Source organism: Erithacus rubecula, assembly GCF_903797595.1.
Source record: "Erithacus rubecula genome assembly, chromosome: 8".
Classification (NCBI taxonomy): Eukaryota; Metazoa; Chordata; class Aves; order Passeriformes; family Muscicapidae; genus Erithacus; species Erithacus rubecula.
Genome location: NC_136659.1, coordinates 24,794,013 through 24,938,191, shown reverse-complemented (window position 1 = coordinate 24,938,191; position 144,179 = coordinate 24,794,013). Strand labels below are relative to the sequence as shown.

The 144,179-nt window shown below is 37.2% G+C and overlaps 1 long non-coding RNA gene across 1 annotated transcript; it reads left to right on the top strand.

Annotated features, from left to right (window-relative positions):
- Positions 1–97,253: 97,253 nt before the first annotated feature.
- On the top strand, positions 97,254–99,862 carry LOC306804598. The gene is made up of 3 exons (XR_013774943.1): positions 97,254–97,328; positions 98,330–98,378; positions 99,718–99,862. It is a non-coding gene; the product is annotated as an uncharacterized lncRNA (long non-coding RNA).
- The last annotated feature ends 44,317 nt before the right edge of the window (positions 99,863–144,179 follow it).

Below are 144,179 nucleotides of genomic sequence, written 5' to 3'. Positions count from 1 at the left end.
AAATTCATGGTATCATTAAGTGGAGAGTACACTCTTGCTCTGAGCTCTTCTGCAGCTGTATTGCAGGTATGATGATGCCAGAAGATGGCTATTTGACAGGTCTGTAACAAGAACACTGGAGACATTTATCAGTTCTCTAAGTTGTATACAAAATTTCAATGAGAAGTGGTAAAGAAATTGATTTTGTTCATACTCCTAAACTGGACAAGGACCTGTGCAAATGAAATACATTTTGTTTGTCTCAAAGACCTTATCACTTAAAATGGCAACGCAGACAAAGGGAGTACTACTCATGTTTTAATGCAGAAGATGAAATTGCAGACAGATCAAATGTATTACCTTGGGTCAAGCAGAGTGATTTCTGGGGGCCCAGGACTTGACCTGCAAGCCAGTGTCTTTGGCCACCACCCTATTGCAAATATACCTGGCCTGTTCACCTGTCATCCAGACTCATAAACTTAGTTTCTGATGTGTATTCTCTGTGTGAAGAGACTGAAATGAAATAAAATGGGTCAGCCTTGTGTCTTCTGAAACAGTGTGAAAATTCTGTGGTTTCATTCATCTTTTGCATTAAAAAGAGCCATGAACTCTGCAAAGCTCAGAAAGTTCAATCCTTCATGGATGAAACTAAGATGAAAGGACAGGTGAAGGATTCCTTAGTGGGTTTGATATTACTCAGGTAAATTAGTGTTTGACAGCATTAAGGATAGTAGCTGAACTGGGATGGAGGGACTGAAGAACAGGGCCTTCAACTAAATCTGTCTGCTCTGATTTAGAATCACAGTGTACTTTTCTACTCAAATAAAGATCTTTAACCTAATGAGCAACTCTGGTTTACAGAAGTAGAATATATGAACACAGAAGAAAGGACTTAGAAACTGATATATGCATTGAGGTGTGCAGTGCTGACTACTTCTGTGGTATTAGATGAGAATTAAAGAGACTTAAAGAAGCCGTGCAATGGAAAAAGAAAATTAAAAGATTAATTACTTCATGGGAAGCAATTTCTTGGAGCATTTTTCCTGGTTCATCATGTTCAGAATTATGAGGCAGGTAATTACCAGTTCTTTTCCATTTCTCACACTGTGTAGAGACCAGATCAATACAACTCTTTTTACAGTCACCCTGGTACTTATCTGTTCTACATTGGAGAAAATGATCTCTCTCCTTTGATTCAAGAAGAAATGATGGTTTCAAGAAGAGCAGATACTTGACTTGTACTTTGTCAGTGTCTCTCCTTTGGGCTGCCTGCCTGACAAGATGAAAGAAAACTTTATGTTCAGGGCTTTTCTAGAGGAAAGGAAAAAAAAAAACCCAGCCTGTGATGCATGATTAGCTACTATATATAAAGACTTTGTCCTGAAAAACATTCTGGAGGGGTCCTTCAGATAACAAATAACAAGGGACAATGCTTATTGTTTAGTTAAAACACCACCAGCTGATCCATCTACTTCCCCCTCCTTGTTACCCTGACACTAATGGCTACTTTAGAGCACACAAGCTGCACTTTCTTGGGAGAGTGCTTGAAAGAGTCAGACAGTTGCATGCAAGAGCAGATTATTTTTTTATCACCCTGGTTCCTGCCTATCTCACTACATTTTCCAATGTAGGTGCATGGTACATACATAGACATGGACTCCTGCTAAATGCACTTACCCAAGACATGCTGCTGTCTTGCTCCTCAAACACTGAAAAAAAGCAACTGGAATTAATATTAGGAATGTGGACCAGTATCAGGTCACACCAATTTATTTATGTCCTGGTTTCAGTTGAGTTAATTTTGTTCCTAGCAGCTGGTACAGTGGCGTGTGTTGGATTTTGTATGAGAAAAATGTTGATAACACACTGATGTTTTAGCTGTTGCTAAGCAGTGCTTACACTAAGTCAAGGATTTTTCAGTTTCCTATGCTCTGCCAAGGTGCAGGTGAACAAGAAGCTGGGAGGGTTATTCCATGCCACATGAACATTTTTCTCAGTTTATAAGATGGGAGGATTGGCTGTGAGTATCAATCCCTGCTCAGGGACATGCTGGGCATCAGTCAGCAGGGGGTGAGCAATTGTATAATGTATCACTTGTCTTTCTTGAGTTTTAGTCCTCTCTTTTTCTTTCTTTTTAATTTTCCCCTCTCTTTATATTTCTCCCTTTTCATTATTATATTGCTAATATATTTTATTGCAATTATTGAACAGTTTTTATCTTGATCTAGGAGTGTGACTTTTTTTCCCCTCAATTCTCCTCCCCACTCCACCCACAGGAGCACATAGTGAGAGACTGACTCCATGGTACTTAGTTGTTGCCCGGGTTTGAACCTGCACTCAACTCAAATACAGCTTCAATTGGAGCAGGAGGCATCCAGGTCACCTTGAAAGAGGACATTTTTTATGAGGAGAAATAGAAGTTCAGATTGCCAGAGGAAGATGCCAAGACCTCAGCTCTGGATCCTTTTGGAGAAGTAGATGAACCTTCTTTCAGGGGTAATTTAGAAGTAGTTTTTCTTGCTTCAAGAACAGATATGGAGAATTGCCTTTTGGAGATATCTTCCAAATCAATTTGTCTAGTCTGCTGCTTATTCTTTTGTCCAGACTTGAAGATGAAACCCTCTCAGGCTGGAGGTGCCTAGGGAAAGCTGCAGTTCAGACCAGATATGCAGCATCTGATTCAACCTGTCTTAAGGGATTCATGCTTTAATGACTGAGCTTTAAGGAGTTCTAGTAGGCATTTTATCAATATTGCCTGGCTCCAGAGACAGGACAGGGTCATGGGATGCAAAAGACCTGTGCTCCTGACAGAACAGTGTGGTGAAGAACAAATCATTATGAAATGGAGAACCTGGGGGAAAATACATAAATTAAAGCATTAAATTTTTATTTTAAACTTTAAACATGTAGAATGGAATTAAAAGCCATTTTAGAGAATAATTTTAGGTGTGTTTAATAGTGAACCACACATACTGGATCATCATGAGCACTAGTTAATTACCAAGACCATATACTGACACAGAATGATTCATTTTCTACTTCTGGGTATATCCTGCAAATTCTCAGTCATGTTTATTTATCTCAAGTTTAATGTGTCACCCCGCAGATAAATAAACAGTCAACACACAAGCAGGGACTATGAGATCCCTCAAAAACGAAGAGAAATATACAGATATTGTTAAACAATAAGCAGGTGATAATGACCTTTAATTATGTAGTTAGACTACAGTAAAGATGCTGATTTCATCCTTAATCTTCCTTTCTTAAGTGGATGCTTTGTAGCATTAGGCTGTATTTACTACCTCCCTCACACTGATTTTCTTGTAATACAACTTCAAACACAATAACAAACACAATAACAACTTCAAAAACAATACCAAAATTATAATGGAAAGGGATCAGAAACTTCTGTTTCAGTGCTAATTTTATAAAACAATAGTTCAAAATTTTAGTAAATTTAGAAGACAGCATTAAAAAAAGCTGTGTATCATGGTTCTTAGAAATTCTTGTGTCCTTTCAATTGCTGGATCATGTTTGTCATAGCACAAAATTAAACTTGAAGGGAACCACAGAGTTAATTTTCCTGAAATAGTACCTCAAAGAAACGACTGCATTGATTCAGACACATTGTATCTGCACATTTCCATATTAAATAAAGGTCTTTCTTCCCCCATGATGTTAGCATAGCCTTTTTAATAAATTCCCAATTAATTTTATCAAACATCTTTGAATAAATAAAAGATGAACAGAGAGATGAGGCAGAACTCTGCCCTCTAATGTAGAAAGCAAGCAGAAACAAAGGTGGTTTTTTTTCATTTTTTGGTTAATTAACTTTGTCTTCTGGGAATAAGAACAAGTCTTCAATTTAAAAGATGCAACAAAGAACAAAAATGTGTATAAATAAAGAATCTCAAATAATGAAAGTGAAAGCTAAAAAGAAGCACACTTTAAAAAAGATAGCTATCATATGTTACCTAATTTTATTAAAATTTGGTCAAAACTGATACCTGTTCTAGAAAACCTAGAAACTACCACTTCTAAAGAATAAGTACAAAGGCTAAGGCAAAATATTTTTATAGATGATCCATTCCATTTCAGCTTACTGCAGGGTGACATTCATCTCTTTTTGAAGATTTCATTACTGATCATTGTCTTCATACTGGACTACAGGTTTGAGTCATCAGACACATTCCTGACTCCCCATTTGTTACAAGCATTGTCCACAGAAAAAAGGAAGAAGCTTACTTGAGACATGAAGAATAGTTTGGTGATTTATTTCAGTTAATGTGAAGTAAAAAAAAATAAAATAAAAAAAATCAATTGTTCTACTCCTGCTGTACACTTGAAAATCTTTAACTTGACTTTATGTGAAATATTAATACAGAAATTATATAAGTAAGAACTTTGAAGAATGCATATATGTAAATGTTTTTTCCAACTTGATTTTATTTTCTTGACTATATTCTGTACAAAAACCTGGTCAGGGTGAGGCCATATAAAGCTTATCTGATAGTACTGGCTGAGGCTCATTACAAATGTGGCTTGTTGCACACAGAAAACACTGCTCAGAGCAGGAATCAGATCAACACATCTCCCTGCAACTGTTTATTTAGATGTTCCCTCAAGGCTAGCTCAGTGTCCAATTACTCCCACTAATGAAATAAGGGAAGAGGGATAAATGGTAAATGACTGGAAGTTATCTCTTTATAAAGTAAAAGAATGGAAGAGAAATAATACCAGAATACCATAATCCTCAAAGTGGTGTACCAGGCAAACCAAGGTTTGCTGGACCGGAGCAGATACAAAACTGTCGTCAAGTCAAGCTTATACAATCAGAGTTTATCTAGCAGTTCTCTAATACATTCCCAGGGCTGCTCCTCTTTTCTGTGCTCTCTGGGAACTGGGGCTTCCATCTGATGTGGGACATTATGCTACTGACAGAAAACACCTCTATTGCTCTCTCTCTTTGTCACTCCATCTGGATCCTTTTCACACTGAGAAGACTCTCTTACATTTTTATTACATAGTATGTGATTATTTCTTAGTTCTACAGGCTTGCAGATATAATAAAAGGTGACAATAACTGGGCATTAAAATAGACCCTACTGCAAACCTATCCATGGATCTCATAGCCCCATGACTTTTTTCAACCCCCCATTTAAAGCTTTGAATTAAATTTACATTTCAGTTTTTACAGAAGATGGGGATGATGAGGTGCTACAGAGAGCATCTTAATAAAGTTGACATAGTATTAATTGTCATTCTTTTCCAGCTAAATATTCACTAATGATAATGACTCATTTTGCCTCATTATTTTTTCTAGTTGAGGGCTTTATATTGTCAAGGGTTTTGATCTTCCTTATTTGCCTATATTTCTAATCCACCAAGGTCTTTCTCTTCACTCCTCCTCCCTTATTCAAAGCCAGAAAACTTTTCACTACCCTTGTTCTCTTAGGAACAAGCTATTTGTGGTTTAGCCCAGCATTTTTGTGTTCAATCATCTTTCTTTTCTTTGTTGTCAACCCTTTAAAGATGTTCGTCTTGCTTTTCTGTAATTTATAGCTTCTCAAAAAGTCTAATCAATTTATACTTCCCCACAGGTTCAGATCCAGCTTACAGTGCTGGCTGTTTGAAATTCACAGTAATAGGTGTTGCATTTTTGATAACACATTTACTGGTGTGTTAGCCAGGATGATTTATAAAGCATGCGTGGGAGGGTTTGATTTTTTTTGCCATCCTTAACACAGATGAATTAGGTGAAATATTTCTCAATCAAAAGCTGCCACACAAAGCTTGACTTTCAACCACAGCATAAGCTCATTCAAATGGGAACTCTGAGCTTGAGGCATGCCACAAAATGCAGCACTAGAGCAGACAGATCCTCCCAAGGCAGCCTATAGCCATGCAGTGGGAAAAGACTTTTCAGACTACTGGAAACTGCTAAAACATTAAGCTGTCCACAATGAGAGCAAGAAATCTATGCTACTCTCAGTAGACATTGATTTGCTTAGGTTAGTTCCTACATGGAGGGTTTGTGGGTAAACCATTTTCTCATTTAGCTCTAGCTGGAGTTAAAACTCCTCCAAGCAGTATCAATCAGTCAGCCCCTGATTTTTGAGCACGAAAGCATGATTTGTGCCTCAAATCCAGCAGCCCTTCTAAGACAAAATCAGAAAGGCTTATTCACTGAAACAGTTTGATAGGCATATTCACTTTCTCCTTCTAATGAAGGATTCCCAGGACACGAGCTGTTAAGGTCAGTGCTTCAGTACCCACAAACTTACTGATGCTTCAAGCTGGCCCAGAGCTGCTGTTTCACTGCTCCAGTGCTTCCACCTGCTCCTTCACACTGAACTCCAACATTTCATTTTCCTGCCCTTACAAGAGCATTTGGCCTTTGAGTTGGTGGTAATTATCAACACTCTAAGGTAACAGTAAGAGAATCCAGCCTTCTTTCCCTTCACTCCTAGTATCTGTTCAAGCACCCAAGGAGATGCAGACAGGGAGAGGTGAGAAGAGAGGAGCAAGAGCAGCAGTGAAAATGAATTTCCAGCAGAGGTCACGAGAACTCCCACATCTTCTGTGATCTTTCATTACAGAGAATGTGTGATTATAAGGTCTTTTCTTGCAGAATCAGTGCTAGCTAACACTGCTTCTGAAACCAGAAATCAGATAGGCCTGAAATAGAAATCTTTATCCCTACCAATAAGCACTTCTACAGAAACACCACTGACTTTATAACCTGCATATTTTCATAGTCAGAGCCATATTATATTGCCAGGGCTCTGCCTCCAGAAAAAAATCCCCTCTAGGATGTAGACTGGCACCAAAGCCCTAAATCAGATGAAAAAAAAAAAAACACTTTTGGCCTGCAGTCAGCAATATACACTCATAGCACAAGTTTTGCCATCCAATGACCTTTGCTAAACTTGGCCAGCCCATTTGTAAATGATTATTACTGAGTTACTCCCTTCTACTCCTGCCCTTAAGGCAGAAAACCCAAACACAGGTGTTTCTATTTCAACTATGGTCTGAGCCAAAATGTGTCTAGGTATTTTCCATCTTCTACAGCTGGAAACTCTGATATTCTACTCCAGGTAACTGTCTGTCTGCAGTCAACTCACATAAAATATCTGATTGCTTTGTACTTCAATATTTGGGAAACTATCCATGACAATCCTTTCCACAATATTACCAAAACTAACACTTACTCAATAATTTCTTTTTAAAAAGAATAAATTTCTTTTTATTATGCAAAACTGTAATAATTGATCATCTGTTAATTTGAAGATGCATGTGATTATTGATTTTATTTTGCAAAAATGTGTGCCATTCTCTCTTCTTAGTTGGAAATGGCTAAATTTTTTCACCTCATCTCACAGAACACCTCATTGAAAAGATTGCAACAGCCCACTTTTAGCAAGACTGGAGTTATCCATCCTTGAATGTGGGGAACTGGTTACAATCTGAAATTCCTTGGCCTTGAGGATCTATATTTTGTTACCATTTATTAGAATGAGCATAACCATTTTTACTGTAGCACCTGGAGCTACTCAAGTGCAGGAAGTCTAATATATCCCTGAAGGACAAGATACTGCACGTGCACACAATCAGAAAATCTTAGCACTGTCTGGGATTTTTGGATAGAAATAGAAGAATCCTACTGGGAACCCTAAGGGAAATTAAGGCAGTACAGTCTCAGGCAGAAAAGATGCTTCTCTTTTGTAGAGGTAATTGATATTTCATTTGGAAAAAAAAAAAAATCAGAAACTTCTGTGAAGAGAAAATCCCCTCATAATTATCAGTTATCTGTGAAAGACAATAAATTTCTGGACATAAAAAGAGTTCTCCCTACAGTCCCCCTTTTAAGGGGGCTGCCATAAACTCCTTCTTGGAGCAGGACTCTCAATGTATCTGAAGCTTACTTTAAAACTAATGGTAATGAAAGGCCTGGGATTCCCAGGTTTACAGAATAACTTGTTCAATAAGCTGATATTATGTGGTTGCTTATAAAATCTGTTGCCCAGGAATTAGGACATAAAAAATTTTACATTTTCTACCTCTGTTGTGTTTACATGATGGAATACTCTCCATCACTGAGGTCAGGCTTCTCAGCTGGCTAGAGAAAGCAGGTAGCAGGAAAGTCCCTAGGTGTAGGAACCATGCCCCAACTTTGTGTCAGCTTTGGCAATAAAAATCATTCTTTGTCACATATACTTGCAAATAAGAATGTATGGTACTGAAATGTAAATATTTATTAGTAAACCTAGTACTCCTAATTGCCTTGCTGCAAAGGCCTGTAATAATTAATTTTCCAAAGGCCAGACAAAATGTTTTTCAAGAGTTCATTCAATCATCCAAGAACCACCCTCATAAAAATCACCTCTCCTTTCAGCTATACTTCCTAAAGCCTTCCTTGGATGTAAGAAGAAAATAAGAATGCAACTGGAAAAGAAATGCAGTATCTCTTAATGCAACAAAGTTCCACAGTTATTCCTCAACAAATTTGAGAGCTTTCAGCTGCTTTCAAGCATCTTCCTGCCTGGTTGATTACATTATTTTCACTTCCCTCTCAAAAATATCAACACTACTGATAACCAGTAATCATTGGTCACTGTTCCTACCTAAGGGTTTACTTAGGTATGTTAGAATTAATGTCTCTCTGGTAATTAGTTTAAAATCATTTTAATTCATATTCATATAAAATTCATTAAAAATCGTCTACATAATGGGAATAATTCTTGTCTCTCTTTTCCCCCCAGAGTTCTTAATTATGCGTCATATTTTCTGGTGAATGGCCACTAGAGAGGAGATAAAGCATCCATTACAGATCTTGGAACTAAGAATAATTATTCAATGAAACCAAGTGAGTAAGAGATAGGGAAATGGTTTAATGGTCTGCTTGTTAAGGTGTGACAAAAGTTGATAGCCTCAGAGGAATGGCCCAAAGTCAATCCTCAGAATTATGGAAAAATACTGTTGCAAGTGAAATCTCTGATCAGTTGCAGATGCAAGAGGATATCAGTCTCCTGGGCTATGGGGGCTTGTGTAAGTGCTCACTGAGTACTTGAAAATATGCATTTCCAAATCAAAGAGGAAGATGTCTTTCATTATGCATATATACGTTTCTTGATATTGGCTCTAGAGCAAGAACACCCCTTACTTTCCTCTCTCCTTATGAGATATTAATATGACATGGTGTGAATTTTGAGAAATCATCTGTAAGCTTCAAGTGAGATAGAGTGTTAAGTAAATTCTTATGGAATAGATGTCCAGGCAAATCTTAACTTGCCACTCTTACAAAGTGTCATCGTTTCATAATCCTGATCCCCAGAAACAAGGGGTACCCTCAATGCTTGGAAAGCCCCTAGCAAGGTACAGGTGCTCTCCCAAAGAAACAAGAGGCCTCTGGGTGCAATGAAGACATAATACAGCTTTTTTGCTTTTTTTCTGATTCAATATTTACTACATTTTGAAATGAGAGAGGATGGAGAATTTTTCAGTTAACCAAAAAAGAGTGAAATCACAAAATGTCTTGTAGGACCACCCTATGTATCTTGCCAGCAACATGACTTTACTTTAAATGATGGCTAAAATATATTGTTTGCCGTGCCCCTTGATTTGTTAAACCATAATCATGAAATTGAATTACAGGACAGGAACGATAATAATAGATGAAACTATTATGTGTCATAGAGAGGCAATTATGCTGTGGCTAATGATCTTTACTAATGGGATGAGATATACTGCCACATGTGCCTTGAAGACCATCATCAGATAAAACAGAGTAATCCATCAAGCAAACCTTTAAGGCAGTGTTTAATTTGAGAGGTGAAAGAAATAAAATTGGACTTTGGAGGACATGGAGAATTCCATCCATGTAAGGAGATAGAATATTGATCTAATGAACTACATGAAGTCTAGACTGAATCATTTACCTGGAGCCTGGAGCAAGTGGATGCACACACATGCATTACCAAAAGGTTGGTGGAGTATAAATTAACTTTTCTGACTCAAAGGCAATATGGTATTCCTTATAAACTGGAATATGATTCCATCCTGGCTAAAGATTTTACACCTCACATTAATAGCATGATTTCTACTGAATGCTGTATGGTTTAATCAAAGAACCTGGGAAATGGTGCCAGGCATTTGTCCCTGCCAGGGACTTAACAATATGGAAAAAAAGGAAAAAAGTCAGATATTTTTTGTCATTGCTGCGTTTCTCTTCAGTAAGTAATTTCCCTATTATTAATCACATCCATTCTTCATCCTCCACCATGGTCCTTGAGAAGTAATTCTTTGGGCAGCTCTGTCCAAGGTCAGCAGAGGTTACTCTTGGGCCACTCACACCAGTCTGGTTGCAGCTGATAGCAAATAGCTGACTGGATTATTTTCATGATGAATATCCCTGTGCACCAAGACAAGAAGGTATTTAATTTGGTATCCAAAAGAGAAATGCCTATGCCTAATTGTGTGTGGGATATATGTAGATATTTATTCCTAAAGTCTCTGAATGGCATCTGAAACAATTGCTTTTCATTTGCAGCAGCTTGAGAGAAGAAAATGTCAATAGACAGAAGTGACATTTATAAATACTGACTAAATGAACAATGTAAAAACAGAGCAAAAAGTAAAAACAAATCCCCATGCCTTCCCTCTCCTTCTCAAAAGGACTCCTGCACTTTCTTCAACCTTTAAAAGGAAGACAGCAAAACCAAATGGGAATAATCTACTCTTGAAATTTTAACTAACTGTATTATTGAATTTTCTACATGACAGATGTTGACCTATATTTAGGACCTGTGTACAAATCTGAGTAAAAAGGACTAATAATAAATGTGTCTTGTGTTGAGTGTGCTTTGTTTCCCATCCCCTGTTATACCATGGGTTCCATGTATTTTGAATATTGATGAAAACTGTATTGATTGAGGAGGTTTAAGAAGCAGGCTTTCATTCTTAGAATAATGTTAAGTCTCATATAGACTCTCTGCAAATTTCAGAAGATTTGCATGAGACTGAGCCAATTATCTAAGATTTGGCCAGCAGAATGTCAGGAAAAGCCAATCTGAGTTAATACAGACAGTTTTGAGTCAGAGACTGCAGAGTCTCAGAGAGGTAGGAACATAATTCTGCTTCTGACTAAACATAGTGTGATGTGCCAGGAAATTCAAGACAAATTACTGAATCAGTCAAGAAACTGCAGATATTTTAACAGTCCTGTTTTCTTTGTGCATTTTGGCCTTGTTTTCTGTGCATTGTAGCAAACATGGTATTAATCTAAAGAGAATCCTTAATTTGTTATGGATTTCCACTTTAAGTCTGCTATCTAGCATAAGTGTTATCTTAAACTGATTATGTCTTACACTTGGATTTAATGTAGTAAAAAACACATGAGATAATTCTACCAATTACTTATTGCAACTTTTAGTTGTATGTGTGAGAAAAAGAGCAACATGGGCAGGTGGCTATTTTAAATGTTTGTAAAATTCAGTTCATTCTGGTAGGGGAATCTGTGAAATTTCATTCTAAGCAGACTTTAAATGGTCTTGTCTTCTCTGTCAATCTGGTGGTGTAATATGAATAAATGTTTAGCCATTTAAATGAAAATAGAAAACTCTTGACTGGAAAGCAATGCATGGTTGGTAACATGGAGAAAAATATGAGGTCTAAACCAAAGGCAGGTGCTTCAGACAGTAAGCAATCTGGATATAAAATTAGCTCTGCTAGAGCCAATATTCATAGGTATTTCAGAGAAACTGAACCTTCTACATAAAATAGAAAAAAAATGCAGGGAATCTTCCCCACAGAGGAAGTTAGAAAAATGAAAATGTCAGATCTGCAATTCCCATGAGACACCTTGGCAGCATATCTAAAACTCACTTCTCATAATAAAAAAAAGACCAAACCAAACCAAACCAAACCAAACCAAAGCAAAAAAAAAAAAAAAAAAAATCCCAACAAAACCTGGAGGAACACTTTCTGTTTATAAAAAAACCCAAAAAGCAAAAAGACTTAATAAAAAATTTTTGACCAGCCTGATTTTCATTGCTAACTACATAAGCAGCACTCAACTGCTTGTTTTTTTAGGACCAAAAGAGCATTAATTAAGTTATTGGGAAATACCCATAAAAGAACATACTGATAACACATTTTAACAGGAAGCCCCCAGGGAATTTGGATGCCTTGTTTCATTCATGTCCAACCAATGGAGGCAGCAGAGACATTTTAAGGTTTTATTTAAGCTATTAGACTCTGCTATGTGTGCATTTCTATGTAAAGACAGTGCCAACAGCAACGTGCTGACTAAGTTTAGTGTGATTTTCATTACTTTCTCCTTTTTTTTTTGGATACTGAAAGAATCATAAAGGCAGACTTAAAGAGGATAATTTCAGACTGAGGTGGCCAGATCTGTGTTATTGTCAGATCCCCTAACAAGTGAATGTTTTATCTTGCTGACATTACTAGACTTGGAAATCTTCATCAGGAGTATATTTTTCACTGTCTACCATGGATCAAAACTCTTCTGTTCATGGAGAGGATGTGTGAAAAACTGATTGCTTCAAAATTGTGGGTCAAAAAAGAAAACTGCATTGTAAATAAATTGAAGAGTTTAATGAAAAATTAATTATGGTTGAGTGTATTCACAGCAGTTGAAACTCTGCAGAAGACAAAGAGCTGCTCCAGCAGCTGCTTGGGCAACCCTCTCCAAAATCAGCCATACCCAGACAGTGTAATCTGGCCTGGAGTGCCCATGGAATAGGGTAGAGATATAAAGAAACTCTTTTCTCCAAGTATTCAGTAGTGCTGCACTGCTTTGGGGCATCCAACACTTTCAGCCTTGCCCTGAGGAATTTCTTTTTTGAGTCACATGATTTTAGAATAAAAATTGGCATGATTTAAAAATATTTCACTGTGAAAATCAAAAAATACCTTTTCCATAATTTTGCCATCTTCCTGTATTTTCCCAAAGATATTGAACATATAAATTCAAGAGTCTCAAAATTCATAAAACTCCCTTTTTACTACTTTCCTTCTTTGTTTTATTCTATCCTTTTCCTTAGGTCAGAATTGTTATGATAAGATTCTCTGGGCAGCCTGATGTACCATTTAGAAACCTTGTCAGGAGTTTTGCTATGGCAAGCTGGATAATACACGACAAGATCAAGCCATGTAAAACATTTCTGCAAGTTGTTAGACTGCAAATCAATGCATGAGGGACAGGAGTCCTTCTAAAGAAATTTTGCCCCATGGGGAAGATCTGTGAAAGGCTCCTGATATGAATGAAGCATTCTGTTTGTTCCTCTGTGAAGGGGACATCTAATTAGTGTGCTGCCACAAGGAGTATCAGAGGTTACACTCTCTCCTCAGGGAGATCCTCTATGATTAAATACAAGCTCTCATTTAGGTTGCTTCAGTCAAGGGGTCAGGAAGGCAAAAGGAAAAATTCATTCACCCACAGCATTTGCATGTTAATTGTCAAGCCTCTTAGCTGTTCAGATGTGAGGTAATCACCTGACCTACTGATATGTGGGCAAGAAATGTGAAGTCTGAGCTGAATGTTTTCTTTTTTTTAAAGGAAATGTAAGACCACTGTGGTATTATCAACCATGGGAGAGCTGCTGCAGAATGACAGTGGAAAGGAATATGGCTTCTCAGAAAAGCCATGAGCCAACAAGCCATCAAAACTGCAAAATTGGCTTCTGCTTATTTTTCCACTTGCTGACAATGTCTTTGGGCATCTAGGAGATAAAATATCATTAAAAAACCTACAAGAAATAGATTTCCTCAACATGTAATCAAATCCTCTCTTCACTGCAAATATTTCTTAAGCCTGACTTGGAGCTTTTCAGCTCTGTAGCTGATTTACAGAGTGTGTACACCCACACTAAGTTTAGTCACTCCACTCTATATGAGAAGCTAAAACTCATTCACTGACTGAAACTTTGCCGCACAGCAGAAAACGACAGGAAATTCATCAAGCATCTCTCATAAGGACACAAATTGCTTAAAGGTGACTTTCCAGTTCATTTTGGAAACACTAAGAATGTTGCTCTTTCTTTTCACTGCATAAAAAAGTACTTAAACACATTGATCTGAGTGCAAGAGGCAAACACATTTCTCTTCCCACCTGCTTTTACTTTAAAATATTAGGCATGCAAGAAAATACAATCTTTCAGACTTGGAATATTATTTGGCCTGTGTCACTTCAAGTAAGTGTTTGATAGAATTAAATCTTTCAGCATAACTCTGCTACAGAAAGGTTTTATACCATTAGAGATACAGTTTATACAAACCAACAAAACATCTAGCATCCAGCTGAGTGCCTGAAGGAGCTTGGACAGTTTTACATTAAGTACAGGTTTTTCCAGAGTAGGGCATGGTTATTACCTCTGTTAACCTTCTGCATTGTCAGGTTGTTCTAAAATGCCCCTTTCCATACTACAGTGTGATAACTGCCAGAGTTGATAGATTAAGATGAGATTGTCAGTGGTTTTCTGACTGCAGTGGTTTTGGGGACATGGGTGGTTTTTACTGGGATTTCTGGACCAAGGGAGTGGGGGAAATGAAGGGGCAAACTGAGATACAAAGTCCTAGGTGCCATAATTATTCATCTGAAATTTGACTTCGGGACACTCATGGAAGATACATTGCACACACCACTGCACATACCAGGCCATAAAACATTTCCAGTGTTTGAGTTTGAGACTGAAAGAAGAACATCACAAGTGAAGAATAAGTGAGATCACAAGTTTTGGTAGGTTCTGCAGCCTCTTGTGCAGTAATGGATTAGCAGAGTGAAACTGCCATAGATTCTACAAAACAAGTGTAATTTCACACTGCAGAACAAAGGACAGAAAAGGCCTGGGGTTTCTTACTAATATTAGTTTTCTGTAAATTTCCCCCTTAGAGTTTTGAAAGAATGGGAACATGAAGAACTGATGCTTCTGACTCAACTTCAATGTGTAGAAAAGTTCCAAGACTTTCATATTCTCAGTGGTATGTCTTGTTTGTTTTTCCCATTTTATTTTTTTCTCCTTTTTAAAAAAACCTCACAGCATTTGGTTAGATATTTAGTTTTACAGTATATCTATTTGCAAATAGAAGGGTAGGAAGATAAAAGAACAGAATAAGAACATCTGATTTTTCTCACTAGCCCTACAGAAGAGTTTGATTAAGACACTTCTCTAAGGGACAAAGTAGGATCAATTCTCAATTCTTCTTTTCTGCAAAATATTATCTGTGTCTCCATGGGATGTTTATTTTACATAGGGACTTCAAGGCACACCAGCATATATTAACTAATTAATATGTAAAGAGCTGATGTTTAAAGGGGGAATGGAAACTTGCACTCACACAGCTTGGTGGCAGATTCTGTCCATGTAGGAATCTCATCACATGAACAACCAAAATAAAAATAAATAAATGTAACACAAAACAATGCAAAAAGGAACCAAGGACAGGTGATCTGGGAGGAGTACAGAGACAGTGTCCAAGCAGCCAGGGATCAGATCCTGAAGGAATCCCAGAGGTTCAACCACTGCTGCTCATGAATTCAAGCCTTGGGCAACACCAGCTCTCTTGGACACGGGGGGAGCTTCTGGCAGCTTCTCACAAAATCCACCCCTGCTGCCAAAACCTGGCCACACAAACCCAGTACAAATTCACTGGCTTTGTTTTATAATGTTTTACGATCATTGCTACACACTGAATAATAGCAGCAAAGACAAACACTGTTTTCCCACATTTCTCTTTTCTCAGTTAGGCTGCTAACTGAGATTGTTCAGCTGTATTGGTAACTTGTTCAGCTTTCAGCAATGTCCAACACATTCATGGAATATGTCTCTGCAGTTTCCACTGTAAAGAAAGGTCTGCTATGGTGAAGGTGCCCATGTGCCATTTGAACAACCTCACTGCAGGATCATCATCCTTACTAAAATTGTCAAGTCTAACATGAAAAAAAATATAATGGCATTTAGGACAAAAAAGAAAAAAATACAAGAAAATCCAAAACAATGCTGAATAACTAAAGGTCTGACAGAAAAAAAAATCAACAATTTTTAGACATGCACAGATTTATGAAGTGAAAATTAAATTAGACAGCCAAGTGCAAAGCTTATGTTGAGAGAACAGAGAACTTAAGACTGAAACAGCATATACAGACACAGTTGAAACTGAGTTGAGTGTCCCTCTAGGCTTCAGTGCAAATTGAATAGACATTGATGGATTTGTTTTCCTTTCAGATTAAATTGAACTTTTGATTTGGAAGTAGTTTACCTGCTCCTGTACTTGAAAGCTACATTTTTCCTTAACTAATTTTCTCTTGTTAAGGCACTTTAGTTTTATAGTGGTTTATAGTGGTTTACAAATTGACACTGTAATCATCTGGAAGGAGTGGGGAAAGAAAATCATATAAATGATACTTTTCTGTATTGCTTTACCCCCACAGTGGACTGTTCTGTTTGAAAAAATCCCATTTTGTGCTGTTATGCTTTTAAACACACATGAACTGATTTCTAAAGTCAGATATCACAGATTGCACAAAGCACAAACCTTTCTGACCATTTTAAGGTGCTGCTGCAGTACATAATAATAACATAACATAAAAATAACATAAATAATTGCTCTAGTCTCAAAAGGTGTTGGTGTTCACTATCAGCCTAGACCTTCAGGCTGTGTAAACTATAAAGTACAGCCTTTATACTTTTCACTCTTCTAGCCCTTGCAGAGGTCTCAGACCTGTTCTTACATCTGCTCTGCCTTTTCTGGGCCTTGGGAATCTCTCTATCCAGCTCTGGATCACTTCACTCAGTATTATTCAGGGAAACATGTGGTTCTACCCTGAATCTTACATCAGACTCAAGATCATGTCCTGTCTTGTGTCTCATGTGCTGTCATGCCCTGTGGTTGGGCTCAATGCCTAACAGGTCCCACCTATTCTGTGACAGCACCATGTGGTTAAATTGGCAGGCAGGAGTGAATTTTTCCAACAGTGGCTTTAGCATTGCTTACCTAGAGGGCAGAGGGGTCTCCAAATGCTCCCAGTGCAACCTCTGTGTGGACAGCAGTCTATATAGGTGAATGTCCTTCTGTCTATCCTCATACTGCTTAGTTTGGGCTGGTCAGCAGAAAACCATGCTGCATCCCAGGAAACACATGCTTTGAAAAGAGAAAATGTTGTACTTGTTTTGTCATTATTATCTTGAGAAAAGTGGCATCAAGGGATTCCAGCAAGGACCAAGATGCTGTTTAGACACATAGTGAGCTATATGCATTTCTAGAAAAACCAAACCAAACCCACACAAACCAAACAAAAAACTCTCTTCCAATCTAAATTCTTAAGTAGAGAAATAATTATTATGTCCTACTGGCATGCAGAGAAACTAAGGCACAGGACTCTTGTTTGGCCTAGCTGTAATCATACATTGGATCTGTGAGAGAGCTGAAGGTCAAATTTTCCAAGCCCAGTTTAGTTATGCCACAGATACTAAGCATCAGTATTATCAAATGAAATATCAAGAGCCTACTTGTTCAGGCTATTCTGTCATTAAATTCTAGAGGAGTATTCACGTGCAGGAAACTGAGGTTTAAACCCCACTCCAATAAAATAACAATGAAAGCTCTGCTGAGTAGATTTGTGACTGACTGTGTTGAGAATACGGTCTTAACTTACAGGTGATTGGACCAAATAAAGACTGGTTGGACCAACTTTCAGGAGCACAATGAATTGTAATTGTATCTTAACCTTTCAGAAAGGGCAGCAGATTGCCTTTGTTTTGCACAGAGATTTTCTTTGCTACGTGGCATTAAGAACATCTGTTCCAGGGAAGTATCAGTCAGTGGGTTTTCTGCTTCATGCACAGATTAACCTCTTATCAAAAATCCATGAATTATGTTCAATGTAAAGTAAAAAAAATTCTTTGTTTGCCACAACATCCTGCCCCAATCCCTCCCATGTCTTTCTTTCCAGGTGTTTTCTTTAGGATATAGGGAAGTGAAGGTGGAGAGAGAATCCTGAGGTAACCCACTATGGACTTCTGAAATAGCAAAAATAAGCTTAAGAAAGAAATTGAGATTGGAGCTATGGGTGTATGAGAACTGGTTGTCTGCTAAGGAGTATCACAAACAGATGCAGAAACTTTTCATTCCCTTCGTTGTTACTGAGCACCTTGAAAGGTTACAGATTGTGTCCACAAAATTCAGGATTCTGCTAGAAATCTTCCTTTGCTTATTTCTTTTTTGTATACAGAAAAATAAAGAAGACAGGAGCATAAACTGTTTCTTCAAATATGGATTACAAAGTAAATTATTTCCTGCTGCATCAGATGCCCAGGAGCCAGACGTTCAGTCAAGGTGAAATAGGTGCCTGCACTGTCTGCACTTGAGCTCTGATGCTTAAGACAAACCAAGCATCTTTCACTGTGCATGACATTCTCTCGCAGAAAAGAATGTCTCCTTCTATAGATGAAGAGGCAACTAGAGCTTGAGAGATACATGAAACAGAATCCTTAAGGATGATTTGATTATCATGGTTTTTTCAGACCGAGAGTTGCTGCAGAAGCATCTATCTTCAGTGGCAGGATATAGGCAGATATTTGTTCCCAAATCCAGCCTTGCTACTCATGCCACCAAATCATTTTCAGCTGGTAGCAATTTTTTGGATTTAACTAAAGGTCATAGGGTGACTATAAGAGTCTAAGTTAGACTTGACGAATAATTCAACATCTACACTGGAATGTAGAAATTATTACAGTCAAAGCCACAGCAAGCAGGGATGAGGAGCCTTAGCAGTATTTTGCTGCATTTGCAGGACAAAATTTATAGCTACATTTGATATCTTTTTTAGAAGGAATTTAGTTTTACATCCAAAGCATTAGACTGAAAAGTATGTCTCAACTTCTGGTCTTCCATGACATAAAAGAAGTCTTTTTTTCCTCTGTTCAAAAGAAACATGAGGTGTGGAACAGTGATGGGCTTTAAGTGTCTTTCTGATTTAAACTTTAAATTATATTTTACCCCTTGAATAGTCCAGCCAAACAACAATATTTGTGGGAAAACGTCTTGTAGAGTACTAGAGTTGGGTGGTTTATCTCATTCTCAGATCTATCAACCCCAGCCTGGGCTCTTCATCTTTGAGGTACAAACAAATATTCAGAAATATAGCTGTTCCCTGCCTAAAAAGAGTAGGTGGGAAAACTCAGATCAACATTTTCTGCAAGAAAATTTAGTACATCTTCATCTGAACTGGATAGGAACTAAATGGTGGAGAATGTGCACATTTATCCTCAGCTTTCAGTATCTGTTTTAGTTCAGTTTTAATTTTGTTTGAGATATGATTTAAGGTTTCAATAGCAGCAGCAGTCTTGTCTCTTCCCAGACAGCTAACTCACCTCTAGTTGTTTCCCTTTCTAATATGAAAGAAATTAATTTACTGGAAGAATCACTGAGTGCCAGACTGTGTTTCCCATGACAACCCCCTGAGTTTATGCAGTGCTCTTAACTTCTGCCATAAGTTTTTGCACAATGTCCTTCCCTCCTTGTGGCTTCTCCTTCCAAGAGCTCTGGGGAGGGATGCACGGTAAGCATTAACCATCAACAATGACTCAGATTCTTCCCTGAGGAGGGTGTAAGGCTGTAAAAATTATTAGAGTTGTATCAGGAATTAATGTGGCCATTTTTGTGAGCAAGGGATTTGGAAAGTATTGACTTCACATGTGCTCTTGTGATCCAAACTCAGGAGTGTGCAGAGTGAAGCAAACTTTTTAAATTTCGGTTTGAGAGGCTGTCACATATGATCATATTGTATAATATGATGCATCATATTCCATAATATAAAAAAGGAAGATAAACCTTTTTATTTAAATCCTGTGACAATGCTCAGTGAATTCCAATTACCCAGGAAGCATTCAGCAACATCACATTTCAACATGTCATCTCTCCTAAGTGGAACCAATTGCATTAAAACAGTCATGAAACTTCAGGCCCCCACACTTCAGTAAAAATGTAATCATAAAAATTTAAAATGTAGATATTAATTTTTCCCCTTCTGCAACAATGTCAGGCAAATACACCTCATTGGGATTCACCACAGGCACAATTATCAATGCTCTGTCTGCAGAATTGTTAATGGAAAAATTACATACACAGACTCTTGATAAACTGTGCATCTGATTTCACTGTTTGTGAAGCACAGAGATATTAATTATTACTGCTGTCACTCTTCGGGTAAGAAATGGTGAAAGTTTTCTTTAGGCATTTCTCGGTCTTTCTTAAGTAGTTTGATTTAAGAGGCAAACACCAAAACATCAGTGGCATGGCTGCACCAAATGGCATCTGACTGGAAAACCTACAGAAAATTCTAGTGCCACATTGTTTGTTTTTAGCTGGGATTGAAGGTGCTCCAGAAACTCTCAGTTTACACCTCTCTGGATTCTGTTTTTCTCTAATATTTTGGTAGTTAACATTAGTTGTATATAAACAGGAACAAGAGATAGCAAAAGCAACCCAAACCAAACCGAGATTTTTCTTAACATTTTGTTTTTCCTCTGCAGAGTAGCTGTAAAATGTGAAGTCAGGTTTCAGATAACGAGGATCTGTGAAGCAGTTAGCAGCAAACCCCAGCACTTCCATTAGAGGAGGTATTGTTGATATATCCAACCATATTCAAATCCAACTATTTCAGGCTCTAAGAGGTTTGGATGAAGTTTTTTTTTTTTCCCATTCTTCTTGGAGTAAGTTCTATTTTATTTTCAGAGGTTGTTAGCTAAGGCTTGTCAGGCTTTTAAGTTTTCTTTCTTAGATTCAGAATGTCTTTGGCTGCATTTCTTTAGGCCTGTATGAATTAAAACTGTTAGGGCCAGTGTGGTTCTCCTCCTCTGGTCTGGCTGACTCCAATTTCTGGCTGGGCAGTGTAGGAGGTCACCTGCTATTAAACAGTGGAAGCTACTCCACTTTTATAACTGGCCTTTCCAGCTGTAGATAGGTACTCAAGGCCCCTCTGGTGAGCACCCAGTCTGCACTCTTTTCTGAACATGGCATTCAAACAGTTTGGTCATTATCAGCTCTCACTCCAGGCCAGTGTATGTCAAACCATTGCCAAAGCCATCCTCTGAAAATCTGTTACAATTTTACACATCCTCTACCTATTGTACATCCCCCAACTTTATCTATTTCTAGGAGGAGAGGAAAGCCCTGATATACTGATGGCATATGCTTTTATATTGCAGTTACTAGTTTAAATTTATAAGTCAGCATCTTAATTTCCACCACACTTTAACTTTTATGCAGGCAACTTTAGGGTCATGTGTGAATGGTCTGAATGCATTTGTATGATAACCTCTCCCAGATAATATGGTGGGGTACATTACTTCAAGGGTTTTCTCCTTTTCTTCTTCAAATAAAATAAGGTCAGTTCTAAATAAATAAATATGCTATTTGTTATTTTTTCAATAATTTCATTGATTTACTTCTCACTTGAACAGCAAACGAAGATATTATTAGCCTGATGCACTCATAAATATATTCTCACTGGGAATCACTTGAAAAGGTTTGCAGAAGTTTTATGAAAATAATTTTAGAAGGAAACTGAAAGAAGTGAGCACTGGATATAATTTTAAAAAATAAAGAAAATCTTCTGAACCACTTTTGTCATGCTTGTAGGAAGAATGCTGAAAGTTTTTTGACGGATGATTGTATTTTGTCAGGATGGTTTTGTGGATTATGGTTCACCTCAGGTGGCAGTGGTAAGTGAAACCTTTACTTAGTGAAACCTGAGTGAGAACTTTTAAGAGTGACATTTCACTATAGGCCAATTGTATTGAAAGAGTTGGAGGAGTAGACTGGTACTTGTAATATAGTAAGTGGCTTCCTCATTTGTGTGTGTGTGTGAAATGCTCTTCTCTCTTACAGATCTTCCTGAAAAGACTCCAAAAGCTGACATAGAAGAATCAGTCATAAAGAAAAAAAAAAAAGATGCTCTGTTCAAGGAAGATTTTTCTTCCTTTAACTTCTATTTTCTGTGAGCAATAGAATGAAAAAAAAAAATTATCATCAAAAGTTTTCTTTAATGGCAGTGGTTTGGAATAAGTGTGTGATAAGAATATCTGCAACATAAAGAAAGCTGAGAGTGGGCAACCTTGAATGTTATAAAGGAAAGTATAAGAAATCTTACACTTGACACAGATGGAATAGTTCTCAGCCATCCTAATCAGAGGTGCCTTGGAATTGATTTAACCCTGGAGCATGAGGTAAGCTTTTTGATTGATTTTGTTTGTTTGGTGGGATTTCCACCTCCCCCTCCCCCCACTTCTCTCCAGTAGCTCTGTATATTTTTGTGATTAAATGACCTTTTTTTCCTCAGAGCTATACTTGCTACCAATGTAACTTGTAGTGATGAGTGTCACTGTTTATTGATTCAGTGAGTAAGGGTGCAGAGCCTTCCTTCCAACACAACAAATTGTCTTATTCTAAATATTTTTCTCTTCTGCAATTGCTCCTCTTGAAAGCAAAAGACTGATGCTTTTGTTTTACACTTAAGTTTTCAGTGCTTCATTTATGAGTGCATATACTTTTTTTGGTAGCCTGTCTTATTAATCTCTTTAGGATAAGCAAGCCTAGTGTTTTTTATTCTTTGTAGGTGAGTTTTCATGGTAATTCTAACTGTCACTCTGGGGACCTTTTTTAACTCCATAGTGCTTCTTTTCATCTGGAATGTTTTACATAATAGTACTCTTGATTTATACCATTGCATTTTATTTTTCATATTATATTCAATCCACTAAAGCACAGGTAGATCTTCACTAAGGTGCCACTGCTGGACCATTCACAATGCCACAGACTGGCTTGTAGCAACAGCAATGATTAATGGAAAAGAGCTCTAAAACCCCAACAACAAAATCATTGAAAAAAGATCTTATTTATTAATTAAATGTATGATAAAACACATTATTATGAGGATATAGTGTTAAACCTACAAAATTATAAGGGGCTGTTTTTCAACTACAGTAGTGCTCTGTGCAGATCAAGGTACCATTGTTTTGCTGACATAGGTTTTTCTGTATATGCACTTATTTCCTGACACAATGCTGGCTACTGTTTAAACAGCTGAAACAAATACAGTAGTTGTGATTCTCAGCAGCTCTATTATTTTCATTATTTTTACAGGCAGAGAAAAGGATTTATATGCAAAGACCCATGTCATGCAATCACTTAGGCAGTTAATTAAAAACAGATAAATAATCAGATTGATTACAATATGATTGTTTTCATGCTTAAGAATAACTAAGCTTGAATGGATGTGGTTAGGGGGTTGAGACATTTCTGCACAGTCAAAAAGGTATTAGTTGTGGGGGGGGAAATATGTGAATTACATTATTAATTGCTTAAGTTACTGTCTTGGCAGAGTATGGATGCACAATTATGCCTTCAGTGGCCACTGAAAAGACATAAGATGGATGAAAAAACAATGAGAGAAGTACAAGGAGCAGTGATGTGAAGCTATTGCATTTTACTGCATTGCATATTTGTAGAGGTGGTCATTAAGGAAAGTCAAATATGAGTTGGAAGAGTCTTTGGGAAATCTGGAGAGATCTTAAATCAGATCCCACCTTGAAAACTGAGCTAAAACATTAGCTAATAAAATCTTCACATATGCCCTAAGCAACAGATTGATGAAAGGTTTTTTGCTGCAAAATTAGATGATGTTCCTAAAACACTCCTTATGCTACCTTGGAAATGTGTTTTCTGTGGATAGGAAATCTGCTTGCAGTTTATTTGCTGCTTGGAAGAAGTGACAAAGCAGAACAGATGTTTTTACTTTTTGCTGCTTGTGTGAAATTATTCCAGAGAAATTTGGAAAGCAGTAATGGAATTTAAAGAGACTTCAAATGTTCCAAAAGTTTATCTTTACTGATGCACAATGCTTAGAAAGAAAGAGGGTGAATTAAATAAAGCAAAGAACAATTCCCAGGTTCCAGAGCAGAAAGAGGGGAATCATTTGAGTGTCCAGTAGGTATTGGTAACTAGAAGAAAAGAGGCAAAATCTGTGTCAAAGACAACAACACCTCTAGAGAAGAGGTGGATGTGTTGCTGACATGCAGAAGTGAGAAGGCCAAAAACAAATTCTGTGTTTATTGTGAGGTTAGTGAGAAGTTAGAAAATGCATGTGCCCCCACAAAGTAAAATTTTCCACTAATTGGGCTGTGACATCTTTTGACACCCTTGTCAGTGTGAGATGGTGCATGGGGTTTATTTCAGTCCCCTTAGGCCAGCTGCTTGTCTCTGCATGTCTATTGTTTGGCTCACAGTTCTTTACTGAGCAGCACATTGGCTACAATATTGGCTAGGAAAGCTGAAAAATCTAATGCCATACATTACCAGCAATGATAAGTTTTCTGCAAAGAGAAGACATCAGAGAATTGTGTTCAATTATATGCCATGTCATCTTGTTCTGTCATTCTGTGGCAAATACAATTATGCATTTTTGATATTAGAGATGTTTATGTCATTGTTAATATCAATGCATATTGCAAAGTGATAATGAAATTTGGAATATTCAACTAGTTATGGGACAATGCAAAAGAGTATCTTATTTACATTCCTAACATAATTTTTTACACTGAATGACCAATTACACTTTTAATAGAAACCATCTATTTTGCATATTTTAATATTTAATTACTGATAAAAGGGTGGCTAAGATGACATTGATCCATTCATGCCTACTGAATGTTTAATTCTTGGATACCTTCAAACACTCACTGTTACACAAATTCTGTTAGGTTTTGGTTGGAACTCTGGAGGAGTGGCACACAGTGAACTCATGCCCTAGAAATACCTGCCAGCAAATTGAAGTGCCAATGTCACTTGATATTATCAGTGTCATGGAACCATCCATGAAATGAGTTCTTTTAAACTCCTGGTTGGATCTGGTTTGAACTGGTAAGGTCCATTTTGAACTAATCTGAGTTCAGTTTGAACTGGTTGAGGCTGGTTCAAACCAGATCCATCTAGCTCCTGCCAGTTCAAAGAAGACTGGTCCAGTTCAAGGCAGTTGCAAGTGCTTCTGCAGGGTTTGAACTGGTTAAAACCCATTGGAACCAGTTGAAAGTGGTTTCAGTCAGTCAAAACCACCATTTTAAACCTGTCAAAACCAGTCAAGTCCAATTTTAACTGTTTAGGTCCAGTTTGGAACCAGTCTGAGCAGGTCAGAACTGGCTGGATTTGCTTTGAAGCTGTAGGAACCAGTTGGATCCAGTTTGAACTGGTTGAACTGGTCTGAACCCATTTGTTATCATCCAGTTTGAATCAGCTGGAAGCATTTTGAAGCATTAAAATGGTTTGAACTAGCTGAAACATGCCTGCAGAGCTGGGTACTTCTATGGCCTCCGTGGCTCCTGGGTGCCCTCTGTGAGCACAAGGTGCCTCCAGGCCAGTTCAGCCAGAGCAGCTGCTCAGCCTGAGCCCTCTGCTCCATGCTGGGGGCAGAGCAGTGTCAGCCAGGGATGGGATGGAGGTGGATTCTTCTGGCACCAGCACCAGAAACATGAGGCAGCTCCCTGGAATCTCCCTGCTCCTGCTTGGAGCAGACAGTGCACACCTCTCTCTGTGAGACTCACAGCTTCTCTCTGCCAGGAGCCATCAGAAGAAATCTGGCTACTAGTCAGCAAGAATGGGATTGGTGAGAAGAGCCCTCTTGAGGATCTGAAGCCACGAGTGCAGCTGATCTGAAATCCCAGGGGTGGCAGCCAGCACCCCATGATTTGTGAGCATCTCAGACACACATGTACAGAGCTGCCGTGCTCAGCCACACATGGAACAAACCCCACAAGTTAATTATTAATCAAATCAGAAAAAAATGTGTTCTCTTTCCTATGTCAATGTCAGTACACAAACTCTTGAGCTAACAGACACTAAAAAATGAAAGCTGATTGCTGTTGTAGCAGCTGTTTCATTGGCCACTTGGAACAGCAATATATTAGTCAGCCGTACATTAACAGATGACATAAGGACAGTTCAGAGTTGAGGCTTTCTATACTGTGAGCTCCACTCAGAACATTCAGAACATTAATAGAAATGCCTGTTGAAAATCCAAGAAAGAAGCTGGGGACAGGGAACTGTAAAAGAATTGCTACCATGAAAGGTGAGGAGCTGGAGACCATTGTCTGAATTCCATTGGAGAATGCAGGTAAGAATAATTAAAAATGTCTTCAGAGAGAAACCAAACAAATTGGAAGAAACCTTCATGTCTCTGCCCCAAAGCAACCAACCAGTACCTAGTGGAGAGAACAAATTCATAGACCCAGTTCAACAGGCTTTGTGCTGTACAGTGTTGTGTCACTACAGTATATTTTGAGGGTCACTTCTACAGAAATACTAAGATTAATAAATATTCATTTAAAAACTCAGCCTGCAGTGAAGACAGTTGGAAGTAACATTAGAATTTCCCTTCCCTCACTCCTTTTCTTTTGTATCTTAGTAAAGAAAAACACAAAACCTTAACATAAATATCCAAACCACAACCCATCCCTTAAGTCTCTAAAGAATTTTAAAACACTGCTAGAACATCAGAGAGTTGGACTGACCAGAAAATTTGCATTGATTTCTAGCAAATGTTGCTGACTTGAGTGGCTTAGATGGGGAGGTAGTTTGGTTTTGTTGAGTTTTGCCCAATACCACTTAATGAGAAGAGATGTTAAAATATCCAGACATTGAGGGATTTTTCTGTGCAAATGTGTTCTGTGATTCTGTGTTTAATATGTGTGTGTGCTGAGTATTTATGATATTTTTAAAATTTCAACCAGAGAGAATGTACAGGAAATGAGGAAACAATACATCCAATCCTGTAACATTTTTGTGCCTCATTCATTCATTTCTTTCTGTTTCTGACAGAAAGGAGTAAATACATTGCCTTTGTAATTGATCTATTCTACAACAAAACCACTGAGCAACCTCTGACTCCAGAGCCCTACAGGTTTCCTTGAAGGCCCAGGTGAGTTCAGCCCTCTGCTGTGCTGAGTGACTCCCAGAGCTCCACCAGCAAGACCTGGGAGGAGCAGGCAGAAGATGGCTTTGATGCTGCAGCAGAGCCAAGGGAAAGGGCACTGGGAGGGATTTGCCTGCTGGGCTGCAGCCAGAAACAGAGCCCAGCATGGACATCTCGAGTGTGTTCAGAAGCTCTTCCTCCCTGCTCCACCTGCTGCTGCTCACAACTGCTGAGAGGCATCAAATGCTTCTTCTGCCAACTTCAGTTGTTGGTCAGGGAATCCTGCCGGTGCCTCTGCCCCAGATCAGTCCCATACTGTACTCTGGCTTTTAAAATTCACTGCATGCCCTCTGCTTTTTTTTTTATTGCAACTAAAATTCCTACTGGTTTATGATGCCAGGCTCTAATAAAGACAGGCTTTGCGTTGTGTACTTATAATGCTGAATTAGTCATACTGGCAGCTTTGAGGGCACATTTATTTATAGAATCTCTTGTTTAATTTATGATTCTATCTTGTCTTTCACAACTCACATTTTTCTCAGTAATGCTTCCAATTCCACAGGTTTACCCATCCAAGGAATTTCCCTGACAACAAAAATATGAACCCTTGTTCACTCATAAGGATGCACACTGATATTGATTCACCCTTACTTTTAGAGCACTGGTTTCTGTGTAAGATATGCAGCAGGTGGTTCTCAAATTCTTCTCTTCCCTTCTCTGGTACAGATGAACACTGCCAGTATTGATTCTGTGCAGAATTTATCTTACTGCACTTCTTGTCCTCTCAATCATTATTGCACAGGTATTCTTTCCTCCAGCTTATGTTTTACTAGCTGCAGTGATTGTTCATAGACTGACTAACAAGGCAAAAAATGGAACTTGATTCCACTGCTGAGCAAGAATCCAGACCTGCCTTCTAAACTTTCCTTTGAGCTGCTACAGGATGATACTACAGCTGTCCTGCTAATATGGTGCATTGTACTCTTCACATGAAAAACTGTACTGGAAACTGCCTGGAATAGCTAAAAGCAGATTATACAACACTTTAAAAATTCCTCTGGTGTGGAGAAAGCTGCTGCTCACCAGAGGGGATTTTAACAGGTTCTGTTACTGGCATTTGAGTTGTGAAGGGTGACTATTCCTGTGGATGTGCTTCTACACACAGAGCTAGCATTTCATTCCCTAGGAACAGAAACATCAGTGTTGCTTTGTTTCAGGAGTATCATAAGAAATTTCTCAATGGCATTCCACATTATTTTTTGTTCCATGCCTCTTTTCTCAGAGATAAATGTTTTCCTGCAGTTTCTGTGGAAGGCTCTGGTGCTCTTCCCTTCCAGTCAGTACTCGTCATGTTGTCAGCTCTTTCATAGTGTACTGTAAGGTTTCAAGTACTGAAGTTAAATGTGCATACTTACTTTGTTATCCTACTCTAGATAGACTCCAAACATGATTTTAAATTTCTTTGCCTAGTGGAAAGATCCCCATAATTGTAGGAACAAAAAAGAAATAGTATTTAACTTTAGAGAAAAAGAAACCTTAGTTCCATTAATTGCTCCCACTATGACAAAATCCCAGCATAAAAAGAAGGGGATCAAGCTCAGTATTTTCTGATGCTTTACTTTTGATATACCTCTGTACTGTAAAATAAAACATTGATATTATTAGAAATGCATTTTAGTATTCCCCATGTGTCAATCTTAGCCACCATCCATATCTAATCCATATATCTGGGGAATAGTCCCTCCTGGAAGTTTCTGATAGCTGAATGCATACCTAAGTGTTTTGATTGGAGTAGTGAAGGACAGATACACATTCCTCTGTCAGTGGACAACCAGAGGGAGCATTTTGCTTGTGCAAATAATTAAGAAATGTTACAGCAAAGAGAACACAATAGCTTCCCAGGACACAGCAGCCCTCTGCTCATGCAGTCATTTCAGACTGGCTGCTTTGCAGAGAGGGTGGCTGGCTCTGCCACTGGGAACACTCATTAACAAGCTGCATGGTTTGTGTTTGAGCAGTGCCTCGTGTGCTGGCAGCACTTCATGTGGAGTGCACTTGTACACCTAGGCAGAAGAAACCTCTGGGAACTTTTGGACCCAGTTTTGCTCTATTCAAAATCAGTTGCAGATTTGTCATTGACTTAAATAGGCATTGGATCAGTCCTATAGTGCTGCATAAGTGGCAGACAGAGGAGAAATTGAGACTAAATGGCTAAAACTGTATTGTGTTTGTTTATTTTTCTTTGCTAATGAATAGGTGCTGATGAGTTTAACTCAGTTTCATTACAGAAAGGGGAACTCTTAAAATAATGTTACATTATTATATTTTTTACATATGCTAAAACTGTAGCCTTATTATTCTGAAAAGTGGTAAATCTGTTTGTAAAGCTCATTGTAGTTTCAAACTGCAATTTAATATCATGGTTTATGTACCAGCCCTTAGGATCTTGACTTTCCAAGTGGAACTGAGGTAGAATTTAGACATTCAAAGATAAAATTGGTGTACTGAAAAGTCTTGCTTAGATAATAACTTTTCTTCCATGGAAAACTGCAAAAGACTGAGTACACATCCCAAGACCTATCTCACAGAAACACTTGGATGGCCATCCATGCATTCAAATGTGTCTCTGTGCTACCCATGCTACTCATGCACATGCATTTGGTGTGCAAGTATTCTCAGACCATGCTTTCTTATATTGAGCTGAACTCCACTGGAAAAAAAAAAAAAAAAAAAAAAAAAAAAAAAAAAAAAAAAAAAAAAAAAAAAAAAAAAAAAAGATGCTCAGTTATTTCTTTTATTAACTGTTGAGGGTGAAAAAAAAATGGTTTGATCTTGCTTAAAGAGTTTCTCCATGGAAAAATGAATATGCTGAGCCAAGAAAGGTTCTTCCCAAAGCCTTTAATTGTTGTTACTGAATATCTCCTTGATAATCAAATTGATAATTATTCAGATCAGTTGGTACTAAGCTTAATTAAGTAAAATCTCCCCAGCTGTGATAGTTTTGCTATGACCAAAGGATGACTGTTTACAGAAGAGTGTAAACTGTGCCCCTCTTACTGGGCAGTCCTAATTCTTCACTGTCTGAAGACATTGTCACAATATTGGCTAAGTATCAATGCATAAAATTGTTGTTAGTTACTTTAGGGCCAGATTCCCTGAAATGAGGCACTGAGAAGACACTGGTGAATGGCCATGTGTCTTGATCCTAACACAACTCAACTACTGCTTCTCAGTTGTCCTTATTGCACTTGTGGTAATTTGCTTTTGGCTCACCCTAGATAATTTAAAAACACAATCAACAGGTGTACTACAGGGACAAAGAAAGCTCAGCCTTCCTCTTTTGTCTGACTTTGATTTGACATGAAGATCACATTAACTGGAGTGTCCACTCTGTCTTAATGGCAGAGAGGAAGCTCTGTTTTTCCTTATTTTCTCTATATGTCATAAAAACATGGAGGAAAGCCTATTTTGCATTTCTCTGGAAGAAATGCCAATTACTGCTGCTCTTCTAGGCTTTGTACTCTAAGATAGTACACACTGCACTGGCATTCCCACAAGGGAAAAAGAAGCATTTCATTTACAGTAGAAAGTAAAATGCAGAGGGTAAGCATGTGTATCCAGCTGCCCTAAAGCTTAACAGGATTATTTGTAACAATGATAGCTGTGGAGCAACCTCTCAACCAAAAAGCAAAAAAATAAAAAAAAAGCAGAGTGATGAAATTTGGCTTTTTGCCATTTCAGGGAGACAATAATTTCTATTCCTGCAAATGTGACTTTTGCAACAAAAAGAGTCTATAATCAGGAAGATAAGGGAGCCCTGCTGGCTAGGACAGAAACCAAAAAACATTATCCAGATGCAGAAATTACTGGAAATAAGCTCTGGAAAGCATCTTATCCTGATGTCCCTGGACATACGCACTGAATTTCACCCACTGAATTTGAGGAATGTGAAGAGGAATATGCTGGATCAGGAAAAGTAGCCATGATAGTGGTGTACAGTGCAAGAGGACTGCTGGGATGTGCTGGCCATGAAGGCACATGACAGAGGTTATTCCTGTTCAGATACCTTTGGATTCCTCTGGATCCAGACTCTGAGGAGTGAGGAACAGCTGTTTAAGCTGCCAACAGGAAACATTGCAGATCCTTCAGCTACGATGGCTTTATGTGGCAGATTAAAGGCAGAGTAATCCAGACAGTCTATTACAGATGAAGGGCAGGAAAAATTCTCCCAACCTGGTGTTTTCAGGAGGAGGGCTCTGGCTGCTATCCCTGTTGTGCTGGCCCTGCTCTCAGGAGCTGCTCTTCCCTTTGTGCTGCAGTCCTGGCCTGTTTGCTTCCTGCAGAATGTCCCAGCTCCTGGTGCTCATTTACCTGAGCCCTGTCTCTGCATCACCTGCTCTGGGAGGCTCATCCTGCTCTGCCTGCAAGGTGGGGCTCAGGCTGGACTCTCTGTATTCCTTGGCTGGTGCCTTAAGGCTGGCAGAAGGTATGGAAATGGATTGCTCGCTCTGCACAAACACTGCTGCTTTATCTCCAGTTAATGGAGCATAAAAAGACAAAAAGCACTACCCAGTCAGAAAATATTGGAATACTCTACTTCTGGACATAGACCCTTGCAGACATAATCTTTTCCCTTGAACTAAAAGGTACTGGTCACTATCAAAAGTGGTGCACTAGACTAGTGAGATTACATTTTTCACTGTAGTGGCATTTCCTAGGAGTGACATAACCTTTATTTAACAGAAAGAACTTGGATGCTGGAGTAGCAGCATTTTAATAGGGCAGAAAAATTAGGCTTATAAAAATCTAATTTTTTGCTAATAAGAAAATTAATTTGATTTTTTTTTTTGTGTGTGTGTTAAGCATCTGGAACACTTGTAATACCAGTGTAGAGATTTGGTCTGGAAAATTAGAATATGGATAACAAGATGACAGAGGTAGTTGCTGATGTGAGAGGAAAGGTAAATAGCAGGAAAAGCGTGGGTAGATAAGAAAAGGCTTAGAATATTTAAAGACTAATAGATGAAAAAGACAGTTCAGTGTAGATAAATGATGAATAATGAGTCACGGCAAAGTATTGCCAGCATTCCTAGGTGCTTCACACACTTGGAGAAATAAAAAGTAAGGGAACAGATCATGCTGTAAATTAGCATAACTGCACTGAAGCCTGTGGAGATTCACTGATTTAAACCTCTGAAGGACTGGACCCTTCAAGGGTGAGTGTTGATGATGAATGGTGAGAAACAAAGGAATAAATCATAATTCCCTTAGAAACTCTGAATGGGGCAGTTACCTTACTTGCTTCTTTTTTAATATCCAATTTCCTCCATTTGTTAAGGCAATAGAAACCATAATAGACATTCTGTACATTACTTAAAAAATTTACAGAGTACAGAGGCCATCTAAAGCACTTCAGTCTAATAAAGAAGAAGTCTTTTCAAGTTTATAAAGAGCTCTTACACTCTAAACTGTGAAAGATTTACAGGACAGAGTTACTAGTTACTGAGAGCTGTGGTTTGGAGTCACTTGACATCTCTGAATACATCTGCCACATTTTTTTTCACTTAATGCTTAATCAATATTTGGATTCTTTAATTTTAGCTATAATTACTTTGGGGATTTACAGATAAAAATATATGCACACCTTTTGTCTACTCTTAAATGTGCTAGAAAGTAAATTCTTGCACCTGGAAATAATAAAATGTTTACAAAGCAGGAATGAATAACATTAAAACTCTGCTGGTAAAGACCATGAATTTTGAAAGTTTCAGTAAATACTGAAGTTTCAACTTGTCTCTTACAGGTATGATAGTCAAGCACTGCAGCACAGTATTACTCTCTGCTTGTTAATGATAACGTGATAACTTCATTAACCTCCTTGTCATCATTTGATTTAAATTTAGATTATTTGCAGCTAAGCAGACTTCTACAAAGAAATTTTTGAAGCTCACAGCATCAACTTAAATGAAGAAGCTAAAAATTTATAATGGCCTTATTCTGAACAGATCTCAGAGAAACTTATTCCAGCCCTTAGTTTCCTAATCTTCTTCCTGCTTTTGTGTCCATCTCTTATATCCTGGATGTGACAGTTCTTCATTGCTGCTTATGTTCATTTCATTCTCCTTTTACCCTGGTTGCCTCTTCAATGTGTCATCAGTATGTTCTCCTGTTTTCTCTTCTGGTCTTGAGGGCAGTTGCAAAAAACAATCTCAGGTCTCCTGTCAGATTTTGCAGTAAGGTCATCTGCTAACACGGTTTCAATTGCAATTTTTCTATCAATGTCTGCTATTGTTAATATATTGGTGGGGGAAATTGTTCCTGTAATGTTTCACCCCAAAACTGAAAAGCCTTGCTGTGTGCAACATCTTGACTGTGTCCTAATGGACTCCAAAGAGAGTGTTCTGTTCTTGAATATAGAGTAGCTTCCTACCATTGATGTGTATATGAATGCAGGAGAGCATGTGTGAGAAGCTGCAGAAACTGTCTCAGTTTCTCTTGTGAAGGGTATTTCCACAGGGGCTGTCTGGGTGCCTATAATGCAAGTTTTAACCTTCATCTATTGTCTATCAGCCCAAATCTCAACATGATATAAAAAACTTTCACCTCAAAGTGAATGTTGTTTACTTAAGGATGTAGCATGGGTTGAAAACATTGAGAAAGGCAAAGCCAGAAAAAACAAATTTTTCTCATTCCCAAAATTTTAAGTATTCAAGAAAAAACTATTTTCTACAAGTCAAACATTAATCCCTGACGTGTTCATTACCAAACTAAGTAAATATCAATCAAGAAGTGACATTGTGATGGAGAAAATAGATACTCAAGAAGAAAACTTCTGTAATACATTTTGCACTGCCCTTATAAATTGGAATTGACTTCACTGCAGGGAGTGTATTTGACTGAGATAGGACATTCTAACTCAGTTGGTCTCATATAAATGCATTGCTATGGATTCTGGATTGAAGTCACCTAATTAACTGCAACAATTTCAGCACAGCTCACACAGGTGAGATAACATCCAGTCTTTTGTCTTCTTTATTCTTCATTTGAGGTAGATTTGACCTCCTACTTTAGCCAGACATGCTGGCATTTCTTTTTCCTTTCTAAAATAGTTTTGCATAGTCCTTGGCAGTGACAAGGAGAGATTAATGGCTGTTGCTCATCCTTCTGTCATTACATGAGGGATTGTCATGTGTGCAGATTGATTTCACACGTTGGTCTGTCCTGTAAAAAAAATATTTGTCAATAAAACAGAGAGAAGGAAAATCCTTTGGCACTGATATTATGAGCTGATTTATCTTCACCACCATGAAGCTGGCTGGAAAGGATATAAGGCAAAGCAATCTGTTCTCATGATAAACCTGAATTGCATTTAGGATAAATACTACCCTACTTATCTGCTGAAGGCACTGCACATTATAGTGAGACATGGAAGCTGAAGAAGATAAACTTATTATTATGATCCCATTTATTTTCATATTAATTTCCAATTCCTCTCTTATTTGAAAAAAATCAACATCTAAAGTTGAATAGGAAGGCTTTTCTCACACTTTCTGTTCTGATGGCTTGTTATATCTTCATCTCAACATTGTACCACTGAAGTAATTTTCTTTTCTTCTTGCTAAATAGGTGTGTGTCTGCTGTAAGCAATATTGTGTCTTCTGGGGATATGTCAGGGTATAAAATACCATGAGATTGGTTTATCAGCAGCAAGGTTGTGTAAAATTATAAATCTTAAACATTCTTTATCTTACAATCCTGACTTCACAGTTCTTTAGGAATTCTTATTTCCAACTTTTAAAACACCTATCAAGCTGAAGATCCAAGCCACTTTCTATTAAAAACCAAAAACAAACCAAAACCACAAAGCAAGACACAAAGAAAATGTCGGAACCCCCAAAAATTTTCAGTGGAAGCAACACACATCCTTGACTGTTATGAAAACTTTTCTTTGTTTTTTTCTGTTGTTAGAAAGATTGCAATGATGATTCTTTAAGTCTTCATCCTGCAGTACATGTAATTTGGGTAGGAAAAGAAGAAATCAGATCTTTTTCATTAGAACAAGACACAAGTAATTCTTCAAGAATTAGAACCAGTGATCTGAGCAGATGGAGTGACTAGATGTGAGTTATTAACTTCAGCCTTCAGAAAACTCCCCAAAGTAACCAAGTTGCCTTTATACTCAGTGGAGGACTAGAAGAGATTCACATCATCCTATGCATCTAAGACAACTTGAAGGAATTGTTCTTTGCTGAAGTAAATTTATTGAAAGTCCACAAAATTGCTGGAAAATGTAGTAGTACTAAAAAAGAAAAGAAAAGGCAAAAGTTGTCTGTACTTGAGCAAAGATGAAGAGTTGTGTTTGTATTGCATAAGGGTGATGAGGTATTTTGAAGTCTATTTGAAACTGAGGGGGATGTTAGACAACATCTAATTGAGCAAGTCTAGACAAATTACACATAAGAGCCCTCAAAGAACTAGTGGGAGAAAGCTTTACTCCTACCTTGTGCTTCTCTGAGTACTATTTAATGAATTGTTGTCTTCTCCAGCAATTACCAGGAAGGTAAGTTATTGGTAGCAGTGACAGCACTCTTCAAGAGCTATGCACTCTTAAAATTTCACAAGAAATATTTAACATTTAAAAGGAGCTTTTCCTTTACATCTGTTTGCATAAATATCTATGATCTTTTCCTCACACTGCTATTGAGTAAAATTATAGACTTGTGGATAAACAGATTCAGGAGATTAACTCAGTCTAAATCTGGGCCTCAGTTCCTCATTTGTAAGAAGTAGGCATTAAGTTACAATTTTATTTTTGTGATTTTAGAATTTCAAAGCAAAGGTTCCTGTGTTATGAAAGGGCCCGGGACAATGGCTATTTCACTTCTAAAATGGACTATCAGAGCACTACTAAATGAGAAGAATGAAATATGCTTTGGAATTGAGAAAAATTCTAAAATATTATTTTCCTTTCTAAAGGAGAAATTAAGTTACTCATATCTATTTACAATTTCATCTTTCCCATAACCATCTCCTTCAGTTTCTTTAAATTCCTTTAAGCTAGGAAGACTTCTTTGTTAGTGTTACTATAGCAATGAAACACATGAAACTGTCACTTCACCAAATCCAGAACATTAGCAGTGAAATGGGATCAGAATAGAATGGAAGCTTTCTAAAAGACATTGTTCAGAGCCCAGCTTTGCAATTCTTACTGCAAAGAAGTGTACAGTGCAGACCCTGAAAGATGCTTTGTTCTCATATCAGTTGGGAAAGACTTTGACAAGCAATGGCTGTCACTGAAGTGTAGGCATCCGTCAGGGTAGTGGATTGGCCCAGGCAGTATTGAAACTAAGCCTATTAAAAAATGCCCATTAAAAAAATGAAAAAGGGAATGTACTCAGCTGTAAAGACATTTAATTATAGCTCTTGCAGAAGGACTTTGAATTATTATAATTAGTAACATACAACTATTTTGCAGAACCTTTTGCTGGTCTGCCAGGTCCTATGGTGCTTCATATTTCCAATTTAAAAGTCAAACAAACAACATTTATTCAGTTAAGGACACTTAAATGATTAACCCCACAGCTGTACAACAGCCTTTGGATCACAGGATGTAACTTCTTTGAAATAACCAGGAATTCTAGGCTAGGTACCTGAATGCTGCTTCTAGATCCATATAGCAAACATCTACAAAGCACAGCACAAAAGCATCTCCATGCTAATGTTAATCTTGACAGAAGAATCAAAAGTTTCCTTAGATGAATGTCACACAGTAGCTCATATTCAACTGTTTTATGTACAGACACTAAAGAAACCAAAGGTAGCAAACTGTGATTTTTCTGATCCATCAGTTCCTGTGAAAGCTGAAGCAGCCTAAAGTCTGCTTGAAACCTTTGGCTCCTGTGCTGGATTTGCTGAGGTGCTGCCACTGCAGAGTGCTTGTCCCTGCATCAAGAAGTCTGTGCTGATTGCAGCTCGAGGTTCCAGAGCTGTGTCCCACTGCTTGTGGAATATTGCATCCAGCTCTGGAGCTCTCAGTATGGAAAAGACATAGAGTGGTTGGAGCAAGTCCAGAGAGGACCACAAAAATGAACTGAGGAATGGAACACTTCTGAAGGGAAAGGCTGAGAGAGTTGGGGCTGTTCAGTCAGGAGGAAAGGAGGCTCCAGGGAGAGCTTATTGTGGCCCTTCAGTGCTTAAAGGGGGCTTGTAAAAATGGGAACAGACTCATTAGGAGGGCCTGTTGCCAAGGACAAAGGGTAGTGGTTTTAAAGGTGAGTCAGACTAGATAAAAGGAAGAAATTCATTGTGACTAACAGGGTGAAACACTGGAACAAGTTTCCCAGAGAAGTGGTGAATTCCACATTCCTGGAAACATTCAAGGTCAGGTTAGATGGATCTCTGAGCAACCTGACCTAGCTGAAGATGTCCCTGCTCATTGCAGGTGGGTTGGACTGAATGGCCTTTACAGGTCCCTTTCCACCCAGTAACTCTATGATTCTATGAATAGCAGAGCTGGTTTTGACCAATATTCACTCTGATTAATTTTAATAAATCCCATTTCTCCTTCACCCTAGCCTTTCTAACAATCTGCTTTCCTCTACCACAAACATTCATCTTCCTTTCTTTTGTCAAGCACCCTTTTCAGTTTGCACTTAATTCAGTACCTGCCAAATAACAGATAATAGATTCAGGGGGATTTATATTAAAATAGTGCCTTACATCTAGATGATTACCAAGACCTACAAACTTTGAATTATAAATTATGAATCAGTTCCTAGTGCTGAGTTTGCTTGAGATCAGCCTGCTGATTTACCTCACTTAAGGTTCATTCTCTGTTTTATGGAAAAATTCTCCCCTCCATTATAATTCTGGTAGCTATTGCCAGTATATGGCAACATATATATATATAGGAACAATTTAATAGCTTTTAATTTCAAATGAGGTTTCTCGCTTATGTATCTCATGGTAAAATACTGTTTGTTGCATTATAGGTATATTGAGCCAGGGATATGATCTGAACAACTTCTAAGAGCCTTTTTATTCTGTATCTTTATATAACTGTGAAACTGTACTGACTGTTTTGTAGTTCTGTGTTAATAACACTAGGCATATGCAAATTTGGCAAAAGTTTTAAATTGGAGGGAAAAACCAACAGAAAAATGGTGAATCTTCACGAGTACAAGTGATCAGAATTTGGTTTTCATTTCAGCTGAGTGATGAGGGGAACAGCAGTGCTGTGTCCCCAGAGCAGGGACATTGAGTGCTGAGTTACAGTGAGGCCACTGCTGTTAAAACTGCCCCATGATGTTCTCAACCCCCAGCACAACCCCTGTTCAATCTCATTTTATGGCTGCCATCCATAAATGACACAGCTGCCTATCCTGAGCCTGTAGATTGTTGGGTTTCCCAGGGGTTGCTCCACTGAACCATTGATCAGTTCTCTGTCATGAAAACTGGAGAGATGATGGGAATCACTGCCAAAAATATCCAAGAGGCTTGAAGGCCACTCCCAATATTTCTGAGAAAAAATAATCACCAAATCACTGAAATTAGATATTCTTCATTAAGAAAAGCTAAAAACATGGATGTAAAAAACAGTGAAGTGATTTGTCAGAATCCAACAGCATGATTCTTATGACATAAAAATATATAAGCCAGAAGTGTGAAAGTCCTTGTCTGGATTTTAACATCTTCAAAGACTGAGAACATTTGGAAGTACTCATGCCAGAGATAGGCAGAATTTTTAAAGAATTTATATGCAAATTTTCTTAATTTCAGGAAGGTTTTAGAAAATCAGTATTTAAGGAAATTTTAATTTTAATGATGAAGTCTTACAGAGTCAAGTGTTATTGACATGTGTTTAGAGTTTTGGATATAACCCTTAGAAAAATAACTTTGATAATGACAGCTTGCAAAATGCTGATCACTGATCAATAATAACAAAATTTCAAATTCTGCAGCTTGTGATAGTTGCACTAAATTTACGTTGTAATTATAAAGACACTCCTTTTAACCTGATAATAGAATTTCATCACAACTATAATAGCTTCATAATTTTCCAGTAATACATGCAAAATGCACAAGCAAATCAATTAAAAATTTTAATGGTTACTTGGAAGGTGAATTCTCTCCCAGGTTTTTTGATGGCTAAATAGAAAATTTATCTCTTATTTAGGAAGACTTCAGGATTGTCTCTTCTGCATATAGATAACATGACAAACATGGAGCAGACCTTCTCAGGTATGAAGATGAGATGTAATCACTTTTTGATTATTGTACCCATAGAGAGCAGAATGGTGCAGTTCATATCTTCATAAGATCAGCATCACTTATCCAGCAGGAGAATAATAAAAAGTCCTGAGGCATATTGCTTATGTTTTTGTTTTAATTCTTACTGAAAACCTGTGTCTTTCCCTTCAAGGCTGTGCTTAGTGCTGATATTTCAGCTGAGCCAGGTACAGGAGCTCATGAGCAATGGAGAAACACCTCTCAGTTTCATATTCAGTTTAGCATTGCTACTGGCAGAGAGAATTTGGGCTTTGAAAGTGTTTAAAATAGAGAAAAATATCTGAATGGTCTTTTAGAGCTGCTGATTATTCTGAAGTGATCACCAAATCCATTCTGTTGTTATGGCTTAAGAAACACTTGAGCTCCTTTAAAGTGCAAAAAATTCATTTCTAGTAATTCCTGCATAATTTAAATGATGGATTGGGATGCAAAGCACTTCAGCTTGTCATTCTTTTCCTACTCATACTAAGGTGCTTTATTGCAGAGGAGAAAAAAATACTAAATATATTTGACTTGGCATTTTTATAGACTCTTTAATAAATGCGTGAAAGGGTATTCATAAAGGTTGCTAATTGTGCACACGTTGCACTAACTAGTGGTTGTAAAAATGTTGTTTATATTTCATATTAAGTCATTGTAAAACTGGGATCATTAGTGAGAAAGCAATGTGCTTAATTTATAAAACTTCTCTGTCAGTTCTATGGAGGAGACTTCAGAATGAGTCAAGCTGAGTTGTGGCCTTTAAAAAAAGAGGTAAATTCATGTCCTAGTTTACTTTGTGGTAACTTAGGGCAATTTGCACAGAGATATGGATCATGGATCATAGATATTGTATCCCATGGAGGAATGGCCACCCATCATCCCTCTACAATAGTGGATTATTTTGTTGCTTTCTTGTGAGGTAGTGGCCAGAGAGGATCTGCAGAATTCTGAATTGCAAAAAAATGCATTTATTTATGATTTATGATTCATTCTGTTTTTTTTTCCTGTAGTTCTCAGTTGAATAGAAAGGTAGAAACAGCGTTTTCTGAACAACAGCTAAAGAGCTGAGTGCTATGTTCCTCTTACATTTAAACAAAAGTATGTGTTAATCTCATTTGGATATAAGAAACAAGAAATGAGCCTGTACAATCTATTATACTTGAAAGGATGGATTTGCTGGTGCATACTGGTTGTTCAACAGCATTTCAATAATGCCATTAAAACCATATTTAAAGCTATTCAATGTCATTGGAATGGCACAAAGTGGGTAGAGCACATTAGACAGTTTGTCATTAATCCAGCAAAAAGACATTACTGATGCTTTTCTTTTTTTTGCTATAGAGCTCTTTCAGTGATGTGATTTTCATATGAAATGCTAGCAGCAAGACCATATCTTGTATGATGTTTTACAGCTTAATTCCTGAGTGTTTGTCCCCTACAAAATATTTATGTGAACAATGGAGTCAAGTAACAATTAAAGAAAAAAAAAAAAGAAATAATTCTATTCATTGTGACTGGAAGGAAAAATAAACAAATTTTATGAGTTCTGATCTCTAACTTTAACAGAGGTTATGTTGTTCAAAACAGACTTTTTATAAGCTTGTCTTCTCCAAAACTGCATTGGTTGTTCTAATGAATTTTTTTTTCCCCCAAGTAAATGCTGTTTCACACAAAGCTGGTTTCTGTGCACAATCAAGGGTTGACAAAATTCTCTCACAGAAGAAAGTTATCACATTACTGAATTTTTTATTTTTCCATAGCAAGACTGGGGTATTTTTTGGTTTTCCTCTCTTCCCAAACTGAAAAATAACATTACAAATAGGCACAGATTGAAAACTCCAGTAATTTTGAAGTCTCCAAGGGAGTACTGAATATTATTTTCTTAGGTTGAAATCTCAAAAGCTGAATCTGAGCTGTTTATCTGCTATAGCTTCTAGGTTGATGAAAGCATTATGGGAGGACATACTGTTTTCCACCACAGTAATAACAAACTTGAGACTCAAAGCTGAATGGGACAACACACCTGCAGGCTACAGAAAGCAAGAACATGGTGAGACGTTCAAAGAATGGCTTTATACATTTTATTATTTTGAACCAGTTTGTCACTGGAACGATGGTAATAGAAGTGGCACTATATTCCCTTCTGGCAAGACAGAAAGTTCTTGCAAAAATTGATTTTAAAAATACCCCTCACAATTTTCTATTACTTTTGAGAAGCTGGGTCTTCTTTAAGAACTGAACAAGTTAGACAGAATAAAGAATAACTTTTTAATCATAATCTTATCACAAAAATTACCCTTTTCCCTCCTAAAAGAAAAAAAAAAAAAAGTCCTATAATACCAGTTCAGAAGAAATTCTGATATGGTAACTGCAACTCAAATGGATAATGAGACAGACATCAGAACTCTACCTACAGAAGAGTTTTACCCCTGCATCTCTGTTGTGGAAACACTGAAGGCTGATCAAGAGGAACTGACAACCAGAACAATATTCCATTGCAGAAAGAAAAGAAAATATTTTGCCACTTCCAAACATAGTGATCATAAATCAAGAACGAGGAAAAAATAAAAGAGATTAGAGGAAAGTCTGTGAATTTCTGATTCTAAATGGAACACGGATTAATATCTGCTCATGGAAAGTGAAAAAATCCTTTTTGGCAGTAAAAAAAAAATTGGCAACATTTTTTTCCACTTGATTTAAAAACACCCAAAATCTGCAGGTTCCTCCCTAATCATTCATTTTAAAATAAATAAAGCATATAGCCCCGTGGATGAAATTGGGTCAAGGAAAATGTGCTTGACTAGTCATCTTACTCTACATGAAGTCCTCATTAACAAAAGTCAGCCCAAGTGAGAACCAAGTTCATTTATGACTTCTTTACTTAATGCAAAAATATGCCATGCTTAGTGTGTGCTGCATTTGCTGTTTTGGCAGTGAGGTAGCACATGCACAGGAATTGGCTAGGGAGGTTGGTAGGTGTTTGTGTGTCAGGTTTGCTGAGGTTTCTTGCTAAAAAAACACAAACAAAACCCAAACAGCAGAACAATGACAACAAGGAACCTTTTGTCACTGTTTCCACAGCCTGCATTCCTGAGATTCATGCAACCCAAACAGAAAACATCTACCCACCTTTTGAGACAGAAAAAATGTGAAAAACTAATGTGTCTCCACTCACAATGCTAATTCCTTTTTCTCTGTGCAGCTTCCTCTTCACTGTTATCTGTGACTGTTCCCTGTATTAACATGGTTATATTGCGACCACCTGCAACAAAAGACACGTTTACGACAAATAAATTCCAATATTTAACTACTCAGCTGCCTTAACCTAGGTAGATCCCTCCAGAAAATTAGCCAAGTTTAGCTCTACATAGTTCTGCAACATAGGGACAGTGAAGGGGAAACTGTGATGAGTGGCTGAGGTCTCTTGGTCTGTCCAGACTGGAGAGGAGAACAGAGTCTTCAACATCCTCACAAAGGCAAGCAGAGGGGCAGGTATTGATCTTTTTGCTCCTGTGATCCCTTTGCTCCTGTGACAGGACTTGAGAAAATGGCAGGAAAGGTCAGGGGAGGTTCAGGTAGGATACCAGATGAAGGTTTTTTCCTCCAGAGGGTGGTTGGGCACTGGGACAGGTTCCTCAGGGAATTGATCCCAGCACCAGCCTGACAGAGTTCAATAAGCATTTGAACAATGCTCTCAGGCACACAGTGTGACTTTGGGTCCTGCATAGGTCTGAGAGCTGGAGTTGATGACACTGATGGGTCCCATCCAGCTCAGCATACTCTGTGCATAACTGCACTGAAGAACTAGAAAGGGCATGCATGACCAGACATGCTAGGAGTGGATGCTGAGGGTGACTAAGTAAATCAGACTAAATATTACCCTTCCCTGGAAATCAGGTTGGCTTATTTCCCCTTTCAAGAAATCAGACAACAAAATTACCTAAGGTAAACCAAAGATAAGCCAAATCAAAGAAGTAGACAATGCCCTTACTATGCTAAAATTATGAGAAGAATTATTGCTAATCACAAGAATTTCTACTAATATGATTCCCTCTTATTATATAGCTGGACATTGTACAAAAGAAACAAAGAACAAAACCAAGGCTTCCATCAATATATTCCACCTGCAAGTAGTATATATGTCTAGTCATTGTTCCTGGTAGGATTTTCCCAATGGGATTGAATGCTGGAGAAATCATACTCCTTACCCACTAGCCATGGAAACTTTCCTTGTTCAGCTGGCAGAATGGGATTTGGTTCACTGTGTGCATGAGAAGCCTCACAGCTCTGACCCAGCACAGATATCTTTAAAAAGCAGCATCTGAAATACTCCATAGATCTCATTACCATTAATTAGTTCTATTATGATGCTGTCTAAAAGTTCCAGCTGAGCATGGAGCCATTATTGTTCTGTGCATTGTGTGAGCACAAAAACCACAGTCCGTGCTTTAAGAAGCTTAGTGTCTAGACAGAGCAGGCAGACAAAAGGAGAGAGGAAGAAATGGTGCTAACAGTTTAAGTAACTTAACCAAAGTGTCATTTATATTTGGAGGGCTGGGTCTGGTATTAGAGCCTCGACCTCCTGCCTTAATATGATGCTCTATTTGCATGCATTCCTTCTTGTAAATTATCCTTGATGCATTACTTAATAATCTTCCATGCTGGTGTTCTCTGTATACATGCTTCATTCATTGCTCAGCCATTTCTCTAAAGAAGGAAGAGCTAGTTTCCTCACACATTAAAATACACAAGTCATCTCAGCTAGCATCATTGGGACTTTTCTTTTTCTTCTCTGGATATATCATGTACATCAGCATGCCTCTCTGTCAACCAATGTTCTAAGATTATTTTAAAAGCCTGACCCACAAAGCAGCTGTTCCTCCTGCTAAAAAGCAATTTAGAAGCCTGAATGCCACAGATAATATGTGTGAATTGGCCACCTGAAAGTCTGACCCAGAGGTGCCCCATAGCATTAAATTCATGCCTATGCAAATGGCCTACAGAAAGCTGTGCATCTATAAAACAGGCTAATAAATAGTTTTCTACATAACATGGGCATTTTAAGACTTAGTACATCAATGTTCATAAAGTATTAGGACTTTGAGGAGCAGATGGTAATGACAAATTTATATTTTATTGCAACTTTTGTTTTGCTGGAAAATTCCCAGTCAGCTGTGACTGTAAGCATGAAATAATTATTTCTCTTTTTTTATCAATATTTTTTCCTATTTCTGCCAACAGTTTAAAATCAATTAGCTTGCCCTGGTAGCTGATTTTGAGCAAAATGCATTTGTATCCATTATGCTAACACAGAAAAAAAGTTTCACTGTCAGTAAAATGGAAAACCCCCTGAGTTTTATATCTTTGCATTTGTAATAAGCAACTTTTTCTCCTGCAAAGTTTTTTATTAGGTAGACTTCTGAATGTACTTTGAAGAGGGTGTGGAGAGGAGCAGGCTGATATCATTCTTCCAATAATGAATTTATACTGGTTGGACTAGCCCTAGGCAACTTGGAATAATTTTTGTTAGTGGCTTGGAAATGGCAGAACCAAGACAAAATGAAGTTTAACTGAAATATTTTTGAGATATTGTGGAATAAAATGGCACAATGTTTATGGGTCAGGACTGCAAAGTTGTACTTGCAATGCACTTCAATCCAGACAGTCTGCTTGTAATTTTACTTCCTGAGGAGAAGTACTAAATTCTCACAGATTTAAATAAATGTTGTAGGTAACTACATGCCTAATTCTTTGCACAATTGACTCAAAATGCACCCCTTAGGAGTTGAATTGATACGTACCTGTCAAAGACTGCTTTGGTGTTGCTTTTTCATGCAAATAGAATCTTAGGCAATAAATCAGATCCTCGGTGTGCAATTTTCTTAAGTACATGTCTGGTGTCATTAAACAAACAAAGAAGTAATATACCAGGTTAGAGGAAAGAAGAAAATAGCAGTGCATTGTTTTAAGAACAGCACAGAATCTAAAGCAGCAGTTAATGATCTTCTTTCTTTTAATGATTGCTCTTAATGATATTGTTGACCTACTTGTATTCTTTTCCCCTTGCCTCCCTGTGGCTTGTCCTTCTACTCTTTCATTTCAGCATTCTAAGTCACTTGTCTTATATTTCTTGGATAGATGTCTTTACACAATGGCTGAGGGGTAGTTCAGTGAACAAGAACATGGCCAGTTTTATGATCCATTCTGACAAGGATCAGATCCTCTCATACTCCCTACATTTCCCCTCCTACAGTTTACTTGTCTTGTGTAATTACAATCTCTGGAGCAGAAATGGACTCCTACAACTGCTGAAGTACAAGTGCTGGACCTGGCTTTCCCTGGAGCCAGCAGGTGCTAGTGCAACACCAAAGCATCAGGAGGCAGGGAAGAATCCTTACATAACAAGACCTAAAGTTGAAGCTGTAAATCAAAGTGTATGAGATTTAATTTTTTTTTTTTCACGTGTGGAATCACTGTGAAATTGGTGGCAAAAACACCAGAGGAAGAAGTTAAAAGAAACTTAGCTAGGGCCTTTGAGGAAAACAGCATAAATTTAGCTGCAAAAAAAAAGGATTGAGAGCAGTGTTTGCTCATTTCAGCATATTTCAGTGGGCGAGATCTCAAGTGAATTTGAGTTGTCAAAACCTGTCATTAGCTATACTAGTCAGGGCTGTGCCCACCTATTAACCTTTTTTTGGACCTTTTTTAATGCTGTTTATATGGCAGTGCTTAATGAAATGGTTAAATATTTAGATCAAAGGTTTTGTCAAGTATTCTGCATCAAAAGCAATATTTCTACAGCCTCAGGAATCTTGGGTCAGGTATTTGGTGGGTACATCAAAGGTCAGGCTGCCAAATCTCTTATCTATTGACACACAGAATATGCTGAATATCTGAGAGGTAAACAATGAACCACATAATACAAGACCATGTGGAAGATAAATTTTCAGTTTTAAATTGCAGAATCTTCTGGATCAGAACAAAATCAGAACACTGTGTGATGCAAATGAAGAGAATGCAGTACAGTGAATTAAACCCTGCCATTTTCAAGTGTGCAGACTATTGTAAAAATCAGCCTCATTCCTGAAGAGAATTCCATTCATGAAGAGTGATCAGTTGAATCTTCTTGCACAGAACAATCTGAAAACTGCCTTTTGAATTGTTTTTGTGGCCTTTGTCTGAGTTTGTACCAAATTTGCCCAAAGGTGTCTTTTATTGTTTAACCAAAAGGTAGAACAAGGACTTCAAATTTACATACAATTTGATGCAGAGATGTAGCAAACAAATATAACTTTTAGATAAAAGTGTTAATGTTAATAATAACTAATAATTTTCCAGTGGAAATTTTTTTTTTTGCACCTATAAGTTGCTATAATTTCAAGTGACAGAATACAAGATCAAAAAAACCCACCTTTTTAGAAAGAAAGAGGTGAATTTTAGGTTTGTCTTGTAGCTGTAGAATAAGACAAAGTGTAACACTGGCCCCAATAGCATTCATCTTCTCAAGGATGTTTGGCTGAACTCTGGAAATCTCCATTGTTTCAGAGCAGTAGATTTGTCTCCCCAGTAGATTTGTCAGTCTTATAGTAACAGTAAGCTACTTGAAGGGAAGGACTCCAAATTTTATTAAGAATGGAAGAGACCCTTACATGCTGCAAAAAACCAAACTCTATTGAGTTCAGTGTGTACCCAGTGATTTACCATGTAAATAAATTATTACAAGGTTTGCTTTTAGAATATGAGAATTCTCAGGACAATAAGAAAATGAAATATTTTTAATCAGGAATTCCTACAGCATATGCCTTGCTAACATGCATAGAGTAATGGTTTAACAGCATAAATCAGAATAAAGCACCTCCAGGAAAGCACCTGGTAATAGGTAAAGGATGTAATACTGGAAAGGTACTAATCTGTGAATATTCCATTATGAAAAATGTGGGTTTACACTTTTATTTTCTTGTCTCCTGTCCTGTTTTAAAGTTTGTATACTGAAGAGCTATAGTCATGGTTGAGATAAAAGTATTTGACATTACTGGGTTCATTACCTTCCTCTCTGAACTTCTCATTCTGTCTTTAGCATACAGCTCATTTATTACCTGGGCTTGAATACTATTAGAGAGACACCAAGGTTATGTTAGTTCTGCCATCTGTAATATGGTAGGTTCTACATTATTACACATAACAAGATGACCAGGGATTTGGAAAAAAAATAAATATTCCCCTCCCCTCTCTGCTCTCATCACACATGGTGCCATTAAATACAGAACCTTTCAGGAGAGATCATTGCTTGTTTGATGCAGTGGATGGAAATTCTCATTTCAATCAGGTAGTGAACCTTCAAAGGAAAGGATCGTCAGGAGGAATGGGAGAGACCTTGATATATCAAAACAAGCCTTTAAATAATAAACACACTTCAAACCCAGGGCTTATCCTGCATATAAAGCACAAGGACTATGAGCAAGTCAATGTGAAAGATATTTACAAGGCTATTTTCTATGCAACACAAAACTGGCTACTTTTACGCTCATATATAACGTATATTTTCATCATGAATCACAAATAAATAGTTTCTCTACTCATGAATCCAAAAGAGGATTTCTGATTTTAGTCCCATATTTTGGCACAGCAAATTGACACCTTTTTGAAGCTGCCAGCATAATAATGGGTGGAAAGAATCTAGACACTATGAATCTTCCTCAGTGCACTTAATGGGTTTTGTCTGTCCTCTCTGCATCTCCAGCCCAGCTAGTTCAGAATGAAGAAATGTGAAGCATTCTAATATCAGCTTTTTCTCCCTCTGGGTGTAAGTTTGCTTTTAAACAAGTTAAAGAGAGACTTTCTGCTGACTTCAGAGTACTTTTGTATTGTGTCCAGTTCAACTGGGTTATCTTCTTGGGCAGTCTTTGGAGAATACAGGTACAGATTGCCTCATGCACCATTTTAGGCAGCAACTTGTTGACTGGTCAAAAAAAATAGATCCTGTTTCTTATATTTTATTTTAAATTCCCAGAGCTTCCTTCAAAGAAGGAACATTTGACACAGATATTTGTACAAAAGAAAAAATGTCAAATGTGCCCAACCTGATGTCCAAGACCTTTTAAAAGACATTTTACATGTAAGAAAACATTGCTGTGTGTGTCATTCAGGGTGAGTGTCTAGAGAAATTTGACGGTGAAACTATTATGATAATTCACAGCAAAATAGACCCTTGGTTAATGTTAAGTGGGTTCCAAATGCAGAATAGGTACAGCTTTGGAGGAGATTTAAAGGTTGATAACTAGTGCACATGCCCCAAGCAAAGATTCTGAACAGACCTATAGAACTTCTCCCATGAAAGAAAGAAAATATATATTGGATGTCAAGCATTAATGCAAGTGTGTAAGTGCAGGGCATCAATAGTTTCATAGATTATTCATGCATGAAAAGAATAAAGAAACATCAAGGATAGGCTTTGAAAGTAAATATGGGAAGATTTTTACTATATGAAATGGAAAGAGTGATCATAGGCATGAGGTACCATGACAGAGGTGATTGACTGAAGCAGTGAATGTTTTGGTAGCCCCATTTGCACTGGCCTGAAAGGGAGAAGAAAATGGGATTCTCAAAGCCCAAATAAAAAAGGTTCCTCTCTATCACTCCATTTTCTCTTGGCTGTGGGTCAGTTTTTATTATCCATGAGAAGTTATGGCTATTGGATACACTCCAGGTTGGGGCTTCTGTAATTTCAGCAGAGCAGTAAAAATAGAATGAAGGAAAGAAAAATTGATTACAGCTTGAAGGCTTGATATATAAAGCTGATAGAATATTCAGGGATGTTCACACTGCCTAACTTTTAGAATAAAAAGTGTAAGTTCAAACTAGGAAATGAGGCTCTTGGAGGGTCAGCAGACCTCTCTAGGTTTTTCCAAATGATGATACACAGGAACTGGGTGACATTCCTTTTTGTTTTGCCCTCACAAGAGATCTTGAGTAGCCAAGAAGTCCACTGGTCTAATAGTAGCAATTTAAGGCAGGTAAACTCTTTTCCTTGTCTCTCTCCAAGCCTCTATTTCATGCAGCAACCATAAGTAAGTGGTTTTCATTCAGATCAGATGTTACTTATTACATCTTCTCCCTGAGTGTAGAAAGAGATGAATTTGTAGCATGCATTTCATCTTATCAAATTAGTAGATTATCTGCAGAAACAAGTTTTATTGGGAGATTCAGACATATTGATTAGCTAGACTGAAGAGAAAAACACACAGATTAATGTATGAACAACATACACTGAAGAGTGAAAATGAGATAGATGTTTTCCTCCTGGCTATTTTTGGAGAATTATCTGTTTCTCCAGGCAGGATTGTGTCCCTCTCACTGACATGAAGTGTTATACTGGCATTATTAGTCTAGCTCTGCACCAAGAAACAAGAGAAGTTGGACCTATATTATCTTGAACTTTATTAATTAAAATTTGTTGAAAAACAACCTCCTTGCTTTCTTGCTACCTTAATCCCAAATCACAATTACAAGGAAAATCATGACACTACCATCTTTCTCACTCTTTATCTCTCACTAAGCATTAAATTAGTTACACAGAGATAAATTTTCCTGTAGAAAAGTCTGAATAAGGCAGTAGGATCTTTTTTTTGTGGTCTGCAAACCAAACATTTGAATTCCTAGCATGCACAAAGCAAAAGAAGTCTTCAGCAGATTCTACCTCCCTTTAAAATGCTCAGATTTATCTCAAGTATGAAATGGGTCGATCAGAAAGCAGCTGTTTGAGTGAAAGGGAATATTTGATGGAGCCAAACTCCAGTACTCAGACCTTTTTCCTGAAAAGACCTGTAAGTTACATAAAAGTAGTGCTGGGTTGTTTTTGACATGTCAGTAGGAAAAGATGCTGCTTGCTGTAATGGGCATGAGTTTCTAAATGAAAGCATGTCTGAGCTGAACTAGCTTTCACCCCTAGAAGTCAGATAAGAACTGCAGAAAAAATGGGATTTTCCTATAACATCACATTGTGGGACACATTACCAGATTTTTTTGAGAGGAAAAGACACAGAGAGACTCAGTTGAGCATTTTACTGCATATGAGCCTTAAAAAAAAAGTGGATTTTGAGTGCTAAAAGGACAGCTGAGTGCATTGGGCTTGCAAGCCTCAGAAAAGCCTTTTTTATTAAGAAAAATAATCCCTTTTTATTGTATTGCAGAATTCCATCATCCCACAGTTTCCTATCTTGTCCTCTTTATAAGCATTCCCATGGAATTACAAGACTGAAAATAATGAAGTGCTTTATTGAGGTTAGGATGATAATTTCAGTGGGACAGATAGCAGTGTGAGGGTTCTGAATCTCAGGGTGAGACAGGCAGTTCCACATCCAGAGCAGGAGGGATGCTGGCTTCTGGGGCAGCCTTCAGATAGTTAATAGCACAGATGGAAAGCATCTCCTGCCTGCCTGCAGTGGATTAGGACAGAATCCAGAAGTCCAGGTATGAATCAAAGCAATCCAATGGGTTTGCTGAATAATTCCAAGGTGTTCCTTTCCTCCTCTGTCAACAATGTCTGCAGTAGGAAGACTTGAAATTCTCTATGGGTCACAAATGGCATGGCTTATCTCTTGGTGGGGGCTCAAGTTATGTCACTTAAGCCCAGCAAAAAATTATATTTTCTCTCATTATTATTACTTGAAAATCAGAAGCCAAACACTCCGCATTAATGCAGCAGCAGCAACAACAATAACAAGCCCCAAACACCCAATCAAACCCAAAACAAAATAAAAATGGGAAGAATATTAGTTAGTTCAGGGAATAGGAAAAATGACACCATTATTCTGAAGGTGTAAAAAACATATAAAAGAATAATGAATGCAAACCCCCAGTGTTTCAGAACTAAAATATGCTCTCTGTTCTGGGCAATGAGACAGTGTTCTGTAAAATGGTTTGTGAAAGCTCATATTAAGAATATGTGCAATATTCACACTATAGTTTTAAATATGAAATTAATAACCTTCTTTAGTGGAAGGCTTCAATTTGAAAATCACACTGTTAAAGAAAAAATGCAAATGTAAATAATTGTTAAGGTGATAATTATCATGTGACTGGTTATACAAGTTGAGCATTGAATAGGAAAAAATAGAATTATAATTAAAATTATTTAAAATCTTATTTTAGTACTTAAGTTATTAGTTTCTTCTTGCACATTTCAGGAGAAATCACAAAGAGACACTTAATTTACTTTCTTGGGCTATCAGTTTACTAAACTCCTTTTGCACTGTACCACATGAGCATAGAACCACAAAAGCTGTCCTATCAAATAAATTCTACATCTAGCAAACAGAAAATGAAACCAAGCAATTCCATTAGATCACTTCATTGATTAAACTTAAATCAAACCTGCATCAGAGATTCAGGATCAGGACTTGGTACACAGCAGACAGAGCTTACTCAACCCTGTCAACTGAGCTGGTAACAATTGCTAAAGGTAATCTCTGCATTTGTAAGGAGACAAATACTTCTCATTCAGTTGCCTGCTAGTGCATGTATAGGGCCAGGAATAACCTTTATTTAAATTTCAGTATCAAAAGGAACATTTTCCTGAGTGATTTTAGTCTGTTGAGTGGACTAAAAATTGTGTTGAAACAAAATCTACTTCTGCTTCATTGATAAGAACAGTTCTGGTATTTTTTTTTCCGAACTTTCTCTGTAAAAAATTTAATGAAGCAGACAGTGTAGCTGATGATTTCCTACCAGTGCACATCCATTACAAAGCTTTGTTTCGAGGCTGTGCTTTCCTGTTCTCTGCTCTGCTGCTCATTGTATTGCTGGAGTTCTGCAAATGTCTACTTGAGTAGATCAAAGCATAATCTTGGCTTTCGTTGCTTCTCTGTGGTTTCTGGTGCTTATGCTAATCCTACTTAAACTAAGTAGTCAGAGATTTGGGAGATTTGAAATACAAAATAGATTCTAACCTTGAGATGGATTAGGGTTGTCAGATGACACAGAACTGTCATGTAGGACTAACATTATGAAAACAAGAGCTGAAAATACTGTTTTAGTGTAGCTGACAACAGGGATTTATCCTAAAAGAGACATGGATGTGTTTGATTAAAGCAGCTCCTTAGTGAATATGTAGCCTGAGTGCCTTGCAAGGTTATTGATTATGTATCTTAAGTCAAAGATATGGCTTCTTCCCCAGGAGATTTGTGTATTCATCCAGTAAACACAGTAGTCTTTAGAACATGGATACAGTCTTACACAAAAGCACTTTATTTTGTATGATAAGGAGTGGATTAACTTGCATTATAATTACATATCAATGACTTTTTCTTCAGGAAGTCTGCTTTTCTTGTGGGTTATTTTAAAATAACAACTAAAAACTTATCTACCAGGATCCAATGGGGCAGACTAAGGCTCTCAGAGGGGAGAGGACACTCAGTTTGCTCTTGACTTGTTCAGAGTGCAGGGCCATGGTGTCATCATAGGCCATTTTTCTTTTAATTATGAAAATGTTTTTCAGGTTATTCAGGGTATTTTGAACACTTTTAATTTTTTTATTTTTATTTTTAGGATAACATCCCATTTTGACTTGGAAATGTTTACCATGACTGACCTTCATTCTGCTCTGAAGAACAGGGCTTTGTATGGTTATCATCAACCAGCAGAAATCAGTATCCACCATTTACTTAAGCCTTTCTGGAACCTTGGGCAGTTGCACATGAGCCCAGCAACCCTCCCAAACACGGGCAAGAGAGCAGTCAGCTCCCACAGGTCTGCAACAGGCATGAACTACACCTGCACCTTCCCTCCTGGGATCACACCTAACCCAAGTCTAGGTTTGGACTCCTGGTCTCAGAGAGAGAAACCTGGGGAAAGGGGAGGCAAGAAAGGTTTGGCCCTAAATTAGGTGTCTCAGTACATGTTTGTTATCAGGCTAGCATTTACTTTGTTTTCTTTTTACTTTTAAACATGAAACCACCAAGCTATGCTGGAGCACTCCTCTCATCCTCCTCTTTTTATTTATTTATTTATTTTTTTTTCTGTACTGTGAATTCAGTTCTTGAAAGAGAGAATCTTTCTCTCTTTACAGTACAGATGGATCCAGGTCCATGTGCCTCTGGTCATACTTGCAGTTTTCTATGTCAGAAGCACATTTTTGTCCAAGTTACTTGTTTCCTGAGAAGCCAAATTCAAGCATAGCTCTTTTTCGATATTAAAAAAAGAAAAAATTAGAAACCCATCCACTACTGACCTTTTGTACTGGGACCATTATTATGGAGGAAGGCAAAAATCCATTCTCTGCTTTTTTAATCTGGCTTTCCCTTCAAGAAACAGCTCCAATAAAATGCAACAAAACAATACCTGCAGAGAGGCTCCATCCTCCTTATTCTCTGCAGTTTTAGAGACTGACAGCTAAGCAGTCTTTTTCTGCCTTACTGCTGCTGTACAGCTAGTTTGGGAAGCAGAGGGATAATGAGGTATCAAAGTAAAGGAAGGACCTACTTATATGAAACAAAAGTGCAAACTGCCTGGAAGAGTGAATATTTATAATAGACCTGTCTCCAATCTGCAGACAACAATTAATTATTATCATGATCTGTATTCTTGGCAAAAGAGCAACCTGCAGAGAAGAGAGGGACCCTGCAAAGCCTCAACTCTGTACTTGTAGCACCCATTACCTTTGCCAAATGTGGGCACAAGCTCTTCCAGCTCTTGCTTTGGGGCAGCAGCTGCTCTGTGCCTGCTTGCCATCTCCAGGAGTGAAGGATGGGATGGGGCAGAGCTGAGGAATCTCTGCCACCTCCATCTGCATGTGGAAGCACAAGGGCTGAAGACTCTTATTTTCAAAATACATTTAATGAATGAACAAGGTAAGCATTTTCTTCTAAGCTTTTACCATCTCCCAAGCATTCTTCATTGAAGCTCTCTTTTGGATGAATAAACAGTAATTTGGAAATATTTCACCTGATGATATTTATGCATCCTTAGTTCCTGGTGCAAAATCTGATGGATGAATCATTACCAAACCATAATGGCTGAGAGGTAATGCTAAAAACAAACTGTCTTTATTGATTCTACTGTTCTTCTCCAGACTTCAGGAACAAAAAGCATTTAAATCAAGTTTGCTAACACATTAATTTCCTTTAAGCAGCTGTTATAACCTTATGTAGACAAAGAAAATCATATTGGAAAAGATGTAATGTGGTCATGATCAATTTGGCAACAGATTTACACTCTGAAAATTCAAGGCCAGACACTTCCTAATTTAACATAACTCTCATCATTTCACAGAGAAAGGAACACTATAGTAAGAACTATCAATACGGTAAAACAAATTTATTTTATAATGACAAAGTCCCTTTTATGTCAGTTAAGCTGAAAATCATGCCAGTCAGAGATGCAGGACCAAAGACAACATTTCTCTGAATATCTGGGCAAGCTGTCAATACTTTCAGCCTTTATGTCTCTGCCTTTGAGTGTAAATAACAACTTCCAAATATCACTGCACTGCTTAAATACTAATTTCTGATCATACACTTGGAAAGTAAACCAACAATTAAGGATGCTTTCCAAAGATCCCCTAAATCAGTTAGGTGATATTCCTAATGAGCATCTGGAAATAAAAATAGTCCCATGTAATAAGTAAGACCTCATTAAGAATGAACACAGTTTTAGTTATATATGTGAATCACATGCTCTTTCCCTTCTTTAAGAAGTATCAGCAGGAAATTCTTGCAAATAAAGATGATAATGCACTTTCAGATAAATCATTTAAGACAGATTCTTCAAATAGCTTTGCTTATAAGGATTAATTACTAACTTTGAGGATAAAAAGTTTAGTAACAGGTATTATTAATTGCTATAGCTAAAAATTTATTGTCTCATTCATGTAATGCAGCATAGCTATTTTTAGTTCTTAGACTAAGAAATACATATTTTTTATACTATGATAAATACAAGCAAGCTGCAATTCAGGTTGCCAAATATACTTTATAGGGCATGCCTTCTTCCTTTAATTTGAGGACAAGGCTTGCCCTGATTTTAGCAGTGTAGGTTTAAGTCATAGATCAAAATGGCCTTGCAGCATGAAATTTCAAATGATGTTAGGTTTCAGGCTTTCTGAATTTTCTGGGCAGCTTTTTTTTGATGTCTTTTTATACATTTTTGAAAGGGAGACTTTGAAATGTGTACATGGCTGAAATCTTTGTATCTGTCATCTTGTTTTTGTCATTTATCTTTTAGCTCAGGTTTTTTTTTCTTTTTTTTTTTTTTTATTAAAGAATCTTCCATTCTAAGCAGAACAAAATAAAAGATAAGTAAAATTAACCTGAGAGAGCAACTTAGGCTGCCACTATCACTTTTTCAATTTCACCCCACCTTCTTTGTTTCCTTATTTATGCATATGGAGACATGCAAATGTTTTGGTTTTTAGATTTTCAATCATTATTTGGGGCAATCCTGTGGTATCTTATGGATCACCAGTAATTTGTATTTTCTGTCTGATTACCTTCCCTTAAGAATGTTGATTAAAAAGTGGAACATAAAGCTCTTATGCAATGGGCAGATGATACTGAAATAAAAATAAAAAAAAAATCAGTGACAATACTTTTGGTTATGAGTTAGATGCTTCCAACAGTAAGAAAACACAATTTCCTTGCATATTGCCAAAGAGCAAGTTCTACCACTGCCATTCTGACTCCCACTTGTAATATTAATCTTTCATTATCCTCTTCAAGAACTTTCCTTTCTCATCACAATTGACTGCCAAGCCAGATGCACAGAAATATTTACTCTGTAAAGAACTGTAGGATTAAGAGATGTGGGCAGGTTTAAAATCCTAAAGGGAATCCTTGTGCATTGCAATGTGTGGATTATTGATCTGTGGGAATAATAAGATACAAAACCCCTGGACAAAACTGTCAAGAACTAAGAACTGTTCAGATTATTCAGTTATTCCACAATATTGGAACTGCTTGGGAAAAAAACATCCTCTTCCATAAAGAGCATAAAAATCAGAGATTTTTAATTCTGAAATGCATGAAATCCATCTCAGAAATGTTAAAATAACTTATAAATAAAAATGGCAAGCTTTGTTTTTTTGGAAAATAATGAAAATAGCCAGGGTTTCTTTATGCTATACTTTGTTGAAAGTTATGTTTCAATTCAAGTTTTTTCAAGATGCTTTTGTTTTATTTTAATCTGAATGTTGAAAAACCTTAACAAATCAGGAATTTATATGTGGCTTTCACGATGTAAAATAGTTATAAAGAGAGAATAGACATTCTTTTGACCAATTCATATAACTAAAATAATACAATATATATGATATATAAAACAAATAGAGAAATAATATTTTAGTCAATTTATATTTTCTGTATAAATATTTTTACTAATTCTATATAAATTTTATATATTTATAAATTCTATACAATTACAAATTAATGTTTAAAATATACCTCTATTTGTAGATGTCATATATATTATGTTATTATCTATAAACTTATAGACATTAATTGGTCATAAGAATACCAGCTTTTACACAGATGCAGTATTACTGCCTTATTTTTGGATCTCATCCAACAAAATAAGCATATTTTTCAGATATTGTCTACTTGGTTTTTCAGCTCAGTGTTTTAATGGGTATAAATGTGGCATGAATAGCTCACAAATGATTAATGGATTATATTTCAAGATACAAATAACAAAAGCAATTTTAAAAGCCATGATAGATTGTCTTTTTCATAAATAAAACCACTTTGGCTTTATGCACTATGCTTTAGCAATTAAAAAAGTTATTGTCCATTGGGAAAACATTGATATAAACTCACATATATTAGAAAAAATGGCAAATTAAATAACAAATTGACAATACAAAGCTATCTGAATGCATTTTAAAACATACAGAAGATTCTGTAAGGAAGGGCTAATAACTCTTATTTGATTATATGAACCTTACTGACATTAGAATTATGTCAATAAACAAACTGGAAGGATGCTTGAAAAAAATATTGACCTTGGAGCTGTGAAGTCTCCAGATTCTCTTTGTACACCCTGAAGGAAGCAGTGAAGGGCGTTGCTGAAGGGATCAAGTCACTCTCTCAGTTCTCAGCAACCTTTGGCCACCTTAGACCAAGTCCAGGCATGCCTGATAGTCACACCCAATTCCTTTTGTGTCAAAGCAAGTCAGAATGAGCCTCATAAATCTCTGACATGCTGTGGATGCTCTCAAAGTTGGAGTTGAAAGAAATATTTAAACAAATAAACTATATTTGCTTTTCTATACCCTTGAATTTGTTCAATACTGTAACAGTCATTATTCTGTAGGACTGGTGTATAGGAAATGTGACATTGGTTAGTTACACACAGCTCCTGAAGTACTTTCATGTAGCAAGAAGGTTCAACAGGGGTCAGATTTCTTTCAAGAGAGTTGATTTGACTCCTGAAGTCATGCACTGGTAGTGAGATTCACCCACAGGCTGCTGGAAGTGTTGGTCTGGCAGAGCACGAGCAGTGTGCTCCCACAGGCAGGCAAGCAGAACAAGTTTTGGGCTCTGAACCTGAAGAAATGCCCACTCATCTCTATTTTAATTTGTTCAAGGCAAAGTACCTGAAAAATGCTGTAAGGGTCAGAGCAAGCAGCAGCAGCACGTGGCCTCTGGGAAGGGATTTACATGGCAAATGCTAATTATTACATGCCAGTGAATTCAAAGGCAAGAGGTCTTTTTCCTTTCTGAGCTGGTGCAGTTGTCCCCAGGAAGCAAAGGTACCTTGCCTTGCCAAACTGCCCCTTCAGTCAGCAGCCTTGCTACCCTGGTCAGAGGATAAAAACCCATCAGAGGTTAATGCCCATCAGACCAAGGCACCACTTCTTGGCAGGAGCTGAAGGGAGAGGTGTCCAGTCTGGTCATCCAGGCAAGGACACATTCCAGCCTGGCCTGGCACTTGGCATCCTCCCAGAGCAAACCAAGAGCTGGGGGGCTGCAGCTGGGGGGACACACTGAGCTCCCAGTGTGGCCAAGGTGGGCACTTTGAGGGGGCCAATGTTTGAAGGGACACCCCACTTCTTACCTGCTGGGTCACAGCCAAACCTGGGACACCCCCTCCAAAAAGGAATGCTTGCAGATTCTAGTTTCTCCAATGCCTTGCACAGCAGGACCCTAGAGGTCTTTGACAGCTGATAAAGAAATTCTGTGTTCCTTTGAATCCTTCACAGTTTGGATGTGTGTTGTTGCTCTGCTTTCAAAAATGAAGCAGTTTGCTACTTCTGTGGTGAATTGTACAGCTAAAAACTCTTCGTGGCTTTTGATAAATGATCTCTATAACTGTTTCCTCATCTTTTGATGAATGCTTTCATGAGAATAGATAAATATTGTAGTATTTTATTTTCTTGACACAATCTTTGTTACATAAATGAGGCAGTAACTTTTAATGTCTTGTGCCTCCTGTGAATTATAGAAATCTGCTTTTAACTTTCTGACCTTTTTCAGTGGGTTGTGTTTCCAATAGAAGTCCATTTCACTCTATTTTATCAGCTTCCCTTAATTTGTGGGGAAGGGACAGGCATGTTCAAGGGAAAACAGTAGAAAGTACTTACTCTTTTGTGCTTACAGGATGGTATTTCATGAGTGATATACAGCATCAACATCCTGATGTTTTAGCAGATGAAAAAATGGAAGATCATACAGGCAGAAATGTATTCCCACAGCAACAACAGGATGCAGCATGTTCCTACTTCAGATTTGTTATGAAGCTGAGACAGATTCTGCACTTCTTCCTGGATGAAAACACAAATATATCCAAATATCTTCTCATCTAAATATAGTCAGTGGTTGTATTTTACTGTAGTGCCTTTAAATAGCAACAGCAAAACATAAATAATGAACAACACAATTTTAAGACCTAGTATTCAGAGTCTCATACCTTAACCAAAGAATGACCTTGCTTATTTAATGGAAACTTCAAAAATTACTGGGGGTTTTCTCAGGGATCAACTCCTCAATAAAAATATTAATTAGGGGCTTAATTAGGTATAGTTTGCTCAGCTCTAAGCCTGAATCACAAGTTGAGGTAAAATATGCCATGTGGTGATCCTCAGATGTGAGTCTTTGCATGCAAACATGGAGCTGAGGTCTCTTCCAACCACATCCATTTTGTGATTCTGGGATTCTCTTGACAGCCCTTCTCTAACACTAAAAAGAATTTCCTGTATATTGACTGTCATCAGAAGAGGAAGCAATGCTAACAATTTAAATGCTACTCAATTAATTAAAACAATTAATTTAAGTGCTTTTACCCTTCTGCTTGAAATAATCCAGTTTGTCATGAAGTCACATTGAATATAAGATATGAGGTTTAGAGATTCAGGGGTGGTTCATATTCCTAAACATTAGAATAAATACTAAGTAGACTACCAAATCCCATAACCTGTGCTTTCTTATCCTCTTCAGTATGTGTTTGATTAGACTTTGCACAGGAAGTCCATCAAACTCTTAAAACAAGCCATGGGACAGAAAAGTGAGTTCATCATTTATAACTTTAATTGTAGAGCTTAGTACTTGCAATCAACCACTCACCCAGAAACAAACACTGTGCTGCCTATTTATTTTTAACCACTGCACAATTAACACTCCATTAAATATTACACCTGCAGCTCCTTTTTCTTTAAATCTGTTGCTAGGTTTTTCAGTCTCCCTGCACCTTAAAGTACTTCAGAATTTCTTTTTTTCTTTTTTCTTTGTTAACAGTTTCAAGTTTCAATAACAGTTATTGACAACAGTCTAAGGCTTAAGACTACTATTTATTTTTAAACTAGGCATGAAAGGAGGTTTTGAGCATGCATAATTACACAGCCATTGTGCTAAAAAAGAGCAAGGATACAGTGGTATTTTACCTGGTGTATTTTCCAGATACCTATGGATAGATAGGCTAGATCTGTATTTGTATATTGTTTCTGGATTATTCTTCAATAAAATACATGCAATATTTTTTTGCCTCTGATTCTCATTTTTCCACAGGAAATCTAAAGTATAAGGACTCCTACCCTATGCTGCTACATCCATGTGGATAATCCTGGTGTGTAGGTGTTTGGACAGTACTACCCCATCTACAGCTCCAGCACTTTTTTTAGATAACCCACCACACACCCCACTTTCCCAATCCTCTTTCTGATGTGGATGTGGACGTGTTTGGTTGGCAGGGTGCACATGTAGAACCCTCACATCTGCTGAAGCCCACATGACATACCCTGAGTAAAGCCCAATGAGAGGGAAAAACATATTGGATGTTTATTTAAAGGTTGTTGAACCAAGCTGTGCATCCACAACATTAGCTGCTAATATTATTTCCCTAGTCTGCAGCTTTAGGAAAGACCTTTACAGGAAAATTTACTGCACACTGCTTTAATTCCTTGTAAACCAAAAGCAAACAGTTTAATCCTTGCTGGCATTGCTCGAGCTTTATTTGTCAGAGGGAAACAGAGAGGGGTAATTAACTGTCATGTTCTGCATGGACAACTGGCTCACAGAGAAATAAAATAAATAAAGGAGAATGAGAAACTTCTGTTATGGGCCTGGTGGTGCCCCCAGAATACATCCCAGACTGAAGCTTTTATTTTCAATTTGAATGATGTCTTCAATCCACAAGGGTGGCCAAATAGGATCTCAAAAGAGAGAAGTCTTTCATTCCTGCCACCAACCCTCTCTTCCCCCTGGCTTAAACAACTTCAATTTGAACCTTAAAGTGAATTCAATTTGAATCTTACTCATTAGTGTAATGAAGCAAGGGAAACAAATCACACCTCTTCCAAAAGTCTGCCACAGCTTTTTTTTTTTTTTCCCTCAAATATCAAAATCTCCTGTTTTTCTATACACCAGATGGCAATGTCTTCAGACAACTCCCAGCCTTATAATGACAGAGAATTGTGGTGTTACAGCACCCTTGATTTAAATCCCAAACAGTCTGGGTTTTATTCAGATCATCAGAAAAGGATGTTCCAGTAGAGAACAGACAGACGACAGCCTCACATCTTTAAATCTGCAGAGTATAACAACATATGCCACAGCCAGTTTGGACTGCTGCTGGGAGAGGTGGCCAAGTTCCCAGTTCTCTGCAAAGAGCTCTTGCACTAGGAAGTTATACATAAGACAATACATTTTTGATGTATTTATGTAAAAATGAGGAACAATTAATCATCTTTCAGGATAAGACTTGAATTCAGGCCTAATTATCAATGGCACAAATTACTATTAAGAAGCTGTCATGAATCTGTGTGTCTGTCAGAGGTGAGAAAATAAAAGGTGTAGGGAAAAAAGGAAAAGAAACTTTCATATTTCTGAACCTGATTCAGTACATTATGAACATCACAGCAGGTTCCCTCTTGAGCAAGGCATGACTCACCTCCCTTGCCCACACCTACTGCCTCTCCCCTGCTTGACATTAAACAAGCATCTGCAAAAGTGCTAGTTACTAACAGAAATTCAATTCATCACACAGAAGAGTGAAAAGAAATATCAATCTTTTTAAGCTTTTGTGTTTCTTCTTCCAGCCCCCACCACCTCTTTTTCTGGATCTCAATTTGAATAGATTTGCATTTGAGGACCTTTAAAGGAAGATAAATTGAATTAGGTGCCCACATCTGATTGACATTCATCATACTGGTTTGAAAATTGCCACAAAAGACATTGAAGTAATCAGCACATCTGATTATTTTTGACACCTTTGTTTCTTTTCTTACATCATTTTCCTCCTGTTCCAATCAAAGACTTTCTCCTCTTGACTTCTTGATTTTCTTTCACCATCTCCTGTTACAGCCTCTTCTGTTCTGGGCTCCCAGTTATGATTTTTAGATTTCTGGTTTGTTTTGGTTCTATCTGTCTCCATCTTATGTCTGCAACTGTTTACTACTATGTTGTGTAACTTATTCTCTTGTTACCCCTGCTGTTAAACATGGATTCCTTATTTTTAGGTGGAAATTTTTATCTCTCAGCTTTGGGAGCTTTTCACATGTTTTTAAACAGAAGACTTCTCTTTGATAGCAGGGAAAAATCTGCCGCCTTTTATGCAAACATAGTGAGACTTAAAGGCATCTGTAAACACAAGTGGAGACCTGAGTCTGATCTCCAAGGCCACTAACAGAGTATTGCAAATAGTGAACTCTTGATGGAGACTGGGGAGGTGATATCAGGAAGAATAACAGGTCAATCCAGAAAAAACTCAGAGAAAACTACTTGTAGGAAGGAAATTGTAGAAGTGCTTGTATAATTAGGAGCTGAGAGATGTGCTCTTTGAAGTCCAACCACTCAAAGTAACTTTAGAGTCCCTGACAAAGAAGACAAATAGGCTGGAGAAACTTTAATGTCAGAGACAATGGCTGAGCTGGCCAGGTCTACAGAACATTTCAGAGAGAATACATATTAAATATAGGAGAACCACAGGAATTTCTTGTCCTTCACAGGTTCCCTACACACCTACCCCCATCCCTAGCACTTCTTTTGCCATCAGAGATTTCTAAAAAGTCTCTTACATTTAGAAGACAGCTGTTTCCTGAGGAGGAACAAGCACATGAAATATATTAGGAAAAAATACAACTTCAAGAGTCATTAGAATCTTCAAAAGACATCTCAATTACTTATTTAGTGAAGAAAGGAAAGGGAATAGTGTGAAGAAAATAAGGGAATTAAAATGAGGAAATCAAAGAGAAACCAGCCTAGTGGAATCCCTGTGGTCTTTCTTTACTTGTTTGTTATTACTTCTTAACAAATGCATTTGAATCTCTTTCGTTGATTGCAATTCTTCAGCAATATTCCATTAGGATGTGAGAAACCATCCATTTAGGCATGAAGAATATGTTTCATTTCATTTTATTAAATTTCATTATTTAGAACATTTGGAAGAGATTTATCATGATTAATCTCAAGAGGAAGAAAATGAATTTGATACCTTAGGTGTAAATCAGCCTTGTAGATGATGAACTCAACAGTTTTGTCCAGCTAATTACAAAGGCAAGATGGCACAATATGAATCCCTATCTCTAAAACCTGTGTTTAAAACAGGACTTCAGGACTTTTTATATTGAAACAGGTACTTAATTTTAAGTTACAAATGAGCTTTGGCACTGCTTGGAAAGATGACATCTTTGGGTACCTTGAAAGGCCTTTCTGATGTCTAAATTTTAACATCATTCTACCTTCCAACCACACACAGTTTGCTGAAGTTGTTGATACCTCTTTAAAGTTAGGGTTATTTAATCTGACTCTCTGCAGTTTCTAAGGGCATATTTTGGCTGGCACTGCTTGCAGGAGAATCCCCAGTTCATGCAGACACACCTTTCCCCTTCCAGGCCTCAGCACGAGCCATCATTTGGAGCTCAGTGATGTTCCATGGCTGCATCCATGCTGGACGTGGTGCTGGAGCCAGGGTGGCTGCCAGGTGAGTGGAGCAGGGCAAACCCTCTCAGCAGCTCACAGCTCACTGTCTTACTGAACTTGAATTGGCATTTCTTGCTGATGGCAGATCTTAGTGTGCAGTTTGGCTTATTTACAGGAACCAGTGTGCATACTTCTCTTTTTAAGTGAGGACAAGATGATGTGAACTCCACACTTCTGTTGTAACGAATCCTCAGCAGGTCTTGAGACAAAGTTCATGAAATTATGCTACATTTACACTGAACAGGGATATAATCTGAATTCTCCTTAAGATAACTTGCACCTTTCTTGCCTGGGGCTTGGGAGGCCAGGGCTGTTGCTCAGTCTGAAGGCAATTTTCATTAATTCTATATTATCTTGTGATGTGTTGAAATACTGTGAACAATATAAGTTAAAGTTTTTTCCCAGCTTCAATTATGCCCCAAAAGGATTTTTACTGCAACAAATAACATGACATACAGCTGGATTCATCAAAGAAAATTAGTTTTTGATATTAAGGTTACAAGAAAAATTCTTCCTTCCCTGTCTACAACACATTTTCCAGGGAATTTATCTACCCTTTGCCAAAAAGAAAACTTTCTATGTTATGTAAAGGTTTTGTCTTATTCTTTTTCTTCTTATCCACCCCACTAATTGATGCTGGAAGATGGGGGCCAGGCCAGAATGGCTGCTTAACAGATTGACCAGGGGCCAACTTTTATCTGGAACAAAAAATTTACTAACAACTTGATTGTAGTAATTGTGCTTAGAATTCCTTTGAACCAGTACACCATTCCAAAATGCAGGATCCTAACTTTAATTAAAAATTACTTAAACATTGTCTAAATTGGCCAGATAAACTGAATCCCTAATGTGAAGTGTTCTTTGTGGTTAATGAACCATTCCCCTGACAGTAAAAGCTTGGTACAAAATCACTGGTGTTCATAATGTGGTCCAATAATAACACTGTTCATTATAATGATGATTACTTTTTGTTACAGTACAGCTTAAGGGAAAAGATGATTCATTAATAAATTTCCATTATTTTTTCTAATTCTGATAATTACTGCCTTTCTATTTTGTACCAGCATGATGTCTAGATTCAAAGGTTAAGCAATGAGTCTTAAATATCTTGTAGGCCCACTGCATGCCTCAGGATATTTTATTAATGGAAATTTAGGAATGACACAGAGTTGTTCTATCAGTCCCTGAAGTTTTCTGAACTCAATATGGACTGAGTTTATGATACATTACATCAAAGCTGATGCTAGATCTTTTTAGCTTTCAATCCTGGGAGAATTATTAATGCAAAAGGCTGGGAAATAACATGGAGAAATGAGAGCAAAGGGACAACTGTTCAGTGGAGACATTCAGCTTTTCCTACAAGTGTTAGCAGCAAAATATGTGATTAAACAAATCTTTAATTTGCTTGTGCAATACATTGATTAGTGCATGAGAACAGCCTTCCTCATGCTGAATATGCACAGTAGGAGCCAGGACTGCAGAATAGTTCATCACACAGAAACCTCCTTCATTGCACTTTTGATCAACTTAATTCAAATGGCTTGATTATAAAACTGCTCTAAATTCAGGAATATATTGATATATAATGTGCTTTAAATAGATGCATACAAAAAGTGCCATGTCTTGCTGAGTCTTTGCAGTGCAGTAACAGGAAAGCAGTGTGCAGTTATGGACCCTATTTCCAAGAGGATAAATTGGATTTCATCTACTACAGAACAGATGGAGCACAGGTGAAGCTGTTTCAAACTATGAGACCATCTTGCTAAAGGGCCTGTCCTCAAACAGCAGCCAGCAGTGAATGCCTAGTCACACCCTGACAATTTGCTAGCTCTTTTTGAAAATACAATTTACAGTTTTTCCAAAATAATATGCGTATCTGCTCCTGAGTTCCTTTAGCAAACAACTCAGTTAAACAAGGTTTCTTCCCACTGTTATAAAGCATGAAGTGCCCTGGCTAGATTATTCTGAACTGTCCAGCTAAAGCACTCACTTGAAGAGCAATCACACGCAAAAAAATACACAACTGTCTGTATCTACTTCAGTGACTTCCTAATCTCATGGACAATACGTTTTAGAGGTTCTTAGGGGTATAAAAAATGCCATCTATGGCAAGAAACCTATTGCTGGTGGCATGAAAATATAACACAAAGCTGAGAAAAAGTAAAGTGTGGCTGTGTGAGTTCAGCTGTGAAATCACAAAGCAGCTTGGTCAGGTAAGAGCACTCGCTCTCTTTCTCACATGTGCCACCAGCTATCACCAGATGCCTTATATAAACCAAGATATTGGCAAGAGATATCTCAAAAAGTAATTAGCTTGTATTTCAGAAATAATAGAGAGCAGCAGAGTGCCCTGGACTGGAGTGCTGAGCACCTCCAGCTTTTGTCTTCAGCTGGGAGAGGAGGAAGCAGAGTGCTGGCAGGCAGCCAGTGCTGTCTTCGTCCAAAACACCTGCTGTAAATGTAAGACAAGACAGGTTGTGACTTCCAGCTGCAAGACACTCACTAGTTTATATGATTTGGTATATGTATTAGCTATAGGTCTGAGGCTTAACTCTGAAATTCATTCAGATTAATAAAATAATGAAATCTAACAGACACTTGAAAACTTCCAGGGACACAAAACTGAAAAAAATCTTGATCTGACATTCATAACATGGTGATTCAAAGACGATTTGAAACAACTTGATGGAAAAATTGAAATTGGCTTAACACACCCCTTTTCAGAGATTGTCTCTAAACTTGCAAAATCCTACTCAACACCACTGAAGTATCCCAGACTATTTCCTCAGAGACCTCTAAACTATACCAGAGTATGGCTGTTCTAAAATTCCAGGTGGGAAGCTTTTTGATTCTTTTATTTTTTCTCAAATACCACAAAACCTTCTATCTCCTCACCAACTTTAAGACAATCTGTCCCAGCAGTAACCTTAGAATAAGTAAAATCCTTCTCCCAGTAGCCACAGTACTGCAAGATATTTCCAGTATTTTGCCAGTTTTCTATCATTATGACAAAAATGAAAAATGGAGAGGAAATAGGCCTTATAAATGCTAGCTAGATATCTTTGTGATGTGCCTCTGCTGTAACAAAAGCTGTTGTTTGGGTATCTTTTGTTCTTTGGAGGGCTGACAAAGTCCAGCTGGATCTGTCTGACCAAGTGAGGACCCCATTGCAACTTCTCTGAAACATATCAACATGTTTTCAAAATACCAAGACATAGCAGCAATGTAATGCCAGTGTATTCAGCCTAATTGGAGTCTGAATCTAGTCCACAACTCATCTTGCCACATTGGGACTTCAGAGTCCAATTCTTTTCCTTATTTTGTTAAGGAAAATATAATGTCATTGCCATTATAAGCACACTGCACATGCATTGATCTTTTCCAGCTCCATTTAAGTTAGTGGAAAACCTCCTATTAATTCTGTTTGGAATTTACTCAAACCGTGTGAAGAGAAATGAATTCTTCTCTACCTTTAATTAAAAAAAAAATGCTATTATATGTTCAGGGCAGAGGCACATGCTCAGTTTTTCTGGTTGTGTATTCATTACCTGTAAACCCTAAAGCTGATTGGTGGACTTTAATATAGGCTCAACAGTTCACAAATCAGTCTATAAAATGGCCTATGCATTCATCTTTTCTTTGGCATTGCAAATACAACTTCAGTGGGTAACTGAGAAACACGTAGCATGCGTTAGAACTAACAACTTAAGACTTATTATTTGAATATTACTGTTAGGGCATATTTTGGATAATTGTGTCTAACAATTTCCAACAATTCACTGCAGTGGTTTTCTGTAATAGAGTCTCTTGTCTCACAGTTGCCTGGAGGGAAAGGTTTTGAGGGGACAACACTTGAAAGAATGGTTTCTAGAACCACATTCTTGCAAGGTTTTGGCTAATTCTGTTCACAGTATTATATGGGGCTGTGTTTTGGATTTGGGCTGGAACCTGTGTTGATAATACAGAGGTGTTTCAGTTATTACTGGGCAGTGCTTGCACAGAGTCAAGGCCTTTTCTGCCCCTCACATCACCCATGATCACATCACTTTCTGCCCAGCAGAAAGGCCTGGGACGCACAAGAATTTGGGAGGAGACACAGTAGGGCAGCTGTGGGAAGCAGAAGGAAGGAGGGATGTTGTGGTGGTGCTTTCCTTCCCAAGTCACTGCTGTTGTCCTGGGGATGGCTGAACCCCTGCCTGCCCATGGCAACAGGTGAAAGAATTCCTTTGCTTGCTTGCATGGCTTTTGTTCTACCTTTTATCCTGTTCTTTGCTTCAGTCCAGGATTTTCTGACATTCACTCTTCTGATTCCTCACCCCACTGAAGAAGGGGGGGACTGAATTAGCAGCTGTGTGGGGCTGAATAGTCAACTGGGGCTAAACCACCACAAGGAATGTCATTTTGCCTTCTTTTCCAGTGTGTATGTGAAACATGGATAAATTTCAACAGGAGTATTGGTGATAAAAAGAGCTTTAAAAAATAAAAGGTGATTTTCTTCTGCCAGTCAAATACTGCATTTTGCAAGGAACAGATTTTTATCCACACTGAAATATAAATACAACAAAAGAATCTGATCGAGCTTCAGAAATGAAAAGCAGAAGCATGTGTATCCCTAGGGTCAGACAGGGAAAACAACATGCAAAATGTCAAGTGGGAGTAAAAGATACAGGATAGTCTGGTAATATCAATCACACGATTTGCAATAGAAAAAGCAGAAAATCTTTTTTGACAGTGCATTAAAAGTTAATTTTTGAATCTGCCCACTGCTCTCTGCCAACATGATGGGATGCAGCACTAAAATGCCTCCATTTCTTTCTGCCTTGGGACATAACAAACAGCCTAAATTCTTTGCTTGGTACCTGAGAACCATGAAGGCTGTTGCCCAGTAGAAGATTCTCCATAAACACAGAGACTCTAACTATGATAAGGCATCTTACATGTGACGATACTGTCAGACTCATTTAGTGGACTGTGCAACACAGAAAGATTGTGAATGTTTCAGAACGAGAGAGAAATTCCATGGAAACCAAGATGAACTTTAGTACTACAGACTTTATCCTGCAAAAATAATGACACTATTTGGCCCTGTATCTTGGTAAAGGAACTTGTCTCATGTAACCCAAATCTAAAGATAATTTAATCTGGATGATAATGGTTTAGTGTCTTATTTGATATTTCACACTAAGGAACTGATGGGAGAAGGAGAATTACTAGCATTTTTATTCATTGAAATGAAAGGAAATCTTTGGGCAGAGAAATGGGAAAAAGTATATTAATAATGCTGCAAGAATGAACAAGATATGTGAAGAGACACCTGAAATAGATATCACAGCTGTAGACTGGCACAGCACCAGATTAAAAAAAAATAAATTTGAATTATGCCAAGCAACACTTTCAAAATGAAGCCTTTAGAAAGACTGAAAAACTGGTTCAGTTTCTTTTCTTCACCCTCATGCACTGTTTCCTTGCAGCCAGAACTGTAAAAAGAAATGCTGGCAAAGTCATGGCAGGACATTTGTACCTGTGACTAGAACAATTTCTTGCAGAAAAATGAAGTTTCAGCTGTCTAAATTTATTTTGAGATCATGAGGAAGTATGACTATATGTCCGAGTCAAAGTTCATTTCAATACTTTCACTCTTAAATCAAAATTGATTTTGAAATTTTAAAAATTAAATATCTTTAAATGTATTGTTTTAAACTATTTTGAACTATTTTAAAACAACATGGTTTTAAAATTTGCTTGAACTTAAAATGATAAGAAAGAGAAGGAAGACAAGAACTAAAACATTAATAATTTTGAGATGAACAAAGTAAATATTGTGATGAATTTTAAATACTTTTATTTTAATTAACTGGAATATCAGTTGTTCCAGAAGTTTAAATTTTGATACATTTAGTCTTGTTTTATTAAACCATTTTCCCAGACATAGGTTTGTCAAAGTACTGTATGCTTTTCCCTGTGCCACTGCATGTGAAGAGAGATTGTAATTTGAATGAGAAAATAAAAAGAGCCAATAATGAGTGTTTATGCTGCTCTGGTTACAGACAGTCAACAGCAAACGGACCCTAGATCTTTAATCTCAAATAATATTCACTGTGAAATAGAGGTTTTATTTCAGAATGTGCAAGTGCTCATGGTTCTAAAATGCTATAACCCTTAGGGATTGAACCAACAAGAAAAGAGTAAGGGAAAGAAAATTAGAAGTTAAGACCAGTTTGATTATTTCTTTGTGATCAGATGGAAAGTGCCCTGTACTGAATGCATATATTTCAATTGTAATGTTTGAAATTTAAAAACTCCAGACTTTTATTTTTACTTCTGCTGTGGAGATGACATCATTTTATGTCACCTCTTCATTTCTGCTAAAGGCACAGAAGAATTCTGTGGGATTTTAAGTGGCAGTGGTCTGTCTCTGGTGCATTGTATATTTAATTGTGAGGAACAGTTCCTATTCAGTGATGTTCATTAGGAGAACACAGTTAAATAAGAACCTTTCTATTCATTACTTGGGTAGGCAAACCTTAAAAATAAAAAGGCAGAAGTGAACAGCCTAAGGTCACTGGCACAGTAATCATATTCCTTTCCAGTCCATTTGACTGGGCCATGGTATAGGAATTTTTTGGCTGAACACTCAGCATATTTTTCTGTATGCTCCTTCCCCCTCAAGGGGACTTGAGGCTATAAGAATTGAAATTGATATAATAATGACTAATATATACTACAGAGAAGAAACCCATCAGATAGTAGATGAAGAAAAGCAGTTTTCCCATCATCTCTGTATTTGCATTATTTGTATGATATAGACATCATATTTCTTTGTCACAGGTATTTATTACTGACTGTGATGAGCCTATTCCTTGGTTAATGAGTTTCCATTTTGTGCAGTAAATGTAAAACCTTTGCTGTATCATAAAGAGTCTAGCCATGATCCAGATCCTGAAGACTCAGAAAGACTACCTCAGGTGCACCCTGAAAAAAATGACAGATAGAAAACACATAAATTTGGACATAAAACACATAAAAGCACATAAATTTGTGAGAAACAGATTTTTCAGTGTGTGCAGCAGCCTGGCTCCCAAAGGCACCTTGCGGTGTTGCTGTACACTGGGTTTCCCCTGACAGTCTTCAGTCAGTCAAGAAATCAGCTAAAAGAATGAAGGGTAGGGTAGAACAACACATATGAAAGGAAGTAGCTTACAGTGGAAGTATGGGGACAGCCCATGAGATTCACAGATTGTCATTACCCTTATTTCTGAAGGACTGCTGCCTTCTAGGATGCCTAATAAGGTTTTGAATGTTTTTTATGTTTGCATCTCTGGCCTCAATCTAAGCTGGTGCTGACTTGGAATTATTACAGAAACAGTACTATCATATGAAACTGGTAATTTCCACCAGTTTTCTAGCAACCAGATATCCTCATTAAGATATTGTGATGAGGAGTAAGAGGGCAGAAAACAGCAGCTGTCCTCAACATGTGCCTTTTCTGTTGGGCTGTGTGGGAAGGCAATAACTGAGGAGTACTGAGTAGCTGTCCTGTCACCACTTGTGGTGGTGCAGCAACAGCAGTAGCTGTGGTTGGGAACTAAATTCGTTGGTTGGGGTCAGAGAAATGAGATTCAGTTCCCAGAAACCCGTCTCTTGCAAAACTTCCAGTAGTCTATACAAATCCAGGAGCTGGTGCTATACAACAGGTTTATTAAGGAATAGTATTCCAGTCATGCTTCAGGATTCAGGTAACAGAAACTTGTTTGTCAGCCTATATGGAGTAAGGATAAAAGCTGAATATCACTTTTTTTGAGGAAGAGGAAACAAAATGTCTTAACTAACCAGAGGAGATGAGATAGGAATTTCTCTATTTCTGAAAAAAATCAATGATATCTAGGTATTACTCATCTCTTCAATTTGGAAATGAGTATTTTACACTATCTTCAGGATGCACCTGATTGTACTAAATAACATAGTGCTTCCAAAACCTAAAGGATCAACTTCTCTATGTATTGGTCTATTCATACGCTTAAGAAAACCTTCCCAATGTTAAGAGAAATGAGGGGATTTTCCCTTCCAGGGAAGAAAAGCAAGGGCACCGTCTGCAACTGTGAAATGTGATACAGAATAAGACTGAAAAGCAATAGAGGAGAGCCATCATGCTGTGCAATTCTCAGATTTTAAGCATCAGCAAGCAGTGAAGCAGAGGCACACCAAGAAGCACTGCAAGCTTGTGTGATGTGTGCCACTTGCTCCACGTGCCTCACTTGACAGGGACTTCTGCATAAGGAGGACCCTGAAGACCTAGAAAGGAAAACATAACCTTTGGCACCACAAAATTTGATTGTAAGGAAGATGAATGTCTCCTGCCAAAAGGACAAAACCAAAGTAATGAAACAAGGATTTGATTGACAGGTATGTTAACTGATCTGAATATTAGCCATGCTATGCTATAGGGCACCCAGCTGTGGTCTCTAAAAGTGGAAAGGGAAATCATTACAGAGAGATCCAGGACTTTATGAATTTGAGGATGCAAAACTGATTTTTCATAAGACATCATCTGAACTTGAAAAGTTGTTAAGGCAGGAAATAATCTATTTGGCCATGAAAAAAAAAAAAAAAAATTACTCCAGCTTTAACAGAGAAGAGCAAACCAACAAAGTTATATCTTTGTCCCACTTAGGAAAATTCAAACACTGGGACTGAGCAGAGGGGTAGAGGTCAGTAGTTTGTGTAGATGTAACAGATTCACTCACCTGTTTGGCCACAGAATTTCCTATTCTAGAAATGGTTTTGTATTCTTTAAGACACTGGTTAATCTTAATTGTAGTTGCAAACTCGGGATGCCAAAAATAGACCAAAGTTTTTGAGTACAAGTAAAAAAATTATTTTCACAGGATTTTTTTCAATTTTTATTTATTTTGTAGATATGATATACCATTCTCTCCAAACACTCTGTGTTATCCTTGTTATTTTGATTTCTTCTTGGTCTTCATCTGGAAAACAATCTAAAAAGACCTCATTCACAAAGTAATTTTTGGAGAAAGAAAGACTGCTTTCCCCATAGTTATTCTACAGCATGTGATTACATCCAGTAATGTGTTAAATTCTGTGTTTGTTTGTTTTTTTGTTTTTGTGACTGTAAATTTAAATAAGCATGCTCATCTACAGATATCACCCTGATATATGAAAGAGGGAATTGAGAGGAATCTGCCAGGATTGTAGATGGTCTTCTGTTGTCTCTTAAATACATTGGAGGTCAAAATTGTTAACCCCAACCCCATCACATAAATAGGCCCAGAAAAAGCAAGGCCAAGATAAAATCAATGCTACAGGAAGAACTGAAATAGATAGAGGAAAAAAAAGTTTAATTTCATGACAACTTTGATGCTTCTAAATTGTTTTTTGCTGCTCTCTGTCCACTCTTCAGTGTATTCCCCAAAGGGTTTCAGGTTAAAGACTCCATTTTCATTTGGAACTGGATGGGCAGATTTTAAATTTAGGTGATTTTTTGTTTCCTCCCCTTGATAGTCCCATTAGAACTTCTGTCTCCATAAAACTTTTTGGCTTTGAAAGTGTATTTCAGCAGATTTCTGTTTTGTTGAGACAAGTTCTCTGAACAGATTTTACTGGATTTTAGGAACTGCTGTGGGTCTCTAGACCTCATGAGTGCAGCATGAAGGGCAAATGCCTTCTGTCTGTATTAGCCCAGGGAAATGACAGAAGTTCTTTCACTGGGAAAAAGGGAATGTGTTTGATGTAGTAGAACAGTTGTCATTAAAGGTCTGTGTTTGGGGGAAAGCAGCCTAGGTCTGTGCCAAAGGCAGTTAACATTTCCTTCCAAGCTTTTCCTTTATCTGTGTGGAACTCTTAGGTGAATTATTTTTAATCACACACCACAGGTTGAAGTCCCAGAAGGGAGAATTTTCATGAAAAGCATCAATCCTTTCTTCCATAAAGAGCTCCAAAGCCAGGTGGCTGTGTTTTCCAGTGCAGCATGAAACATGAGATGCTATTCCAGCAAGCACCCAAGTGCGTCACACTTTACAGGATATTTTTGAACCTGTTGAAAAGTGCTGGTTTTAGTAACTGTTTGCATGTAATTTCTCTTTTCTGTAACTGGTACTGTCAGTATTTAATTAATCATTTCCTCATTAAAAATACTAAGGTGACATTTTGTCCGGACTGTCCTTTCTGTTAGATTATGCCAGACCTAAGGATGATATCCAATTGTCTGTGCTCAGGAGAGTTCCAACATTTAGCATTATAAAATCCTCAAATGTGAAGAGAAAGAACAGTCTAGCTGAGTAGAAAGATGAAGTAAGGTTTAGGCTGCATCCTTTGTTTTTTAACCGAATCTCTGTTGAAAAAACTACTGCGAGTAAAAATACAGACTCTCATTTTTCTGATAAGGTTGTAATTTCTTCTTTCTCACTGTGACATTTTTGACCAGGTTTGTAAGAGGGTAGGGCTGTGATGGCTCTTCTGTGAGAAAAATCTTACTGAGACAAAAAAAGGACAAGCTGTTGAGCATATATTTGCCCAAAAAGGGCTCTTGATTGTTCAAGAATAGAATGGAGAAGTGCTTTTTAAACAGACAAGTGCAAGAGGAGGCACATACTTGGATTTGGTTCACTGTTACAATCTTTTGTGAAGTCTCATAGTTGAGACAAAGTCAAGTGATTAAGGCAGGAAAACACATGCTCTCTAAAACAGCATCACATAAGAATGAATTGTCAAATGTCATTCTGCAAGTCTACAATACAGGCTTATAGACATTTTCTTGGCTATGCTGTAAAAGTTAAAACCACACTGGTGACCTGAGGTGGCCCTGTAGTCTACAAATCAGATGCCTACATTTCTCACTACAAGTGACTAGAACAAGAAGTTAAATTGATATGAACTGCTGATGACAATCTAACCAAAAACATTGATCTGATTTTTTTTTCTTTTTTTCCTCTTTTTAATTTTTTTTCTATTTAGTTTTGATGCAAGCTAGCAATATAAGAAAAAGAAAATAGCCTCTTTTTCCCCAAAGCTTTCCTTTTTTAGCAGCATCCCATGTTCTAATAGCTGAATAAAGACAGAGACAAGGTGTCCACAAGTTCTCTGTAATAAGTGACCATCTGATGTTTAAGTCAACAGACTGGGCATATGATGTCCTTCTCATCTTCTACACTTCTATCAGTCACTGATTATAAAAAGCTCTTTAAAAAGCATCAGATGAATAAAAAATTATTGGAGGCAGGCTAATTCAATGTTCACCTAGAATGACAGCTCTCATATACCCTACATGTGCTGCTCATTTTGAGATATGCTTCAGGTGTAAATAAAGTTTTAAAAATTTAAAGAAGCATATTTGTGGAAAAGTAAAGTTTTTAAGATAGAAGCAAAATGTCTCCTCTCTGCACCTCTCCTACACTCTCCTACACCACTAATGAAAGTAGAGGAAGCATAGCAAGAAATTGGATTTCTGACCCTGCTCCCTTGGAAGTCAGGGACAAAATTCCCATTAATTTCTACAGAAGTAGTTTCAGATTTTTAATTTGCATTGACCGTTTCACAGTGGAAGGCATATATTGTCTCAGCAGCACACCTTTGTGCTGCCAAAACCCACTGAGATGCTTTGCACTGACATTTAACAGAGCAGGTTAAGCTTTGTTAACAGTTAGCTAAACATACAAACTGGCTGCTTTTCAAATGCTAAAAGTTGAGACTTTCCCTCTTTTCTCTTCCACTCTGGTAAAATACCTGAAATTCTTTGGGTATTCTTGGCAAAACAAATAAGATCATAAAGCATATCCTGTGTATTTATTGAGCCTTCAAATAATCAGAGGGGGTGCCATTCTCCTTTCTAATATCATGTCTTTGTAGAATTCACAATATTGTCTATGCACAAGTGCAGTTTAAGAGACTCAAACCTGCATGAATCACAGTTAAAGCAGTGCAAAATCTACTATTAAGTGCATTTGACCAAGTTTAAATTTCCCTTCAACTGAGTTAGCCAGCTGCCCTCTGTAAACTCAGCCAAGCAACTACAAGAAAAGAATGGCAGAAGTTCATCACGTTAAAACATCATAACATTTCTTGCACAGTTAACTCTTAAAAATAAAATTCCAGCAAAAATAGGAACTACTTTCAGAGACTGCAATTCATGAATATGACAAAATCGTAGAATCATATAACAGTTTAGGCTGGAAAAGACCTTTAAGATGATTGTATCCAGCTGTTAACTGTCAAGTCCACCACTAAACCATGCCCCTAAGTGTCATACACGTCTCTCAAATACCTCCAGGGATGGTGACACAACCACTTCCTGGTACAACCTGTTCCAATGCTTGACAACCCTCTCAGTGAAGAACTTTTCCCTTTTATCTAGTGTCTAGGGTGTATTTCCATCCCTGTATCAGTTTTTCTTTACAAGGAATGCCCCTTAGGTGCTCAGATGGAAAGTAGGTTCTTTGGATGTTCAACTCTTCTTGGCCCCATCAATTGGATCACAGAGCTTTCCAGAGTCCCTGAAAGTCCAGGTGCTTTGTGATGGGCTGTTGAACCTTGCCAAAGGGAATTGGCTCAACTTCTGTCCTTCCTGCACAATTAAACACTATGAATCAAAGCTGCTCTTGGGGTGCTGCCATCTACAATGGATTCACAGTAGAGTCCAGGTAGAAATCCCCCAAGCATTGGAATAAAAAAGAAGGAAATGGCTTCTAGCTTGTGCTCAGGATATGTATACTAGAAACATTAAAGACTGGAGATGAAATACTGTGCTCTGAAGAGCAACAATTATATTACATTAGAGAGTCACAGAATAATGGAAAAAAATCATCAGAGGATCTATCACACAGGATTGAAATGCACATATCCCACTCTGAACTAAAACCAAACAAAGCTAAAAACTGATATATGTAGGTTTATGGGGTGAACTTTAAGTTCTGTATTTTATATGTAAAGAATGGGGGTGCTGAAGGCCAAAGTACTGATGTGATTTTTGGAGAAGAGGGACAAAAATGCAGCACAGGAAGCAGAGATGATGTACACAATTATTTGTACCAAGTCAAACTCCCAAGATTTCATACAGCTGCACTACACTGAGAGTCATTGATTCCTTCCTAAAGCACTTCTCAAGTAATTTTTCTGACCTCTCAAGCACTTGCTTGGACTAGCATCTTGGAAATCATATCTCAGTTTATGATGGGGGAATGTTTTCCCTCAGTCATAAATGTAGAAATAATCTTTTGTGAATGGCTGAGATTATTGAAACCTCCTGCACTGCAGTAATATATTCCTTCCTCTAACAGACAGCCTTGTTTTCTTAAGGGTTATTGGAAAATAAAAATCTTATAAAAAGTGTACTTCAGATCATTTAACTTTTCTATCTGCCTTTATAATCCAAATAATTTTATTAATTTTAATAATCTCCTTGTGGGTTCAGAGATTGTAAGGCTGAGATTAAATGCAGCACATATGAATCTGGGTTCATAAAAGAAATTAAGTCTGTTCTTGCTTATAAGGTTGCTGTTACTTGATTCAGCCAACGCAGCCAAGAAATGGGATGTGAGTAAACTACCTGCTAACTGATTTTTATTCTTCTGTATCTACACAAATCTAGTAGAGATGGTTTAGCTACTATCTAAATTAGGATTGATAAACCTGACACATATCTGCAAAGACTTCTTTCTAGAGATATTAAACCTGCAGCCCATATCAGTATTTTTGTAGCACTATCAGTCAATGTGATCAGTGACAAAGATTAGCAGTGAGCTGATGTCCATGGCACTTTTTGCTTTCTCTGCTTCAGCAGAGATGGGCCCAGTACTGCAAATACAGATATGACTGATTGTAAAGGTGTTGCCTTTGCTGGCAGTTGTCTTTTGACAACAGCAAAAAATTAACACTCCCCCCACGTAAAGTACTTATCCTTTGATAACTGTAGCCTCCATTGAAGCCAGTTGAACTGTAGCCCTGTATACTTATAGTGAAAAACCTGTGTATTCCTTGGCTTTCACCAACAGCTGAGAGAGCCAAACAAATGGGAACTGCCTTATGTCATACTCTGCAACTTAAGAGGAAAGTTATCAAACTTAGTTTCCAATAAAGAATATATTCCTGTGAAACTGGATATGATTGGTGGCTTATTGCAATTTTAAATAAGGACTTCTAACGCTTTATTGCAATTATTAAAATTCTTTCATTTTAAGACTTCTATTCCTGACGGAAAGGGAAAGGGAAAGCGAAAGGGAAAGCGAAAGGGAAAGGGAAAGGGAAAGGGAAAGGGAAAGGGAAAGGGAAAGGAACAAGCAGTCAGAAATGGTGAGTAAAGTACCACTCTGCTCTAGGACCAAAGTCTTCCTCCTAAGATTCCACTCTCACGCAGGCAAGGAATAAAGATGAAGGCTCCTTTTGAGATCAGCTTATTTGGAAAGATCAAAGAGAAGACAAAAGCACAGCTATATCCATGTCCTTATCTTTGTGATGTGCTTTCAGAATAGCATCAAACATTCCAGTAAAAAATTGGTTTGAATACAATGCATAAAGACAATGCTGCCCTGTTTCTCTCTTTATATTCTTAATCACTTCTAGTTTTAATGAGGTAGATCCAAAATTTTGGTGGGTGAGGGAAGTATTCAAGTATGGAATGAAAAGAGCTCTTCCATCTTGTTTTGAAGACAGAAGACACAAACTGGATATCCAAGAGCAAATAGCTCATCCCCAAGAATGCTCCAAATCCATACTCCAGCTACTGACTGAATGTTGCAGTTTGGAGACATCTCATGTTGCTAGAAATGAAAGGCATCATAAACACCCTAGTGATTATTTATTTCAGTAGCCAAAACATAGGAATATGGTGCATCCTAATGTGATATAGGTACATTAACTTACATATGTGGTAAATAAAGTTAAAGCATAGAAAAAAATTTAACTGTAGAATTTTATACCTCCATCTCGGGGAGGGATCACTATCTGAGATGATACAGAATTGTAAAAAACTGGTATTACACATTTTCGAGTGTGTCTTTGGTTTAAAAAACAAATAAACCATAACAAACAAAAACGTCAAAGAAAAAAGTCTGGTTTTACTGTTGCTCTTTAAAATATTTTAAAAGGCTTGGACTTCGGTGAACAACTTTGATGAACATTTTGGGTAATTATGCCACTTCAGAGTGCCCTTACAACTGAGACAATGGCAAGATGCAGAAGATATGATCTATAAAGGCTCAGAGCAATGAAAAGCAGTAAAATCTGTGCATCTGCTTCATGGTTAAATAGAGCAAAAGATTTACAGAAATGTGAATAAGGACAGACACATAAAACCTAGACATATACAAGGCAGGACTTACTTAAATTTATCATGATAAATATTGGACATGTTGTATTTTTGGCCTCATATCTGTGTACAGATACAATAGCTACAAATACATAAGGTAGTTAGAGACTGACTAAGATTAGTGAAGGTGTAGGATGCTGCACTACTGCTAAGCAGGGATATTCTGGCCCTGGTCCAAAATAGTTTCTCAAAGACCAGTTTCTTCATATCCCATTGCATACATCCTTGTTCTTCTGAATGGCTCCTACTTTTGAGATCCACTCAAAGTGGAAATTATGACATTTACTCCTATAGATGAAGGAATAAATAGCTATAAAGTGTTTGAACACATAAAGTTCCATGGCAATAAGGAAATTGATCAGAGCTGCCACAGAGGAATTCATGGAGAATTTCATAGCATTAGCTGACAAAAAACATGGTCTGGATCATCAGAAATCATAATATGACAGAACCAAGTAAACTGAAGGAATGCATGGCTTCATACAGTGAGATTTACCAACTGCAATTAAGTTTCCATGGTAATTCATATGCCTAAACCAAACTATTCAGAATTAAATTTCTGCTTGTCTTTACGTTGGGAATTTTTCCCAAATGTCAGTTCCTATAGGCCATAACTGAAATATTAGTTAGTCTGTATGTAGACTTGAGGGACTTCTAACAAAATTCAGAATAGAGATAGATTTGGGATAGTGTAATTACAGTTTTCCACTATACTTGGTGAGCAGAGTAAGTTAAAGATTAGTTTTTCTTGTTGTATTATACTATTTGAAAGTAAATGTCAGACACATCATGCTAAAATAGGATGATATTTTCCCTACACAAACATAGACAGTGCACTAATGAGCTGACTCTTCCATCAGATTTGGAACATGCAGGAGTTGACCAGGGAGCATGTCAGGGAAGCTTCTGTAGTACATTATTTGGCTAGTAAATAACAGGAAAGTAGAAAAGTAGGTCAGTGGTGCTTAAGACTCCTGCAAACCAGTGAATTTTTTTTATTGTCTAAGTGGCATAAAAACCCCTGGAACTTGCAAATTAGTAGAATATAATGAGAAAAGTCTTTTTTTTAGGAAATTAGATAAGTTGGACAAATACACTGAAGCATGCTCAAATAATGAGTGAGAAACTTTTCAGATAGTTTTGGAAAAAATATGAGCTGAAACCAAGACTCAGAAATATTTGTTAAGAGGCAAATTAGTATTCACTTTTCCATCTCCCCATCAGAAAATCTAATGTCTAATACACCAACACTGAGGGCTCACTGTTCATCCTTTTTTTGCTGAGTAGAGGATATTTTTATTAGGTGTGACTGTCTTACAACAGCAGTGCTTAATGACAAAGCTTGAACTCCATTTGTCACTCTACACAGAATGATGACAGTCAGACATAGAGCAGCTCACAAAGTGCTGGGAGTAGAACTGACTACATGAAATGCCCATTGCATCCCCTAACTAAACTGCATTTATTGTCCAGGTGTAAAAAAAAGAGGCAAAGGGCATTTTCTTGTCTGTTGTCCTCAAGGAGTATACCAGAGAGAAAACTGTGCTCCTTTGTGCACAGTGCTCAGGATTATCAGTCCCTGCAGTGCTGGCAACACCCCAACAACTTGCATTTGCCTTGAATCCTGGCTCTGTGTGGCACCATAACATTCCTGAGTCAATAAATATTCATTCATATTCAAACTACATCAGTACAAGGCCATAGCAGAGTCTGCATGTCTAGTGTTTAAGTAAGGGCAGTTTTCCAGTGGTTCCAAATAAGTTGATTTGAGACAGTCTGGACATAGCTGTGTCTCATTCTGCAGCATGATGTAGCTTAACCATGAAATTATATACATAAAGTGGGACCAAATAAATCTTTACAGTTACATTGCAAGAGATGATGGAAGGCTCCTCTTTTCATGGAATGAAAACCCAGAGGTGATGCAAATAAGCACGGGGAACATTTACAACACTGCACAGTGATTTATCACCCGGTTTTCATTCATTGTCCAAAATGTGAATTTAAGTCTGTACAAAAAAAGGCACATGAAATGATCATAGGTTATTTGCCCTGACACTGATGAAGTTTGTAATTAATTGTTAATCTCACCTTTAAACTTCTGTGATGAATTAAGGTTTGGGCCACCTCAAATCAAAGATTTTTAATTCCTCATCCAATGACCAAGCAATGAAAACACCTAATTTCTGCTGTTGGTTCAGGCTCTAGGTTCAGACAGTCTATTCTATAAGTATTTATGCCTTTTTATGCTGTTCAAGTCAGAGCATAACTGTAGTAACGGAATTCCTTTTCAGAAAGAACATTTAGTAAAAACTTTCTGTATCAAATAATTGGGTTCACCAACTGTGAAGTTAGGTCAGATGAAAAAGAACATATAAAGATCTTGCATTCCCTACAACAAGAATGATTCCTGTTATTTTAAAAGTGCTTCTAGACTTTTATTCAGAGACAAGTCACAAATTCAGGATGCTAAATAGGAAGCAGCTGAGCAACTTGGTCTTCATTTTCCTTGAGATGTAAAAAAAATAGAAGAAACCATACACATTGCAATTTATGGAGCAATAAATGGACTGAATAGCGGAATAAACATCAGTAGAGAACATAAAAATGCCATGAAACATTTCCACCAAAATGGTTGAAGTCTCGCTTCCCTGACAAATCCACCAAGAGACATTTTCATTCTTCTCTATTTTTGTAAAACTAAGGATAGTCTGAACAAAGGGAAAAGAGATCATTAAGAGATTAAAAACAAAAGAAGTTTTAACTTCACACATTACATGTCTTTCAGTGATGCTATTAGGGAAATTAATGAAACCCATTTTCTTTACTCTGGGGCTCTGGAAAAGTCATTAGATTGGAATGAATATATAACACTACATCAATCTAATTTCAAGAGAGGGAATCGGCAAACCAATGAGCAGATGCAGCTTCAAAAAATTCACCTTAATGGCAGTAATGTAAGTTTCATGAGTTACAGTAGAAAACAAATTAAAAACAACACAAAGAGACAATGATGCAATGGAGCACAAATACAACAATTAAGTGCCTCTGTCTATTCAGCATCATCTTGACAATTAACAATGCCACTTTACTAATTTCAGGATTTGGCTTGTCCTATTTATTTGAGTGTCACCCTCCCAGTACACTCTTCCTCAGACATAGATTGAAAACATGTTCCCTTAAATAGCAATGCATTTGGTGACTGAAATTTCACTAAGGAGGCAATTTTACAGAATATTAATTTGAGGGAGTGGAGAAAGGATTTTTGTAGGGTTTTAAAGATGTAATTACTTTTAAATTGTACCTGCTTAGAACACTTGAAACCTTAGCATACACCATCCCTCTTTTTAAGTGATGCATTTTTGTTCTTTTAATTACACTTTATTGCTTGTATTTGCTTTAAGAGTGATACCAAATGAAAAATAAAATTGATGCATTAATACAAGAACCAGAAATACTGGAGATCTCTGTGAAACCAAGAAAATAAGAGAAACTAAAGATAGAGAACATGCCCAGGCACTGCACATAGGTAACTAAAGCTCCTGCTTATTTCTGTACTTTCACAAAGACCCTTGCTGATTTTTAGAGGTTTTATATACCACCTCCCTACACTGACACTTGAAAAAGCTCATATTCTTCCTATAGAGGTTGCCCTTGGGAAAATATTGCATGGTGAAGAAAATGCTCTACAATTTCCATGCACATCAGTGGGACACAGCAATCCCTGGTTATAATGGTGACTTATCATGCCTTTTGCAGGCAGCTGCAAACACATAGTGCATGGTCTGCAATGTACCTGTAAGACCCCATAAACAGGGTAGACAGTTCTACTTCAAATCTGTGCTTGCAGTAGTCATACACATTGCACAGGCTTCTGACAGCCATTGGAACCAAATTTTGATCAGGTGGCCAAATAAAGCAAAGACAACTCCATATTCCCACTGTGCAACCACAAGCTTTCAGACATGAGTTTCAGACCAAGGGCTAGCACAGCATCCTTCCCTGCCAAATTCTATTTCCTTTGGAAGAATTAAATGAACTAAATTCCTTTGTCTTGAAGTAAAATTCTGCCCTTTCATTCAAAACCTTAAAGAGATAAATGCTCAGCTCTCCAGTTTAACTCCTTAGTCCTTGACAGGAGTCAAACAGGCAATTTGCATGGGCAGCATGTTCTCAGTACTAATGTCTAATTCTTTGTGTGCATACCTGCACAGAAGTACAAACATTCCTTTCTTGCTTTATCACAATCCATCTTGTATTAGTTCTCTTCTTTGTAATGTAGAATGGTCCTTTTTCCAATGACAAGTCAAAAACAGTCTGTCTAAAGAAGCCAAGTGTTCACTATGAATATCAAACACAAAGTCAATGGTTCACTGGAATCTGCTGCATGGAAATCTTCACTGCAGAATCAACTTTTGCTGGTAGTGAGCAGCAGTGAATAATGTCCAGTGCAAAGGACAGAGGCACACTGCTGATGCCATATCAACAGTAGCAGGCACTAAGATTTGTTGGCAGCTGGTAAACCTTAAGTGAGGTGCTTGGATCTTCACAATGTGTAAAAGGAGCACAGAGCTTGCATGCTGGCCAAAATAATCACTTGTGCAGAGACTGTATCTAATACTGTCTAACAAGTGCCCTTGTTGAAACATAAAAGACTCTTGTGACCCAGCACCTCTGTGACAAATATTATAGTCTCAACAATCCTCATCCATCTGCTTAAGATTTAGTGTGACAACTGACTGGCTTGCCATAAGAAACATGCTTGGAAACAGTATGTGTTGCATCTTTCCACAAAAATATTGTATTTTGTGGAGTGGTGCATAACCCACTACTAAATTTAATGAACAGCAGGTATAACAGAGAAGATTTACAAGCTTACTGCTTTATTGCAACTGCAACAATGTTTTTGTAATCAATGAAACAACTATACTGTAAAAATACTTTATGCTTTTCCTGGTAGAAAGTTATATAATATTTTATAAATGTCAAGAGAGGTAGGAAAAAACAAGTGAGAGGGAAAACCTGGAGGAAGTCTGGTCTATTTATTTATTTCTGTCTCTTGGCAGCTCTGTTCAAGAGACAGTGATATTTGTGAATAAATGGCATGACTTCAGAAACTAATAAATTCCTCCAAGAAAAGGAAATTAAGAGGCTTGAGCAATTTGGTGCTAAAAAGGAGTTATTGTAATTGTGAAAGAAAAAAACCCAAACACTGGGGCTGTGCTTTAACACATAGACTAGGGAGGCAAAAGTTTACATTTTTAATAAAGTCTTTCCAAGCAGCTTAGGTGAGTGCTTAAGCAGATTCTGACTTGCACAATGATGCTCTCTTACACTTTCCCCAGCAGAAGTTTGTCTGGAATGTCACTGTTGCCAGTGAAATGAAGAATGCAGAGTTGTGGCAGTAATTACTTGCTACACAAGGTACTGACAATGACTCCTCACTAGCAGTAAGCAAGGAGGAATTGTGATTCACTGAGATGCCTTTGCTGTTCTGCATGTTCTGAAGGTCCTGGGTGCACCAGTACAACATTTTAAATGTGACTCAAACATACATGTGTGGCTGCCATTTTGCTGAATTTAGGGTGTGGTTACATGTCAATGATGCTGCTGCAAGCTTTTGACAGAATATATTTTATTGCTGTACCCCCATCCTGTGCCTTTTCTGCCTTTCTTCATGGTGGGAGCAGTGATCCTACACTGATGCCATATCTGGCATTGGGAGTGAGCTATTTTTTAACATCCTCTTGGTACTATGTGTTTGCTGTAATGTGAAAATGGTTCCTTAGCTAAAATACCTGCCTTTGGGGTTGTGTTCCTGCTCTAGTAATTAAAGTCAGAGTGATGCAGGCAGGTAGAATCTGATGGAGTGTGAAATTTGATGCAACAGGTTCACCCTGTATGAGTACTTTTAAACAAACTTGAATGATCAGTTCACATACCTGTTGCATTTTTGTAGCTACCTTAGGAGACTGAAAATTGAATTTACTGTATCAATAAAGCACAGTGTTAGGCACTATGCCTCTTGAGACTCCTTGTAGCTGGTGGACTTTATGCATATTCCATTGCCCAAGGTAGAGCCTCAGATCCTCTGGATTGTTAGAACAGAAAGAAATAGTATTAGCAGAAATGTTTAACATCTGGGTAGCAGTAACCTTCTGCAACTGCCACTGCTTAGTATCAATCTATTCTTAGCATTAGTCTCCACATAATAGCTACATATCAAACATATCCATAACTACAAACAGCTACACTAATGCAGCTCTGAGGCACTGTAGTAACTAGTCAACACCTTTATTTTGCCCTTTGAAGTAGAGGCACTATTGTTTCAGTCTCTAAAAGACACTCATTTTTGAGAAAAGTTTGCTATCTCAGTGTACTTAAGTAACATTTTACTTCAGCGTCTACAGTCACTGTTTTGTCTTTTACAGTGGACTCAATTAATTTATTTTTCTTCATGCAGCAAAATACCTGGTTTATTATTATTCCATTTTCCCTGCAGTACAAAGGTGGGCTTTCAAGCATGAGACATATTACTTGTCTTTAACTCTTGACCTGCTTGATTTTGGCTGCATATTACACTGTGAATATTTCTGACAAGTTTATCTTGAGAAAGTCTGTCATAAATTTGCTACTTACCTAAGCCTATTTATAGTGGAAAAAAAGTATGCATTCACCCAGAAAGATGTAGAATAATTTTGTTGATGTTTTGCAAGCATGTTTTATTCAGATATATGATCTAGGCAGGACTTAGTTTAAGCTCCTTTCATTGTGGACCAATTTTCTCTGGATTAGCTACTTGTAAGAAGTGCAAACACTGGCAGTTACTACAGAACAGGTGACAACTTTCTATATGGCCTTTTTTTTTCTATGATGTCACCTCACTTTTTTTTTTTTTTTTTTTTTGTGAATCTCATCCATGTTTCTGACAGACTTCTCCTTATTCATCAATTTATCTACCCCTGTCAATGAACACAAACACATATCTTTCCAAAGCACTGGACAGAACATGCCTTAAGAAGCCCTTGTATTTCTCTTATTATTCTGTATTTTAATGGTTTGAACACGAGAGGATCTGAGCAAACACCTGTATGAAAGACTCCACTCTTCTTGCATTGCTGAAGATACACCTTGGAAGAAAGTTTCCTACAGGTGAAAGTGATTCAGGACTTATATTTTGATTTTTTCAGACTGACTCTTAGATTTTGTTTTCATTAATGAAAGTTATTCCAAATTCTGAGATGGCCAGCAGACATGGGATGGTGAGTTGAGCCATTTCTTTGGCTACAGATTTTTCTTCACTCAGCTTTACCGATTTTAGTATTTCTGGGAAGAAGCAACAAATTACAGGCAATTTGTAAATAATTCTGAACAACTAAATCTGTAATAATAATATGTAATATGCAATCTACAATAATAATTTGTAAGCTTTACAGAAGGAAACTTGAATGCTTTCATCTTGTTAGATTAAAATTAAATGCTTCAGAATAGAGTGGCCTGTGTTTTTGAAAATCAGATCTTGCATCTCAAAAACAAAATCTTACTTTTCTGTTACAACCTGTATCTCTTCCTTTAACTTGAAGTGAGCCCCCAGCCACAGGAAGTTCTGTTTGAAAGCCTGTGAGAAAAAAAAAAAAAAAAAAAAAAAAAGAGGAAAAAAAAGGAGTATGGTTTCTGAATTTAAAAGAGAATTGCAGTTATTATCTCTTTAGGCCAAAATAACAATGTTAATGTCTGAGATCCCAAGAGCAGCAGACTGACCTGAAACTGCCAGCCTCATTCTCACGTTCAATTACACACAGCCTTATTTTCCTTCCTTCCAAAGTAGGGACTATTCAGTATGCAGATGCATGAAGCAGCATAACACAGTATGAATAGACATGGGCTTAGACTCTGCTGTTTGTACTCATGATGATTAATATTGTACTAGAGCTGCGTGAAAAATGAATTTTTTTGTTTGTCAGCCAAGAAAGTAAACAAATGGGGAGAAATTGGGGACTGAATAAATATTCTGTTCCAGCCTTTTTTCCTCTCCATTTTATTTATCTTTAAAAGAAAAATTTGTTTGAAGACAGAATTCATAAAGAAATACATTAAAGTATTCTGTGTGGAAAAAGACAAAAAGGAAAATACTTTCTTCCTTTGTGAACTCAGTTTTCTCAGGCAGTTTGTATGTTGAAATCAGTTAACTCATGATTTAAAATGCAATTATCCTGTGATTTTTGGTGCCTTTTCATTGCCTAGCAGCCTGCCTTTCCCAGAGGCTCTCCTGGGGCAGCTGCTCCCCTGTTGCTGCCTGTAAATGTCCTCCAGGCCCCCCTGGCTCAAGTTTTGGGCATCCTGGGGCAGCTGGTGAAGCAGCTGCCCCAGGCAGAGCAAATCAGCCAGCAGCCCTGTCCCAGCAGCCTGTGCTGCAATGGGCACTGAGTGCATCAACAGCCCCTTCTGGTTTAATTTTTCCTTAAATGTAAATCACTGTTACAATCAATGTGTGACATCAGCCACAGACCCTGCCAGTACCTGTCAGCATCCTCTCTGCTACACCTTGCTCCTGAATTCTTCTGGTATGTGTAAGGTGGCATTCTAAAGTCCATTTTACCCAGAATCTAAGTGTGACAGGTGTGTGTAGAGAAATATTTGCTTCAAATGTAACATTGCTTACCTTTTGAAAAAACAAAGAAATGAGCAAAACGTTTCTTATCTCCAATCCACAAAACTTACAGCTTTTGGATTCCTAGAATTTGGTTCAAAATTTTTTGCAAGCTTGCTTAAAGACTGCTCTGACCAGACTGGCAATGAATATAAGTGAATAGGTCTTGGGCCCCTGTCATCTTTCCTCCTTGCTTCATTAACAGCTCAGTGCACTACATCTTCTCATTTCACTGGTGTGAGGTGGCCATTTAAGGGTCATTTTGAACACAGTGTGCAGTTCTGGATATACCACAATTAACAGAACACCTGCTCTAAACAACTGTGCTAATATGCTAGACACATCCTATGAGCATTCCATATAGCTCTCATGTTTCTAGCTGGCACTATGTAGCCTGCTGATTGCAAATTTGTCTTTGCTGGACAATATAAGGGACAATGAGTTGCTGTTTACCTTGAGAGCAATCTGCTTACAACTCCCAACATCACTGTAGGTTGCCAGGAACTCAAGTGTGCATTTTGGGATGGAGGGAAGGACCATCTTTAGCTCAGGAAAGAAACACAGGCAATTTGGTCAGCTGTAAAACATGATCTGTACTAACTGGCACACTACCATCATTCAACAAGCAGTATTTTCCACTGAGAGAAAATATTGTGTCCTCAAGAATTCTGCTAAGTGAAAGACATCACAAGAACCAACAATGGCATAAATAGTGAGAAATGGCTGGTGAAATCATTGCAGAAATGCTGTTACCTCATCTAGCTCATCACTTTTTATTCTCTACAAGATTGGATCCCATATGCACAAGCATATACCTTGTAGCTTGTCCAGTGCTGTTTTGTGTAGCTCTCCTGAAGCAAATGGAAATGAATGGGAGCAATGTATTTCTATGCATGAGATGTTAAACTTTGCACTTGCTTACTTCCTTTCTCATAATTTTTTGTTTTATAGTGTTCACAGGTTGTTCATGGCATTCTCATGTTTATCTGTTCTGTTATTTTTGGGTTTGTTTTCTATGCCATCTCTCTGAATTGAATCGAGCTGGTATTCTTTGCCACTGGAAATAAAATCGTCATTATTGCCAAATGGATTTTATTCTACAATCTTAAAAATTTCATAGCTGGCTACATGCATAAACACATAAACAACAGACACCACTCCTGCTGCTAATTCATACAGTAGCATTGCAAATACAGGCGAGCAAATGTAGGCACAGCTGATGACACAAGACCACAGTGTCCTCTTAGGACATCCTCCAGTCACCTGCTTCTTGACACAAAATATCTTCTCTTTACTTCTGAACACCCCAGCAAAGGAAACTATTGGCAAACAACTCTGCTTTTGGTGCCTTCAAGAGTCAGATGTTTTGTCCTTACTGTTTTTTACTTGCCTCCCACCTCTCTAACCAGCTTTGCATTGAAACATCCCTAGTTCTTGATAATCTTCATAATTCCACAGGGTGTGGAAACACAGCACATGGTTGGTGATTACTGGAAATATGAGATAATGACAGATCTTCTGCTGATCTGGTTTATCTCTACATATTCACCTTCATTCATGTGATAGGACACTCACTCCAGCTTATACTAAGAATAAGGAAAGATGAGGCACTCCGGGTTTGCCAAAAATCAGTGCTTCATTTACTAGAGAGATAAAGGAAACTGAGAGTGCCTTTGTGGGAACCTGGCCCTGAACAGTTGCACTTCTTCCCATTGCTGTTCCCCTGCCCAGCTGTGAGGTGTAATGGAAGGTCTTGAAGGATCCTCTTCACTGCCCCAGCACACATTGAGCGCTATGGTTCCATTCCCTGTATTCTTTCTGTCTTTGCATATTTCTTTCTTTGGCTATCAGGCAATCAAATACATTATCCCTAAAGCAGACTGCCATTTTTTTCCCCCTTTGAGGAGTAACCAAACCCATTCAATTTCTCCACTGTAGAAAATATTCTCATATTCTTTCAAGACTTTGCATCTTGTTGATGAGAAAGCTCATCACAATCCTCTTCAAGAGCTTGGTTCTGTCTTCACAATCTGCTTATCCTTGCAGAATAGGTTTGATAAAAAGTTACAGCCTCTATCATCAGTTGAGAGCTTGATGCAAAGTACAACAATCTCAAATGTTCAAAAGATATTGCCATTCTAAGTTTAAAAAGTACAAAATTTTAATATGGGATTATATACTGAACGTGCAACATGCCTTCTTTGTCAAAAAAAACCAAAACAAACACGTACAACTAATGGGGGCAATAATGGCAAGTTGTCTTCTGTAACAAACACGTTTAATTGTTCATTCTGACATGCCCCAGCACTCTATTAAACACAGATTACTCAGGACTGAATAAATGAATACAAAGTAAACTGGTCCACTGCTCTGCAGATATCAGTGGAAGTAATGAATTACATCGTTTCATGAAAATGCATAAAGGGCCACAGAAGGTCAAGAGCTTCTTAGTCACACTGACCATTTCTACATCAGTTTTCTTGAGTATAATATATCCAGGAAACACCTTACTTCTTGCATGAGAGGTCATTCTATTTTATGGACTATATTTTATTTCCTAAACAAGAATTTTGTATAATTCAGCTGCCAGGTTATTTTCTTTCAAATGCTTTAAAATTCTAAAGCCCACATTTTTTTGCTAAGACACTTATCAAGTGATTTTTTTGTTGTTGCTCCTTAGAGTAGTGATTGATTTTCCTAAGAATACACAGCAGGAAGCATACATCCACAAGCAGAGGGAGGGGGCATGGATTGTCTAACATTTGCATTGTTTTTCTAATTTATTGTTCTTGTAGCACCTTGAGATCTCTAATAGAAGATCCTATTTTGTTAGATAGCATGCAGTGGCAGTGCCAGCAAGACAAAACCATTGCACTATTGCTTTTAGAATGTGGATATAAAAATTGCATTGAAAAATTATCAAGGATTTTTGCGTTGTGCTTTGACAGATTTGGTTAGTTTATAAGAGAATGTCTAACAAAACAAACCCACCAACAAAAAAGGATACCGTGCATGTCACTACCTTATGTCCTAATAAACCCTGCACAGCAATTAAATGGGTAATGTTCTGTGAAAGCACACAGTATACAAATGATTCACATGAATGGTGTGTGTTTTACTAAACCCATCAACCTTCTTGTTCAGTCCAAGGGACAAACTCACATTTCCTGTAGTAGCCCAAATCTGTGACTGAATAGATACAGTGTCCTTTTTCCTTTGCTCATGTTTTGACATTTCTGGAAGCCTATGCATTTGAAGGTTACTAAATTCTCAGAAAGTGGAAAAGTGAAACTACTGCTAATGGCAGTAATGTTCCCCAATGCAATATCTGCCCTTTAATGCATTTAAGAAAGTATCAAGTATGCTAGAATATGCCATGTAAGGTTTTTGTGAGGTTGGAAGCTGGTTTTTCAGATAACCATTTACAGACATGTGTCAAATAAAATCAAACAGAAGCTCAAACAGTTGCTTTGCCTGGGAATATGTCTGTAAATTATGACTCAAAAGGCTCTTTCAAACTGTATATGTAAGAATTGATCCAAGACCTCTTGAAATCATCAAAATCTATTACTGGCAATGGAGACTCAATTACGAATCCCTACTTATCTGGGAAAATCTCTGTCCTTTTCTGGTTTATTTTTACCATTTATGTTTCAAAAGCACACCAAGGCCCTACACTGAAAGCCTACACTCCCTAACTCAGCTTCCCAATGTACACCCACAGTCAGTGTCAGACAGCTGGGTATAGATTAGTTTGACTCTTTGAAGATTTGATTCATCAAATATTCCCTCAGTTTCTGTGGGAGAACACCCAGTAAGATCCACCAGCATGAGGAATGATGTTCACTCTGCCCTACTGCAGAGATATCTCTTCCCCTAAGGAAACATAGGGTTATATATTTTTGTAGCACAGATATCTCTCAAAAATATAGTCAGATGCATTTCAGGGTGCATGACTCTCCAGAATGGGGAAGGCAGCATTAAAGTCCATCAAACAGAGCATAGGCTACCAAAGTTATATCAAAACATGTTTGTATAAAAGAGATGTTCACACAGCCACAGCAGGTAATTCTTGGGTCTCTCAGGTCTCAATCAATTCCTACCATTAGGGTTTAGGAGAAGGACTGAAGGAAGATTATACAGCACCTGTCTAATACAGCCGGTCTTTGAAACTTCTGAAGCATCTGGCTGCTGATGGACCATGTAATACACAGCTTTGTGTCCTGATGGCAGTTCCAATGCTGTGACAGGGAAGATGAGTCAGATGTGAAGCTGTAATTCACTTATGTGGGTTTCATGCCACTGGACTTAATAAAGACATCACTGACTTGTTTACTTTCCCTGCTAAAGCTTTTGCAATGCCCTCCAGGGATGTCAGTGAGTATACAAAGTCTCTCTTCAGGAAGTTATGTCAGTGTTCTGGATGCAAATTTATGATAATTGCAATTGTTCATATAAGTTGCCTCTTCTGTATCTGCCACTAGCCAGTTATAAGCACCCTAGTGATTGCTGGTAACTGCTGGATCTGTAGATTATCCAAGGACTCTGACACTGCTCCAAACTCTTTCTATAATCCTCTCTCTTCCATAAAACTGCTTCTTTCACCCTTAATCAGTGAAACAAGAGGCAACTCAAAACTGGATTACTTGTATGAACAAGTACAAAGTTGTGCAGTGGAAAAAACATCTTTAAATGATCAAAAGCATTCCTATAGTCTGGGATCCTTAATCTTACAGTATATAATGTATTTTCTAATAATTATAATCTCCTATTGTGTAATTTTAAAGTGATTAATTACTTTATCCATACACAGTGGGCACACAAGCTCCAGTCATTAGCAACACCATGTGTTCAGTTCATGCCACAAATCTTTAAATAGTATTTTGGTCTGCACACAATGTCAGTGTTGTCTGTAGTGCCTGCACAGACATTTGGCAGTCCTTGATGGAAGACAGGCATTCTGCTCATTAATTTTCAGCTGTTTATCAGTCATACTGTCAAGTACCCATTATTTCAATTGTATGACTACAATAATTAGTGTCTTTAGACCTCCTTAGCCTTGCTCCAGGCTACATGCTGATGTCTGCTGGGTTTAAAGTTTATTCCAAATGATTGTATGTTTACTTGTCTCCCAGGTGTTGTATTTTTAATCCTTATGGGGGATAAAAGTAAAAAGTAACATGCTCAAATCCATGCTCAATCCAACTGAGGAACCTAATTAGGAATTATCTGACATTATTATATTCAGATTCAGTAGCTGAATGGCCTGGTAGCCATGAAGCAAATCACAGGGTATCTGGATGTGTAGAATGTCAATTTGCTAAAGACATCTCACTGACACTCAGAATATATCTCTTCATTTTTCACAATGTCATACCAGCACTCTCAAACTTAGTATGTGTGCACCACAAAACTTCTTTTCCACTCCTGCAAAATACACACGAAGACAGTGACAGCAGGCCACGACTACATGAGATTGAACAGACAGCCACCACAAACTTCAATCTTATCTCTGTATTTTAATTATCAAGTTTAATCTGAACTCTGACTAAAAACTTCGGGCTGCACAGCACCGAGACCACGAGAGCAGGCTGCATTCCCATCCATTGCAAATTTCCACATTTTGGGTGTTTGGTAGTAGGATTTCCTCCGTGGGAACAGCAAGATCAGGCCATTGCGTGAGGCGTCTCCCCCAGAGCTGCTGAAACGCCTCCTGCCCAAGCAGCGCCTGCCCCCGCTCCAGGCTCTGCTTTCCCAGCGTTTCCCTCCCCGCAGCCCCTGAGGGGCCAGCAGGTGTCCCGCAGGTGTCCCGCAGTGTCCCTCAGTGTCCCTCAGTGTCCCTCAGTGTCCCGCAGTGTCCCTCAGTGTCCCTCAGTGTCCCGCAGGTGTCCCGCAGGTGTCCCTCAGTGTCCCGCAGGTGTCCCGCAGTGTCCCGCTCTCCTCAGCTTCGGCCGGGGCCGAGCGCTCATCCCGCCGCGCTGCACCGCCCAACCCCGGTACCGAGCTCCTGCTGCTGCTGCTGCAAGGAGCTTTGAGTCAGCGGGGCGCGGTTCGGAGGGAAGCCCCACCGACATCCCGACATCCCAACATCGGAATATCCGAATAAACATCCCAGCGGCCCCGCGCTCTCTGGGAAGCGCCCTCAGAGGGCTCCTCATGGCGCCGGCAGAGCGCGACCGGCCCGCGTGCGCTGGGCCGTGCCCAGAGCCCAGTGCTCCATGTCCCGATCCCAGAGCCCGGTGTGCATTGCCCAGAGCCCAAGGCTCCATGTCCCAAGCCCAGTGCCCGGTGCCCAGAGCCCAGTTCCCGGTGTCCGGAGCCCGGAGTCCAGTGCTCAGTGTCCGGGGAGCGGCGGAGCCGGCGGCGAGCGGCTGTGGGGAAGGTGAGGAAGAAAGAAGCGCCTCAGAGTCCCCAGCCGGCCCATCCTGCGTTAAACCCAGGCCGTGATCCCGTGCTCCCAGCAGGGCTCCCAGGAGGCCAGCAATGCTACATCCAGTACGTGTGCCTGCTCTGCATGGAGCAAAAGGCTGGAATTTTTGCAGGCATAGCCTTTCTAGTGGCAGTGAGAGGTGGGAAAGCAGGCGCCTCACCCTGGCCTGACACGGGAGCAGCCCCATGCCTTTCCTTCCTTATCAACATTTCTCAAAAACGTTTAAAAAAATAAAAAATAATAATAAAAAAAAAAAAGGTAAAACTACAAAAATAAACCATCTGAAATTAAAGGTCATAAATTTGATTAAAAACATGGGCAGGAGTGAATTAGGGTCCTTTGGTAGAAGAGATGGAGTACAAAACAGCAGTGAGAAGCCTAATCTCATAAAAGCTCCTATCCATCTCTAGACTAGCACTTGAAATGTTTCCAGAAGCTGCCTGAGTGTGTGCTGAGGGTGTTTGCCATTGTCAGTGATGGCTAAACCAGAAAAATATTGATATGAAGTGTATTAGTACTGTAAATATGGCCAATGCACTGTTCAGTTTAATTTTTCTTTGTAATCAAAAGGCAAAAAGTAACCATAAAAATAAAACACACACACACAAAAACCCCAAAACAAAACCCAACCAAAAAACAACCACAAAACCAAACCAATACTAGAACCACTAGCTTGCAGAGTTTAGAATCCTTGGCATGTTACTTGACTGTCCATTGCAAGACAGAAAATATTTAAAAGTCTTGACAGCTGATTTAACTGGCTTGTCAACAAGCAGAAAATAGTGAGGGAGAGTCCTTTCCTCAATCTGCTTGCTTTCAGTTTCTGACTGGTTCACTTTGAGTGCCAAAGAGAGTAATTTCTGAATAAACAAGTGCCAAAAATGTATTTGATTTAGGTTTTCAACTGAACATCAGAATTTACTCGTGTAAATGTATAGTGGCAAAAAAAGCAAAGAGGGTGACTTTCATATAATATCAAAGCAGATTTTTGTGCATCTTCAGTGTGTCATTCTAAATACAGCACATGAGGAGGCAGGATAGTGAAAAAAGATTAGTATCTTATTAGACTCTGGCTGGGAAATTAACTCCTCAAACCTCTTTATGAACCTAGACTCTATAAACAATAAATTTGGTGATTAAAATTATCTCTGATTTTGTTTATCCTCAAACACAAGAACTCCACTTATTTACATATAGATTCATTTTGCAACCTAATTATGCTTATCTAAATTCTACCAAATAAGTGCACCAGTTGATTGCATGTGTTTTAACCCTAGTTAACAAGGCTTTGTCTAATTGCATACTTGGATTATTTGCATAAAGCATTGAAATCTGAATGGTGTTCTCCCCCAGGTAATAATTTTGTACACAAAACTTGCCAGAGCACTGCTATTACTTTGTTCTTGAGAAAGCAATCTTGAAAATGCTTTATAATCTGCAGCAAAAATAAAATGCATTTGAAATGTATAAAAAAATTTGCAAGGTCAGCTGTAATTGATCAGAAATTAAAAATAATGTGCAAGATCAATCCAGCTTTTTTTCAATATAGTTCAATAGTGCTTTGTGAAACTAGCAGGACTTTTCAAGGGATAAAATTGTATGTGGGACATGAGAGATTTTCATGCTGTAATACTGAGTGGAGCTGTGAAACTCTGTGAAAGCAGACATTATAAGCACAATCCATGTAAGAAGGTGTCCAGGAAATCCTTTATAGTTAGTCCCTTTGCACAGACGTAATGACAGTGTTCCTGTGTTACTGATAAGAATACTGACACGGCAGATAAAGATTTACCAGAAAAAAGGACAGTGAGAAAAGTCCTGTTTTAGTTCTCATTACAACACAGGACCTGCTTTACCCAGGGGATGTCACCCTGTCCTACAGCATGATTTTATTTCTGCTGCAATTAAAAGCAAAGCTGCCATTAATATTCATATTATAGGGCAGCGGACTAGTGAACATAAAAGCCAGTGCTCTACACAAGTATTTAAAAAGTGTGAGTTCAAATGGAATCTGCTTCTTCATATTCCTCCTTGCTCTTGAAATACAGCAGCAGGCCAGGTGAAAACAGCCTGAATTCTGTAAGAGCAAGGCAAGAAGAAAAATTACTTGGCAACAAAAAATACAGGAAAAAACAGAGGTTTCAGCCTCACAAATTGTTAATGGGATTTGAGTAAAATAGATTCCAAAGCTGTGCTATGCCTGTTAAAAACTATGCTTTGCAAAATCAAGCTCAACCAACAGTGAACTAGCGAAAACAATTTTAAGGTTTATGTAGTAGTGGTTTTGCTTTACGTAGCACTTGAGGGGAAAACATCTGGAATTCTGTGTCATGCATTATGATGGTTTTATGGTGTGGAAGCACGTAGAACAATCAGGAAAAAACTAAAAGCAGGGCAGCAAAAATGGTGCACACAAAAGAAAATGAGATATGTGAGCTAACACGCAGGGAGCTAAACTAATATATGGCTGGGAGAAGAGGAGCCTCAGGGGGGACATGATCAAAGTCTATAAATACCTTCTACAGTCTATAAACACTTTCAAGGTAACCATAAAAATAAAGGATAGAATTATAAAGCCTTAGAAGGTGGCAAGACAAGGATCAATGAAGTAAAGCTAGAGAGGGAAGAAGTTAAATGTAAAGGTAAAATGTTGGGAAATAGATGAACCCCAAATAGGCCTGGTAATTACAAGCTGTCCCTACTCATACTCCAGAGCAGGATTTAAGTCATTGCCATTAAAATTTTATAATAAATACCCCTCTGACTTTCGAGATGACTGAAAATAGAGTGGGCTTTTTGGAACCACTGTCTAGACAAAGAACTAAATTCACAGGTTTATTTTTAAATGTAATGATAATGTTGCTTTTAAACACATAAATCCACTATAGAGTGCATGAAGTATCATAACAGATGCACATCTAAAAGTTATCTTTAAGCCCCTTTCAAGGTGAGCAGCACAGTATTTGCCTTCCTGCCCAAATGTATCTGAGGGGCAGAATCATGCTCATTCTCACCTCTTCTTGTTTGTACTTCTGAGCTCTGCTAGACAGGCTGTATCAATATTCTATAAAGATAAAGGTTAGAAAGAATTTTAGAGAAGTCTTGATCCTATTGAATTCATTAGCAAAACTTTGACTACAGCAGGTCCAGGATTTCACCTGACTGTTCGTGTTTTTCTGAACTAATTTCATTGTAATATTTCCTTCTTTAGGACATGAGGTGGTGAGACCTGGAGAAAAGCTTCTGCACTGCCTTAATGGTGGCAAAGGATGAGATGTCTGGCTCTATCCTCAGCAAAAGTAAGTGAAACACAGACAAAAATCTTCTTCACCTAGCTTTCCACAAGACAAGGGTCTATGATAGTAAAATACATATATTTCATATGTAATCAAGATCCTCCCATTTTCTATTGCTGAGGCAACTCACTGGTATCTTTCAGAAGCTGGCACTTGTCTGTTCTTTCATGAGCTTCTTTCATGAGCTGAGACACAGGAATATATGCTTTGCATTAGGTTGTGCTGGATTGCACAGTTTGACAGTGACAGATGTTGGTTTCTGACTTGTTCTTAGAGCCTGTGTCAGTTCCCAGGTGAAAGCTGCTCATTATCCCAACAAGAAACAAGCAATGGTAAAGTATTAGAATAATAACTGATGGAGTTACTGAATGCATGCATTTCCCAGTGACTTCAACTGGAGATACTAATGCACTTGCACTGTTAAAACATTACAATTAAATATGGCATGTCACGATTTGGTGAGACAAATTAATGCACTCTTTCCAGTGACTTGATCTTCATCTACTTCTCAAGTCCACCAAAGCAATATCTGGCAGGAGTATATAACTCCCAAGTAGTACAGGCTCACCTGCTTAAGCAAATTACATCTGCCAAACTGCTGTTATTTGAAACAAGTTGGAAGGAGATTTGAAGAAGAGAATTAGCAATCTCCAGTGCTATGAATAGTAAAGTTAGAGTAAGATTAAACATGAAAGAAAAATAGGAAAGGAGGAAACGCAGAGATGAGATCTGGTAAAATATATAATTCATTGAGCAACAAAGTTTTTTTTTAATTCTGTGCTGTGATAAAAAGAATGGTTCTGCTTTGACTAAACCTTTTGTTTCTTTTCTCAAGTTACATATCAAAATGCAAATATTTATTTGTTCATCAATCTTGCAACCGTCAATATTTTTCAAAACATTCCCTTTTCAACCTGAAGGTTAATTGTATTAACACTTTGTGATTCTGAATGGAAAACTTTGGCTTAGATAGTCAAACATTGGAAACTGCTTGGTACCTGCAGCTGCTTCCCAATCAAAATCAAAGTTCTGTATTGATCATGACTCATCAAGGTCAGTGGTCATCTACTCTCAATTTTCGCATCTAGTAATCATCAGAGGATTGCAGGAAAGTACAGATTTTGAGAATGTAAATTAGGGCAGTCTGTATTTAGCAGTGAATTAGGAAAAAACTGTCTGTTCTGAGAAAGGTTCTGCCCATGCCTCAGACTTGGGACTGGTGGAAGTCACCTATTCCAGATTACTTTTTTAAGTTTCCTCATGATCAGACCAAAAGGAAGCAATTCAGAAGCCAAAGACTGTAATCACAAATACCAACATAATCAGAGGAGAATTGCTTAAACCAATCCTGCCTCTGTTTTAGATGTGTTCTTAACTGTGGGGAACTCTTAAATTGTCAGGACCAACTGTCTTAAACTGGGAATTTTAAAACATTGAATTCTTAAAAGCACAATGAATATGAAGGGTCATAGTGGTCAAGATAAACAGCTTGATGTTTAGTGCACTCTCTCAGCATGTGCCAATATTGACATTTTATGAAGACTTCACAACAAATAAAACAAATCCATGCTAAAGAATGGATCATCACACTTTCACATGCACAGGCTGGTGACTTAGTGAAGCTTGGAAACACATATTAAAAACCACTCAATTAGCAAAGTGTAACCCCTAAAAGGGGTATGTTTATGGGACAAACTTGGCTTATGTTCAGATATAGGTGTGTATTAAGGCCATAAGTTCACACAGTTTATTTTATGAGGGTATTTTGTGCCTGGATGTTTTTTTGCTTGGGTTTTTGTCAAAAAAATAGTGGCGCCACTGGACAACAACTGGAAAAGCATGACAGTAACAAAGTAATGATGACTTCTTTAAATTGAGACATCAAATGAGGCAGTATTGTTGTATCAAACCACATATTTTTGAAAGATTCGGTTGTGAGTTTATTAATTCCATCTTGTATGAAAGGTTCATGAACCTGGGTAAGATGTAACCTTGTAATGAAATCAGAAACTGGAATCAGTTGTCATGGTTTCCAGTGTTATAGCAACATTTCCATAGAACTGCAGAGATAATACCATTGAATATAGAAATTTAAATTACTTTCTTAAAGAGTGACACTTATAAAAAGGATGCAATAAGTATAACCCAGGGGAAAATTTCTGCTAAAAATTATTTCTGCCATAGGATTCAATGATTCATGTTTTAATGAGAATGTTTATGTATTGTTTAAATTAATAAATTAAAAAAAACCTCTATCGATATTATGTCAGAATTGTAAGAAAATTTTTGTCTTTGTAAACATGGCCATATATCAGTGTTGTTAAAAAACAAACTAATGATGCTGTGTGCACATTTTTGAGCAATGGAGTCCTTCTTTTCCTGCCATTTTCAGATTTCTTTCTTAGAAGGTGGAAGATAAGCAAACTGACAGTCAGATCAGCTTTGCTGAGCCAGACTCTCGGCTTGATCTGGGATTAGTATTTTAAGGAAATCTTTTTGCTTTTATCAGTTTTGAGGTGCCTTCCACTTTTATCTAAATTAGTTAATACCAAGCTAGATAACTAATGCCACCTCAAAATTATATAAAGCACCCTATGCCACCTCAAAATTATATAAAGCACCCTATCAGAGAAACATGGAAAACTGACATCTTCTGAAGTAAATGTTAAGCTCACATGTCCAAATCTACAGATCTTAGGGAAACAAATATAAATATCCGTTAGAACTAAGCAGCTCTTTTGCAATAAAATAAAATAAAACCATTGTGCAATCTTTTGAAGCATTTCAATAACCTTTTCCCTCAAGGTTGTTGAATCACTTCAAAATTCCTCTGTAGATCCTTTCCATTCCACTTTTCTCTGTTTTATAGCTATGGTTAACTCTGAGTTGCTCCTCTAATTTCTGCTATGAATTTTGCTTATTCAGATGATTTCTTGAACTTTTCATAATTAGATTAGAAGGAGGAAAAAGGATCCCTATTTTGATGCACTTCCTATTACCAACATTGCAATTAACAAGAGAGATTTTCTGCCTTTTAAGCTTTCTCATTAGTTGTTGGGGTGGGGGAGCATAGTACAACAAATCCTTCTCCCAGTTATGGCAATAAAACCAGGGTTTTGTTCTTTTTGTGGTTTGTCATCCAGTGTTTCTCCTCCCAAGCCTATATATACTGCCATCATTCCTTCCACAAGGGGTGCTCATACAGGATAAATTAATGGGATGATGTCAATATGGAAGAAATGCAGTAAAATTTAATGGAATTGTTTTGCATCTAACCATGCACTTACCATGCTAGCCAGTTTTGTTTCTCTAAAACAGTTTTGTACACTGATGGTGATAGAAATTTTATACAATAGCAAGTTTTACATTTACCTATTAGGGTTCCACATATTTAGATATGAGAATGTACCAAGGCTTTAGCAAAATTATCTTCTGAAAACAGAAGTCATTAATGTCTTAGTAAAAGGATTTTCTCTGTCTGCACGTGTATTTATGGATATAGATTTACTATGAATAAATTATAAAGTGAAACCCCAGCTGTAAAAAAATGAATTGCATAATTTAGAATATTGAAGGACTAAGAGAATAAGAAACACCCACAAACACAAAGACACCAAATATGTTTTAAGCATCATTTCAGCTGCAGTATATAAATAACAAGAATTACTAAACTTTAACAAAATGCCAGCTGGATATTTGCAGCAAATATAATGCAGAAATATATGTATTTGACTCCTGACTCATGAAAACATGCTTTTAAGTCCATAAGCTTTTTAGTAGGTAGTCATACGTAATCCTAATAATATTTCACCTTTCCTTTCTTCTCTCTTCAGTCCCATCTCATTACTTTCTCATTATGTGTTACTGAACATTTGTTTGTTAAGTCATTGTAAGGAGGTGCCATGTGTCGTCTGACTGTTTTGGGAGGTAAGTTATTAGAAATTGAAAATGGTAAAAAGCTATTAGCTATGACAATTTTTCTAACTGCCCCTTAGAGGACATTAAATGTCTGAATTCTTCAAGCTGAAATAAAATTATTTGAAACCGTGAAAAGCAGGCCTGGATTTATAGAAGCATTCCTACGCAAGGATTGGACCACCTAGATCAGTCTGGTTAGGGCTATTTGAATGCTGAGTTTCCCTTGTGTGTTATGCTAAAGGCTGAATTCTGTGCGAATTTGGAATTGTGGAAATGAAGACCTGTGTTTGAGACACGTTTGTTTGTGTTCCCACATTTATTCAGAATAAAGCATTTGCACTACTGGAGACGAATGGAAGGAGACAGTTTCCTTAGATATCCTATCCTTTATTCATACTTTTTTCTATTTAGTATTGCAGAAAGCTGCTCATGATTGAACATTTAATTTGATTTCCTGACTGATCCCCCAACGTTCACAAAAAATCAAATGCCATTATGATATAGCTTCATATATACTGAAACACTTTTAATCATTTCTTCTTTCTTAGATTAAGAAACTCAAACTCAATGGGACATATTTCTTGACCCCATACAATCTGCTTACCCATTTCTTTAACTGAAATCCCATAATGAGCCTCTCTACTTAATAGCTTCTTTTGAAACCAGCCTGGATCATTGTTTTCTCAAAGAATATCTTGAGTTAATTCCAGTTTATGTAATTCTTTAAAAAATACCAACTCTTACAATGGCTCCTCTGTGACATGAGTCTATTTTTTATCAGATTGGAGACTGTGTACAACATTTCATCCTTACTTTGTAACAAACTCTAAGACACTGCTCGTCTGTAACCTGAGGAAGTAAGGTTGTAGGGGAGGTTAGGCTATGCCAAAATTCCCACTATTCCCTCAGTTGTACTCTATGTATGCTTTCATAGTAGCATAGTGCTTTCATAGGATGACCTCCATCGAAGTGTTTTAGGAAAAGAAAAACAAAAAACACTCCTAATATTATCTGGAAGGTCATATAATTTTTTTGGTATGAATCTGCCTTCTGAATCCAGAGCAGCACACAAACACTACTGTAAAAATGATCAGCTTTTGGGTAAGAACCACTGTAAGATATCATCAGACTCTGCTTTCCCTTCAATTCCAAAATGCTCATGCAATTGCATAGATATAACTGAGAACTGAATTCAGTCCCCAAAACTTCTTAATTCAAACCCCAAGCAAAAAGCAAAAGCTAAGCATAAAACCTAAAAATAGTAACCAGTGATCTTTGGTTCTTTGTAATTTGGCATTGTAGCTTTATACCAAAACTGGAGGTTCCAATTTGTCATATTTCCTATTAAGTAAAATATTTCTCTGGATATTTCAAGAGTGGAAGAAAGGAGTGCCACACTCAGTTGTGAAATTCCAAATATTTCAATTTAAGATAAGGTTGAAAGGAACAACTTTGATGGAGCAATTCTGTGACTGTCTAAACCTTTCAGCACTGAAATATATCTAAAGAATTTTGCATTTGCAAGAGGGAAAAATTGCATAGAATCAGAGAATTCTGGCTACAGGACTCCTGGTAGACAACTCATAAAATTGCATTGGCCATGGCATTTTGCTCAGAAGGAAACGATTGAGTTACTTCAGATGTTTGTTCAAGTCTTTATTAGGCTCTTTATTATGGTTGTTGATTACAATTGATTCCCACAGCAACTTGATTTGGTAGGCTGGATTTCCTCAGAACCAGTAGTCTTTCCCTGGGAAAGTTAATTTAAAATGTATTTTCTAACATGTGTTTCATTTTTGGCAGACTTCCTAATTTTTTTTTAATTTTTTTTTTTTTTAATTTATTCTACGCTTCATGGTCCAGGTAACACTTTTAGAATTTCACTATTGATATTTATTCAGTAACATTTCAGATTGTAGTATTGCTACAGAATCCTTTCTCATACCATTCAGTTGCAATCTCCATTCCTGCATTTCCTCAGCGTCTAAAGTGAAACATTCCTTCAAAGCCATTATCATCTGTCTAGAGACATTGAAAGAAATGCCATTTCAGTGCAAGGAGTTGCAATTAAATGATCATCCTTTGTCTAGAGTTATACAATAGGAGAAGGGGAAAAGTCAGGCAATAAACCACATGTGATGCATTTTCTCACATTTTCATGCGGAAGAGCAGAAAGAGTACAGGGTAGTAGACAGAAACAAGCCAAGCCCTCTTTTTCCATGTAAAATTTTGGCCAACTCATATAATTTTTGTGCCATAGATTTTTCCTCTATGAACTTGGGAGTCACACAAGTTGGCAGACAAGTTAATGGTCATAGATGCTTCCAACAGGCAATTTAAACAGGTGGTTCCAAGAAACAGTTTTGGGTTAGGCTGCACTTTGGAGATACCCCATCCCTCAGAGTTTATGAAGACAGAATGCAAGTTCGAGATTGCCTGATTTAGGTAGGTAATGCTAATTCTTGAGTTTTGATATATTGTCTGTCTATTCTATAAATCCATGATAATATGGTCTTTCTAAAGGGCTTCATCATGAGAAGAATCCTGAAGATTGCAAGCAAGCAAGAGTTTGGGCTTTCACAAGAATGGGAGTTTTGATTTCATTTCCAAAATTGAGAAGTTGGTTTATTTTTATGGACTATTTTTTAAAATTTTTTATGTAAACTAAAGGCTTAATTCAATTTACAGAAGTCAAAGTGTCTCCATTGACTTCAGAAGCAAGTTTAGAATTCATGCTTAAGAGATCGACTGGTAGTTAACAATACTTGTTTTCAGCCTCAAAGTAATCAGCCTCTTAGCACATGCTCTTGTTTCATTTAGGATGGTCTAGAAAGATCCACTTCCTTCCTTCCTGGTAGAACAACATAGTAGCTTCCTCAATGGCCGAGGGTCAAGAAGTTAACAATGTGTAAGTGATGTGGAAACTGTTCCAAATCTTTTCAGTTTAAATGATAAATGATTATAAATAATTTACCTTGAGAGATCCTTGTTCAGTGTAGGCATGTTCTCTCTACAAACTAAAGTAGAGAAAGAACCTTTGATCTTAGAATTAAAAATTAGTCCTAAATTATAGATCCAGGTGAAAACATGGAATACAAGTAGAAGACAAAAGCATGACTGCTGCTCCTTTAATGAACACATCTCCAATCCTCTGGACACGCAGCCGGTTCTTGGACTACATGTGCAGCACATGCAAAAAATGACAGGTGCTGCTTCTTGCTGCAAACCACATACAAATAAGTGTGTCTGTCTGGGAAATGCAGGACAGAAAGGCGGCACTCTTCTAGGCAATGAGATCTCTCTCTGACAGAATAGAAGAGAAAGTTAAAACAATTCCCAAGGGAACAGAGAGGTCAGCAATATAGCAGAGCAATCCTACACTTTAAAGCTCTTTAGCACCTCTGGGCAAGTAAGCTGTATGAGCCATTCAGTGTTACATTAGGTAAAGATCAAGATGACTTATGTTTCATGACATGTTAAGGACTCAGGAAAAAAAAATCATGTCTATTCATGTCTAGTATTCTCCCTGCTGTGCACTTTTCCTTCTGTTGCATAATGAGACAAAGACAGAGTCCTTGAAGGTTTTCATTGTTAATGCATGACATTCTAAATCAACTGTATCTTGTGCCATATCTGTCTGGAACCTGTACAAGTCCACAAAGAGTTATAAAATGCTTTGAAAAATGAGAGACAGATGACTGATTGACTGGTGGCTGTTTTGACAGTTCCTATTAGACTATATAAACACAGATCATGATTTTCCCTGTCAGATTGGTACTACCCTGTGCAAAGGGAAAGCGAATGATCAAGAAAACACTAGCATTGAATTCGAAAAGAATCTGAATATTAGGTGCACCATCAGGCAGCTTTAGCAAGAATGTAACAACTTAAAACACTCTCAGTAATTTTTATTCACTTGCTGGGGACTTGGACGTATCACACAGCAGATGATTTTCCCCTTCTGATCTGAGGAGGTCTGAAAACTCAGAAAAACCCTGGTGAAATGAGAATTCTTCAGACAAAGATGAGTCTTTAAAACCTTTATCCACAGCATGTGAAACAAAGCCAACAGCAGAGGAAAAACTGCTGAAGATGTCAACTGCTGAAAGTAAACAACTGAGATGGGGCAGATGATTTGTGCTGCCTTATAAATACCTTTGATGGTTGCCATCAGATATATGGACTGGTGATATTATTAAGTATGAGAATTCCAGTTTCAGAGGAACATACTCTGTTACAAAAATAACTGATTTCTTTCACAAAGGAATCATTATCAGAAAAAAAACCCTGTGTTTTCTTCAGGCAGTGTGACAGTTTGGTGTTTTGTATAGGAAGGACAGAACTGCACAGGGGTGTGCTGGGCAGATGCTTCACTCCATCACTGTGTGATTCCTGCCTGAACATGTTTCACCAAACTGCAAAGCCAAATTAAAAAACATTCAGGGTCTGGAAAGATCTTTTGCACTGTTTTCATTACGCATCACTAGCATTTCCCTCTATATAAGGAATATCATAGATGGTACTCATTATTAATAATAGCAGTAATACTACTAATGAAAGACATCCATCATCATAAAACTTAATAAATTAATATGGTTCTATAAACTTAGTAGCTTATTGTATGTACTTTGGTTCTGGAAAGCACTTTCACCTTATCACACTCTTTTCACTGTATGTCAAGTCATCAAAATGAGATCAAAGACAAATCTTTGAATGCTGTTCTGTATGTTTTAATTGAAAGTCCTTTGGGGGCTCACTGTTTAATCATGCACTCAATACTGAGTTTTTGGTTATGTCTCTGCATAGAATTTTACTGCCCAAATTTGACATACCTATGGATCAGATTAATCATTCTCAAACAGACCAGTCTCTTGGCTGGCTACAGAGGGAGCCCAAGGTGATGAGACTGGATATAACTATATACCAGCAATGTGAGGTAAATTTATTGCCTATTTGGTAAAATTAAAAGATAGAATAAGCACTATATGCAAATGGAAAATGATGATTCACTGACTAATGTTGCTTCATATAAACTTGGTAGCTTAATTGACTTCACCTTTAGAATGCCTTTCATAAAGAATGGAAGACAGCACACCCATTGGTAGCATAGATTAGGATACTTTCCAAATGGCTTCAGAGTGAAAGACAGTGAGGTGCTGCACATCTTGGTCAAGAGAAGGTCTCATGATGCAGACACTGGACCTTCAGCTTGTTTACTGTGAACTCTGGGTATTTGCTGGGGCAAGGGGAAAACTGGTGAAAGGATTTGTTCCAAGTTAAAAAGAAGCCCATATACATGAATATGGCAATTATATGTGTTAAATCTAATTTTCATTCCTGCATAATTATGGTGTATATAGACAGAGAAAGGATTCACTGCGAGTTTTGAGAACAACTATATCACGAGCAATGAGAAAATATTGACAGGCAAAAATGTCAGTGCTTTTTTTAAGGCAGAAGTACAATCTTATGGGATGATGGAAATCTAGCAGATGCACTATGTTAGTGACTAGAACATCTGATACTGTGGCATGAGCTCCTACTTGAAAGATTAATTCCAAATTGACTTTGATGGTAACATTTGTGAAGACTCTGTTAAAAGTCCAAATAGTAGAAAAAGAAAGTAAATGAAAATGGCAATATATCAAAGTTCAAATTAGTGTCTATAGAAATAGTGAAGTTGTTAATACAAATAATGAGCTGATCTGGGAAGAAACAAAGTCTTAAAAAGTACAGTGGTAATCTCCTCAAGAATAATCATCTGGAAAACACAAAGAAACTTTGCAGGATCATGTTGTAAAGAAATTTGGCTTTATTTTAATGCAGTCCAGGCATAAAAGTTCAGGTCCAAGCATGATTCGTATGTAGCAGTAGTAAATATGTCTGAAAATTTGTTTTCCACAATGATGCTACATATTTTCTTCTTACATAAAAGGAATCACAGAGAAGCATTATGCAGAAAAACATTTGCTCAGAGGGAGTGTGACTCTCAAGACTTGTACTTGTTCCCAGGCCTTTTCTTCTTCCCTGATATAGGTAGACACCATATCCCTATGTAAGATGCAGAAACTGAAGTAATCTGTAAAATAGCATGTTACTAAAGGTTCATTCAGGTGTAACCCAGAACAGACCTGCAGTTTCTCCTTCCACGCTAAGGCTTTCTTACCATGTGGTCAATATTACCAATTTTTACTCTTCTATAAAAGCAGATTTTTTTTTTTTTTTTTTTTTTTTTTTGCTCTACAGCATTCAGTCTTTCTCAGCAGCTGGCAAAGTTCTACAAACATACTTCTTTGTCATAGAAGTTCCAGTTTGCCTCAGCTGTTCAAGCTGTTGACATTTAGAACAGTCATGTTCAGTAGGCTTTATCTGAGGATTTCAGACCAACTAAACAGTGAACTGAACATGGCATTTTGTGTATTTGTATCTGTGTGTTGTGGTTTAACCCCACTTGGCAACTGAGCCCCACACAGCCACTTGCTCGCTGCCTCCTGTGGGATGGGGGAGAGAATTAGAAGAGTAAAATGGAGAAAACTCCTGGGTTGAGATGGAGGCAGTTTAATAGGTGAAGCAAAAGCTGCATGAGCAAGCAAAGCAAAGCAAGGAATTAATTCACCACTTCCCATGGGCAGGCGGGGCTTCAGCCATCACCAGGACAGGAGGGCTCTGTTACACAACTGTGACTTGGGAAGAAAGGCACCATCACACTGAATGTGTCTCCTTCCTTCTCCTCCTCCAACTTTATATGCTGAGCATGACACTACATGGAATACTGCTGTGGTCAGTTGGTGTTAGCTTCTACCAACTTTTTGTGCCCCCCAAGCTTCTTTGCTGGTGAGAATGTGAGGAGTAGAAAAGGCCTTGACACTGTGCATGCACCTTTGTATTATCGACACATGTTCCAGCCCAAATCCTAAACACAGTCCCATATTGTAAAGAAAATTAACTCTATCTAGTCAAAACCACCATGCTGTGTTAAATGAAGAATGGAGAAATCCAGCAATTTGAGCAAAGCTACATAATCTATGTGGGAACCAGGAATACGATTCATTGTTCTTGACTATGAGATCATTGAGATCATTGCTATGTTCCCTAAGAAACACCCTGTCCCTTGATCTGCTGCTCAGAAAGACTGATTTAACTGTACTTGGGTTTATTCTCCTTCATTTTACCTTTTGTTGTATTTCTTTGCTTCTTTATTCTCTTATAACTCTGATTCAGCGTGTGACTTGAGAAATCCTGGGAGAGAGAGGTACACACTTGTCTCTGATGGTATATGACATTGCAGCCTTCCAAACTTCAGGCTGTTATAGAAAACATATATTTCTGCAAATGTGAACAAAGAGTTTTATGGCTATCATTTTGGTTTCTGACTTGTTCACTGCCATCATCTTTGTTGACTGTGGATATGTGCATTTCTGTCACTAGGAGTTATTTTCTCCAGATGGATGCAGATAAACTTCTTTAAAATAACTTCTGTAACTGTTGACAGGTGTATGCTGCTGCAAACCACCCTTGCCTAACAAAAGTCCTGACAGCTAAGAGCCCAAGTGAGAAATGCTTTGCATCCATGGATTTCCACTAGTGGGTGTTTAATCATCCTTCTTTTTCTCTTGGCTTTATGTTTTATGGTGATAAAAGCAGCAAAGCATAGAAACAAAGATATTTCAGCTTTCAGTCAGACTAAAGAGCTTCACAGCTCCTTTCTTTATGGAAAGGGCAACCTCTGCATTTACTTTAAACAAGTCTCAGCTGCTGATTCTATTTTCTTGGTTTTGTCTAAGTGAAGAATTCTAGTCAAGACTTCAGTGCCTGATTCTGATTAATACTCTTGTATACTGGTATCTAATTTAAAGTTGAATGGTGTGAAAAGACTTTAATATAACTATGAGCCAAGTCCAGTGGAATCATGTCAGTGTATTGATGCTTGTGAGACGAAACTCAGACCCTTAGGTCTTTCAACTATAACTGAAAAGTGAAGGGAGTGTCAAGATATGATTCATTGGAGAGCACATTGTAAAAACTTCAGTGCATCAGGGCAGAGATTCAACTTTGCAAATACTTTATAAGCTCACGGATGCCTACCCTTTTTAGCAGATAAGGGCTATTCTGAGAAGTTTGTATTCAACCTAATTTATACATTTGAGGATGAGGGCATGGGATTGAAGAATCCTGTATTTCTGAACATCCACAGGAACACTTGTTTTTTGCTGGTAGACCCTAGAAGTGTCTTTAATACTCATTAGAATATTGCATGCCTTGGTCTCCTCAGTGGTGTTTAGAGAGTCTGACAACTAGCTGCCATTATACAGAAAGATACCAGAAACGCTGGCAGAGACAGGCAAATCTGCCTTCTAATAACCATTGAATACAGCTGTTGTCTATTTAGTTTTGTTTTGTTTTGTTTTGTTTTGTTTTTTCCCCCTGGAAGAAGTGTTTCTGCTCTCTGCAGAAGCTCCAAACTTGTTTATGAGATTTGTTAGATGCTAATGTATATGGATTTATTTTGTGGTGTGTGTTGGTTGGGATGTCCTATAGAACACAGTTCTGTAAATTCCAAAACTTGGAATTGCTCAAATTAAAACTTTGATTGATATTAATCAATATTTAATTGTTAAGCTATAGATGCCAGCATCTTCTCTCCTTGCTCACAAATCTGACATTGCACATATGTCTCAGATGGATAGTCTGCAGCAGGGTCTGCAGTATCATTCCAGCAGTGTTCAGTTGGCTGAGGAGCACTAAAATTTGTGCTTGATTTGCCCATCCCTAAAGAATGTCCCTGTACTGTGTCAAGCATAAAAAATCATCTGTGCCTTTGGCTTTTATTGCTACTCTTATCTTATAATAGAGATAACTTTCATGAAGATTTTAAAAGAGTATACAAACTATCAGCTAATAATTTAGATATTAATACTAATGCAAAAGGGAATCTACTGGTAAGAAAACTGTAACGAAGGAAAATAAATTAGATTTTAAACTGATAACAAAGATATTTGATGAGAGTAAAAGAGAGACATGCACTGTATTGAGTGGCAAGAACAATAATGGAATAGGATGTCAGGGAAATACGAATTGCAGCAGGGCACAGTGGCAGTCAACAGGGACAAGCAGAAATTTATTTAAAAGATATTTCCTGGCAAAGACAAATAGGTCTTAGTGATTTATTTAAAACATTGTTCTCTGGGATGGCCTTAGGAGATACACAGTCTCATTTCCCAGTGGGTCCTGAGTAGGGTGTGGGAGGTGAGTTGATGAATATTCATGTTTCATAGAAATTTCCTTCCTTTAGAAGGAAAATGCGTTTCTGTGGAAATTTCAGAAGTTATATACATGTTCTTTTGAAAAAGTTAAGTTAGTGTTACTAAACTATTGATTTGACAGTACAGAGGTCCCTTGGATTAGGAACACCATCTTTATCACAGGCTGCTTTGCTGGAGAAGCACAGTTCCATCACACAGAGAACGCTTGAAACTGTGCAGGTGAATCACTGTCCCCATAGATAATTAATTCTGCATCATCTCTTCTCATACCATCAATATCAGACTGTCCAATTAGATCCAAAGCTCTCTTGAAAATATTTATTCAGGGAGTCAGATTTTAATAGTAGAAATTACAAATGGAGGAAAGAAAAGTGAATTATTAATTTCCAATGTGCCTGTATCACAAATTTTCCCCTCTTTTTGTTGTTAACCACATTCCACACTTGCAGACAGAGTTGCCAGACAATCTAAATTTCTCAATCACTTGGCTTATGAAGTAGGATTGAGTGGGGATAGAAGGAAAGGTAATAAAAGTGATGTAATGGATTTCTATTTTATCTTTTCACTAGAAAGGGCCTGGAAGACTAATGTTTTTCACTGTCAAATGTCTAGTCCTGCTAATGAGCCTCAGAAAATGAGATCCTCTCTGGACCTTCTTCTGCAAGAATTTTGTCGTTTCTTTATCAGGTCTGCCTATTTTGAAAAAGAACAAGGGAGAAATTATTTGGAGGACAGCATAAATCTTTGCAGAAGTAATAACTATACAACTTATTCTTTAAGGTTATGTAGTAGGACCTTTTATGTTTCCACATATTCATTCAAAAAACTATCTGGGTCTTTTCAATTCCACTTGTCATTATTTCTTTTCCTATTTTTCTTGTGACCTCACAGCTTTGATACTTTATGTAGATGTAATTTGCAACACAGTCTTATTTAAAGTTCAATAGAGTTTGACAGGTAACTTTATTATCCACAACCTTGATTTGATCCTTAAGTGCAAGAGAAGTCATTATTTAGTTTGAAAATGTAGCTGAAGGCTTCTCATTTTCAGAGCACATGTTTCAGGGTTCAGACAGTTTTATATTTTTCTTGGACATGAAACATGTCCAAGGACTCTTATCCCAGAGAACTGAAGTAATGTTTAACACCTGCATTGATTATCTTATATGCAGCTGGATGATCATCTTCATAAGCTCCCTTAACTGGTGTCAGTGAAAACTTTTAAGATAAGCTTCTGTGTTCTTACCAGTTATTTCTTACTTATTTTCTAAATGTCATTCTATTTTGACTTAGGTCAGTGTTTGCAAAGATAATTTTCCTCTTATTGAAGTACAGTATATTGAATATGGATATGAATTAATACTATGTTTTGAGGGATTGAGTTTGTACTTTTTGAAGACAATTTTCATCTTGATTTTGTGCTGATGTAGGAAATATTCTTTTGGTGTTTAGCAAGTATGGAAATAAAATGGCATAATTGTTCATTTACACCTAAGCCTGTACTCAAATGAAGATAGACTTCTTTCCTCCTTGCTTTGTAACATGGGGCAGCTTGAATTAACAATCAGTTTGTTTAATGATTGTCCAGATTCCGTGGTAAAGAGATGAGATAATTGAGAATTGACAATTATAACCAAGAAGTCTGACTAGAGACATATTACACTAGTCTGCTTCTTCTGGATTGCATCTTGGAATAAAACTAATTATTTTTCTGTCTTCTTGTTTTAAAAGAAAGATGTAAGCTGAGTAGTTAAAACAAAAAAAACCCCAAAAAGTAGAAACAGATGATTAAGGCTATAGTCTCAGAAATAACTAATAAAACTCATTATTGTGGTTTAGGCTAGAAAATGTGAAGAAATATCTCTATCTATTACCTGAAGCTGGATCAGCAGTGTGGAGAACAGTGACAATATTTCTAACTGTGCAATGTTTAACCACTGAAACAGTGTGGAGAATTTAATGACTTTCAAAATATATATTTCATATTTCCTTTTTTCCTGAATTTAAACTGACTGCTGAATTCTAAGTACAATGTACCAGGATATTCTTACAGAAAATTTATTCTGAAAAAAGAAAAAAATAAACCAGCTTTTAGATAAGAATTCAAAAACCTGCTAACTCCTATCTATACTTCAGATAACATTTTTATGAGTCATGTTCCATCATATCTGATTTCTGACTGGATGATATTATGATTGTGTAATTTCTAAATGGATAATTTCATTATTTACATCAGAAACATTACTGGAGATTTTAATCTGGGGGAAGATTTCAGGTTTTCAACAGAAAAAAAAAGTATGTTACTTATAACCATTTAGTATAATAGAATTTTCTCTTTCACCTGTGAAGTAAGGTATTTCTCTCAGAATTATTTGTATATCTGTGTCTGAAAGCTTGGCATATTCACACTGTGTTTTTGTATTCATGTTCATACATTTGGGAGTTGTCTGGGAGTATTTTAGAATCCTAAAAAAAAGGCTGGTAGAAGCCTTGTTGAAGCTTCCTCAAGGCAAAAAAAAAGCCACTTGTGACAGACATCTGTCTAATCTGCTTTTACAGGTCTGATGATGAAGGTCTCTTAACCTGTCTAAGGCAATTTATTCAAGTTTGGGCTTTTCTTTCAGTTGCAGCCTATTTCCTAGTATTTCTCTGTCAGATATTAATGCATATGTGTGAAGATGACAATATTTTGAAGTAATGTTGTAAAGAATTGGCACACTGTGGGCAGAAGTAATGCACATTTACTGTACCACAAATAATGTGATCTAGCAGAGGCTGTGAGGGAGTAATGTCCTGTATTTTAGTCAGTATGGTGATTCATACAGCAATTATCTGAAAATGACTGATGACTTGAGTATTCTTGTTAGGAAAATTAAGCCATGGTCCTCTCAATCAGGCTGAATTGGTTGGGAATTCAGATCCCACTTTGCTTTTCAAGAAATCTTGAACAAAAGCCTCTTCATGTCTTATCAGCATCTGAATACAATCCTGATGGCTCATGACTTTAGCTTGGTCTGTACAGTAAGTCAAGTCTGTATTCTGCATTATGCATTTCAGTTACCATTTAACTCCTACTGAAGCGAGCATAGCCCTATGAGGCACAGCCTGAGTGAAGTTCACTTAGAGAGAGACATGGGTGTCACTTCACTCACAAATATTATGACTGTAGAAGAGTGGGTAGGAAGATTTAGTTTCATTCCCACCAATGTGATCCTTACCTGTTTTTCTTTTTTTGAGACATGCTTTTCCTTATTTTGCAATGAACTTGGGAAAACACTTCTGTAGAAGTGAATTCTCTTTTTCTAACAGGAAATGTCAAGGTGGATTGTACTGAGGACTTTTCCCCCACTTGGTTTCAGAGATGCTTTGCTGGTGTTTGTGCCTCAAAACACTCAGCTGTGTGTAGAGTCTGCCCTTACAAGCACTGGAAGTTGAGTTCCCTCTTGAGACACCAGTGAACTAAGTTGGCCTGGCTGCATGTTTTCCACATAGTTCAGGATTCTTGGAGAGATGATAACTTTTTGTGAAGAAAGTGATTCTTATCAGTCTGGATTCATAAGCCTTGCACAACTAGAAAGGCCATGGGTCAAGTCTGAGGGGTGTGTAAAATGATGTAATATATTGGAGAACTGTTTCCTTCATGCAATCTAAATACATTATAATTACTTCATAATAAAACTTTTATTCCAGCACCTAGAATGACAGAAACACCTGGTTGGTTTTTTTCCCCTGAACATGGACTGATGAATCATGCTTCAAAGTCCTGATTAGTGAAAAGAAATAAAATTAAAATAGTAAGAAATAAAATTGGAACATAGATATACATCTTTGCAAGCTTTCATCTCTGAAATCTTCCAGAAAAACACTTTCTATACCTATGATGTACTATTCTATCTCTTGGTGAAAACAGAAGAAAGGCATCTATTTATTTCCTATACTAAAATACCATCTCAAAGCAATAGATTTCACTGCAGAATAGAAAACATTAAAAAGAATGACTATGTGCTTAATTACACAGATATTTTAAGTAATTACATAAGTATTATCTTTCCTAGAGGCTCAGTGTATTTATTTAACGTTTTTCTGTACCTCTGATGCAATATTATCCTCTCTAATTAAGAAATATATTTACCTATCATGTTTTATCAGATTATAAATTAAACTATATTGGCAGTAAAATGCAATTGTATTACAAATTGTGCCCATGTGTATCTCAGACAAGCACAAAGTACCTTTCTCACCCATTTCTCAGCACTAGGACTTCTTGGATGCTGACAAACTGGTCTCATGTGCTAATATTTTGCAGATAGACAGGAAATGAACAACACTGAGTGAAAGTATTATTTTGCCTGCTGATTATGGTGCCCTTTCACTGAGAAAAAAGCCAAAATACAGAGAGAATGTTTTGTTGCTTATAAACTTTTTTTGTAGCATGGATAAATGACTCACACCAGAGTCATTGCAACTCTTAGTGAATATATGTGAATTGTCAGTATCACTAAGAAAAAAAATCAACAACTAGGGGAAGAATGTAAGGGAATTTTATGATTTGGTCTGTAACCTAAGTGAAATTCTTTTTAAAGGGAATTTAATACTTCAAATCATTGTCTTAAATGTGGGTGAAGTTCCAAGTGATTTCTTTAAGCTGACCGTCAGAACTATCAGCAACAACCTGAATATGTGTGGAGTTTTCACTGTTTCCTGTGACACCTGCTGCAGCTGATAAGACTTAAGAACAGACAGGACTTCTTCATGCTTACATGAAGGTCAGGGGTAGCTGCTGCACCTTCAATAATCCAGGATGAAAAGAGTTTTCATTCTTCTGCATTCCAGAAGTGCCCTGTTATTAAGTGAGCAGAGTAGCCTTCATAAGTGAAACAGATAAAGCTGACTGAGAGCTTGTATTTTGTTTGAAATTCATATAGCTGAAGAAAGCCATAAGACTTTTGAATAGACTCCAGACTATCAAATTAAATTAATTTCTTCTAAATTCCTTAGAGACCTTGCATGTTTTCTTGAAGAGAATTAAGAACACTCCTTTTGTGGCAGCAAAAGCAACAATAGTTGAGAGCACAGTCAAGGTTTTGTGGTGTACAATTTGTTTATTAAGTCCTCTGTAATGAGAGAAAAAGAGCATTTCTGAATTTGTGTTAGGACTGGGTAACAACAGAATTATTCATGAAGACTTCATTATCTTCCACCTCGTATTACAATAATGACATTCACAACATTCCACTGCACAGCTGCACGCTGCTTCTCTAGTAGCATTTGTAAAAATGAACACTATGTCCAGAGTTTTGTTTCTTTGCTTTTATCCAGTTATAAGAATGTCTAAGAACAGCATTAACTATTCAAATCAGACACACTGTGTCCAGTGGCAGTGGTGCACAGAAGCTGGCCATGGGCATTGGTAAGAGCAGGGAGGATGTGTGCCCTATAGATGACATATCCTGTCTGACTCCTCAGGGCACTGTGGGCAGTCCCGTGTGTGTTTGGTGTCTGTGTGTGTGCCAAACCCACCACTCAGGACAGCACAACTCTGCTGTGCAATCTCAGGCTTTAATGGGGCTTTGTTATCATGGCACTGCCTGAGCCCCAGACTGCAACTATGTGTGGAAGAGTCCCTGTTTCCCTAACTGGAGAACTGCTTTCTTGTCTTCAGTACAAATCCTCAATTTAAATGATTGCCAGAGGCAATTGCAATCTTTTAAGACAGAAGATTGGAATATGATGCTGATAAAGCGAAAGTGAGAAGACCAAAGGTGAAAAAGAGGGAAATTTGGAAGTCTGAGTAGCACAGGGCCATTTCTAAGAATTTTGCCTATATACAGGAAATGGTCATGTGATCAAGTAGTAGGATTTCCATGCAGGGGCATTTGCCCAAACAGTAGATTGCTGAATGCTGTAAATAAAACAATGAAATTATAAAATCTCTATTACTTTGGGTATGCACAATTTAAATAGAGATCTCTCTAAAAATATTATGTTTGTAATTACAGTAAAGAATTTGTTTCACATCCTTTTCCCTAGTGTGCCACTTGAAAAATTTATGAAGAACAACTTGCATGTTTGTTGCTAATGTGGATTTTGGCTTTTACTGCTAAAAGACAAATTAGCCTCCACCAGGCCAAAGCTGTCTGAATATTTGGATTAATTTGGTACTCCATCTTGTCTGAAATAACAGTATTTAGCAATTCTACCAGCTGGCCAGCAAAATTAGAATGAATATGGATTTTGCTATATACTGGAAATTGTAATATAATCAGGAGGACAAGTGACTCCTCTTTTCTTCTCTTTTTTTTTTTTTTCCTAAATTTACTGAATTTTTAGATTAGCAATTTTTAAAAAACAACATTTGCTGAAATGTGATTTAATGTAACATAACACAAAATATAAAAACGGTTTGCTGTCTAATATAGTAACTGTGATTAAAATAATCTAGAGTTCTGCACAGTTAGCAGGATAGACTTATTTAAATGATGGGTAATTTTCTGTCGTTTTGCATGGGTACTAGTTTTGGCCTAAGAAAGAAAGGTTATTTTATATACTAAGAAGGAAAAATACATTTTTGCACAAAAGCACATCTGATACTGACTACAGATCTATCAAACAAACAAGATCCTGTACATACATACCTATAATGTTTGTACTCACACATGTATAATATTTTGCTGAACTTCTGATTGCCTACAATAACAGTAGCCCAACCCATTCCAGTTCTGATGGTCATTTGGCCAGAGGGTCACAGCTGAGAAATCTCTTCTGCCAACAGCAGGCAGCTGACCATCAGTGCTGACAGATGTAGCCTCAGCTGTGACGGCAGGAAAAGGAGTGATTTCTGTACAGACAAGTGCCAAGGTCCTTAGGGATTCAGTATGTGGCTCAGCAGATGCTTGATTTTGTTCTTTATTTTTAAGGAACTAAAATACTCTTCATTTTTTAACAACATTAAACATATGCTTAAATTTTTTGATGGGGGAAGGACTTTGAGAAGACCTGACACATGTAGTGGAAGATGGTGTTCTATTGCTCAGAAACTATGCTACATTTGCTTAACTAGTGTGAGTTTGTAAGAATGAAAGCCCTGTTGGCATAAAGGCAGGACACGGTTCAGGGCATAGCCTGTGCCTAGGACTGTAGGAAAGAGATCATCCTGTGGGGCACAGAGGAAGGTGAGTAACCCTGTAAAACCTGCCTTTGTTATCACTTGCCCTCATGGTTAGAGATGTGTGCCCAAGCCCATTTCATTTAGTATTGAATGTCATCAGCAGAGCTTTTCTCTATTCCAAAGAGGAATTTTTTTTTTTTTTTTTTTTTTTTTTTGTCCTAGGTTAATCAAATCTACCTCTTGTTGACTTTCATAGTTGTCACAAGAATGGACATAGGTTAATAAGCCAGACCTCGACTACCTTAGAGAACCAAGGCTATGTCTGTGTTGCTAGAGAAGAGAGAGATGAGGATACAAACTGCATCATTCAGCTTTAGTTCCCTTCAGGCAGGAGGTAGAGAAGCAGCAGAGGAGCCAGAAGCAGTATCAGAAAGTGAGCTCACAGTTAAACAGCTGAGGCTAAGGCTTGAAGTAGTTTAGTTTCTCTGTTTTGTGGTGTAGAAATTTTCCAAGGGCGCTTTGCCTATGAGTGGTTTGGAATGTTGGCTTCCAAGTCTTGCAGCTGGAAGTATGGAGGGTACCTGGATGACAAAGCTGAGAGGAAAAGGTTTTTTCCTGACTGCATATTTTTTTCTAAGGGAATTTCATTGACATAAGGGTGTTCCATTGAAATTAAGCTTTTTGCTGGGAGCTTTTTAAAATGACAAAAATGTTTTGTCAGAATGTTTTCATCTAACTCGTTTGCTGACACTGACTGTGGTTGTTCAGCAGCATGTGAAGTTACATGATGAAGATGTTGGATCATAGCAGCCCCTGTCATATTTCCTAAACAGATCTCAGAGCTGTATTCTATTAAGAGTCTTTTTTCCCCCAGTCCATATGTAATAAACCAGTGTAATTTTGTTTAATTTTAAATAAGGGGAAACTAAATTTACAAGTGAAATTTTTACTTGTAGTTTCATGCTGGTTTTGCTTTTCCTCAGTTGTGAGCTGGTAGAGATCTCCAAGAAGTTGTGGTCCCTGTGCACTCTTAAGTAATTTGTGATATTTCCTACCTTTTCTTTCCTGTTACAGTCCAGATGTAGAATGATCTTAAGCTTTCATAGGCAATATAAATAGAAAAAAAAAAGTTGTAAAAATTTCTGGAAAATAATACTGAATCTTTCTGTATTTACCAAATAAAGGAAACAAATCAGCACAAATTATGGTGCTTCTAAAAGATTAAAAAGTAAGGAGTTTGTTTGGTTTTTTTTTTTGTGAAAAAGTAAAGTTGAAGCTAGAGCATTCAGCCAGAAAGAATCATATGAATTTGGTCTTGCAGCACTGCTTGTTTTGCCAGTCCTTGAAACAGATAAAGAACGAGTACAGAAGAAAATAAAAAAGGAAAAAAATAAATAGAGTAAATGTAAATACACAATAGTTAATGCGTGCTGGGAGGGAATAACCTCTCATGTGTCTCATATATAAATACATCTAAAAGCCTTCTTTTAGGGAGCTGGAACTCAGGAAGAAGTTGTGAAAACTGCTTTAATGGTTCTTCAGAATGATGTAGAGAACTGATAGGTGTGATTTTTTCAGCGAGATTATAAATTCTGTAGAAATTTGAGCTTTGCCTTTTTTTTTTTTTTTTTTTTTTTAATTGTGGAGGAGAAATAATAATTTGCCAGAAAACAGATGAGTTGAAGTGTATACAGTGATGTGAGTGCTCAGCCAGTAATGCAGTCCCTTTTCTGTCTAAAAAGATATTTAAAATATACAGGAAACATGATACAGATTAGATAATATACATATTTATGTATCCATAAACTCCTAAATTCTATCATAGTGTCGTAAAAAACCAGTGGTTTCTACTGTCTTTTGAGGATTGGTTCATAATATAGTGATCTTTGTATTCTACAAAAGTATAGTTGTTTTTTACTTACTTATTTAATTTTTCCTCTACATGTTACTGTCCTCAATAAAATTAGGTTCATAGAAAGTAGTTTTCTTTTTCAAGCACAAAAAAATGATTTTTTTTTTTTTTGCCAGAACATGCACTGATTAATTTGTTTGGTCAATACTAATTCTGTTTATTTTATTTTTAGTCAATATTTTGACAAAAAAATTACATTGGCATAGAGCTAAGTGAGCTAGTAAATAGGAGACCTGGATTTCTCTCTAATTTAAGCAAGTCATGTGATTACTGTTAATTCAGCCAGATCTTATGTATGCAGATATTTCCCGTCATGAACAGAGAATACCTGTTTTCATGTTTATCTGAAGCTTTTTGATTTTAATTTCTTTTAATAAGGAGCCTAGGTAAGCACTCTGATTTAAACTTTTCTGGGTGATTCCATTAATTTAAAACCTGTTAATTTCCAGTACTTAGATTTTGTAGAGCATTATTTAGAACAATTCAGTGGTTGCTGTAAATGCCAAACAAAATCGCTGTCCATAACCTACAGGGTATAAATCAGATTAAGCATCTTTTTATTACATTCCTTTGATAAAGAGTCTGCCTGAAGGGCAAAGGAAGATAAAACAGGGAAGGAATGTATGCACTCAGATGTCAGTGAAGGATTCTTATTAATAAAATTTTAATTTTTTAAAGTGTATCAACATATAAATCATTTTGTAATGATCTATAGGCTCTCCACAATTCAGACAACCCATCAATTAAAATAGTTGTCTTTAATGATTTTTAACTTGAGATAAGGGAGTTAAAGAGTTAAAATAATATACCTGAATTCATAGCTGCAATTGGATATGGAAGGAAATTTGGATTTGTCTGACTATACTGAAGTCAACAGAAGATTTGTAATCTAATCCAACTGACTTCCTTATCATGGAATCAGGAATTGCTTTTTATTTTTTAAAATAATGTCTACTGTAAAAGAAAAATGGGAGCAAGTTTCAATTTCTCAAATTATATTTTCATGGAAAAGTTAACAAATAAAAAAGGAGAAAATTTTATGGAAAATGTTAAGTTTGAATTTCTTTTGCCAAATGATCATTGCAAAAAACCCTTTTAGGTTTGGAAAATGTAGGAGGGATAAGGAGGTTAGTGAAAAGAGTGGGAGAAAAAAGATTCCTCTACTGCTTAGTAAGGAACAGGGCTTGTACTCCAGTGTGAAAATAACATACCTTTCAGTATCTGGTTGTAATTCTAAATACTGCTAAAATGACTTCTGTGGCCTTGTTCCAAGTACATTAGTTTAGCCTAAAAGTCACCAATGCTTCTGGGAATGTGGCTTCATTTTAGTATAATGGGATTATTCTAAGGAAACATGTAAGAAACTACATGAGAAATTGCTTATAAATTTCCATTTAAAATTGCAGCTCTCTAATAACACAACCACACATTCAATTTATCTGAACAAGATTTTTAGTGTCTTTCCTTTAGTAAGAAATATCTCTGAATGCCTGTGTGCATATTGTATACATGCATAATCCTTAAAGAGCACAGGGATGAGTCTCCTTGTTCTCAATGACATGTGTGCACTTCCTGACTGCCAGCCTCAGGCTCAAACAGTGTATTGTGAATTGATCAAATTAAAAAGATGGCTTTGCTTTGTCATTTCTATTTTTCCATTGAGGAAATGAAGGAAGAGACAGCCAGTGATGGGTTGGTTGTTCTGTGAGAAGAAAGCAATAGAATTCAGAAAATACCTTGAAATTGAGATCTGTCATTGAATCAGGTTGCCATACTCCAGCAAACTGCTTTAAATGTTAATTTAACTTACAAGAACAGAGCAAGTCCATTTGATCCATAAACTTGCAGCTTTTGTAACTGTATTATGCAACTAAATGTAAAATAAAGTTCCTTTAAAGAAAAGGATGACAAGATTATATTGTCAAAATATGTCCATTAACCTAATCTAGCACACTAAAATCCTATTCTATCAGAATAGAATATCTATCAGTGACAAGGATAGTTTTATAAATATGAATCCTCTTTTAAAAAGATTAATTATATATCTGATTATTCTTTGTTGTATCAGTTTCCTCTGTCAGAGAAAGTATGTCAGGTTAGTTGAATTTCTATTTACATTCATTTTGACAATTACTGTGCCTTTTTATCTATGCATATGCATTTCATTATCCCTTGCCTTACAAATACACATGTGTATTTTAAAACAGGTGGACATAACTTAGTTTACAAGATGTGGATTCTGTATAGAACTCAGCTTGAGAAATAGAACAATTACACTTTTTTCAGATTGCTTTCTTTTTATGTCTCTTACATTCTAGTAGAACACTGGGACATTTGTATTCCAGTCTCTGTGATCATATCTTTGAAATCAAGTAAAAAGTGCCTTCAGTTACGAACAGATTTTATACAAGAAAATACTCAAAAGCAGTAATAATCTCTACATCTAAGAACCTTCCATTAGAAAAATTGTTCATCTGCAACCCTCTGGAATTCTGGCTGCTCCTATGACCCAGGAAGAAAAAAAGAGCAGAAACCTAAATCCATATACATTAGCATATTGTAGACTTTTAAAAGAGCAATGCTTTGCTTTTGTATCAGTCAGGTTAGGGGAGTCAGTAATACAAATCACAACATCTGGCAAACTTAATTTATTCTTGAAACTAGTTTATTTCAGTTGCTGTTGAACTGATTGATATAACTTTTTTTTTTTTTTTCCAGCAAAATTTCCTTTCATATAGATACCATTCCCATGTGCATTAACAGGAACTATCTAGACATCCAGCTTTCTCTCCTCAGGGAAAATAGACTGAAAAAGGGACTCAGATTGCCATGCAGAACATAAATACCCCTAATGAACTGAATGAGGCACATTAGAAGAGTCTATATTTATCTGTAGCATTTAGCTTTTAATCTATTTGTTCAAAATAAATGTAAGACTTTTCCGTGAAAGAAAAATATTTTCTTGTTAAATCAAATAATTACTTATGGCACAGCTTTCCTGCAGAAAGTATTTTTTTTTTTAATAAAAAAGCTCTCGAGGATGAAGGGTTGCAGCTTTCATCAAAACAAGAAAATAGCAGACAGACACAAGTAACATTCTTGAGAGCTTGAAGAATGCAGGTGCTAATTATACTTTACTTAATGCATACAAAAAAGCCTAAAAATCCATTAACAGACAGAGAACTTCATTTTCACATACAATCTTCTCTGAAAGGAAACTATGAGCAAAGAGAGCTTCTAAGAGGTCTCCTGGGATCAAATCTTTGATGGTTTATTGATCTCATTCAATGCTTTTAGAATCATTAAAAGTCACCTTTCCTTTGTCATTCAGTCCTACTAGGGAGTAAATTGAACATTATGTTCATGTAGGTCATTGAGTACTTTTTACAGTAGTTTATTCAAGCAAATGGATGAACGTGCTCCTCCAAACTGACTGGCAAGATTAGGATATCAGAGAAGAAAAATTGTTAAAAAGAAACAAAACACCAATTTGCTTTGTAATAGGCTGCTCTTGAAGAGCAAAAGATTCCATTACTTAAGTGAGGTGTCTAAAGGAGCTTGTGTCTTTATGAAAGTCCTTGTCTACAAGTAATAATTATAGGAAATATCATAATATTTTTCCTGTGTTAGGGGCTCAGGAAACAAAAAAGAAAACAACCAAACCCTGATTCTTTTGTCATCTCTAGGCAAATAACTTTTAAAATCGTGTCCAAATGTAAGGCAGTAAACAAAGAGAATATTCCAAGAAAATGAGAACAAATACCCTCAGAAAAAGTCTTTTTCCTAGGAAGAGCTCCATTATGTGTAGTACTCAGTACAGATGCTCAGTAAAATACCTCTAGTAAAAAAACCAGCCCATCTGGATGCAGGATGTTGAGGCTTTTTTAATGTTTTCTACCTCCCATGAAGCAGGAAAATAAATATTTTTTGTTTATAAGCTTCTTGAAACCAGAAGGAAAAGAGCATGTTCTAAAAGCCCACAGAAATGATTCCTCTTTCTATTTTTAGTACCAGGCAGCAAATCAGTGACAAACACATGTTGATGAGCTCTACTGTTCCACTGAAGTACAGCACCCACAGCAGGAACCTCTTTCTGTTGCAAGCCAAAGCAGGTGGCTAAATAGGAATTCATCTGGTTGCCACCAGTGGTGTCTTTCTCTGTTCTTGCACTCTGATTTCAGGGCCTTTAAGGCAGTGCAGCCCAGCGACTCTCCCTTTATCTGGCTCTAAGCAGGGTGCACACAATATTACCTGCATTGCCTGCTGCAGACAGGGTTTCATCTGCAATCTTCTAACAGCTTTTTTCTCAACTTGCCACCTCTTCCAGTGGAAAAGACTCCAGGTTATCTGTGCTGTTTGGCACCACACACAGGTTAGCAAGCTGTTTCATGACACTTCAAATCCATCCTCCCCAACCCACCAATTAGCAGGAGCCATCATTTCTCCTCACAGCTTTATAATGGTGGAGCCAAATAATGGATGTAAATAATGCAGTAGCAGTTCATTTTGTAAGTTTTGGAGACCACCTCTGCTTAGGCGTGTTTTTAATTTCTGTGTGAATGAGTAATGAGGAAGTGTGTGTTTTCTTTGGCTTGAAAATAGTAAACATGAAAGACTAATTTACTTAATTTTTAAGGATTTTTTTCTTCTATTCAATTTCCTATTAAATTTAAACAATAAATTTCCAATTAAATATAAACAATATAAAAATATATAGATACAAATGTAACGTGCCTATATTCAACTTATTTAAAATTTAGATGCATTTTATAAGAATATAATATAGCAATATAACAATATTAATGGACTCTTGTACAGAAATGTTAGAAGGTTCTCTGCAGATCTATAGTCCAGAGTCCTGTTTGAAATGGAATAATGGTGAAGATAAACTCAGCTATGGCTTTCTGTGACTGCCTTGAAAACCTCCCATGATACACAAGTTATTCTCTATATGACCAGTGATGCACTACCATCCTCTTGTACATATTAGATAAACGATTAATTTAAATCTGCATCCTGTCTCCAGCTAAGGCCTGCATCTTTTGTCTAAGAAACAACAAAAGAATGGGACAAATACATTTCCTCATAGTAGTCTTCCAGCATCAGGCAGCAGAAGTCTTATCAGAGTACTCTATAGATCAGTTTTTAAAATGTTTTTCTTTATTTCTTTCTTAATTTGGGGAGAAAAGGGAATAATTTTCCCTACACAAGTATTAAATATGATTAAAAGTGTATTTCAAATACTCATTTCATGTGACAAAGTTCTTGGCTTTCAGTCACTGCAAACAGCAGAGAAATAGCTATTTCAATAACATTTTAATGAAAAATATAATACAAAATCTAGACCTATTGCCTCTGCAAAATTTAGAAAATTGAATAGCGTGGATAAATTTTTTATTGAAGTTTTTTGATAGCTAAAGAATGGACAGAAAAGAAGCTGGCATTCTATCATCCCAGCCTATTGCTTTCCATTTTATATCTGAACTCATTCTAGTGGAAATTACTGTTCTTGCTTCCAGACCCCTTCACTGAATATACACTGCTTTGAGCCAAATCTCTTATCAGACCTACTTCTACATTGAAAAAATAAAGAATATTATTCAGACTTCCCTTCCAACCCTCTACAGAGTGGCCTAATGTGGACTTCTACACCAGAGTCTTTCAAATGTTGAAGTTTAACACTGACTCAAAATCAGTTCATCTACCAGTAACCGAAGATCTCGTGTAAGTTCACCAGAATAATTTCTCATACTGAGCTAAACTGCCCAAACTCAAACTTATTTCTTGGAATTTACATTACAATTAATGCATTCATTTCTTCAGTTCAAGTAACCACTGATTTAAATATGTCACTCTGCAAAGTTTGTCACAGTCTTATGTGAAAAAGATAACGACTTTTTCTAAATGTTCTTTTTTTATACAATGAATAAGTTTCAAGGCCTTTTTAACTCCAAATTTCATTATTGGTACTTTCAGCAAGAGCTAACAGGTAACAAAAGCTTTTTTATTTGAAGATAGAGCTTACTGTCTTCATTTTCTTGTATTTATTAAAGATCAGTACTGAAATCTTTAAGTGTAGAAATAGCAAGAGATTAAAACCCACACATCAACAGTCTCTTTAATTTTACCAGGAGATCTACACTCCTAAAAAGAGAATTGCTTAAACAACAACAAAAAAAAATGGCATGCTACTAGTTGAAACAACTTATTTTGCCTCTTTTAGTCAAAAATCCCATATAAATGAAATCTAGTTTTTAAGTTTTTCTTGTCAGCTGTCATTCTGAGACTCCTTGCCCTACAGTTTTGACTGCAGGAGCTAGAAAATGGCACACCACTTACTACAGGTCCCATCATTATATCGTGCAAAGGCCTTGTCAGATGCTGGTGCCACTGGGAAATTGCTACTAGCCTGATAGAGATTATTTTTGTTTTACTTCATTTTATGTCCCTGGATCTATTCTCCCTACTCCCTTCTTTTCCTTGAGGGGATCATGGTGGAGAAATAGCTGGTGTGATAAATTGATCAGCAGGGTACCATAGCAGCATTAAGCTATCCATCCATCAGGACTGCAGTGCATTTGAGCGAGTAGGTGCTGGTTGGCTGATATTTCAAAACCCTTTCCAAGTGATGGAAAGGCTTTCACCTCTGTATTCCAGCCTCCACCACATTAGAAATCTTTCTAACTTTAAATTATTTCAGTGTACGTAGAAATAGTAAATAATAGGATAAAAGATTTGTTCTCTGGGGGACATTTCTATGAAGCACAACAAACTCTCTTTATATTGACTGTTAAAAAAAATGCCATCAATTTTTTATTGTAAAGAAGTCACTGAGGACTAAGAGTAGCAGATGAAAATATCTCTTCTAGTAATATGTCAGTCCAGTTTCTTTGGCTGTCAAGTGTAGAGTGGATTAAAATTCTTGAGTACTAGATTTGTTTTATGGGCTCACTCTTCTGTCTGTATTGGCTAATGACATGCTGCCAGGAGCAAGTGCTGAGTTGCAACTTTAGCCATAATAATGGTATAAATCTTAGGGGACATGTGTCCAAAAATCTGCCAGGTGCACCCTAGACCTTTGTGTGGGCATTGGTTGTTGTTTGTTTTCCCTCAGGAGGGGTTTATATCTTACCTGTCTTACTGATTTCATTGCCACTCTCTAAACACTCAGGAGTGTGATTTTTGGATGTTAATTTCTTGAGACCTCTGTGCTTTTGCTGAACACCAGTCTTTAAAAAAGGACTGAAATCAAACTGGAATTCAAAAGAGAGCACATCTCAATAACAGGACCAGAAAATGAATGAAAAGTCTTCCCCCTAAATAAAAGAACGCTCTTGACACCTGCAAACCTGCAAAGTATCTCATACTTCCAACAAAGGAGATGAATAGAGGCCTTTTCAGAGCTCATCAGAGAAAATTCTATCAGAGTTCTTCCTGCTTGTGATGTGTGAAAAATTCAATGATTCAAAGCACTTTAATAGGAGTACACAACTGATGAGCCAAAGAAGCTGTGCCTGAGACCTTGCCTGGGTGAGGAGGGTGCACTCTGGCAAGGGCACATGGGTTCTAAAGAGCAAGGTTACTCTTCTGCCAAAACTTTCACTTGAGGATTATAAAATTCAGCCTTATAACTACTACTGGCTGCTGCAGACACCAGTTTAAGGATTTGTGAGATACTTAGCAAGTATTCTTTGTCTGTTTTAAGTTTTAGTTTTAGTAGTTTTTCTTTTACAACCTCCTATCTCTTGCTTCTCTAAAATAGGTATGACTGTGCATGCAGAAACAAAATAGCTCTTTTGTCAGTCAAAAACTTTTGAAAACTTTCATGGTAAGGTTCTTTGGTTTTGTTTTGGGTTTTTTTTTATTATTTTTGTTTTGTTTTTATTTGGGTTTTTTGTAGGTTGTTTTGTTTTGGTTTGTTTGTTTTGGTTTTTGTTTTTTTTTTTTCATTGAGAAACCCATCTGCAATGTATGGCCTACAGAAGTTGAGACCAATCCACCCTATGGCCAAAATCAAACTTTCATTCAGTAAAGCATCTAACACCTGATGATATACTGAGGATATAGGTCTGGCTGCAGCGACTTTCTTGGTAAAGAGAAAAAAATGTTTTGTAGTTGGAGGTCAGGCAAATGAGATTAAGATGTTAATTAAGCAATATTTTTTGCCAGTGGAAAATAAATCATCAGGGTGCAGCAAACTTCTTGTATCACAAATGAGCTTACTTGTAGCTGTTATTTTAGAAAGAGGTTAATCTGAAATGTATGTAAGGTGAAAAGCACATGTGTATTTTAATGAAGTCTTTTTTCCTTAAGGAAAAATATTGTCATAATTATCTAAGAGTCCTAATCAATGTAAACAACTTTTTTTTTTTCTCCTACCCTAATGTAATATTCTGTGTTAGATAACATTGCATCTTTGCTTTACACTTAACACAAAATATTCAGTAATGACATCTAAGGGTTTATCTGTACTACAGTTTGGTATCACAAATAAGCCTTCATTCATAAGTATAGGCTTAGGACTGATATTCATTCACTTGTAAAGGATTTATTTCAGGCAAACGATATATCCAGTGGAACAAGCTGAAGAAAAGCTTAATGCTGTACAGCTGAAGCCTAATTCATTAGCAGAAAGTCAGAGGCATGTTATTAGTGAATACAAAGGGGGAAAAATCAGAGAAGGGTACAGGATAAATAAAATTCTGTTAATCAGATTGTATGGTTGTGTTCTGGTTTGTTGTTAATGAGGCATAATTTTAATCCTTTACCAAATGAGGCTCTCCATTTCTTCAGTTTAGGATGGGCCATTTCTTCAGTTAGCTTCTTGCACAAAATTCCTCATCTAATGAGTTGAAAGTAAAGGGGAAATTCATCTAACAGAACTACAATGCTGCACATATAATTGAAGTGATGCTGAAACCTACTAAAAATGACACAAACATCTGAGGCACTGGATACTGGTGAAAGGCCAATAACTTGGGAAAAAATGGACATGAAATGGTTATGAATGGCAAAGAAACCAAACAACAAATCCCAGGAAATTATAGGTACCTAATTTGCACCTATCTTGTTAATAACTGAGCTACAATTCAGGCTTTCTGTTATGCTTTTTCACATCACTGTGTTAGAACAAAAGTGTTTAAAGGATGAATCTGACAGAAGAAATCTGATATGATTATGATGAATTCAAGAATTTCTGGGAATTCTGTTCTGGGTAAAGATTAGCAAAAACTCAAGAGCATCTTTGTAGACGTGTAAGTCCACTCTGGCAGACTATTAGGCAGTATCAGCCCTGAAATATTAAGAAGTAGTGAAATTGCTCTTTTCACTAGTGTCATTTGCAACTTTGCAGAACCAGAATCAGTTTTGTGTTTGCCCTCAGGTTTAGTCAAGAAGCACAGAATGAAATGACTGAAAGGAAGGTTGTTCTATTCATAACCGTAACAAAAGGTGAATTGTAAATGTCTGTATGTTTCTGAGGAGTAACGAGGGTGATTAAAGATTTCATGCACAGACTGGCTTCCACGCACAGGTTAAATTAATATCTGTAATGAGAAAAAGATGTATTGGATGGACACCACAGTGAAATGGCAGTCAAATAAATTAGCATTAAGACACTAATTGTTTCAACACAAAAAGGACATCATTCCCCAAGCAAAGCTAAAGAGAGGAAACAAAATGTAGAAAAACCAAAAAAGTTTTGATGAACACCATTTTAGTACCATTTTAGTACTGGCTGCTTCCAGTGTGCTCCTTGTAATCCACTGTGCTGCTTACATTGAACCATGCCCATCTGCTGCACTTCTTCAGGTTCTGCTGCTGTGCATTGTGGAAAGCCTGTCTCCTATCTGCAAGCCTCCCTCTTTTCCTGCACTGGGCTCAGGCAAAGCAACTTCCATTGGAGGCATCTATTGGACTGGGGAGGAACTTTCTCAAAGCATTTTACAAACATCGACAAAACAGCTTTCAGGAATGAATGATAAGGAAGTGTTTAACGCCTAAATGAGTAATAACATCTTTCACTTGAAAAGGTGTCTCAGCCATCAACATGACCATAGTACCAGTGACAGAGAGATGTCCAGGGAGACCAATAGTACCAGGGAGACACATGTCCTTTCCATTGTTTGGGTTTTGAGCCTTTGATATAAACTATTTATATGTTTAATCTGTTTAAAACTTGCAGTGGTGCTGCTTGGCATTGGCATGAATTCAGGAAAATCACTGGCAAAATATTCAGTGTGGACGAAGATTCAGTCAGGAAAGTCATCTTTGGCTGGCAAGCAGCCCTTCTGTGTTTCTCACTGGCCTTTTGGTGGGATAGGAAAGGAAATGTCTGGTCCAAGTTATGTTTCATATTTATCAGAGTTGAAGAAGAGGACTGATGTCATGTGCTAGCTGTAGGCTACAATTAGAATAAAATGGCCACAGAGGCAAATTAGTAGATTTGTGTTAGATTTGAAGTTTGGAACTTTGTAGTAATTTTGAAAGGTATATTAAGGGCTTAAGGTACTAAATCTTTTTGACTTTTAGTGGAAAAGGTGGCCACTGTATTTCCTGAGTCTATGGCTGTAAACCACAAAGTACTTCTTAAGGCAGTTATCAGGTTCAGAGGACAGTAAAGTCTTTTTGTCTATCCTATTCAAATGGTCCCTTTCTCGGTTCTAAACCTAATGAGATGTGTATGAGCCACTGTATTTCTTAAACATCATTAATGGTTGAGTAGCCATTTAATATCAGGGTCACCCTACCACAAATAGAATGAAAGGCAAGGTGTCACAGTGCACAATATAAAAATGGCTTAGAATACCCAGACTCCTGCCCAAACAAGAAAAGGTACTTAGCCAGTTCTGCGTATTTTTGCCAGAAAAGATTGTAGAAAAAAGAAAATACCCACATTATTGGCCACTTTTGCTATACAAATTATTACTATTAGTGTTTTTCTTCTTATGTTTGCAACATGCATTCACACTATGTGGCTCTGTGTACTTTCAAGGAAAAAATACCTCGTGGAAAAGCATAAAAAATTGTTTCCAAAGTATGACTTGCAGCTTTCAGGTATCTATTTCAACCTTTTGCGAGTCCTTATGCAATGCAGTTTGGAGCTCTTGTCGACAATGTAACTATTCTTGACCAATGAGGAACTAATACCTGCTTATCCTAATGATTTTTTGGTGTTTTTATTTTATTTTAGTTTTAGAGCATGCAGGAGTTTATGACCCTTGTGTGACTGGTAGTCACTCACTGATGAGGCTTCAGTTTCACCTACATCAGCTAGAACAGCTGGGCCAGTCATGAGAGAAAGAAGGATGTAAAAGTGTCTCATATAAGGACAAAGCAGGAAAATTATATCTAAAAAAATGAAAGCTGGTATTTCTGGAAAACAGAGATGACTGTCTGCATGACATATGCTTGCACCTACTTGTATTCCAGGCTTTTTATGCTCATGAATCATTTGCACACAGTTTCTCTGGGGTAATTTTGAGAACTGAGCCAGGCTGGTGTTGTTCACAAGAAAGTTAAAGCAAAATTACCTTGCTGCAGAGTCTTCAAGGCTAATAAACCCAAACACATAAATATGACTTCATGGTCCTATGACCCTGTCACTTTGTATGCTGTTTATTGCTTTACCCTTTAAAATACCAGCCACAGGTTGGCAACAAGCAGATTTTCCCTTTATTTTGGTGAAGAGATTTTCTTTGTCAGACCATTGCTCTGACTAACCTTGAGAAGTGCTCCTTCTCCCCCAATTGTTGGATTGCTTGTGTATCCTTCCAAAGTTTTCTCATTGCTTTATCCTTTTTTATTTAGAGAAGGGTATGTCCATGGAATATCTGTAGTCATTGCTGCTTCTTGTGTGTCACACCCAAATATATTGTTAACATTTTGCACTTCAGTCAGAAAATACTCCCACTATCTCAATGAGCATCTGTCAGGCTGTGGGGTAAAAATTCAATCTGTTTGATATAACCATGAGGTGGCATTCCAGCAACACCTCATTTATGCTGAGACTCTCCTGAGACTCTAAACAGGCTGTCCTTCCATCCCTACCCATTCAAGCATTACCTTATTTGAAACCATATTCATCACAAATATCCCATTAAGGTTTTACTGGTCATTGCATTGGTGTACAGGGGCTTTTACTTGCTTTAAATTCCTCTAGATTAATATCTCCAAACATGTCATAGTTGGGACAATGCTCTGAAAGGTCAGGCATATGTCTGAGGGTTTTTAGAGTTATTTCTAGGAAGGGCTGAAAGATGTAATTCAAAGAAAACACAATCTTCTAGAATTAAAGTATATTTAAACCTAGTTAGTCTTACTTTAAAACAAGAACAGAATTTTTGAAGTTTTTCTTCCATGGAACCTGAGAAGAAACTGAATTAAATAGGGTGACTGGGTGTCCCACAGGGCATAGCACAGTAGGGTTTTCTGAGGGGGAAAAGTAATGTTTCTATGAGGTTTGTACTTAGTTCCCTGCTGTGTTATTTTAAAAGCACTAATGTGTAATTAGAGGAATTTGCAAACTGATCTCCAGTTTCACTTGAAACACCACCTGGTCTCACTTTTCTGTAGACAGGGAGTGCTTCTCCATATTTTGTTAAAAGTTGAGCTTATTGGCTAAGAGAAAAAAGGAAGTAATGAGAAGAAAACCCAAGGAGATTGAAATAATTTTGAATGATTTTGTCATGTCTTTCAACATCTGAGTAAAATTCCCTTCTGTGTGAAATTACATGAATATCACTGCAATTTATATAAAACTAGAAATTTTTCTTATCATCATTCTCACCACTATGAACAAGGCAAAAACAGTATAAAAAGTGTTTGTAACTTTATCACCTTTTTTTGTCCACTCTTACCAACAGGAAAAAATTACATTGTCTGAAATATGGTTGTGGGATTTTTTTTTAAAACTAAAATCAGTTTCTATCAAACAATTGTGGTTTTAAAAGTATCAGCAACCCAGCTTTGTCATAGTTTTTATCAGTTGCTTGACTTCATACAGCACAAGTGTCAGTATGGGCTGAAAATATTGAAAATTAGCCACATTTTCTTCAAAGATGCAAAATGAAAAAAACCCTCTGTCCTGGGTTGATGTTATGGTGCTTGTATCCCCAGTCGTGTGTTCTGTTTATGCCTGGTATTATGTTCTGTGAGTGAAGGTTTGTTACACCCCCTTTTCTTCAAAGTGTCATCATATGAAATCTGTTGGAAATATGGGTTATGATAATTAAAATCTATTGGTTACCTATTAACTCTTCATAAATATATTTAATAATTTTTCATTAATGCTTGAAGTATGTTGTAATTCCCATGGCAAAATTCTACTTATTGTTAATGGTTTCTCTCCAGCTTGCAATAGTTGCTGTTTACTGTTCTACCCTAAAAAAAAAAAAAAAATCAATGGTTTGAAGTTTGAATTACACATTTTCTTCAAGAATTCCTCCTTTCCTTTTGCCTCCTGATACGCCTGCACTCAAGATTTATATTTTGGCCTGACTACATGGCAAAATCTTCAATTCCAGTACAGTTTCAGAACATTTTGCTGCTCATGTGTGTACCAGAAAGTAAAGGAAGTAATCCACTCTTTTCAGCAATAATTTATCTCTTTCATGTTATCAAGAATAGCCATGTGTATTCTACCAATAATGAAATCAGACAGAACTCAAAACACGAAAAGAACTCTTCTTGCTTTGTTCTGACTCTTGTAGTTGAATTTTCCCAAGTTATTCAGTTCAGTGTCTATTCTCTATTAAAAATCCGTGTTTGGAATCTCATTTTGAAACTCAACGGATGTTTCCTATCAGTTATTTGTGCTTTTAATAACAATATTTTTTTTCTTTTCAATTATTTATTGGTTTCTTTAAAAATTCCCAGAGCGTATATAAATCATGCCAATCACACAGCCCTAATAAACCAAAATGCAAAATCCTAAAATTCAGTGAAATTTGACAGACTTCAGTAGAAATTGCACTAACTAAATATTTATAGAACTACAGACCTGGTAGGTAACTAGTTATATTCCCTCCCAGGTATAGACAATTTTCCTTCTTTTTTTTTTTTGTTTATGTTTAAGATCTTTGAAGCCAGGATAACATTTTAAATAATTTTTCATGACATCTTTTCAGATTTTTGCAGAAAGAGATAGTAATCCTTACAAGTTGCTGAGAAAAGAGGCAGTTTTAATAAACGTAAATAAATGAGCCCTGTTCATTGAAGAAAAGACTAACAGTCAATCACATTTGATTTATTGAATCATGTTTGGATTAATAAGTAATTAATTAGAAATAAACTAATTTTAACTTTCTTATATATTTATTAATATCTATTTCTTGTACCATGAAATAACTGTAGTGGCCAGTAGGTCTAGATGGACAAGTTCTATAGAATGTGCAGAATGTCAAAGGTATTTTGACCTAGGGAGAGAAAATAATTATTTTTTTTAGGAATAATTTTCTATGGTCTCAGTCTGAAATGATTTTTTCGTAAGACAGGAAATACATGTCACCTCCTTTTAAAAATATATATATATTTAGAAATATAGAAATACTTAGAAATATTCGTATATATACATACACAGTTGTGCTGCAAAAGAAGTAATTCAAAACCCAACAAAACACAAGTAATTCATGCAAGATACAGTTCCTAAACAGAAGTTTATTTAATTTCCTAGGAAAAAAAGTACTCTGGTAGCTGTAACTGAGGTCAAATAATTTGGTTACTTTCCAAACTGGGATTTCAGATTTTTCTGTCTTTTCCTATCAAAGTGAAAGGATCAGTATCTTAGCCTTTGTGCTTTCATTACCTCTGGGAGATTCTTTTAGCAAATATAGGTGTTCATAGAGGGCTGTACCTGGACCCTTTAGAGGGTAAAAATCAGTGTCAATGTACGTATTTTCTGGAGGTGTCAAACAATTAAACCTTTGGGAACTTCTTGATTATTTTTGAGAAGTTCAGCCTACAAATGCACAGTTGTAGCTGTTAGATTTGGCCAGACACCTCAGGGCAGTAGGACTGACCAAAATGTTGAACGTGTTGGAGTATGTGTGTCAGAACGTTTCCCTGCTGCCAAGTCTCTACTTTTTGTCTTGAATGAAATGCAATGATGTGCACTTGGACTCTTATTTTGCTTAAAATGACACTTTCATCCAAGCTGACATTGATTCACCCTGAATGTGGATTGACTCATCATATAGTTTGTTTTTTTGTCATCTGCTAACAACGTGGAAAACTCTTTTTCTTTCTTCGCACTTCTTAAGGAACGTGACACATTCTGCATTGCAGTCCTCAAAACAAATGTGCTGCCTTTAGTTTAAGGGGAAACTCAACCTTGAAGAAATCTTTTATTTATTTATTTTTTCTTGAAATTCAGTGTTCTGTAACATTATCTCATCTCTTTAAGTGTTCAGAAAACTTTTCCTGCAGCTAAAAGTTTGCTTTCATTTTTTATCCTGAACTTGTAGTTCAGATGTAAAATGAAATGCAACAATTTTTTGCCTCCGATTTGTACTGCATTTACATGACTTAGAAGTGACAATTTTGTTATTTTCCCCCTTATATCAGTAAGCTTACATGGTGGTGTCGTCACATGGTGGAAAAAAAGGAAGAAAAAGTAGAAAGAAAATGAAGGAAGGTCAGGTTCTGAAGTTTTTAGCCAAATCTTTCGTTAAGCAACTATAAGCTCACTGGGATTTGGTTTAAATGAATTACATTCACTAAATTAATTAGGAGTACATATTTAAACTATCCTTTTTAGACCCATCTCTTTATTCTGACTCAAATGGTAAAATTTATGGGTTTGGGGTTTTTTATGTTGCATGTATGAGAGTAAGAAAATATAAATATCTGTACCAAAAGTTGACCCAATCCCACAATTTATTTCAGTTACCAGTTATTGTTTAGAGTGCATAGCAATGCACTAACCATGTGGTACTGGACCTTGTAGAAACTGAAACAGTGCAAACAACGAGAAGGAAAAAGTCCTTCTCTGTTTGGGGACTGGTATTCCTAGAATCAGTTATTGTTATTTTGGAATTCTTTTCCTGTGTTGAACCAATGTCTCAATTAGAGGATTTACTATGAGATAGTAAAGAAAGCAGGGCAAATGTTCACAATGCCTTAAAGCTGTATTTGGTAGGAATTTGATAATTTAATTTCTACACACAGATTCTACAGAGATCAATCCTAGGCTATGAGTTAGACTCCCTGCTGAGCCACTTCATAGCTCTTGATTAGCTATGGATATTATAGTAATTGGGTCTGTTAATGCCTACCTCCCTGTGAGGTGTTAGCTAAACCTGTTCATTAAAATAATGACCACAAAAGAAAAAGAGGGAGAGGGAGAGACAATGTAAAGGCATGCATAGTATTTCCAGACCTTGGAATTATACTTCCTTCTAACACAGTGTTCACAAACTGCTCAAGAATACTGTAACAGCTGCTACTTTACAATTAACTTGCACTATTAATTTGGTTCAGAAAACATATCTTGGCAAGTGAAAGGACAGAATCAATCACCTTTGTGCAACACTACAGATTTTTATTACCCGTATTCATTCAAGCAACAACTCTACTTGGAAAACATTAATGTTCAGATGCCAATTGACAAAAGCACAGGGACTTATTAAATCAGAAATATTGTGACAAACTCTAGATTTTTGTGGTTTTGCTCTAGGGAGCTAATCCAGTAAAGCATTTAATAGGCTGCTTAATTTTAAGCATAGGAGGACTCCCCAGAGTAGGTATAAAGCAGATGCTAAATTGTTTTCCTGCATGGAGCATGCAGTTGGTCAAAATTTGTTCTTCTGTGTCTTTTCTTTTTGTTTTGTTTTGCTTTATAGGAAGATGTTAAGATTGTATCGAGCCCTTAAGAAGTCCATTATGCAGGCTAAGTATTCATAGCATAATATGAAATGGTATAATGTGCAATATAAATACTAGTATTGGAATAGTACATAGAGATCTAATAAAAAGTTACTGTGCTATGTACAGTGCTCACATAAAGAAAACTACATCACTAGTCTCAGAACCCTTTAAAAAAAACCAGCCTTAATCTGTACTTCTGGGAAGCTGCTAAATCCATTTGATAGAAATGAGTGGATTTTTTCACCCTGAAGCCCTCTGAGTTTAGGCAAACTGTGGGATGCACAAAGCTGTCTGAAAACTGTGCAATACAGGAATATGTCTGTGAACGAGGTGAGGAACTTCAGCTGGTGTGACAGAGGTCCCAAACCTCAAAGCTACAGGCTAGCCTCAAAAACTCAAAGCTGTGCCATATGAGATGCAGATTGTAATATTATAAGCATTTCTATTCATATGTATGTTCAGAGCTTCCATTTCCATCTATAATCCTACTGTACTTGTCCTATGCAAATTCCAAGTTATTAAAAAGATCAGTTAGGGAAAATGAGACAAATTTTATTTTATTTGGGGTTGATAATTATGCCTTTTGAATGAAAAATATCTATTTTTCCAAGCCTACACTTGCTATGATACAAATGCTGCTCCTTAACCATAAATCTTGTAGTCACACTTGTAAGCAGTTTTCCTTGTGAATGTGTGAAAAAATGGAAGCTTTACCTTGAAAGGGAAACTGATTTAACCTGGGGCCTTTCCTGCTTTCTTTTGGTTATCCTTTTTCTCCCTGACTGAAGAGATAAGATGACAACTCCCTTTCACTCTCATTTTTCCTCTTGTTCAAAGGCTTCTGTACCACTTTGCTTGGTATTTTCATCACTACATCAAATAAAATCTCTGAAATATCTTATTTTCCTACACATTTTTTGTTAAAATGAGAAGATGACACAGTGGCAATATTTGGCATCTCAACACATTCGAAAGGAAAAAAGTAATAATCCATCTGGCTCTGCGTTGAGTATTCTTCCTGTGCTGTTTTCAATGAATATAGACCTCTCTTTTATTGACTGATTAGTAATTGTAGAGAAGCTGTTTGAAACAGCTGCAGAAAAAATTACAGGATTTTAAAGCAAGTTGATTGATTGCATATCACTGCTGTAACTGCTCCTGTGGCAGAAACCCTCTTGGCCAACATTCAGGGAATTGAATTAGGAGGAGCAGAATATGCAGTTATCACACCTGAATTATAGAATCACCACGTACACAGTGCAATTCAGAGCCAAACAGTGATCCCAGCTTATTCAGGCCTAGTTTGTGGACACTTATATGGAATTACTATGCACAGGTACACCCTTGAAGTTGTACAACTGTTCAGTGGTGTATTTGCATGATGAGAGTTTATGGTTTGTCATCCAGAGTTACTGGGAATACATGCTCAGCAGCTTGTCTGAACATTGCAGATTTAAGGTCTTTTGCCTCTTTGTGAAGCAAGCTGGCAGTGAATTCAGAAAGTCATGCTAACCTTGAGCCCAAAGAAATTCCTGCAGGTGGTCACAGTGCCCATTCCTGCTTAATTCCAACTTGAATAATTTACTATCTAATGAGACAAAGTATATATGTCTTGGCATGAGGCAGTCCATCAAAGCCCCACTGCTGCTGCAGTTGAGGAGATCAGATCAGTTTGAATTCTCTCTTTACCTGACTGTCATGACTTTTCAGATATCATGGAGAGTGGCTTGGCAACTACAACAGCCAGTTGCCTCAGGACTCTGAAATATCAGGAAGCAAATATTTAGTGAAACAAAGCAGTCATATTCTTGCTGTTTGCATTTCAGAGCAGTGGGAAGCCTACTACTACTTTCACTTCTGCTTACAGAAGATGTTCTAGATAATAAGGTGTGATTCTCCTTTTGTGAGTAGTGTGAGGTGTCATGATTTCCAGTAAGGTTCAAGTCTGGAGATTTAATCTCTCTCACTTGTTCTGCACCTGATTTTTTTTTCCTATATAATTAACTCCTAAACCCAAAAATACTGTCCCAAACACCTTTCTTCTTAAATTGCATATTCATCCTGTTCCTTGCCAAATTCTGAGAGATCAGGTAATTTGTATCTGACAGAATGAATAATCATCTAATGATGATTTTGCTACAATGTCAACTATCTTCCTTTTTTCCTTCCAGTGGGTTGCATAATTAATACATCACAGTATGGCTAAGGATAATCTGAAAGGAAATTGGCTACATTACATTGATATGGAATTGAATTGTTTAGGGGACTTCTCCTGTTTGTCTTGGGATATTTTTTCTGTTAGAGAATACAGACTGTGGGAAAGTTTCAGCCAACTACTTAGGCAAAAGTAGTTTGCACATAAAATTACTAGACAGCAGAATCTCAGGTATTCTGTCACTACCTTCCAAATTAAGGAGTTGTTTAAAATTACCCTGCTGGGATAAGCAGAAATTCAAGCTTTGGATTTCAAATGGAGTCCCAAGGAAAAATATCTTACGAGTATAAGAGATATTCTGGAACTGTTAACAGCACTAAACAGCCAGACTTTGGTTTCTGTTGTATGGAACATGCAGAGGTTGTTCAGCTGTGTGAACAGAAAAAATAATCCACTTCATGGAAGGAATGATTTCAAACTTTTAAAGCACCAAATTTTGAATGCTTGCTGGCCAATACTGAAAATGCATGTTTTTGATTTTGCACATTTCTTATTTTTCACATTTTCCAATCATTACCAAAGATGGTGTAAGATTAAAGAATTCTCAGATGTGTATGCACAAACATGCAGGCACTATCTAGTCCAGCAAGCTGAAATATTCAACTCACTTCACTGTTTTATTTATCCACTGTATTCAGTGTAGTATAGTCTAGAATGAAGAAATAGGATCACTAGACCTATTGATCATGCAGAGAAACACGTTTTATACTTTGTGTTTGTAATCCCCTGGGTTACTTTTTCGCTCAGATACTGCGATGAAGAGTAAACTACAAATAAGATGGGAGCTTTTTGAATTCATGGGTGTTGTTTCTTCCAGAGAGCTGTTAACTCTTGTAAGATTGCTTCAAACAGGCAAACAGCACCAAGCAGGACACTTTGTTAACACTGAAGACTCCTTTCAGTACTTCTGCAAAAGGGTCCCTCAACATTTTTAAAGGTGGTCCAAAGAGACACTACTGTCACAAACCTGAGGTGCTTTACCAGTTTTTATTAGGAGTTTCCAAGCTTATTTTAAGACTAAGCCAGGTGTTTCCTAAGGTGTTGAAATATTTTACCAGGTGTCTTTTAAAAGTGTTTTGTCAGTTTTTTTGCACTTAAGAGTTCTTTCTGATAATTCAGTTAAATCCCTCATCAAATCCCTCATCAAAGTTCTATGCTTCTCCAGCATTTCCAAACCAGCTCCAGTGCCTTGGACTATGACTATTTATTAGGCATAAAAAGTGGCATTATAAGCTGACTTTAATCCTTATTTAGAAAGTCTCTTGAACCAGAAATACTCACTGGAAAGAGATGAGACCTTGTTGGCAGGATCTAGTACATGAAGTTTTTTCAGTTTTAAAGTGAAGAAATATAAAGGTAAACTTCCTGTAAGCCTAAAGATCATCTGCTGATTTCATGATTTCATGCCCATTCAAGTTAAAATGTAGGCCTTAGATTCACAAGATAAACTAGTTTGCACATTCTGCTGCTGGAGCTGCAAGCTATCTAATCAGAAAAATTCAACTTATATTCCTGTTTCTCCTGAAATAGAGGCATGATTGTCTCTTTTGTACTAGTGGACAAAATTATGGGTTCCATGGACTCCTGCTCAGCACCTATCCATGTGTTTTATTTAGCAAGAGAATTTTAGTGTCAAAAAAAGCATGTAGATGGGGTGAAGGTTTAAGTCCCTGAGCTGTAACATGAATATTTACCATTTTCTCAGTAGATAAAGTATGAGAACCACTGCTAGGATGGTTTAAACTAGTTGCAATTGTTGGAGGAGAACTGGAATTTTCCTTCCTACAAATATCAGTATTTTGCTGAGAAATGTGCTGCTTGCTGGCTGGTCACGCACAGGACAGATTGGGAGCTGGCAGCCGTTCTCCTGGGTAGGCATTGATGTGCAGAAAGCATTTAGCAGGTGTGAGGAGGAAGAGCCACATGACATGCACTGCTGTTCATATTTTTCTTTCCCTTCTTTTGAAACTGAAAATTCAGCCTAATGAATATACTGGTGCCTTGGAAAAAAAATTAAGGTCTGTTTTTTGCTTGAGGATAATATTTTCCAGGCAGTCCTGTCTTTGCAGTTTTTCCCTTGTCTTTATGTTCCAGAAGCCAGACTGGTGACATAATAGGATGTGGCTTATTTTTAAAGGCAATAAACTATTGTCTCAAGTATAGAAAAAGCTGTGACAAGTCTTTAAGTTCAGCTTTATAGCAGGAAAATGTCAAAATTTACTGCTTATTGGGAAGTACTGGCAAGTCAAACTCCTCAGCACTGCTTTAGTAGAGCCAAGTTCATGAGCAGTTAGCACATCTTAGTGCTGTTCAAGGCTCAGCTTACTTCCCTCCTTCTATTATCTCAGGCTGCTGAAATAATTTGCATTATGAGCCTTCAGTAAACTTTCCATAACTACCATAATTATTTGTGGCTGCTTTGTTCCCAACTCTGTGAATTCACTGTTGAACAGTTGTAATACAAACATACAGACTTATTTGTATTTCCATCCTAATTTTCACTGAGTCAAAGTACCAGACCCTAATTCAATTGAATTTATCCAGTGCTCCATTAAGCCTGTTTTTGCACTTGCTTTTAGCATCATAAGTTCATTAAACTTCAGCTCGTGTAGTCACAAGACTGTAGCACTTTTCCTACTAGAGGATATTGGAAGGGAGGAATTAAGAGTTAGGTGACCTGGGAAGAAAGATTTCCACTGTAAATCTGTAATCCAGGATTAGTCTTCCAGCTTTGAGATCCAGATAAATTTTGACCTAATAACACATAATGTAAAGGTATCCTGAATGTTCTTATACAGTTTGGACAAAAATTAATTTCCACCCTTGTTTTTCATTCCAGTGGTGTCACTTGCTCTGCAACACAAACACCAAACCCCAATGCAGCTTTGTTTCTAAATGCTCTCTGTACAGTATCCAGTTCTGGTACTTGCACTTGCAGAAGATTCATGGAGATCACTGAAAAGAATTTAAGAAAGCAGAGGGAAATTTGCAGAGGCAGTTGAGGGGCAATTGAAATTACCAGGGGTAATTATTTAAACTATAGGAAAACATCTCATAGCAGAGGGTGAAGAAAGAATATCAGTTTTAATCAGAAAGGATAGCTAGACCTTGCAATGAAAGGTGAAAACTACACAAACACTGAAGGAGAAGCAGTTTCCTAGTACTATGTGTAAATTAAATGTTTATTGGGTAAGATTTCAGGCTTGTAATCATTTATGCCTTTAAAACAAGAAGAGATTTTTATATACTGTTCATGGAAGATAATGCATTGTCCCCTACGAACACATTTCCATAGTGAGGAAAAGAAGTACTGTCTTTTTCAGGAATGGTAATCCTTTCTGTCCTTAGAAAGCATAAATGCATTTCACTTTCCCCTCAGTAATGGGGGGAGGTGGCAGGAGAGTTGGAGAGGGCAGCTTGGAGAAGCCAAATTTACTTGCCTGTTTTTTCCTCAACACAATTATCAGTATTATGAACATTTGAAGTTTGCTTTGGCTACCCTTTCTGCTTTCTCCTCTAGAGAAGACCAGGAAGTTTTTTCCTCCCATATTTTTCATAAGAAAGACATTCTGCAGTTAGTTTGTTGATTTTTCATTTCCATGTTCTCTGAAGCAAGGAGCATGTGTCTGATGGGAATAGTTCCGTGGTACTTGCAACACTAATCTGTTCTGTGTGGATACCATGCAAATTTTAATTACATTAAATAATCACAGTTCTTAAAAATTAAAGCAAGGGGGTTCAGTACTGAGGCATCTGGGTAAAATGCCCTCTGAAATACTCCAATAACTTTGTGCCACTTTCTAAGTGATGTGATGAAATGGACTTTTCCGGTCTTGGTGTGTGAAAAAATGAGTAATTTCTTGTTTCAATCTAAAGGTGCACTTTGTTTAATTTGCATTTTAAAGGCTTACTTGTTGATTATACCAGGCTTTTGAAGCAGCATGGAAAATGGAGTTTGTAGCAGCAAGCAATTGATTGGCAATGTGATATGATTCTGCCATTTGCACATCACTTAAAGGGTTCAGAGCTTCAAAATCACTTTAAGATGTGAAGCTTTAAAAATTGACTTTGTCATGTTTTAAACTAAAGAGAAGAATAACATTGCTTTTTAACAAACATCTTCAATGTGCTCAAAGATGGGTTTATTTGAATTCTGTCTTATGATTTGCACACAAGAGAGTTTTGCAGAAGAAAGAGGTTGGCAGGTGGAAGACAAGACAAAAAGCTTTAAGCAATTAAGGTAGGGCAGGATGAGAGCTGGATCAGTTTTTTATCAACTGTGACTATAGGAAGAATAAAGGGATTCATGCTCTCCTTGAAACCAGCGAAGAAACAGTTGGGAAAACGATGGAAAGGAGTGGTTTGTATAAAAAGCTGTAGACATCTCCTTTTCTTTTTTGTTTTTCAGATAAATATGGCAAATTTACCAGTTATAGTGTGTCAACTTTGAAATAACTTCAACTCTGTATTTAAAGATACTTAGGTAGCAAAAAATGTGTTTTCATTCTTATAATAAATACATATACCACATCTGAAGTCATAGTTAGCAGCAAATTCTGGCATTATTAATTTCTCTAAGGCAACCTATTTGGCCAAGATTTTCCTACAGTTTTACTTTACTTCTCCTGAGAAATATTATCCCCTTTTGTGTGTATTTCAGTAGTTCTGAGACTACAACTAAAGTGAGGTTGTCCTTACTGTCAGTTTTGTGCAAATACAGTAAGAACCACTTTGGATCCAAATAAATTATATTGGAAAAGCTGAAAATCTGTAGATTTAGGAAAAAAAATATTCAAAGACTAGACTTTTTTACTACTATAATAAAAACCCAGGAGGTTTTCCAAAAAATCTCTTAGTACAAGAATAAAAAAGGAAGGTTTTTTTTCTTTTTGCGTACTAAAGATCATCTCATCTTTTATACTTCCTATCACCCAGAGCCCCAAATCAATTAATCAGCTAACTACCTTAGATCAATTAAAGACCCCCAGCCTCATTTCCTGCAAATTAAGTCCTTCTAAAAGCTCAAAAATGCTGTGAAAAACTTGAATATTCCATGATCTGTCATTTCTGTAAGAATATGAGCAGTTTATGCTTGTAAACAGCCCCTACATTTTATCTGAAGACCTGACTGAAAAAGTACAGACCTTCCAGTCAGTCACACACAAATGAAATCCCAGGTCTCCATATAGATCTTTGTGCAGATTTTAGCTTGCAGTTCTCCACTCAAGTTCTCTGTAAATTATGCTGATGAACAGTAACTCATCAATCCCAGGAGAAATAGAGCAGTGTAGGAATGGATAGAAGGTACACTTGTGCAGAAGGCATGAATGTCCAGGAAGCAGAGAAACATTGGTATTCCTGTGAGGATAAAGATTTTGTTTCCACGCAGTTCACTTTTTTGAGACATTTCCTTATTAGCAGTTTCCCTTTTCCATCAGAAGCCGTATCTGACAGCCCTCTCTACAATCTGAAAGACACAGAAATCTATGTAAAAAGGAAATAGCCTTCATGAAGCCTTGAATTTCTTTCCAACAGCTTCCTGCTGATCACAACAGCTTGGATTATCTGGTTCCCT